This window comes from Ursus americanus, chromosome X, assembly GCF_024610735.1.
Source record: "Ursus americanus isolate L20-20 chromosome X, mUrsAme1.1.p, whole genome shotgun sequence".
NCBI lineage: Eukaryota > Metazoa > Chordata > Mammalia > Carnivora > Ursidae > Ursus > Ursus americanus.
This window is the reverse complement of record NC_142164.1, coordinates 31624848-31769026: the sequence shown is the minus strand read 5'-3', so window position 1 is coordinate 31769026 and position 144179 is coordinate 31624848.

The following is a 144179-nucleotide window of genomic DNA, read 5'->3' as shown; positions in this document are numbered from 1 at the left end:
ATGCCCGGGTGGCTCAGTCAGTTAAGCTGCCAACTCTTGGCTTTGACTCAGGTCATGATGTCAGTTTCCTGGAATCGAGCCCCCGATCAGACCCTGTGCCCAGTGGGGAGTCTGCTTGAGGATTCTCCCTCTGCCTCTTCCCCTGCTTGTGTACTCTACCTCTCTCTGAAATAAAGAAATCTTTTAAAATATATATACAATTTGAAATATATCCATATTGAAAATAAATGCAAAAGGATTAAACTTGCCTATTAGAAACAGATTAATTGATTCATTTTTTTTTAAAGCCAGAAATCTGTTGCCATAAAGAGACATACTAAAATAAACTATCACAGGAAGGTTAAAATTAAGAATAGTTAAAAAGAAGTTATACTCGGTAAATACTAGCCAAAAAATGGCACAAAAATATTAACATTAAAATATATAAAATTTGAGTTAAAACCATTCGTAGTGATAGAGGTTTACCATATGATAATAAAAAAATAAAATCAACCAAAAAGATATATTAGTATGAACTCATGCGTTTTGTGTGTGTGTGTGTGTGTGTGTGTTGATAAAACTGGACATAAAAGTTGACAAATTCATAATTATAGTTGAAGATACTTAAGTCACTTGTATAAAAAAGATAGATCAAACAAAATGTAAGTAAGATATAAAGATTTCGAGCAGTAGCAGAAATAAACTAGATATAAAATACAACACAACACATATTATCTTTCCCAGTACAGGTTGAACATTGTTTAAAAAAAAAAAAAAAACAGGGGCACCTGGGTGGCTCAGTTAGTTAAGCGTCTGCCTTCAGCTCAGGTCATGATCCCAGGGTCTTGGGATCGAGCCCCACATCAGGATCCCAGCTCAGCGAGGAGACTGCTTCTCCCTCCTCCTCTACCTGCTGCTCCGTGTACTTGTACTCTCTCCCCCCTCTCTGTGTCAAATAAATAAAATCTTTTTTAAAAATATAAAGAAATAAAAAAGAAAAAACGGTGTGCTGGATTTAAGTGAAATTCCAGGGAATTTTGAAGAGTCGATGTCATGCAAATTGTAGTCCGAAAACATTGCATCGAATGAGAAATAGAGAGTCCAACTATACGGGAAAAACATGTTTAGTGAGTTTAAAACTCACTTCGAAACAATGAAAGTTCTACATATCAAAACTGAAGTGGTACTTACAGGTAAATGTACAACATTAAGTATATATATTTAAAAACAAAAAAATAATAAAGAGAGAAAATAATTGAGTAGAGTATTGAAATAAATAAGCCAGGAAAAGAACCAAATGGGTGGGGGGTAGCGTGAGGGAAGTAAAAAAAAAAAAAAAGAAAGAAAAGAAAAGAAAATTCAACACCATCAGAAACCTCTTGAGAATATCAGTAAAACCATGGGTGACATTTCCAAAGTGTTAATAAATAAACACATCGTATATGATTTGGAGAAAATTCTTGTGAGCTGAAAACAGAATTATCTGTATCCAGTTACAGGAGACACCCAGGTGACCCCTCAAGCCTTGAGAATAACTTTTTTATGCCCAGAACTATGGGTTCATAGTTTTAAAAGAGAAAAAAAATTCAGTATTCTGATAAAGCCACTTCACACCTTCAATATATCTAGGACCTTTAACATTTCACCGAGTGATTTCACATAGAAGATTTCATTTTTAGAAATTAAGAATCACAGGATGTGCGTCTGTCATAGGCGTGAAAATGCCTATAGGGTATTGAAAGGGAATTACAATCAGCTGCCGGTTCTTGCAGCCTTCCTGAAGAAAAGGGCAGCAATTCCGTATTCATAAATATGCTTTCCCTTGAAGAGAACGCAGCAACAAGATTAGGCGGATAGATATACCATTGCTATTAAGGTGTCAAAAGAGACCTCCATAAATTATAAGCTCAACATTGATTAGTAAGCTAGACCATTTTCAGAAGTTCATTTTTCTCATCTTAAAATCCATCATTAAAACAATAACAGGAGGATTTCTGTTTACCTGCTGCATTAAAGCTTAAGAGCATTTTACTTGCCCATTTGGGACAATTTAACAGAGAAAGTTCAAGGCAATAATGTGTTACAGAAACTCCGTGCGCACTGCAAATTAGCTATTTGGGAAGAATTGATTATAAGGCATGGCCTTTGTTTTTAACAAAATATTTTACTTTGTTATAGTCGTTTTCTTTTCTTAAAAGCCATTTTGCAATCATGAGGAATCCTCAATACTATATATGAATAAAATCATTGCTTATATTTTAATCTTCCATGTGAAATATCTTTCCACAAAAGATAAAGAAAATATTTTAACATAAACCTAAGAAGCCTAAGATTATTTCTAGTCAATGTTTGCAGATTTGGTTATTTTTTGACCACAAGAAAGAATTCTCTTGCTTTCAGATACCCTTGGCATCAGAAAAGCAAAAATGGTGTCTTTCATAAATGGCATGTGGCCAGCAGCTGCTGTCATAGCCTCTCCGGCCTTCTAAAACACCTGAATATATTTTTTACTAAGTAAAACACAAAACTCCTCAGAAAACTAAGATTTACAGACATCTTTTTGCCTAAATTAAGAAGGAATTTCCCCTAACTACAGGTTTTCCTAGACTTATGATGGGGCCACACTCATAATAAGTTAAAAGTATCCTAAGTTGAGGGGCGCCTGGGTGGCTCAGTTGGTTAAGCATCTGACTTCGGCTCAGGTCATAATCTCAGTGTCCTGGGATCGGCCCCATGGCGGGGGCATCAGGCTCCGGGTTCAGTGGGGAATCTGCTTGTCACTCCATGCCCCCCGGCAGCTCGTGCTCTCTCTGTCTCTCTCTCAAACAAATAAAAAAATCTTTAAAAAAATATCCTAGGGGTGCCTGGGTGGCTCAGTCGTTAAGCGTCTGCCTTTGGCTCAGGGCGTGATCCCAGCGTTCTAGGATCGAGCCCCACGTCTGGCTCATCCTCTGGGAGCCTGCTTCTTCCTCTCCCACTCCCCCTGCTTGTGTTCCCCCTCTCACTGGCTGTCTCTCTGTCAAATAAATAAATAAAATCTTAAAAAAAAATCCTAAGTTGAAAATGCATTTACTCCTCCTAGCCTACTGAATATCGTAGCTTAGCCTAGCCTACCTTAAATGTGCTCAGAACACTTACATTAGGGGTGCCTGGGTGGCTCAGCTGTTAAGCGTCTGCTTTCAGCTCAGGTCATGATCCCAGGGTCTTGGGATTGAGCCCCGTATCGGGCTCCCCGCTCAGTGAGAAGCCTGCCTCTCCCTCCCCCACTCTCCCTGCTTGTGTTCCCTCTCTTGCTGTGTCTCTCTCTGTCAAATAAATAAAATCTTACCAAAAAAAACCTTACATTAATCCACAGGTGAGCCAAATGATCTAACACAAAGCCTATTTTGTCTCTCTCTCTTTTTTTTAAGATTGTATTTATTTATTTGACAGAGAGAGAGACAGCCAGCGAGAGAGGGAACACAAGCAGGGGGAGTGGGAGAGGAAGAAGCAGGCTCCCAGCGGAGGAGCCCGATGTGGGGCTCGATCCCAGAATGCCAGGATCCCTACACCCTGAGCCGAAGGCAGACACTTAACGACTGAGCCACCCAGGCACCCCACAAAGCCTATTTTCTGACAAAGTGTTGACTATCTTATGTAATTTATTGAATGCTGTACTGGTTGTAGGCCCTCGTGATGGCGTGGCGAACCGGAAGGTGCCACTGCCTAGCATCACCAGAGAGTATCATAACTGCGTGCCCAGCACAGGGTCAAAATTCAAAATTTGAAGTACAGTCTCTGTAGAATGTGCATCACTTTGGCACCATTATAAGGGTGGAAAATTGTCAGTCAAATCCTCATAAGCTGGGGACTGTCTGTATAATGTAAGAGTTTGATTAAGCACACACACGTGTGCGTGCACACACCACACACACACACACACGCCCACACAGTCACTGTGATCTCCTTCATGAAACAGAACAGTTATGTGAAAAAAAAGGTAAGAACATGTTATTTCTCCCAGACTCAAGGAAGTAGTTGGAAAAGATACACAAAAATGTAAACAGTGGGTTGTTTTATTTTCTTGTACTTCTAGTGTTGGTCAATATTTTGACAGTAACTGTGAACAGCAACCATGTGGTTAAAGCATATACTATATTTTTAAATGATAAATTTACCGGAAAGATGGAGGTTACAACACTGTTATCTAACACACTCCTTTGTGATCACAGTAATAAAAAAATCAATATTACTTCATAGATACACAGTATAGTGGCTGGGTAATTAGACAAGTCCTGGCCGAATCCAAGCCAAACAGAACCTTGTGAACGGGAACGTGTGGGCCGGAGGTTAGAGTAAGACGGGGAACAAATGTGAAACAGGCCCTTTGAACAAATTCATTACTGTAGATTCAGACCACTTGGACTCACCAGCAAGCGGACCACAAGGTCAAATCTGGCCACATCTCATGGGACATCTGGGGGTGGTGGGATCTTTCTTCTCCCAGCTTCTAGCACTTACCTGTAGCAATCGATGGCCGCATTCGGTAACTGGAGTAGAGTTGAGACAGAGCAGAGAGAAATAGGTGCAAAATTTTTAATCACGGGAGCTCACGTCACCAAAGAGTGAAGAGGAAGTGTGCAGAGACTAATTTTCCCCGAAAGGACAGCCCCCAAACTCCAAACTCTTCCCTACTCAGATCTCAGGATCGCTCCTTTGGTCATAGAAATGCACATCAGTGCAGGTCTTCCGCAGAACTTCTGAGTCATTAAGTCTAATAGTGTTGAGACACAGTGAGGAAGTTTGCAGAGCCGCTTTCTACGGCTATTTGGGTCACTGACCAGTGTAGTAGGGACCTGCCCTAATGAAGAGATAAACACTTATTTTGTAAAACCAGCATGTGGCTTACAAAAGTATTCTGCAAAATGAAAGGAAAAAAGAGAAACAGGAGATTTGAGTCGTGGAAGTAGAGAACAAAGGGGTCAACAAAATGAAAAAGCAAAAAACAAATTACCCATTAAAAAAAAACAGGCAAAGAACTTACATAGACATTTCTCCAAAGAAAACATACGCATGGCCAACACGTATATGAAAGGAGGTTCAACAGCATTAATTATCAGAGAAATGCAAATCAAAACCACAATGAGCTATCGCTGAACATCTGTCAGGATGGCCGTTAGAAAACAAGAGAAAATAAGTGTTTGTGAGGACGTGCAGAAATGGGAACATTTGTACGCTGTCGGTGGGGATGTAAAGTAACGTCACGACTATGCAAATAGCACGGAGGCTCCTCAAAACATCAAAAATGGAACTACTGTATGATCAATGAGCCCCACGTCTGGGGATATAGCCAAAGAAAACAACATCAGGATCTTCAAGCGATAGTCGCCCTCCCGTGTTCACTGCAGGATTATTCACAGTAGCCGAGGTTTTTATGGCTGAATAATATTCCATGGCATTATATACCACATTTTCTTTATCCTTTCATCTTTTGATGGACATTCGGAGTTATTCCCACTTCTTGGCTTGGGTCATGCGAGATGAAAAAGCTTTACAGATTGACTGCATGGCTTTGAGCTCATAGTTCACAATACTGTAATGTACACCTTGAAAATTGTGTAGAGTGTAGAACTCATGTTTTAGGTTAGAGGCTTTTAACCCAGTACCATTGACATTGAATTAAAAAAAAAAGTGTGCCGGGATGCCTGGATGGCTCAGTAGGTGAAGAATCTGCCGTTGGCTCAGGTCATGATCTCAGGGTCCTGGGATTGAGCCCCACATCGGGCTCCCTGCTCAGCGGGGAGTCTGCTTCTCCCTCTCCCTCTGCCTGCCACGCCCCCTGCTTGTGCTCTCTCTTCCTCTCTCTCTCTCTGTCAAATAAATAAAATCTTTTTTTTAAAAAGTGTTCTATTGAAATCCATATTTTGCAAGAGTATATTCTTCAGAATATTTTTAAATCCCAGCTGCATATTATATTTGCCACCAATGATATGTGAAAACAAGTAAAAGGGCAGCTTTTAGGGGTATTTTTTTTATTATCTGAAAATGATCTGATGCCTTTAATAAATTCTCATCCTATTTTTAATCTGGAAAAAAAAGAGGAACATTTTAAAAACCATTTACTAGAGTAAGCAGAAGTAACTTGCAGAAAACATCTGCTTTCTGCTTTCAATACGTTTAAATAAACTAGGAATCCATAAGAGAAACTGTGAATGTTCATAAAATAAGGCAACAGATTCATACGGAAAGGGAGGTAGAAATGTTCCAGAATTAGCATAATTAAATAAGCAATAACATGACACAGTACAATGTTATCAGAAACACTGAACTATAGAATCAACCTTATGAAAATTTCAATCTGTAAGAAAATACAAAAATATTCTTAAGCAAAAAGATACATAATGCAAAAAGCCCCACCCAAATTATATGCACTAAAATAAGGGGATATTGTGGGAAAGGAAATAAAATACACTAAATTTTTCATGAAACCTACCCTTTCCATGTTGTTTAAAGTTGTAAACCATTTCCCACTTGATACCACTACCCTCATCATTCTGCTCTTTCCCCCATAGCACTGATAGCCATTCAACATACCATCAAAAATAACAAACTGAGGGCTTCAGAGGGGAGGGGGGAGGGGAATGGGATAGACCAGTGATGGGTAGTAAGGAGGGCACGTATTGCATGGTGCGCTGGGTGTTATACGTAACTAATGAATCGTCGAACTTTACATCAGAATCCAGGGATGTACTGTATGGTGACTAACATAATATAATAAAAAAACATAAAAAAATAATCTAACATAACACAAAAACTACTTACGTTTATTGTTGCCTGTTCTCTTAACTAGAAGGAAAGCTTAATGAGAGCAAAGATTGTTTTTTTCTTCACTGACTTATCGCAAGTATCTGGAGGAGGACTGTTACATAGTAAGAGACTCAGTGGATATTTTATTGATACATGAAAGGATGAAAGACTTTGGAATGCATTCATCAAACTCTAAGTAGTAAAAGCATATAATTTCTTACAGATGAAAATGAGGCAATACGGGGCACCTTGGTGGCTCAGTTGGTTAAGCGTCAGACGCTTGGTTTCAGCTCAGGTCATTATCACAGGGTCGTGAGTTCGATCTCTGGGACAGTCTCCACATTCAACATGGAGTCTGCTTGAGGATTTTCTCTCTCTCTCTCTGCCCCTCCCCCTGCTCACACCCTCTCTCCCTTTCTCTCTCTCTGTGAAATAAATAAATACAACTATTTTAAAAAATGAGGCAATACATGCTTTTTGCGGCGCTTGGGTGGCTCAACTGGTTAAGCAGTGGACTCTTGATTTCTGCTCAGGTCATGATCTTGGGGTCCTGGGATCGAGCCCCACATTGGAATCTGTGCTCAGTGGGGAGCCTGCTTGAGGACTCTCTCTGCCCCTCCCTACTTCTCTCTGTCTCTCAAATAAATAAATCAATCTTTGGAAAAAACGTGATGTTTCTTCACTTGGACCTCAACTGAAAAGGCTTGAGTTCATCTTATTTCCTAATTCACAACTCCTTATCATTATTGGTCAGAGAGGGCCCTCTTATTGATCTTTTTCCTTTTTTAAACTTCATCCTCCGTTTCCATTCCCCTCTACCTCATAGGCAACTATTTTAACATGTTAAATGTCTATTTGCATATTTGAATGAGTGCTTTGCAAAACGTGTATTCTTTTGTGCATGTTTTTGTAATTTGTGTAAACTATACTATCTTCTCTCATTCTGTTTTTTTCAACTGGAACCAAGTATTGTGGTTTTAAGATCCATCCATGTTGCTACAGGTACACGCTTATAACTGCCGCGTAACTGGCCACATTTAGCCAGTGACGGCGGTTAGATTGCCTTGTATTCCCCTCCACACCAACGTGCTTCAATAAACATCCTTGACTATATCCCCTTATGCAGCTACAGTATAATTATTTCGGGATATAGACCTAGGAAAGGAACTGGTGGGCCACAGGATACGCATAGATGCGATTTACTGGTATATTGCCAGATTTCTCTAGAAAAGCTGCACAGTTACATCTCTACCCGAAGTACATGATGGTGCCTGTTTGAGCCAAAGTTCCCAGAAAGAATGAAACCAGGGTTTATGTGCAGGTACTTTATCTGGAAGGTGATCTCCGAAGGCAGGAGTGAGCTTAGAGGGGAGACTGAGACCGAGAAGACACTGGAAAACTGGAAGAGCCCAGCATAGAAAGTGGAGATACGTGATATGTGCATGAGATGAGACATACATCTTCATAGATACAGCAGGACTAAAATCAAGGGAGGGACAGCAAGCTGTGGGTCAAGACACCAGAGCGTCTGGCACAGTTCCCACAGCCCTATTTCCTTACCAACACACGGATTCATCCAGTCTCCTGATTTTTGCTGGTCTCTTAGATTTAAAGTGAAAGCTCATTATTATCTTAATTTGTAGTTCTGTCATTACTAATGGGTGTGAGCAACACTTCATAAGCTTGTTAGCTTTTGAGGTTTCCATTTCTGTTCACTGCCTGTTTGTATCCACTGACCATTTTTCTGTTGAGGCTCCTCTCTTTGTCTTATTGATTTGCAAAGGCGAATCGTGTGGGCAATAGTAAACATTACATGTATTTAGTTTCGTTCCGTCATTGTGCCTTACTTTGTCTACAGTGTCTTTTGCTGAATATAAATCTTGAATTTGAACTTAATTGGGCTATTTTAGAGAGAATTGACATTTTTTACAAATACCAATACATGGAATACCTCTCAATTTTTTTCAAGATTTATTTACTTATTTTAGAGAGAGAGCGTGCATGGATGAGAGAGGGGGGAGGGTCAGAGGGAGAGAGAGACTCTCAAGCAGACTCCCCGCTGAGCATGGAGCCCGACTCAGGGCTCCATCTCATGACCCTGAGATCATGACCTGAGGCAAAATCAAGAGTCAGACACTTAGCGGCTGAGCCCCCCAGGTGCCCCATAAATGATCATTATATGCCTTTTTCTTCCAGCTCCATTGAGGTATAATTGACAAATAAAAATGTTATATATTTACCATATGTAACATGATGCTTTGATATATGTATGCACTGTGAAATCTTGACCATAACCAAGCTAATAAACATTTCTGTCATCTCACATACTAACCATTTTTTTTGTTATGAGAACACTTAAGATCTAGTCTTTTAAAAAATTCAAGTCTGTAAAACAGTGTTATTAAATATAGTCACCATGCTGTGCATTAGATCTCTAGAACTTAGTCATCCTGCAAAACGGAGACTTTGCGCTCTTTGACCAGCATCTCTCTATGTGCCCCACACCCCTGCCCCGGGCTACCACTAGTCCACCGTCTGTTTCTGTTGAGTTCTACGTTTTTAGATTCCACGTCCAAGTGAAATCACACAGTATTCGTCTTTCTGTGTCCATCTTATTTTGCTTAGCGTACTGTCCTTCAGATTCATCCATATTGTGGTAATAGGGATGTCCTTTTTTAAGGCTGAATAATATTCTAGGGTATATATATATATATATATATATATATATATATATATATATACCCCTACATGGCATGTACCGTATTTTCTTTATCTGTTTATCTGTCAAGAGAAATTTAGGTTGTTTCTACCTCTTGCTGTGAATAATGTTATCATGAACATGAGCATTCATGTATCTCTTCAAGATCTTGATTTCATTTCCTTTGGACTTATACCCAGAAGTAGGATTCCAGGATCATATGATAGCTCTATTATTACTTTCCTGAGGAGCCTCCACACTGCTGTCCATAATGGTTGTACCAATGTACTATCTACCAACAGTGCCCAAGGGGTCCCTTCCCTTTACATCTATGCCAACAGTTGTCATCTTTTGTGTTTTTTATAATAGCCGAACGTGTGTGTGGTGATATCTCATTTTGATTTCTATTTCCCTGATCATTAGTGATGTTGGACACCTTGTCATATACATGTTGGCTGTTTGTATGTCTCTTTTGGAGAAATGTGTATTCAAGCCCTTTGCCCATTTTGTAATTAGGTTTTTTTTCCTTTCCTTTCCTTTCCTTTCCTTTCCTTTCCTTTCCTTTCCTTTCCTTTCCTTTCCTTTCCTTTGCTTTCCCTTTCCCTTTCTTTTCTTTGTTATTGAATTGAGTTTCTTATATATATTGCATATTAACCCCTTATCAGGTGTTTGGCTTGCAAATATTATAGTCCATTCCATAGGTTGTCTCTTCATTTTTTAAAAAATATTTTATTTACTTGTCAGATAGAGAGAGCACAAGCAAGGGGAGCAGCAGGCAGAGGGAGAAGCAGACACCCCGCTGAGAAAGAAGCCTGATGCGGGACTCGATCCCAGGACCCTGGGATCATGACCTGGGTCGAAGGCAGATGCTTAACCGACTGAGGCACCCAGGTGTCCCTAGGTTGTCTCTTCAATCTGTTGTCTGTTTCCTTTGCTGTGTAGAAGCTTTTATGTCTGAGGTAGTTCCACTTGTCTATTTTTGCTTTTGTTGTCTGTGCCTTTGAGGTCAAATCCAAACAATTATTGCCAAGGCTAATATCAAGAAACTTTTTCCCTATTTTTTCTAGTAGTTTTAAAGTTTCAGGTCTTACAGTTAAGACTTTAATCCATTTTGGATTGATTTTTGTATATGGTGTAAGATAAAGGTCCAATTTTATTCTTCTGAATGTGGATATCTAGTTTTCCCAACACAATTTATAGAAGAAACAATTTTTCCCCATATGCCCTCTTCTGTATGTGCTGTATGGTAGATACAGCTATCATAATCCAGATGCTATAATACTGGTTTAGGGATAGACACATAAATCGATAGGATGGCATGGGGAATCTAGAGCTAAATCAGCACAAATTTGGCTAATTTTTTTAAAAAAGGAGCAAAGACAATTCAATGAGATAAGGGATGGCCTTTTCAACAAATGATGGTGGAGCGATTGGATACCAATAGAAAAAAACAAAAACAAACAAACAAGCAAACCAAAAACCAAAACCTCAACCTAAACTTCACACCTTATAGAAAAATTAACTCAAAGTTGAACATGGATTTGCTTTTCTTTTTTCAGCTTGAGATAAAACTGACATGTAACACTGGGTAAGTTCAAGGTGTAGAATGTATCGATTTGATGTATTTACATATTGCAGAATGATTGCCACCGTAGTATTAGCTAATGTCTCCATTACATCACATAATTACCATTTATTTTCTGTGACAAGAACGTTTAAGGTCTACTCTCTTGGCATTTTTCAAGTATGTAATACAGTATTACTAACTATAATCCCATGTTGCACGTTAGGTCTCCAGAACTTATTTATCTTATAACCAGAAGTTTGTAACCTTTGACCACCATCTTTCTAACGCCCACCCTGACCTGCAGTCCCTGGTAACCACCATTCTACTTAGTTCCTGCGAGTTTTGCTTTTTTAGGTTCCACATAACTGATAACATATAGTATTTGTCTTTGTCTGGCTTATTTCACTTTGCATAATGTCCTCAAGCTCAATCCATGTTGTCACAAATGGCAGGATTTCCTTCTTTTTAATGGCCAAATGCTATTCTATTCCATATATACCATACTTTCTTTCTCCATTCAGCAGTTGATAGAAACTTAGGTTGTTTCCATGTCTTGGCTATTGTGGATAATGTTGCAGTGAACATAGGAATGTAGATAACTCTTTGAGATAATGATTTCATTTCCTTTGGATATATACTTGAAGTGGGATTACTGGATCGCATTTGTCTTTTTCCCTCCAGTTTTATTGAGATGCAATTGATATATAACATTGTATTAGTTTAAGGTGTATAATATAATTCCTTGATGTGTGTACACTTAGTGACGTAATCACCACAATAAGTTTAGTTAACATCCGTCACCTCACATAGTTACAATTATTTTCTTGTGGAGAGAACTTTCAAGATCTACTCTCTTAGCAACTTTTGAATATACATTACAGTATTATTAACCATAGTCACCATGCTGCACATTACATCCCCAGGATTTATTTATTTTATACCTAGGAGTTTGTTCCTTTTGACCACCTCACCCATTTCCCCCATTCCACCTCATCCTCCAGCAACCACAATACATTCTCTGCTTCAGTGAGTACAGTTATTCTAGGTTTCATGTCTAAGTAGGGTCATACGGTATTTGTCTTTCTCTGGCTGGTTTATTTCACTTAGCATAATGCCCTTGAGGTCCATCTATGTTGTCCCAAATAGCAGGATTTCCTTCTTCTTTATGGCGGAATAATATTCCATTGTATAATATATATACCACAACTTGTTTGTCCATTCCTCTATTGATGGACGCTTAGGTCATTCCCAGTGCTGGCTATTGTAACAGATGCTTCAGTAAACATGGGGGTGCATATATCTCTTTGAGATAGTGATTTTTTTTTCCCTTTGGATATGTACCCAGAAATGGAATTGATGGATCACACGGTAGCTCTATTTTTAATTTTCTGAGGAAGCTCCACGCTGTTTTCCATAGTGGCTGTACCAATTTACACTTCCAGTAAGAGTGCACGAGTGTTCCCTTTTGTCCACATCTTTGCCAACACTTTTTGCTTTTTTTTAAGATTTTATTTATTTATTTTCGAGAAAGAAAAGGCATGAGTGGGGGGAGGGGCAGAGGGAGAAGCAGACTCCCTGCTGAGCAGAGAGCCCCATGCGGGGCTCGATCCCAGGACCCTGGGATCATGACCTGAGCTGAAGGCAGATGCTTAACCGACTGAGCCACCCAGGTGCCCTTTGCCAACACTTTTTATTATCTTATCTTATCTTTTGATGAGAGCCATTCTAATATGTGTGAGGCATATCTTTTTGTGCTTTTGATTTCCATTTCTTTTTTTTTTAAGATTTTATTTATTTATTCGACAGGATAGAGACAGCCAGCGAGAGAGGGAACACAAGCAGGGGGAGCGGGAGAGGAAGAAGCAGGCTCCCAGCGGAGGAGCCTGATGTGGGGTTCGATCCCATAACGCCGGGATCACGCCCTGAGCCGAAGGCGACGCTTAACCGCTGTGCCACCCAGGCGCCCCTGATTTCCATTTCTATACGATTGGTGATGTGGACCATGTTTCCACATACCTGTTGGCCATTTGTATGTCTTCTTTGGAAAAATGTCTACTCAGTTCCGCTACTCATTTTTTAATCAGAATTTTTTGTCGTTGTGTTACTCTGGAGTTGTGTGATATATGATTTGCACATATTTTCTCCCATTCTATAAACAGTCTTTTCATTTTGATGCTTGTTTCTTTTGCAGTGCAGAAGCTTTGTAGTTTGATGTAGTCTCACTTGTTGACTTTCACTTTTGTTTTCTGTGCTTTTGGTCTCATAGCCAAAAACTTATTGCCGAGACCAACATCGAGGAGTTTATTCCTAACATTTTCTTCTAGGTGTTTTATGGGTCCAGGTTGTACGTTCAAGTCTTTAATTCATTTGAGTTAATTTTTGTGAATGATGTAAGGTGGTGGCTGGATTTTATTCTCCTGCATGTGGTGGTCCAGTTTTTCTGGCACTATTTATTGAAGAGACTACCCTGTCTCTATTGAGTATTCTCGGCTCCTTTGTCAAATATTAGTTGACCATATTTGTGAGGGTAAATTTCTGTGCGCTCTATTCAGTTCCCTTGGTTTATGAGTCTATTTTTATGCCAGTACTATACTGTTTTGATTACTATAGCTTTGTAGTATACTTTGAAGTCAGAAAGTGTAATGTTTCCAATTTTATTCTTCTTCCTCAGGATTGTTCTGGCTATGCAGTGTGTTTTGTGGTTCCTTATGCATTTCGTATTACTTTTTTTTTTTTTATGTCTGTGAAAATGCAGTTGGGATTTTGATAGGGATTGCTTTAAATGTATAGATGGCTTGGGGTGGTATGGACATCTTAACAATATTAATTCCTCCAATCCATGAACACAAGATATCTTTCTATTTATTTACGTCTTCAATTTCTTAAATCAAAATCTTGTAGTCCTCATGGTACAGATCTTTCACCTTCTTGGTTAAATGTGTTCCTATGCATTTAATTTATTTTGAATGCTGTTGAGAGTTTTAGCTAAAGTACTTTGTAATATTGCTGCCTCAGTATCCATTTTGTGTAGCCAGGAGGCCTGCAGGGACACCTGCCACTCCCACAAGAACATGCCCTGGATAGCCCCCTGTAGAATCACAAATAAATGGAAGGCACTGATATGACTCCCCCGGTGGCCCTTGTGATAAGCAGTGTCCCCCACCTCCCATGGTCTTCCCCTTGTATGCCCCTTAGAAAAGACCCCCCGCCCCGTGAAGCACATATTGTTGGGGGCTTGATATTTTTGTATTTCCAGCCCTTTGTTCTGAGATGTATTTATGTTATTGGAAACTGATCATTTCGTGTCATGCTTTTAAGATTTGTTAGGTGACGCCCAAGCAGTTTGTTTTCTAGGGAAACTTCTCATTACTGAAGCAAGATACTCCCGTTGCCTGTACAAAATGCCTTGTAAATATTGAGATTTCTCTGTCTAGCTGGTGGGAATAGTCACTATTCCTGGGCCTATGTGGATGCTGGGAATTTTTTTTTTAAGATTTTTATTTATTTATTTGATAGAGAGAGCACAAGCAGGGGGAGTAGCAGAGGGAGAGGGAGAAGCAGACTCCCCATTGAGCAGGGAGCCCGATGTGGGGTTCGATCCCAGGGCCCTGAGATCATGATGTGAGCTGAAGGCAGACACTTAACCGACTGAGCTACCGGGAGCCCCAGTGCTGGAAATTCTTACCTCATCCTCTGGCCATTGTATCCGAGGTAGTTTCCTCACAGACAGGTACTAATACTCAGCTGAACACCCGAGTACAGCACTCTCTTCTCCAGTACTCTCTTCTGCAAACTCTAGTTGCCTTGATCTGCCTAGACTCTCAGCTGTTTCTCCTCAACTCAGAAAATCCACTGGGCTCTCCCAACGGTCTGGAAACTCAGTACAGTAAGCTGAGACACCAATACCATAAGATTTGCCTTTTTTTTTTTTCATCTCTCACGGGTCACTTTTTTTCATTGCCAGATACCCAGTGTCTTGAAAACCTTTGTTTTGTATATCTTGCTTTATTATTGTTGTTTCAGAAGGGAGGAGAAATCTGGGCCTACCACTCCACTTCCTTTGGATGCAAATGTCCTGAGTGGTTTAGAAGTAATCAGCAATGGGAGATCTTGGGCATCTCAGACTGTCGGGACTCATTCAGTAGTTTGCCCCTAAAAGGTAGAATTTGATCCCAGAGTCAATAGTTTATGTATTCACTGAACACTCTCTTGACTATTGTGTAAATAGACCTCCTGTCGTCTGTATTGTGAATCTACCACAGATATGGAATTCACAGACATGCCTTGATGGGACTTCAATAAAGGCCAGGTTTTAAACTTCAGGGGTTTTCAAAGCAAGAAACATTCCACAAAATGTTTGCTGCTCTTTACCATCTGTCTTTTCACACAATAACTTCCATTCACAGGGTGGGAGAATTTCCAGCTTTTCTGCTGACATCTGGTCACATAATTTAGGTCTACAAATGGAAATCAAAATGCAGAGTTGTGTCTATTATCTAAATTATTCTGCCTTCAGTCTCTCTGCATCCCCAGACCTAAATAAAATCCAGAAAGAGATGTGTGAAATCTTCGTCAATACAAAGCAGAAGTATTTGAGAGGCTTTCATCAAAATAGTTAAAATAATTGCCGTGCAATTCCTACCAGAAGCTTTCATCCTTGATGCGTAGTATGGTTCCAGGTGGTCTGAGTATATAAGAAATAGCTCCTGAACAAGAGCAAAATATATAAAGTGAAATACCATGTGTTTAGTGCTGAAGGATCTCCTGGGAGTGCTAAGAACTGGGCACAGTATGGTCAGTGAAGTAGAATTTTATAATGCTTGATGATTATAATTTCGTGTTTAACCAAATTGATGTGAATTGATTGAGAAAAATAAATAGACAACGTTCCAAACAGTGGCAATAGCACTAATAAAGGTATGGTGGGGGGCTGGGGGGCTGGGGGGCTGGGGGGAGCAAGATCTACTAATGAGAGTGATGGGACTGGAGAGATGAACTTGTTATGAAGAATGAGAAACACATTTATGGAGATAATGTGGTCGGTAAGAGAAGTCAATGGAGGATTTGACATGTTAGATTAAGGATTTCAAGATGTATAACTTCAATTTCCAGAAGTAAAAATGAAGAAGGAAGCCTTACCAACCCTTTCTCTCTGAAAACAATCAACCTGAAAATCTGGTTTGGAAAATAAAATAAAACAGCTTTCTGACTTGGGACGAGTTGGCATAGACTTGTCTTTTCCAGCTCCTCTCTACTAACTATAATTAAAAAGCTGGAAAATGGGGCGCCTGGGTGGCTCAGTCAGTGAAGCGTCTGCCTTCCGGTCAGGTCATGATCCCGGGGTCCTGGGATCGAGCCCTGCGTTGGGCTCCCTCTGCCTGCTGCTCTGCCCGCTCGTGTGCGTGTGCGCGCGTGCTCTCTCTCTCTGTCAAATGAATAAAACCTTTTAAAAAAAGAAAGAGAAATACTGCCTTACAGGAGGGTGGTGGCAGTGAAGATTGAGAGAGGTGGATAAGTGTAACAGATCCAGGAGATAGAATCCATGAGACTTAGAGCTGGGTTAGCAAGGAGGTAAGTGTGGGGAGGTGTCAAGGATGCATTTTGATAATAGGAGATCCTGGAAGAAGACTCTATTTTGTGGGGTAGGAGTATCCATATGTGTGTGTGTGATGTGTTCAGGCTTGGTCTGAGGTGAGGTTAAAACAGCTAAGATAAAGAACAAGTAGTCATAAATACACTGCTTTGGATCACAAATGTCAGATGTCTGATATATATATATATATATATGTATATATGTGTATGTATCATATATATATATGTATATATAGTTACACATAATACTTAACACAATATATACACAACACTCAACTGTTAAGACTTTTCTTCTTCTCTTCCCATTACATGTTATATACTTTTTAATTTTTATTACCTTCAGTATATGTGCTCATTGAAGCCATGGGAAAGATTATAGAATGAGAAGCCAGAGGGGTCTATGAGAAACCTTGGTTAATTCTTTTTTTCTTTCTTTCTTTCTTTCTTTTTTTTTTTTTTAGAGAGAGAGCAGAGCAGTGTGGAGGGGCAGAGGGAGAAGGAGAGAGAGAACCCTAAGCAGGGTCCACACCCAGTGAGGAGCCCGATGTGGGGCTCTATCTCACCACCCGGAGATCATGACCTGAGCCGAAATCAAGAGTTGGTAGGTAAACCAACCGAGCCACGCAGGAGCCCCTAAACCTTGATTAATTCTAACATGAGGCGGCCGGGCAGAGAAGGATGAGCCTGCGAAGGAACAGAGAAGGAATGGGCAGAGAGGCAGAAAAGTAAATAATAGTTAAGTATTACGCTGTATACGGTAAGGAAAAAGAATGTTTCAAGAAGGGTTGTGCGGTTTAACAGGAACATGGCTGATGAGAGGGCAAAGAAAATGTGAACTGTAAAGTCCGGTTTATTTACGGACATGGATGACATTAACCAGATCTATTTCTGGAGGGATGGGGCAGAAAGTGAAATCGAAGTGGGTGAGTGGGAGAAAAAGAGATGAAGACAGCGAATATAAATAATAATGGAGAAATGAGCCTCGGACAGAATAAAGGGCTGCTCTTTGTCCTAATTAGGGAGAAGGATGATAGGCTGCTTGAAAACGTACGTAAATGTGTGGACTTTGTATTGAGAAAATGAGAGCACTTCCTCCTGAAGGTTTCTTTCTATCCTCTCTTCTCACATCTCTGACCCCTCTTGCCACCTTCTGCATAGGCACAGAATGGAAGAGGGAGCCAAAGATTCGAAGATAGCAGAGAAGTTGTAGTGACCTAAACAGAGAACTCGGTAAGGATACTGAGTAGTGCTGAAGTCCTACCCAAAGTTAGTAAATGTAAACTTACACTGGAAATAATTGGCTGACTATTATTGAAATAGCAAGCTGTGAACTCTATGCTGGCTAAGGAAGAAAGTGATGAAAGGAAGAATTGGAGTGAATGGGGGAAAAGTAGAGGAATCAATAGACTAGAAGCCTCCATGACTGTGAGGTAGGACCACAGGGGAAACAGTTGAACAACAAAGCTGGAAGGATAGGAGGTTGAAGTCAGAGGAGGAAAACTTGAATGATTGTTTTTGATTAGAACAGGTGTGAATGATGGCGAGGTCCAAGTCACAACTGTGGAAGTGATTGTTGCGGAGTGGAGGAAACAGTTATTTGGAGTAGTTGAAGAACTGAGACGTACTGGTATTAAATGCATGATCCATGAAGCTTTGAGAGTCACCTGGATGAAGGCAAAGGTTCTGAAAGGAAAAAATTAAAACAGCTGTGAGTTGGATGGCAAAATGTTTAATACAGGAAGGGGAGTGAATGGCAGGGAGGTGGTAGGTGACCTCCGAGGAGAAGGAGACGATGGTATAATAGAACGGCAGAATTAACAACAAAACAGGCATTTGTTGTTGTTGTTTTGTTTGTTTCATTTCAAAGAAGGTGGGAAAAGCAATGAGCGGAAGTGGCAATGAGCATCAAAGAGGACACAACCCTTTCAATTGCATTGCACGGTGTGGGAGAGAAACACTTTAGAGCACCGTAGGAGAAGCGGTCTCAGGAAAGAGCTGGGCTTCAGTTGTTGGGGCCAAGGCCAGGCAGCCCCACGATGGGCTACTTTGGCATGAAGATTATTTTGAATTAAAAAGCAATTGAGGGGCACCTGGGTGGCTCAGTCGGTTAAGTGTTTGACCCTTGATGTTAGCTCAGGTATCGATCTCAGGGTCGTGAGTTCAAGCCCTGCGTTGGGCTCCACACCCAGCACAGAGTCTACATTAAAAAACAAAACAAAACAAAACAAAAAAAACAAAACAAGACAAAACCCAGAACAACAACAACGAAAAGCAATCGAAACCAAGCAGATTCAGGAAAAGCTCTTTACATCTCTTCTCAACTACCTGTAAAGGTCGTAGCTAGAGGACCTGTTCCAGGGAAAGAGCGATCACCAGAGATAACTGTAAAACTAGGTATGGTAGCCTGGAAGGAAGCCAGCAAGACCCGTTTCATCAAAGTCCTCTATGTCCCATTGTTGTTGAGCCCAGCAAACATTTACCAAACATTTACTCATTTTCATCTTCCTGTGAATTCCGCTCCTTCCCTTTAAAGTCTCAGACCCCTGCCCCCTTCTCCTTGGTTCGCACTGACATATATACCTCATTTTGCCTGACTGTCTTTGGCATTTCCACGTCCGTGTGGATTTTCTATATGTATGAAATTAAATTTGGTTTTCTCCCGTTAATCTGTCTCATGTCAATTTGATTCTTATTCCAGCTAGAAAGTCCTTGAAGGGGACAGGAAATTCTTGTTCCCTGACACAGTTAAGACAATAAATGTAGTGCTCACATGTATTCCAAGTATAGGATCGTTCGCTAAATATGAATCAAGGGCCATCTACAGAGGACCTAGTGAAGGGATCTGGGGACGAGGGGAGTTGCTTCAGTTATGGGCAAGAAAATGCAGAGCATCCCAGAGACTAGAGAATGCGGAAGTCTTGGTTTTATGGATGATGAGTCATGAAGATGGGGAGGAGATGGGCTGCCTGGTCTGGGTCATTTTAGTACCAGAAGCTTTTATCACGTGAGGGCCACAGGAGAGAAATATTGCAGGTTTTAATCCCAAATATTTTTTTCTCTTTCTTTGTTGTTAATCCATCAGGACACAAAGACACGTGTAAAAATACATCAGTAGAGATCTCACCAGTAAGAGGTAGATGGTCCCTGCATCCCTGGCTCTTTCCAGATACGATTCTTATTCTAGAACTCAGGCACAGTCACGGATCCCTGAGATAAGATAAAGCCATCTTTTTCTCAGTGCTTAGGAATTTCTGTTCAGATTAGTTGTCCCAGTATGTAATCACAATTTGCCTTGCTCCCTAATGCTAAAGCTTGCTAAAATTCATTCCTGCTCTGAATTCTAGGTCCGTTTCTTTCCCAGGACAGGAGAATCTGAAGAGTCTGAGGCCAGTAACTCAGTGTTTCATGAGCTTAAGCCTTATGATGAGTCCTTTTCCCAAATTGGACGAGTTCAAACTACTCCCTTGACTTCCCTTCCTGTATCCTAATTCCTCTTGCTTTTTCTCCCCTTCCAAGAATTTTAGATATTGGAGGCCTGTCTCTGAAACAGAGTTGCTGCGGCCGACTTCTACTCCCACCCCCAATACCTTCCTCTTGCTTGACTCCATCTTGGTTTGTCTGCCCTATTCATTGTTTTTTTTTTATGCTTTCCATATCCCATCCACCTCTGATCTGATTAGGCTTGCTGCTATATACATGCATTGATTAAAGAAAATGAAATAAAGGAATAGGAAAGGAGAGAGGTTGGAATGATGCTTCCTAACTTTATTTATTTTTTTAAGTAATAGGATTTGTATGAAGCTGCTAATGGCCAAAGGCCAGCCTGGCCTGAGAGCACACTCTCAGGACGTTAGTAACCTACCTATCTGGAGTGTAGCTGTGTGCTATACCAGTTGGGAGTAGGGGAATGGGAGTAGGGGAATATTCTGATATCCTAGTTCAAGTTTACATCTAGAATGCCTTATTGGTCGAAAAGACTTGAGACAAACATTTTACTTTTATTTGGTATATTTGTAAAATCTGACATAATAATAGTATGCTTTTTCCCCCCCTATTGCTGCTGTGTCCCATTCATGCAACTGCCAAGGTATTATTCTACACCCACTGCCTTGAGGACACCATTGTCAAGACAGAAATTCAAAGAGAAAAGAATCAATTCTCAGCTTTCGAGTTTCAAAACAGATTTCAAAACAGGCTTTGAAGTTCATAGGAGAAGCAGCGACTTACAACAGGTTTGTGAATCTCAGAATTTCTGCCTTTTAATTTTTAAAAGACAAAATGTCCGAAGAAATGAGGCTAGTAGAATGCATCTTTGGAGAAAAGGGGAGGCAAACCATAAATATAATGCATTTGCCCTGAAATAAATGAGAAAACCCTGAATTCACAAGATTAAGTACACCACCAGGGGGCAAAACAAAGACTCAGGTTGGAAACCAATATCAATTAGAGAAACATAAAGGTTCTTTTGCAGATCTAAGTTGCATATTAAAAGAGATTTTAGACTGCTCCATGTCCAGATCCTTTGACAAGTATAATTTGAAAATATAACTGCTCGGTTAATACCGATAAGCCCACCCATAGTTCCCCTTCCTCTAACTGAAAAAAATCATTGCACTGATATTATCCTAGGTAAAGTAATTCAGCTAACCAACCTTTTTTTCATTCATAAGAGATTTCTTATTCTTCTCCATTTATTTTCTCATCGGGTAATAATTATATGTACAGTTCCACCGTGTGCCATCTGTATGCCTTTGGTCAGCTTACGGAGTTTCCCTGAACCTCGGTTTCTTTGCTTATAAAATGACCATAGTAGGGGCGCCTGGGTGGCTCAGTCACTTAAGCGTCTGCCTTCAGCTCGGGTCATGATCTTAGGGTCCTGGGATTGAACCCCGCGTCGGGCTCCCTGCTCCGCTGGGAGCCTGCTTCTCCCTCTCCCTCTGCCCCTCCCCATCCCTGCTTGTGCTCTCTCTCTTTCCTTCTCTCAAATAAATAAATAAAATCTTTTTTAAAAATGGCCATAGTGGAAACAGTTGATCAAACCAACCAGAAGATATGAGGTTAAGGTCAGGAAAAGAGATCCTTTATATAGCTATTTGGGTGGTGGAGAAATATTGGATGATGCCTTAAAAACAGTAAGAAAAACAAAAATATTTGGAGAATTATAAAAATAATTTAGTAGATACTCAATATATGTACTGAGGACATAGAAAGATGTGGCCAGAACTGTAATAATAGCTAACATTTCTCACTTACTATGTATAAATATCTTGGTAAATGACGACACATTACCTTCTTTAATCCTGATAATAACCCTGATAAGCTGTAACTTCATCATCCCTCACTTTAGAGATGAGGAAATAGAGGCTCAGAGGAGATAAGTAATTTGTCCCAGTTTTCACATCTAATAAATGGTGAGTAATGAGGCTCAGCTCTGACAAGCAGTATTATTACCATCATTCCTGAGTATAGCTTCCTCAATCGTATAATTACTCTTAAATCATCTTCATCAAATGTTTTCTTATTGCCTTCTCTTATGTGAACGGAATCTCATTTTTTGTCTTACATTTTGTGGGCCTGTATCTCCTTATTGGTCTTATCCTTGCTTAGGTTTGTTGATTTTTGCATTTCTGGTATTTTTTCCCCCTGAAATCCTCTCTACCATTTTGGGTGCAAACATCATGATATTCTTTTGTGTCCTCTGTTCATTTGTTTCAATAAGTCCTTTTTTTCAACACACGGTACATTTAAAGAGGATCTGCCTTTTACGTTATTTTAAGTTCTAGAAATTATGCTGCCAATATAAATTGAAGGATTGAGAAATTCACCAAGAGAATTCTAAAGAACATTCACTTTTGCAACAAATTTTTGCAAAAAGAGACTTTATGGCTCTGAATTATCTGTACAAATACTCCGATAATCACTTCGTGTTGCTTACCTGGACTGGTTTATTTACCTCCCGTTGGAAATACCACCCCCTAGTGGTTTTTAGTTTTCATTTTGTTGATTTGTGGATTTAAAAAATAATGTTATACCATTCTGGGCTGTAAACTCTCAAGTCAATAATCTGAGTTCCTACTCAAGAAACTAGAGGGTCAAATAAACCAAAGCAATCAGAAGAGAGGAAATAATAAAGATAAGAACAGAAGTCAATTACATTAAAAGCAGGAAAACAATAGAGAAAGTCAAAGAAAGCTCGTTTTATGGGAAAAAATCAATATTGGTAAAATTGCAGCAAAACTGAAAAAATAAATAAAAAGAAGACAAATCAACAATATCAGGAATAAAATAGGAAATATTGCTATAAATCCTGCAGCTATTACAAAGATAATAAGGCAGTACTACAGATAACTTTAAGCTTATGATTTCAACTACTTAGAAGAGATGCACCAGTTTCTCAAAAATCACAAACTATCCAACTCATCAAGATAGACATTAAAGAAATTGAATGTGCAATTAAAAAGATCCCAGAAAAAGAAATCTCCAGGTCCAGATGGGTTCACTGGAGAACTCTACCAAACAGTTGAATTAATGCCATGCTTACACAGTACCGTGCTGATATTTGGTTGAGGTACTTTGAGTCCAAGTTCATGAGAGATATTGGTCTGAAGTTTTCTTTTTTGCACTGCCATTGTCTGGTTTTGGGATCAGGGTAATACTGGCCTCATAAAATGAGTTGGGAGTTTTTCCATCTGCTTCTATTTTCTGAAAGAGATCGGATAAATGGCGGTCTTCGTTCTTCCTTAGATGTGCTTCCCCAGGCACGATGGCCCTAAACATAGATAGGAGACATTGACCTTGATGGGCACATGGAACCTTCTCCGTCAGACCACCTGGACCTGGCAGAGCTCCCTCTTGATTCTCGCTGGTGCTGCCTAAAGGGGCTGGATGTGCTTTTCTGTTTTACTGGGTGCTGCTAGGTTCCTTTGGAGGTAGCAGGGACTGTTGGATGGGGAGTGTTTCCCAGGTCCTGTTCTTTTAGTTACATAGTGGAAGTGGGACTACTAGACTATCAAAACACTGAGCCTACAACGCTTTCTATGCCTTGGAAAGTCAGAAGTCTTTGGGCCTGGTTTTGCTCCTGCCCCTGGGTGGGTGGTCAAGAGATACCGGGTCATTGCGTTTTTCTTCAAGTACTGTGTGTCCTACGTGATCTGCTTTCCCCTTTCCACCCTTCAAGGTTCTCTTGTGACAATTTTATTATTTTCCAGCTTTTAAAAAAAGTATTTTATTTATTTATTTGAGATAGAGAGAGAGAGTGAGAGCGAGAGAGCAAGCACAAGCAGGCAGATGGGCAGAGGGAGATGGAGAAGCAGGCTCCCCGCTGAGCAGGGAGCCCAACGCGGGGCTCGATCCCAGGACCCTGGGATCATGACCTGAGCCGAAGGCAGACGTTTAACCGACTGAGCCACCGAGGCGTCCCAAGGCAGTATTTCTTGACTGAACTATAACAGCTTTCTAATTTCGTCTCATCTTATCCACTATCACTCCCTTCCTAGCTGCTTCCAACTGCCACCAAAAAAAATTAATGCAAACTCTTATCAATGATCCCTCTCTCAACTTAAAATCTTCCAATGTTTCCCCATTGCTCTTAGGATACGGTTAAAACTCCTTAACATTTTCAGCAACCCTCTGTGTGGTCTGTCCTTGGCCTACCTTTAAAGGTTCTCTTTCCATGTTCCTTCACAGCACAGGCCTTTGCACATGTTACCTCTAATTTTCTAGAACATTGTGTTCCAGGCGCCTCCAAGTCATCCAGCAGAACTCAGGTCAAATCCTTTTCTGGTACTCTTTCCTTCTTCTTGGCATCAATTGTAGTTTGTAGTTGCTTATTTGTATGGTTACTATTGCCTGTATCTTCCCTCTAAGGTCCAGGCTCTAAGCTTTATAAGGGCACATCTGTTTTTTTCCACCTTATACTCCCACTGCCTGGTGAATAATTGTTTAATAAATGGATGAATGAATGAATGAATGAACGCTTTACCAGTACACCAGTGAAATTTACTAAGTAGGAGTTTCGATCTTTTGGCCACTTCTTCCATGTTTTCTTTTCTCCACAGTGCTACAGGTTAGCCTCACCTTCCTTGCACACCCAGTGTTCTCAAAACTGTTCTTTTACATTCTCTCCTTGCCCTAAATCTTCAGTTTTTAAGTTTTTTAATACACACATTGAAACTTAAGAGTGACGGGCTGGTAAGACTCTGAACTGATGCCAGAAGGTCTACTGAAGAGACAGTCCTTTCCTTACTCAATTACTGTGAAATCTGTTTCTTGTTCATGGTATAAATTCAAGCTTACTTTGGATTCTTCTAGAAAATTATTGATATCAATTTTTTACCGAAGTTTAGCCAAATACCTAATTGTGTTTATGATGTCTCAGAGCTTAGCATGACTTAATTGCTCTCCACTTCCACATAATGTAATACATTTATTTTCATTCCCTAACTGCCTTGAGTAGTAATTACTGTTGACGTGGTTATTGTCCAGACAATGTATAACGTATGTCAATTGCTGTATAGCTATTCAGATAGATAAAAATATACATAATTGATTTTATCATACCTATGTTATCGGCTAAGACAAATGATCATAACATGCCATTCCTCCTGCTCTCCCAAGGAAGAATAACAGAATAATATGGAATAATATAAAACATAAAATAATATGGCCCTTGAGAGCCATGGACTCGATGGAGGACTCAGCACTGGAGCTAACAAATTCGCTCTGGCATTTGTGACTTGTAGGAGCCTACACATCCCGTTTGTTGGGAAATTTAATCTGTGCCTGAACCTGGCAGAAAAAAGAAATCCACACGTAGCTGAGAATCTGATTCATATGCGGCTACTTGTGGATTTCTTTTTTCTGCCAGGTCACCACAGGGTAATAAAAGCAACATATTTTTTAATTACCATTTCTTACTAGAATGTGGAAATATTAGCCTCCAGATACCCATTTAAAAGCTTGAAACCAGATGGTGGAAAATATCCAACGGAATCGAAGTAGAGGGGAGAACAGTCTGAGTAAAGTGCTTTGGAGACATCTGATACATGGAAAGGGGCATATAAAGACTCCAAGAGAAAGGAAGGGAAGACAGAACTCAACTACTAAAGCCTCTGAAAATGTCAGACATACTTGAGAAAATTATATCAAGTCAATAATGGCCAACTTCACATCTTATTTCAGGGAATGGCTGGAAATCATAGGCTGTAATTTCCAGCATCAGATGTGAAATTGCTCCTTTAAGTGAAAGTAATTTTGATACCTTAAATTTCCATGGTGTCCTTCTTTTCAAAGAAAGTTTTCTCAGTCTAAGGCTTGCAAGTACGTAGAGTTAGTTGTTAGCAGAAACTTGCAAAGAGAAAAAAACTGTCCCACGCTTTATGGTCTTCTTTCTCCTTTCTTCCAGCTCAACTTTGCAATCTTCACTATACCCGCCCCCAAACTCAACTACCATATACTCAAAGCAAAAGACAAAATGTATGCCACTACACATGTGAACACTTGTCTTGGAGGAGAGGAACAAATTATTCCAAGAATCAACTCTTTTCTGGGGGAGCCCACTACTTTCATTCATTTATTGAGCGAACCATTTTTTGAGCAACCACGCTTTGCCAGACATTTAAAAGGAACTGAACATGAGCAAGGTATAAAGACTCTTGCTCTCCTTCAGCCCTCTGCTGGTAGGAGATAAATAAAAGTAAACCAAAATTATAATCCAGTGTGAAAAGTGACATTAAGGAAAATACAGATGGTCATAAGTAGAATTTACTACATCTGTTGACCCAACAGAATTACCAAGATCACCCTTTGCCATCTTCAAAAATGTCCCTGTTCAGATGTTAAGTTATATGACCACCCTTGCTATAGAGTCTAAGAGGGGCTGTATCTAACCCAGTCCTGGAGCCACCTTCCAGAGGAAGCCATGGTTAAATGTCAAAACCTAAAGGATGAACAGGTGATGACAGCTCTCTGATTAGGTGACATATTAGGTGACATGCGAGCAGAGGCTACAGTGAAGTGAGAGAGAGAGAGCACAAGCAGGGGGAGCAGCAGGCAGAGGGAGAGGGAGAAGCGGGCTTCCCGCTGAGCCCTTCCTTCACCTCCCAATCTACAATAACATCCCTCCCCATCATTCTCCATCCCTTGATTTGCTTCATTCTTCGTCATAACATTTACCACACATTAGATATTACTTATTATCTTTCTCCCCCCCACCGGGAGAACGTAAGCTACATGAGAAGTCCTTTATTTTTTCTTTTCACTGCGATATCCCCAGTACCTAAAATTATTCTTGATGCACTGTGGTTGTTCAATAAATTTCTGACAACTGAAGACATGAAAAGCACTTAAAAAATGCCTGACAGATAATAAGCACTCAAAACAACGCTATCTAGTTCTATTATGAAGTATGGATAGGGTAGAGGAGATAATAAAAGGATCAAATAAAAACTTGAGGATTTTAATATCACAGTATTACTGACAGGAAAGCTGGTTTTGAGTCTCTGCCTGGAACCTTCCACAAGGGGAGGAACCCTGTCCCGTCCTGGGGCAGATCATACCAAAGGTCTGTCATTCAAAGGTTTTCTCTTAGGCTGTGCTGAAATCGGCCTTTGTAATTTCTTCTATCTCTTCCAACCTTCTTGAGAAATACAAAGCAAATCACTTCTAGAGAGCGCAAGTATGCTGTCGTATGTGTCTTTACTTTCAGCCAGAACAAAAAGACTCAACTCCTTGAACTGTATTTTGTGAATGTATGTTAGGCTTTTAAAGTATGATCTGACCAATAGGCCTCATTGGTCCCTGGGTGTCATTATTAATGCACTGTATAATTCTATAAGCATTTTACTAGCTGCATTTACTGAAGTACTTATGTAATTTGTACATGAACATTGGTTCATGTTCAGGTATTTTTCTCCATGAGACGTATGCTTTACTGAATAAAGCTGTTAGCTTAGCTGGCTAATGCAGAATTCTATTTAGGGACATCTAGCCACTGGGTGGCTCAGTCAGTTCAGCGTCCGACTCTGGATTTGGGCTCACGTCATGACCTCAGGGTCACGAGATCAAGTTCTGTATCAAGCTCTGTATCAGGCTCTTCGCTACGCCTGGAGCCTGCTTAAGATTTCCTCTTTCCCTCTCCCTCTGCCCCTCCCTCATGCATGCACATGCCGGCTCTCTCTCTCTCTCTCTAAAAAAAAAAAAAAAAAAAAAATATATATATATATATATATATATATATATATATGGAATTCTATTTTTTATACTTGAAATGAGAAAAATTGATCTCTTAATTAAATGCTTCTCCTTAAGCTTAATATAGCAAATCCTTGGTGTTTGAGGATTTTCAATTCAAGGTTTCAAGTATACACGGAAGACCCCGATATTAATGGCATGTAACGAACTGTCATTTTACTGAGTCGTGCTTTTCCTGATGCAGGAGCTACAACCTTTGGCGTGAGGCAGTGTCTCTTAGCTTATAAGTGAACCAAGCTAACTCCCAAGGTTATATATCTTAACATGGCTCTGCTATTCTCTGCTCAAACTTGCAGATATACATATATTTTATGGGATTGAAATATGTTATGGTAATATTAGAAAATATGGGCGATTTAGTACCAGAGACTTAGTAGTTTTACCTAACAACGATTTGTAGGTCTACTATCCAGGTCGTAGAGGGGTGGTCATAATACTCTACTGCCACCTGGTGACATCATGTTGTCCACTCAGCATAAATTTATGATCCCATACTTTCCATCCTACTATGTGCAGGAGCCTTTGCCAATTTGAGTGAGCTCTTGATCAATATCCATGCTCTGTACATTTTCAAATTAGAGCAAAGAGACCAGGGTTTATGGGAATGGTTTCAAATGAAAAAAAAAAATCAGGTAATACACACACTGCTGGACCAGAGTAAAAACGAACAAACAAAGATAAAAAAAAAAATTTTAAGCAAATTCGATTGATTAAGCTGTGACTGAATACTTTTTGCAGCACAAGATTTTATATTTGAAATTATTATGGGACTTAAATACTCTGTGTACCTGGTTAAATCTAAAGTTTGGCTGAACACAACGCTTTAGAGCAATTTCTACGTTTTTTAGAATCCATTTACTTGAAAAAAATGTGGGGTTTTTTGTCCCTTTTTTATTTTGAAATAATTATAGACTCAGGAAGTTGCAAAGATAGCAGAGGTCCCGGGTCCCCTTCATCCAGTTCCCATAATGGTTTATATCTTGGGTAATCATATTATAATATCAAAAACAGAAACGGCAGTGGTAATTTTATCACATCATCACCACCAAAATCATGGTACAGAACGAACTATCCCATCACCACAAAGATCCCTTGTGCTACTCCTTATAATTGCACACTTGCCCCCAAACACTCCCCACTACCACAGCTAACCAACCCCTAATGACTACTAACCAACCCCTAATGACTACTATCCATCTCTACAGTTTTCTCATTTCAAGAATATTACATCGATTGAATCATACAGGATATGACATGTTGCGATTGGCTTTTTTACACTCGACATCACGTATTTGAGATCCACCTACACTGTTGTATGTTATCAACAACTTGTTTCTTCTTATTGCTGGGTAGAATTTCATGGTATGGGTATACCACAATTTGTTTAACCATCCACCCATTACAGGACATCTTGTTTGTTTCTGGTTTGGGCTTACTACCAAGAAAACTGCTGTGAACATTTGCATACAAATTTTCGTGTACCTGAGGATGCTCAGAGACCGAGCACATCTGTCTGTCCTTTGCCATCCCATGAAGGTTTTATGCAAAGAAAAGGGTAAAAAGGGCTGAGCATCCACTAGTAACTTCATTAAAAGCAAAGTCCCAATGAAAGACTTTTGTTGTAGAAAATAATTTGTAAAAGCGGGCCATCACTGCTATCACCACCATCCTACCCTGAAAATGTATCAGTGCCTTATATTTAGTGTTTTCTTCTATGTCCTAGATGAAAACATCAACTAAGAAATGTTAGTGGGGCGCCTGGGTGGCTCCGTCGTTCAGCGTCTCCCTTCTCCGCGGGGAGCCTGCTTCTTCCTCTCCCACTCCCCCTGCTTGTGTTCCCTCTCTCGCTGGCTGTCTCTATCTCTGTCGAATAAATAAATAAAATCTTTAAAAAAAAAGGAAAAAGAAACATTAGCCACTATTAACCAACTATTGTATATGTCTTGGTGTATCCCGCACCAGCGAAATGTGCTCAATGGTCCTATGTTGACCAAATGCAATCGGGGTTAAAGGTCAGGTGTTGAGTAACTAAGTGTGAGAGGGGGATTTAGTGGACAAAAAGAAGAATAAACATACTTAAAATATTTCCTTTTATGGGATTATTGAATGTCCATGGATTGACAATGTGACCAATATGATACTACCCCCGTCTCCAACATGAAGAATGAAACATCAAGCATAGTACATAATAAACACAGTGATGTTTCTGGCTGGGCTTTTTTTTTTTTTAAATCATCTCAGGAACATCTACTGAGGCCTGATCCAGCTCTGGGATCCTTCTTCCCAGATGAATAAATATGAAGGTCTCACAACAGACCAGCCATTTGAAATGAGTTCGAAAAGGTCATTATATCACATTCACTGTTTTTCCACTAAAGTATCCTTAGGTAAAATAAAGCCCCACTTTCAAGAAATCTCTTACAGATCGGTAGTTGACAGAGGCGGGAGGTGGGGGGTAGGGAAAATGAGTGAAGGTGGTCAAAGGGTACAAACTTCCAGTTATAAAGAAGTTCTGGGGATGTAATGTATACTGTGATGACTGTACTTAACGATACTGTATCGTACGTTTGGAAGCTGCTAGGAGACTAGATCTTCCAAGTTCTCGTCACAAGAGTACAAGTTTGGAACTCCGTGAGGCGAGGGGTGTTAACCGGACTTCTTGTGTTAATCATTTCACAATGCACACATACATCAAAGCATTCGGTTGTCCACCTTAAACTAATACAATTTTATATGTAAATTACATCTCAATATAACGGGAGACGAAAGTCTCTTTGTCTCTCAGACAAGTAAGTCAAGATTTTTTGCTCTTTAAATTCAACTTTAGACAGGTCAAATAAGTTTAAATCATCATTTGGGCATACTGCCCAGTTTCTCCTTATGGGAAATGAGGTTCATAAAGCCTCTTTCTTTCCAAGATCTACAAAGAACTTCTCAAAGTCAATACGCGAGAAACAAATAAACAAATCATAAAACGGGCAGAAGATATGAACAGACACTTTTCCAATGATGACATACAAATGGCTAACAGACACATGAAAAATTGTGAAATTCAAATCAAAACCACACTAAGATACGACCTTACGCTAGTTAGAATGGCAAAAATTGACAAGGCAAGAAACAACAATTGCTGGAGAGGATGTGGAGAAAGGAGATCCCTCCCACATTGTCAGTGGGAATGCAAGTTGGTACAGACACTCTGGAAAACAGTGTGGAGGTCCCTTAAAAAGTTAAAAATTGAGCTACCCTATGACCCAGCCATTGCACTACTGGGTATTTACCCCAAAGATACAGACGTAGTGAAGAGAAGGGCCATATGCACCCCAATGTTCATAGCAGCATTGTCCACAATAGCCAAATCGTGGAAGGAACCGAGATGCCCTTCAACAGATGAATGGATTAAGAAGTTGTGGTCCAGGGGCGCCTGAGTGGCACAGCGGTTGGGCGTCTGCCTTCGGCTCAGGGCGTGATCCCGGCGTTATGGGATCGAGCCCCACATCAGGCTCCTCCGCTATGAGCCCGCTTCTTCCTCTCCCACTCCCCCTGCTTGTGCTCCCTCTCTCGCTGGCTGTCTCTATCTCTGTCGAATAAATAAATAAAATCTTTAAAAAAATAAAAAGAAGTTGTGGTCCATATATACAATGGAATATTACTCAGCTATCAGAAAGAACGAGTTCTCAACATTTGCTGCAACATGGACGGCACTGGAGGAGATAATGCTAAGTGAAATAAGTGAAGCAGAGAAAGACAACTATCATATGATTTCTCTCATCTGTGGAACATAAGAACTAGGATGATCGGTAGGGGAAGAAAGGGATAAAGAAAGGGGGGGTAATCAGAAGGGGGAATGAAGCATGAGAGACTATGGACTATGAGAAACAAACTGAGGGCCTCAGAGGGGAGGGGGGTGGGGGAATGGGACAGACCGGTGATGGGTAGTAAGGAGGGCACGTATTGCATGGTGCACTGGGTGTTATACGCAAGTAATGAATCATCGAGCCTTACATCGGAAACCGGGGATGTACTGTATGGTGACTAACATAATATAATAAAAAAAAAACATTAAAAAAAAAATAAATAAAGCCTCTTTCTTGTTCACGGAGTTTATCATGAAGGTTAATTGAAGAATGGGGGAGACATGTTTTAAGCTCTTCATTAAAAATAGGCAATACAAATTCAAAACACTGATATTTTTGGTGCAATTATCATAAAACTGGACAGGCTGTTTAGTTCAAGAGGTGAGAAAAGATATTGTCCCCAAAATGTAGTGACAAATAATCTTTGGGTTGAGTCCTAAGCTTATTAAACTGTCAGGCTGAATTATCAGTAAATCCAGAAGGATGTTAATGAGGACCTGTGCTTCAGCTTTCATTGCCATTTGGCAAACAGTAGCACAAAAAGAAAATGGTAATTAGCAATAAAGGTGTGTTTATTGGTTTGTGCAATTGACAGAGGCTCTATGTCTCTTCTGCACAGTATGTGTCCTTTATAAAACTGCCAGACAATGGATGCAAAACCTGTTCTCTTTTCCTTTAGGCTAGAGCTCCATGACCTTGAAGTGCCACGGGAGGAAAATCAATTAATGTGGGAATGAAAGTTCAGCCTTTTCACTGAAAAACAAAACAAAGTGAGTAAAATTGGGGTAACTCTCAATCCCCACCTCCTCCGAAGGCCTTCCCTAAAGCCAGTCTTCCCACCCCAATCCATCCACCATACTGCTTCCTGTGATCTGTCTAAAGGGAAAATGATCATTACTTTCTCCTGAGGAGAACCCTTCAATGGGCGCTTGGGATAGGATCTATGTTTTCTAGTATGTTCTGTAAGTCACTTTGGGATCTAGCCCTTGCCTACTCTCTAGCCTCTTCTCAGACCACTAGCACCCATGCCCTTACAACCCACACTCTGATACAGGAAGTGTTGGTAAGGAGAGGGATAGGGGAATGTTCATAGACTTCTGGAGAAAGTGCGCATGGGCACAGCCAGGTTTCACGGCGATGTGGCAATGTGTAGTAAAGTAAAAAATGTTCACATTCTGCAAGCCTGTCATTCTGCTCCTGGGTATACTACTGAAAGCTTTCATACACATGCACTTGGAAGTGTACTGACATCTTCATTGCAACAGTGCTTAATACAGCGAAAAGTGGTATGCAAAGTACAAAAACACCTCACTTAAATAGGAGTATAAATCAATTGTGGTTTAGTCACATAATGGAATCATATAGGGGGGTAACAAAGAGGTAATGGTATACTACACGAATAATTGTTAAAAACCTCATGTTGAATTTAAAAATATATTATCAAGTGATAGATACAGGGACTCCTGGGTGGCTCAGTCGTTAAGCATCTGCCTTCAGCTCAGGTCATGATCCCAGGGTCCTGGGATCGAGCCCCACATCGGGCTCCCTGTTCAGTGGGGAGCCTGCTGCTCCCTCTGCCTGCCCCTCCCCCTGCTTGTGCCCTCTTTCTTTCTGTCAAATAAATAAATAAAAATCAAATCTTTTTTAAAAATTCTTAAAAAACAGTGATAGATACAATACAATGCAGTTTAAGGTTTTTGAATTAATAGAAAGTTAGTGATTGTTTATGGGCACGTACACGTGTGCCTATACGTAAAAAGGATACACAAATACTTCAGGAGAAAGGCTGCTTCTGGGGAGACAGGCTGGAGGAGAATGCATAGGAGAGGATCACAAAGGGGCTTCCCCCCCCCCATTTTTTTTTTTTTAGTAAGCTCTATGCCCATGCAGGGCTTGAACTCATGACTCCCCCCCGCCCCAGATCAAGAGTCACACAGTCTCCTGACTGAGCTAGCCAGGTGCCCTGAAGGGGCTTCATTTTTAATTGAAGTATATTATTTCATTTCTATCTATGATATTGTGATTTATAATAAGAAATATATATTTGGTCTTCCTTCCCATTTCTGGCACAGGGCTCCTAAAACCCTTGGAATTGCGATGAGAGCGTAATGGTGTCTTTTGTTGTGTTAACGAGGTGACTTCTGGAAAGCACCTAAGGATGTGCGCTGGGTGCCAGTGGAGCCAACCATGGGATTAGAGGATTGGACCTTTTGGTCCTACACCCTGATCTCTGGGAAGGGGGAAGGGGTGAAAATTGAGTCTAGTCACTAATGATCTAGAATTTAATCAATCGTGCCTATGTAACACAGCCTCCACAAAAAACCAAAGGGATGGAGTACGGAGAGCTTCCCGGTTGGTGAGCACTTGTGTATTTGGGGAGAGTGGGGGCCCTTGCAGAGAGCTTGGAAGCTGCACACCGCTCCTCACATACCTTGCCCTACAGAGCATGTTTCTCTGAGTTTATGAGCCACTCCAGCAAATTAATTGAACCCGAAGAGGGAGATTATTGGAACTTCCAATCTATAACCAGCTGGTCAGAAGCGCAGGTGACAACCTGGGCTTGCAATTGGGATCTGAAGTAGGGTGGGAGGGCTGTCTTAGAGGACCGAGTGCCTAACCGGTGGGATCTGACGCTATCGCCTCATAGACCGTGTAAGAACTGAGTTAAACTGTAAGAAGCCCAGCTGGTATCAAGAATTGCTTGTTGGTATAGGGACTCCCCCCCAGCTGGAGTTGGTACTAGAATCATTATAGTATACCCTTAAGAAAAACATGCAAAATGTAAATATTTATTAAATCTGGGTGGTGAACACACAGGTGCCCAATTGATTGGGTGTGTTTTTTTTGTGTGTGTGGTTTAGTTTATTTGAAAATTTTCATTGAAATGATCATTTATACATTCAATTTTTTTGTCACAAAATGAAAACACACAAAAGCCAAGCAGTGTAATGGATGGAACAGGATTGCGGGGGAGGATTGTTGTGCTGACTTTTTCCTCAGTCATCTACCTTTTTTTTTTCTTTTCCTTTCCAGGGTTATAGTGCAGAAAATAAATCATGCCTTTTCATGGGCTTTTATACTGTGTGATTTTCTGAATGATGGAGTATTCCCTGCAACTGTTGCTACGAGATATGAAGCTAGATGGGGTGGTCTTAGATATCTAAGTGACTGGGGGCTGTAGTCTACTTCGTGGACGAATGTGTGTGTTGGCTAGTATAGTTACCACTAGTTGTATTTATTTTCCACAAAGAGCCTTCTGAACTTAGTTCTTTTTTACTGCTTTTTAAAAAATTATTTATTTATTTATTTATTATTGAGAGAGCGAGCATGAGCAGGGGGAGGAGCAGAGCGAGAGAGAGAAGCAGGCTCCCTGCTGAGCAGGGATTCCCAACATGGGGCTCGATCCCAGGATGCCGAGATCACGACTTTTTTTTTTAATAATAATTTTTTATTAAGTTATGTTAGTCACCATACAGTATATCCTTAGTTTTTGATGTAATGTTCCATGATTCATCATTTGCGTATAACACCCAGTGCTCCATGCATATGTGCCCTCCTTAATACCCATCGCCCGCCTATCCCAGTCCCCCACCCCCCTCCCCTCTGAAGCCCTCAATTTGTTTCCCAACCACCAGAGACTATGGACTCTGAGATCACGACTTAAGCCGAAGGCAGATGCTTAACAGACTGAGCCACGCAGGTGCCCCTGAACTTAGTTCTTTACATTGTAATGGTGTGTAAGTTGGTACAAGCACTATGGAAAACCATTTGGCATTACCTAGTAAAGTAGTACCTAGGCTTAACATATGACCCAGAATTTACACTTCTGTTACAGACTCTGGGAAAAAAAAAAAGCTATTAGAAATATGTACCAAGAAACATATTCATGGAAGCTGCTGTAGTAGCTAAAAAAACAAACAATTAATCAAACAGGCAAACGGAAATGTCACAATGCCAAACATTGGAGAACGAATAAATTGTGGTGGTCACACAGTCCAATTCTATAAAGCAAAAAAAATGAATGAACCAGAATTATAACAGGTCATGGGAGAATACATACTGGGTGATTCTGTTTACATAAAGTGAAAGACATGAGAAAAGTAAACTATGTATTTTTAAGAGGTGCGTATGTATGTGGAAAAACTATAAAGGAAAGCGTTGGAATGATGAATACGTAATTCAGCATATTAGTTTCCTTTGTTGGGAGGAAGGGACAACCGCTAGGCTTGGAGGGAAAGTCAACGAAATTGACAATGTTTAATTGTCTAGAATTAGCTGTGTACGTATGTTTCTTTTATTTTGATTATTTTAAATATATGGATACATATTTTTATGTATATGTTTTATTTTATTAAAAAAATAAAAGAATTTTGGGGCACGTGGGTGGCTCAGTCGGTTTAGCATCTGTCTGCCTTCAGCTCACTGGGATCATGTCCCGCATTGGGCTCCTTGCTCAGTGGGGAGCCTGCTTCTCCCTCTCCCTCTCCCAGCTTGGGCTCTCTCTGTCTCTCGCTCTCTCTCTGATGAGTAAATAAATAAAATCTTTTAAAAAGAATAAGAGAATTTTAATTCGGAAGGGTAGTTCTGGATATAATGTACCAAGGTAGTCTCTTCTTGGTAAAGATTGGAGATCTACTGGGCCAAGTCACGGCCTTGCTGAAGTCATCGCCTGGCGGTCTCCTTTCACCTGTGGGTCATTGAAAGCCCGCCGAAGTGTTTTGTTGGAATGCTAAAAGCTGCTGGGCCGCCAAACTGTAATTTCTGTGGAGTATCTGGATGACGCCCTCATGCATAAGTACCTCATTTGGTGGGTGGAATTCTGTTAAATGTGCGTTCTGTCCTTCGAGGATTTTCTTAGCCCTTATAGTTCCTTCCAAATACAAACCTGCCGCAAAGCAGTGTCACAGAAGCCTCTGTTAACTGAGTGTGAATGAAACCATCATTTGCCTGCTTGGGAAAGGAGAAATACGAGCGGGCTGAGGACGCCAGGTGTCTGAGTACGGAGCAAGACAGAAAGGAATAGCGTCCAGAATGAGAAGTGGGAGAGACTCACCGAGAACTTTCGTGGACTTCACCATTTTGCCTGTACACGGTAGCACAAGAATTAGAAGGACAGTCCAATGCTTGTTTACTGAAGGGGATATTTATTCGTTTTCTGGTCGTCGTGGAGAAAATGGATTTTGGAAGGGGCCCTCTCTGGTATGCGCATCGTTCAACCAAGAGCAGTGAGGAGCTGGCCTAATCTGGGACAGCGATCCAAGGTCAATGCCTAAAGGAAACTTGGTAGACCGAATGCTTGATGAATTGGAGTCAGGGTGGGGGGCAAAAATCACAGGGTTAGTCATAGGCAGAAATCTCGAATTGCAGAAAACAAGCAGCAGGTGGGGAACCGAGGAAATGATGGCAACAACAAATCTTCGGGATGTGGGTGTAGGGTGTTTACCATTCAGAAGCTCAAAGCCTGCCACAGGGACCTAAGGGGTGGCAGGCAAGCAATATGCCTTCCTGAATCTATTTTCACTAGCTGTGGCATACCCACATGAGCATACAGACAAAAATCTGGCTTTATTTATTCAATAGTAAAGTTGACTCCCGAGCTTCTGACAGAAGGCTCGGGATTCAGCTATTTTTGAGGAAGGCAAGGCTGGAGCTAGAAGCTTCGCTTCTGGCACGCAAACCAGCATGAAAATCGCTCCCCATCTAAGGGCCAAGTCTGACAAAATCAACTTCGGTTGTTTTAATTGTCATGCAGCTGGGTTAAAATTGCTTGCTTGTTATGATGCCATTAGCCTTTCAACTAAATATGTACATTCATAATTGTTTGACGAAGGTATAAAGTCATGAAAATACACTACTGAAATATTAAATCTGACTCATTTAAATTTTAAAACGCAGTTCCTGGCACACAGTAGGTGCTCTATAAATGTTTGTTGAGTGGAGTTGAAATCAGGAAATTAGAAGAGATTGTTCAGCTTTCCAACAGTGCATTAAATTGAGCACACCATTTCTCAAGCTGAAAGGAAGCTAAATGAAAGGAAATGGGTTTATTTGATTGGCTCACATCCGTAATGACATGAAGTAATAAGGAAATTATTCAGATTATCATCCCAAATTTTGCCTGATGTAGACAGATGATTAAGGCTTTTGTTTTTATAACTCTGCATTATTCGGAGAGCTCCCTTGCTGCTCCCCTTCCCTTTATACATTAAAAAACAAAGTGCTCTAAACCAAGTCTTGGACTTGTAAACATAATGTGTCATCTATTTGCCTATGCCTCCTCTAAGAAGGTAAGTATAAAGTCATTGCAAAAGACTCAGAATGGAGCTATGGCAAGCTAAGCGGCTTCCTGATGTCCCAGCACCTGCTTTCCTGTTTCCGATTTGGCCAGTGAGACCCTTTAAAAAAGGGAGGAGGGGAGTGAGATTCTTTTCATTAAAAAAACACAAACCCGGATTCTTCCTAGCCACGGCATTGCATTCTGGTGGCTCAAGAGCTCATCTTTATTAGAATAAAACCTTGACCATAGAACATATCACCTCTCCAGTGGTAAACAGGCATGCCTCACACAACGCAGATTATTTGAGGAGAAAAGATAGCCAGGTGCCGCATCTTAGAACCATCTAGGAGCAAGTGACCACTTCGCCTTCTCAGAATACGTTTCCCCTAAATCAACTCCATCCACCAGCAGTGTGAAGGGGTACGTGGAAATGACTCAGTGCCCAAAATAATCAAATGCCTCAAACCAGAAGCTTTCCATAGAAAATTCTTGCTGAAGGTCTATTCCTGTTCTGAACTGAAATCACATAGCTTCCCTCTGTCTTCGTTTGGAGATCAACCACATGCTTTCACGGAAGTTGATTAGCATGAGGCGGAACCTTAGTAGGTTTAGCTGGGTGGGCGGAGCGCCTGCGTAGGGGTATACAACCAAACACAGGCACACACATCAGGGTTCACCCATGTCGTCCGACATAAATAAAACTCTTTACTATGACAGAAAAACAAATGAGGTACACACACTCGCAATTTACTCTTTAATAAAGACTATTAGAGCAGGTTTAGTTTCGTAGCAAAATTAAGAAGGTATGGAGATTCCCCATAGACTCTCCTCTCTCACACAGGCATAGCCTCCCCTATTAACGAACAACCCCCACCAGAGTGGTACACTCGTTACAATTGATAAGCCTACACCGACACACTCTAATCATCCAGAGTCCATAGTTCACATTAAAGTTCTTGCGTGGTGTTGTATATTGCAATTCGTTTAATATTCTATAAATATTCATGGAGTACCCACTATACCAAACGTTAGGATTATAGTACTATCAATTCTCTGCCTTTCAGAAGCTCATACTTAAGAGGAAGGGAAACACACATTTGATAAATGCTAAAATACGGGTATGAAATGTAAATACCTAGAAGATTTGGGGACAGTTTCCTGGAGGTGGTGGCCTATGGCCCTATATGTTGTGGGTAGGGACAGAAGAGCCTGCTAGTCAGAAAAGGGGTAGAAGTGCATTATAGGCGGAGAGAATCAAGAGCACAGGCAAAGGCTTGGGGTCGGAAAAGGGTATGAAGTCTTCAGAGAACAGTGAAATATTTGCTACAGCTGGAGCATACCATATATGGGAGGGGGTGTGAGCAGGTTAGACTGGGGAGTTTGGCAGGACGGAGATTCTAAAGGGCCTTGGATGTGTGGCTAAGAAGTTAGACTTTACCCAGTAGGTATTCAGGGACCAAAAGTAGTTTAGGAGCTTGGATTCAAGTGGAGAAGGCTTTCCCTCTACTGTGTGACCTTGGTTTCGCCGCCTTGGTAGTCTCAGCTAGAACTGCACCTGGAGCTGATTGCAACTTAGGTACCATGGAAGTTCCAAGCAGACTTCAAAGTCTAAACTCTGAGACACGGAAAAATTCTAATTTGTGGTAATTATATTTCTAGGTTTATCCCTACACATTGCAGCCACATGAGGCATGAAGCCAGTTGGAGGTGCAAAATTAAGAAAACCACGTTAAATATAAAACTTGGGGCGCCTGGGTGGCTCAGTCATTAAGCGTCTGCCTTTGGCTCAGGGCGTGATCCCGGCGTTCTGGGATCGAGCCCCACATCGGGCTCCTCTGCTGGAAGCCTGCTTCTTCCTCTCCCACTCCCCCTACTTGTGTTCCCTATCTGGCTGGCTGTCTCTCTGTCAAATAAATAAATAAATAAATCTTTAAAAAAAATAAATAAAACTTGATCTTGCCTATGTGGCTGAAGCCCTCAATTCTCTCTCCAAGTCACAGATGTCCAGGCAGAACCTGCCTGATCCGAGCACCAGAAGAGATCATCAGATTAATGTTTTATTGCTTTGTCTTCCTATTTCTAATATCCTCAAAAATCATTTTGCATCACTCCATTTCCTATGTCCCATCAATAGGGGAATGTTAGAAGTACGTGCAGAGGAGCACATGGGGGGCTCAGTCGGTTAACGGGAGCATCTGCCTTCAGCTCAGATCATGACCCCAGGGTCCTGGGATTCAGCCCTGCGTGGATTCCCTGCTCAGTAGGGAGTCTGCTTCTCCCTCTTCCTCTGCCCCTGCCCCCCACTTGTGTGTATGCACTCTCTCTCTATCAAATAAATAAATAAAATCTTTAAAAAAAAAAGAAGAATGTAGGGATACAACCATAGTGAGAGAATGAAAGGGCTTAAGCACGAACACTTACTGCTTGCTTTCACATCTGATATTTCTGACACATTTTTTCATGTTTTCACAGTTCTGAATTTGAAATATATTTTATAATAAATGTGACCTTTGAATGTCACCAGTCTTCTCCCCTCAGAAGTTTCTCTATCAATAGTTCTTCTTACCTATAGCTGTCACACTCAGTAGTGAAAGACTAAAAGTTTTTCCTCTAAGATCAGGAATAAGACAAGGATGCCCACTTTCACTACTATTATTGAAAGCTATAGACCGAACAATTAAACAAGAAAAAGAAATCAAAGGCATCCAAATTGGAAAGAAAAGAAGTAAAATGATCACTGTTCACTTACAACATGATCTGATATGTAGAAAAGCCTAAAGATTCCACACACAAAAAATCTGTTTGAGTAAATGCATTCAGCAAAGTTACAGGACACAGAATCAACACACACAAATCAGTTTTTCTATATGCTAACAATAAGCAATCTGAAAAGGAAAAGAAGAAAACAATTCCATTTACGATAACATCAAAAAGAATAAAATACTTAGGAATTAACCAAGGAGGCAAGACATTTGTACACTGAAATCTACAAAACATTATTGAGAGAAATTAAAGACATAAGTAAATGCAAAGACATCTTGTGTGTTCATAGATTTGAAAATTTAATATTGTTAGGATGTCAATAGTATCCAAAGAAATCTAAGATTCAGTGCAATCCTTATCAAAATCCCAATGACTTTTTCTTGCAGAAATAGAGAAATCTATCCTAAAATTCATCTGGAAGCTTGAGAGACCCTAAATTACCAAAAGAATCTTGAAAAAGAAAAAAACAAACTTGGAAGACTCACACTCCCTGATTCAAAACTTACTACAAACCTCTAGTAATTAAAACAGTGTGGTACTGGCATAAAGGCAGACATATTGACCAGCGGAATAGAATGCAGATCCCAGGAGTAAAGCCTTGTATATTTGGTCAAATAATTTGCAACAAGGATGCCAAGATCATTCGATGGAAGAAAGAACAGTCTTTAAAACAAATGGTGCTGAGAAAACTGGATATTCACGTTCAAAAGAATGGAACTGGTCCCTTACCTTATACCATATATAAAAACTAACTGACAATAAATCCAAAACCTAAGCATTAGAGTGAAAATTATAAAACTCTTACAAGGAAACATAGGGGGAAAGATTCATGATATTAACTTTGGCAGTGATTTCTTGGCTATGACGCCATAAGCCCAGATAACAGAACAAAAAAATACATAGCAGTTCAGCAAATTAAAAACTTTCATGCCTCAAAGGACCTTATCGACAGAGTGAAAAGGCAACCCACAGAATGAGAGAAAATATTTGCAAATCATATATCTGATAGAGGATTAATATCCAGAATATATAAAGAACTCATACAACTCCACGAAAGACAAAAAATTTTAAACAGGCAAAGAACTCCAATAGACATGTCTCCAAATATATGCAAATGGCCAATAATCACATGAAAAGATGCTCAACATCACTAATCCTTAGGGGAATGCCAATCAAAACGACAGTGAGCTACCCCTTCACACCCATTAGGATGGCTATTAGTACAAACAAACGAACACACACTAAAACAAGTGTTGGATGCGATGTGGAGAAACTGGACTCCTGCGCCTTGCTGATGGGAATAAAAATGGCGCAGCTGCGATAGACGACAGAATGGCAGTTGCTCAAAAAATTAAACATAGCATTACCACATGGTATAGCAATTCTATTTCTGAGTTTATACACGAAGCAATCTAGAGCAGGCTTTCAGATCCATCTTTGTACACCACGCTCATCCTAGCACCAGTCACAACGCCAAAAGGTGAAAAGAATCCGAATATCCATCGACTGATGAATAGAGAAAGTGTGGCCAGGGCATAGGCTGGAATATTCTTCAGACTGAAGAAGGAAGGAAATTCGGATGCACGCTGCAACACGGATGACCCTCGAAGACATTCTACTAAGTGAAGAAAGCTAGACACGAAAGGACAAATCTTGTATTATTCCATTTCTGTGTGGTGCCCCGAAGAGCCAAATTGATAAAGCAACAGAGCAGAACAATGGTTACCAGGCAGTGGTGAGGAGAGGTGGACAAGGGGTTTTTATTTAATGGGTAAAGATCATTAGTAGAGGATGGTGACAGAGTTGTGGAGATGGAGGGTGATGATGGCCCTACAACAATGTGAATGTCCTTCATGCCACCGAACTCTACATTTAAAGATGATTAAAATCATACATTTGCTGTATGTACATTTTACCACAATTATAGAAATTGATAAACAAGGATAAATCCACCTCCATTTGGAAACTTAAAAAAAAAAAACAGTCCATTTTAGAATTGAGGTCACAGCAGGAATGGCTCAGCCTATTAACCTTTCTTGAGAGCCGGCCATCGATGCTTTTTGCGCCTTGCTGACAGATGATGGAACTCTCTGGCCTCTTAGAGGCACTGTTGTTAGTTACTTTGATGCATAGGGGAAAGCAGGGCTTTTCCGTGTTTTTGCCATTCGCCTAACAACCTGAACTGAACCCAGTGGAAGGATTATAAGGCATTTCAAATCGCCTTGATTCCTCCATAGACGGATAAGGCTAACATAGCCCCTAATGACACTTACCTTAATTAGCAGGGCAGCGGAAGTAGGGCCGAGTGCTGACGCTGCCTTTTCGAAAACCTTTAAACCAGGCTCGCCCACCCCACCACCCCATTCTTAGCCGAAATGCTGGAAACTTCCACTTGATTCCCACCTGGATCCTATTTCCATCCTTGAAGGCACCTGGGATCCTGCCCTGTCTTTCTCATCTACTCTCAACAACACCTTTTTCCTTCTGGCCCATTTAGTTTCTCCAGTTTGACTTTCTCACTGTCTAGCAGTACTTACTGCAAAACCATTCATTTTTCTGAGTCAAGCTGGGCCCTTGGAAAGACATAACGCTCTTGCTCTGCTCTTCCCCCTAGCAGCCCTCTTTTGATTATTTGAATGTGCCAAGTGCTCCCTGCTTCTGGGCTCTTGTGCCTGTTGTTTCTACCGCCTCATATGTTTTACCCCAGTCTTTGCCCAGATGAACCCCTGCTCATCAGTCAGATCTCAGTTCAAATGTCACTTCTACAGGAAAATGTCCCCTGACCCTTTCCTTCTCCCACTTCTAAATTACACACCTGTGGACATGTCTAAAAGGCTCTCTCCTTTCATAAGATAGCCCAGTTTGTATATGTATACTCATGCGATTATTTTATTATTTTCTGGAAGATCAGCTTTATAAGGAACGAGGCCATGTTTGCCTTGGGTGTAATAAATAAATGAGCAAAGAAGTAAATGAATACAAGCGTCAGTTAATGTGGCCGGCGTTCTCCCACTACCTGAAGAAATGTGGACAGTCCCTTCTGTCTCCCTTATGTCCTGCGTATCATACTCTGGGTTCCTAATACTTCCAGAACTGAGCAGGGAACCAGTAAAAGACATGGTAAGAAAGGAAGAGGGGATCCCCACCAGCTATTGCGAAAACTGCCAATAGGCTGATACGTATACACTCATCCAATGCCTTGCTGTCACCATCACGAGGACAAAATGGTGGCAGTGGCTCTCCCTATCCATGGTGCTCCCCACCCACTCCACAATATGCCCTTTTCTGACTTTGTCCTCAACCATGTATCGATGCTCATTTTAAGCTGAGTTCATTGGTTTTCAATATATGTTTTGTGGGGAGCAGGTGGTGGTGGTGGGTATATGCCTGTCCGGACACCCCTCCACGGGGAATACATTGAAATCACTCCTTTCCTTCCACTTAGGAAGAGTGGCAGAGCTGAGGTCTTATGAGTCCCATTTCCTTTGAACTTCGGGCGTATTAATCCAATTTTACTGTTGTTTTAAACAATTGTGTCGTGGGAAATGCACTTGTAATGAACTTTCACTCTGCTCATTTAGATACTAATTCTTCTATTGTAAATATGCTGCCTCTAAAATGCAGCCATCTCTGTATCTTTGGGGTCAGTTATATAGCTGTTCATCCGAGACAATATAATGAGGCTTCACTTATGCAAATAAGTTGTGTTGATTGACAAGTTCCAAGCTACCATCCGATCTGTCATTTGAACCAGGCAGTCTGTAATTTGTCGCAGCATCATTTCCACCATAGAATTACAGAATATTGGATCTGGAAAAGGCTGCAAATAGCCACTGGTACTATCCCCTTATTTTAGAGTTGAAGAGACTGAGGTCAACATGACCCACTCTGTGCCAAGTCATACTAGGGTCCTACCACCACAGAAGATTACTTCCCATGGCTGTTGTGTTCATTACTTTAAAAATGTTCATCTTCCCCATATAACCCAACACACACCCACTTATTTCCTTCAACACTTTCTTCCCTACCCTCTCCCCAGCTAACCCTATCTATAATCCATTTCAGCAAGCCATGGTGGCATGACCTTTACCCTTCCCCAAAGCTACACATGCTCGCTCAGGAACAAAGGGCTAGGAACAGAACGAAGCCCTCCAGCCCCAGGCCAGAGCTCCTAAGCTAGCTCTGTAGAAGCCCCGTCGCCAACCATAACCCTCCCCTAACATCTGACCATTTTGATCTCTGCACAAGCACAGAATTTTAGTAGCTAATTTCATACCAACATTGGACAGTCCTTTTTATGACAACCATTTTACAGACATCGTAATAAAGTACAACTCCTAGGCTGTCAATAGCCTCGTTCCAAATTTGCTTTAAAACAACTCTATGCACAGATGTGGAATGGGACCCACTGTTGTCAGAAAATAACTTTGCTGGAACATGAAGCCCAGGGTGACTTAAGCCTGAGGGAGATTATGAGGCAGTTAGGACTTTACAGAGAACGCAGGCTTGGTTATCCAGGACAACGTAGGCTAAAAGATACTTAGAAAATTCTCTCTTCTTTTTCTGAAACCCAAGACACATTTGCTAAGAAAATGAAGCCATGATTGCATAAGCAATCACATGCTAGTGTTAAATTTTTGTCATCACGGTAGAGGAGACCAACTCACCTCTTAACCGTACATTTCATTGCCCCCCCCCCAAAGCATTAAGAGCATTTCCTGCTGTTGATCCATCCATTCATCGAACAGGCTCTGAACAGTCACTATGTAATTCAGCGGGTACTGTGTGATGTTCTGGGGACATCACAGACATTAAGTCCGACTTTGTCTCTGTCTCCTGAAGCTGATGCTACCGGTAAACATGGCTATTAACTAAACATATTGAGTGCCAATGCTCGTGTAATGAGGACATCTATCCTGACCAGGGATATCAAGACTTGATGGACCTAAGGGCGCATGGCCGCACTATTCGTGGCTGGGAAGAGGACGATAAGAGGGAGGGGGCAAGTTTGGAGGAAGGCTTCAACATTACCTATTTCACAGTGTTGTCTGGGCCCACCACTGACTAAAGGATACTTCCTGTAATAGCTGTCCTTCTCAAAATCTTACCATGTTACTCCCCTCCTCAGAAACTTCTATTGGCTCCCTGTGGCTCTCAGGGTTAGGTTGTAGCTCCTTACTCTGACTTAATAAAAGGCTTCTCACAATTTAAAGAAAATTTCCTCTCTCTCTCTCTCTTTTAAAAGATTTTATTGATTTATTTGAGTGAGAGAGAAAGAGCACGAGTGGGGTGAGGGGCGGAAGGAGAAGCAGATTCCCTGCTCAGTAGGGAGCCCGATGTGGGGCTTGATTCCAGGACTGCAGGATCATGACCTGAGCCGAAGGCAGAAGCTTAACCAACTGAGCCCCCCAGGTGCACCTTCCGCCTCTCTTTTTATCTTGTCATATATATCTGTATACTCTGGCCAATGAAACATCACACCACTTACATTCCTCCATGCTTTTAGATGTGCTGTTTCCTAAAATGCTGCCCTCCCCCAACCTCCTACTACCTAACAAACTCTTCTTAGTCCATTACAACTCTGTTCAAATGTAAACTCTAGAGTAAAGCCTTCATTGGCTGTCCCTGTTACACTCCCACAACCCATCCCACCTAACTCTGTCCCCATATTTAGCAAGACTATGCTATAAACTTAATAATAAGGCATCTTTTGAGTACTTATTATGTCCAATAATATATTAGACATTTTCACATGTGCTCTCTAATTTCATACGTAAAATATTCTGTGAGGTAGGTACTTCCATTATTCCCATTTTACAGATGAGGAAAACAATTTGAGAAAATGAGCTTCACTTGTACAAAGTCATACAATGGGGAATAGTAGATCTGAGACTCAGACTCAGGGTGTTTGATTCCTGAGACCGTATCTTTTACTATTGATTTATTCATTCATGCTACTTACTCATTCACTTGTCTTTATATGTGCTGGACACTACAGATACAAGGTAGAAAGAAAAATGTTTCTACACGCAGAGCATTCAATCCTCACTACCTCCCAAAGGGGAAGCATGCAAGGGAATGGCAAGGAATCAAACTGAGGTGCCCCGCCCCCCACGGCCGCCACATGCTGCGCCAGATTTCTACTACTGTTATATTCATGATTCCTTTGTAAAATATTTCTCTATGAATAAAACCAAGTAAAATATAAACTTCTGGGGCACCTGGGTGGCTCAGTCAGTTAGGCGTCTGCCTTTGGCTCAGGTCATGATCTCAGGGTTCTGGGATCCGACCCTGCATGGGGCTCCCTGCTCAGCAGGGAGTCTGCTTGTCTCTCTCCCTCTCCCCCACCGCCCCTCATGTTCTCTCTCTTAAATAAATAAATAAAATCTTTAAAAAAACAACTTCTTGGGGCGCCTGAGTGGCTCAGTCGTTAAGCGTCTGCCTTCGGCTCAGGGCGTGATCCCGGAGTTCTGGGATCGAGCCCCACGTCGGGCTCTTCCGCTGGGAGCCTGCTTCTTCCTCTCCCACTCCCCCTGCTTGTGTTCCCTCTCTCGCTGGGCTGTCTCTCTCTCTCTGTTAAATAAATAAATAAAATCTTTTAAAAAAAAAAACCAAAAAACAAAAAACGACTTCTTACCATGGCCTCAAAACCGCATAGATTGGCAATTGTCTACCTCTGAAACCACATCTCCCGAGCACTCTCCCCTCTTTAATTGCATTCTAGTCACAATGCCACTTATGTGATCTTTAAAAATCTCTTTGCCACCTCAGGGCCTTTGTTTACCTTTTAGTATTATCACACTTTTCTTAAAAGATGAAATATCACACTTGAATGAGTACTCATATTTACATCAGATTTGTTCAGAGAAATAAAACATTACGAAGTTGAATCCCCTCCGCTCTGCTCTGTAGCCCCAAATCCTTTCCTCCTTCCACAGAAGCAATCACCATCGTGAATTTGCTTTCTCTGCAGTCCATGTGTTCTTATTTTTTTTCAACTTATTGGGCATGTGTGTTCGTTTCTAAATTTTTTTTTTCATTTTTAAACTTATAAGAATTTATATTTATATTAAATATATTAAATTAAACTAAATATATTATATATATTAAATTTATAAGAATCATTTCATGCTGTATATGAAGTTCTGGAACTTGTTTTTCTCACTTACCATTCGACAAAATACAATGTCTCAATAAATATTCTTGGGCAGTTATTGAGGGCATTATGCTGTGTGAAATAAGCCAGACACAGAAAGACAAATATTGTATGACATCACTTATATGTGAAATCGAAAAGAAGCCAAATTCATGGAAACAGAGAGTAGAATGTTGATTACCAGGAACTGAGGGTTGGGGAAAATGGGGAGATGCTGGTCAAAGAACACAAACTTCCAGTTATAAGATGAACAAATTCCGGGGGTCTAATGTACGGCGTGGGGATTATAGTTAATAATATTGCATTATAGAGTTGAAAGTTGCTAAGAGTGTATCTATCTTAAATGTTCTTATTACAAAAAAGAAGTGGAAATCATATGACATGATAGAGGTGTTAGCTAAAGCTAGTAATGGTGATCATCTTGCAATATATATGTGTATCAAATCAATACATACTCCTTAAACTTATGCAATGTTATGTCTATTATATCTCAATAAAGCTGGAATAAATAGCGAGAGGACAACTAAGAATACGTTTATAACAATAAGTTCAAAAACCTAACAAAGATAGACAAATACCTAGAAAAATATAATATACTTAATTGATCAAGAAAAAATATTCCTGGGGCGCCCGGGTGGCTCAGTCATTAAGCATCTGCCTTCGGCTCAGGGCGTGATCCCGGCGTTATGGGATCGAGCCCCACATCAGGCTCCTCCGCTAGGAGCCTGCTTCTTCCTCTCCCACTCCCCCTGCTTGTGTTCCCTCTCTCGCTGGCTGTCTCTATCTCCGTCGAATGAATAAATAAAATCTTTAAAAAAAAGAAAAAGAAAAAGAAAAAATATTCCTGAATATTCCTATATTCCAACTAAAGAAATAAAAATAATTTTAAAACGTCCGCACAGAAAAAAAAACCCAAAAACCTGGTAGAGTTTTATGAGAAGGTGTTATCAGACTTTAAAGAAACACATAATTCTAATATTTCACAAACTTTCTGGAGTACAGAAAAAGAAGAAAGAATCTTGATTAATGTTATATGCTAACGTACACTTAATACCAAAACCGGGCAACAAATACCCGTGAAAGAGGCAAATTACAGAAAATGTTCTCATGAATGTAGATGCAAAACTCTTTTTTTTTTTAAAGATTTTATTTATTTATTCGACAGAGACAGAGACAGAGACAGCCAGCGAGAGAAGGAACACAAGCAGGGGGAGTGGGAGAGGAAGAAGCAGGCTCCTAGCGGAGGAGCCTGACGTGGGGCTCGATCCCATAACGCCGGGATCACGCCCTGAGCCGAAGGCAGACGCTTAACCGCTGCGCCACCCAGGCACCCCAAGATGCAAAACTCTTGAACAAAACATTATCAGAGCAAATCCAGCAGTGTATAAGACAGATAAAACATATGACAAAGTTGCATTCTTTCCCACAGATTTACAATGCCACATCTGTCATGCGCCAAGTTTTCTTACATACATGGACATGTTTTAGGGCACTAGCGTATCTCTTTGTCATTTGCCTACTTCTGGGCCAATACATCAATGTTTTCGTTATTACAGCTTTCAATACATCTTGAGGAGCACCTGGGTGGCTCAGTGGGTTAAGTGTCTGCCTTTGGCTTAGGTCCTAATCGGGATCGAGCCCCACTTTGGGCTCCCTGCTCAGCTGGGAGTCTGCTTCTCCCTGCCCCTCTGCTCCTTGCTCCCACTGCTCATGCTCTCTCTCTCAAATAAACAAAATCCTTAAAAAAACTTTAAAACACATCTTAAAAACTTACAGCACGTGTTCCTCTGCCATACTCTTCTTCAGATTTGTCTTCGTTCTTGGATTTTACTCTCCCAAAGAATTTTTGAACCCATTTGTTTAGTTCCAAGAACAAGCCTAGTGGATTTCTATTAGAATTACACTTACATTATGGATTAATTTGGTGGATAACTGACATCTTTATAATGAATATGGCAAGTCTTTCCAGTTATTATGTCCTCAATTTCTGGACAAAGAGCTTAAATTAATCGTTTAGATATATTTGTAGGTACTTTAAAATTTCGTTGCCATTTTGAAGATCTTTTTGTCTTACTACATTTCCTGGTTGTTTATAACTACTGCATGAGACAATATTTATTTTGATCTGTCATTGATCTCTGATGTCTTGCAAGTTTATCTGAAAATAATAGCATAATTAAGACATTAACATATAAGGAGAAGAGTAAACTGAGCATTCATTCTGAACGGTTCTTTTATTGTTTGTTCATTTGTTGCCTGTTTGTGTGTTTGAATAATAATTTTTTAAACCACCAAACTTTCCAATACTTCATGGTTCTACCCAACTGACCAGGTACTGAAAATGGTCATGATAAAAAAAGTGCCATCTGACCCCCAAACCACGGGATGAGTGCTTCAACAGTCATCAGATATCATTTATTACATCAGCAAGTATTTAAGCAACTACTGTATTTACAAACACACACTGTGTGACCGGCAATGGGCTAGAGGTGACCAGAAAAGCCAAGGTTTCTGGCCTTTTATGGAGTTTACCATCTAGCGGGAGAATCAACAAACCTGTTGTGATCGTTAATTTTACATGTCAACATGAATAGGCCAAAGTAGGCTGTTATCTTATCAAACATTAATCCAGGCGTTGAAGGTGTCTCGTAGCTGTGGTTAACACCTACAATCAGTTGACTTTAAATAAAGTAAATAATTCTTGACAATGTGGGTGAGCCTCATCTAATCAGTTGAAAGCCTTAAGAACAAAACTGAGGTTCCCAGAGAAGAAATTCCACCTGAGGGCTACAGCACCAAGTCTGACCTAGTTTCCAGCCTGCTGGCTTGCCCTAAAGATTTCAGACTTGCCAGCCTCCTACAGCAATGTGAGCCAGTTCCTTCAAATAAATTTCTTTTTTTACGTATATACATATGTATATGTTATATACATATATACACACATATATACAACATATTAACATGTTATGATAAAATATATTTTTTATATATACACATATATAAATTTTTTTACATATATACATGTTATATACATATATGTGTATGTATGTACATATACCCAATAGGAGATACATACACACACACATAAAGTCTCCTATTGGTTATTTTTCTCTATAGAATCCTGACTGATCCATCTGCAAATACACAATTTGCAGTGCATGCTATGAAGGGAAGAATTGGCAGGCATAGCATGGAGGGGAGGGTGAAGGAGAAACTGCTTACGTGGTCAAGGAAAGTCTGATGAATTCTCTTCTAGACTGAGACCTGAAGCATAAGAAGCAGCCAGCCAGGCAAAGGGCTTTCAGAAACATCTGGATTAAATTATACTCCCATAAGGACCCTTGCCACTATGGAATACTACCATTGTACTGTTAACTCTATGCCAATTTGGTAGGCAAAAGTGATACCATGTGATTTTTTCAACTTGTGTGTAATTATTTGTGAGGCTGTTTTTTTTTTCATATTATATGTCATTTAAGTGCTCTCTTTTTACAGTTTCTTGTCAGTTTTTATTATTTTTTTATTATGTTCAGTTAGCCACTGTATAGTACATCATTTGTTTTTGATGTAGTGTTTAGTGATTCATTAGTTACGTGTAACACCCAGTTCTCATCACAGCATGTGCCCTCCTTCATACCCATCATCCTGTTACCCCATCCCTCCACCCCCTCCCCTCTGAAACCCTCAGTTTGTTTCCTGAGGTTCATAGTCTCTCATGGTTTGTCTCCCTCTCTGATTTCTTCCTCTTCGGATTTCCCTCCCTTCCCCTCTGGTCCTCCGTGCTCTTGCTTATGTTCCACATATGAGTGAAACCATGTGATAATTGTCTTTCTCTGCTTGACTTACTTCACTTAGCATAATTCCCTCCCAGTTACCTCCATGTCGATGCAAATGGTGGGTATTCATCCTTTCTGATGGCTGAGTAATATTCCATTGTACATACGGACCACATCTTCTTTATCCATTCATCTGTTGAAGGACATCTCAGCTCCTCCCACAATTTGGCTGTTGTGGACATTGCTGCTATGAACATTGGGGTGCATGTGCCCTTTCTTTTCACTACATCAGTATCTTTGGGGTAAAAACCTAGGAGTGCAATTGCTGGGTTGTAGGGTAGCTCTATTTTTAACATCTTGAGGAAACTCCATACTGCTTTTCAGAGTGTCTGTACCAGTTTGCATTCCCACCAACAGTGTAGAGGGTTCCCCTTTCTCCATATCCTCACCAACACTTGTTTCCTGTTTTGTTAATTTTTGCCATTCTAATTGGTGTAAGGTGGTATCTCATTGTGGTTTTGATTTGTATTTCCCTGACAGCTAGTGATGTGGAGCATTTTTTCATGTGTCTGTTAGCCATTTGTAGGTCTTTTTACAGTTTTGACCAGCATGGCTTGACAATAGCTCCCAGTGTCTCGTACGTAGATAGCATCATCGATTAGCAGAGGTGGAAGAGATCTATGGGGTCTCACCAGTTCAAGCTATGCTTAATGCCAGAATTCCTTTGATAGCACCTGTAACAGGTTTTAGCTTCTGCTTGATTAAGTTCAATGACACAGAACTAACTAGAGAACCACAGATTAACCTGGAAAGAATGGACTTTACATATCATTATTAGATTCATTCATACATTCATTCATATCAATAAATATTCATCAGTTTTATAATAAGAAATAGTCCAGCCTCTTCATTTTAAAGATGAGTACAGGTCACAGAGTTTAAACTATTTTCCCTAGTTCCTCAAGGGTGAGGGAACAAATCCGGGGCAAGAATAAGGTTGCCATAATCCAAATTCACCATACTTTTTATTATGTGATATTTTCTCCCAGAACATGGAGGGAAATGAAAAATACACAACTACACGAGAGTAGCCCTAAAAGCCCTTTCTAGTAGCTTTGTAGCTAAGGCGCTCATAAATTTCAGTGCGATCTTCTGAAGATTCCTTTGAGAGACAGAAAAAGAACATTTAACAGGCCGCTTTCTTACGTTTCGTATTGGGAGGTGTGTCAGCACAGTTAGCCAATGTTCACATTTAGATTTAGTAGCATTTTGTTTTCCGAATTCTAGTGCTTTAATCATAACTGTGACAAATAGCATTTAAGAATTTGATAATAGCCCCGGAAAAAAAAAGAATTTGATAATAAAAGGTGCGTGAAAAAATAATCGTGTGGCTTTGTGTCTAAAGATGTGTATCTCAGGGGCACCTGGGTGGCTCGGTCAGTTAAGCGGCTGCCTTCAGCTTGGGTCATGATCCCGGAGTCCTGGGATGGAGCCTGGGATCAAGCCCTGTGTCGGGTTCCCTGCTTTTCTGTCTCCTTCTGCCCCCCCCCCAGCCCCGCTCTTTCTCTCTCACTCTCAAATAAATAAAATCTTTTTTAAAAAATGTATATCTTAACAACTGGCCTCCTAACATCTAACATACCTATCGATATAGTTAAGCCCTTGCTTCTAGCTTAGAGCACCGGCTTTTACATGATTATTTTGCTTTTAATAATCAGAGAAGAGAAATTAAGAACTCAGGGAAAGAGCCTAAAATTTGCATAAGGACAATATCCATCAATCCTCCACAATGTATTTAGCTATTCTAGTCAGTCAATACTTGAAGAGCACCGACAGTGAGTGGTGCTGTTTTTGCACTGGAGGGTGATGACTTAGCTTTAGAACCAATAGCAAAAACAGCTAAACACTTTCTTGATACGAAACAAAATGAGATACAGGTGACCATATTATTGCAGTCATTCTGACAAGCTGCCCATGTCTGAGAAGCAGGTGGTCAGGGTGCTGATGGAAAATATGCAGCTGTAACTTTATGATTCATTTGACACAATCGTACAGTCACAAGCACAGAAGATTGTTTCATCACTCAAAATCATTTCTTGTCCTAAAGGCCTAACTTTTTGTTGGGCTGCACTGGCCCTTAAAAAAGGAGCTGAAATGCTATCAGTAATGACTGTGCCGTACCACATTAATGAATTGACATGGACTCTTACTAAAGATACAGATTTATTTTATTCATACGAAACATTATTGAATTCTGACCCCGGTTCTCTTGGGATCCTAGTTTATTAATTCTTCAATGCCATCTTTCAAGCAATACTGTTTTCAGACCCAGACTAGAGACTCCCTGTTGATGTAAATGAGATTATCAGAAGATGTACCTTGATAGCCAACTGCAGCCCAGTTGATTGAGGTGCTGTACGACGATGGGTACCTGATAGCTCAGGTTCTCCATGTGACACTGTGTTCCTGACCTCAGGAGTCTCCATCACCCATTAGGATCGCTTTTGATTAGTACCCAGCTGAACGTAGCCCCAACGGAAGCCGGCTTCCGGCCTGACATTGTGCCACACTGTGGGGTTGTGTGGGTGAAGTCGTTTGAGGCAGCGTGCAGAATATTCAAAGCAAAGGATGAATCCATAACCAAGGGATCGCTTGAGCCACTGGAATCAGTCAGTATATGATTGAATCTGCCTGAAATCGCTACAGCTCTGATGTCTTTCCCCAGCTCAACAGCTACCTTTTATCATGTACTTGAACTTTGGTGTGCATAAAGTTTCACTACACGCAATCATTATACTACTTATTCATTTATCAAACATTTTATTAAATGTATACATGTGCCAGGGAGTTTTTTCTGCATCGCAGAAATGGAGATGAGGAGGCTATTTATCCCTCTTTCGAGGATAAAAACAGTCATGTCAATGGTTATTCTAGAACATGTGAAGCACTGGGATAAAGGCAAGCACCAGGTACTACAGTCATTCAGCAGAGGGAAATCAATACTAGATTTAGCTGGGAGAGGTAGCGGTGGAAAGCATCTTGGTAGGACCTTCATTGGGTCTTAAACCATTATTAGGAGTCGTTCCGTTGAATAGGAAAGACACTACAGACAGGAAATAAAAAGACTAGAGGTCTGAAACTATATGAGGTATGAGGGGATCTCCAGAGAGTTCTATGTAATGGTGGTGTGAAATGTACCGCAGAGGCAGTCAGGGCATAAAGGACGCTGTAAGTTATGTCAAGAACTTTTGAATTTCATCCACCATGTAGGTGAAGGGGAGGGTCACTGAATGATTTCAACCAAGAGAATCCCAAAGTAAAAGGTGGTTTTATATATGTATGGATGTATTTATGTACGTACGTACTTATTTATTTAATGTTTTTTCCAGCTTTTTTGAGGTATAATTGACAAATAAAAATGGTATATAGTTAAGATGCACAACTTGATGTTTTGATATACATACACATTGTGAAATCGTCACCACAATCGAGCTAATTGGCACATCTGTTACCTCACGTAGCTACTATATATTTTGAAGGTAAAATCAGCTAGACTAGGGAATTGATTGAATCCAGGAGCGAGGTAAACGAAGGAGAAAGGAAAAACTCTACGAATGTTGATGCCATTAAACTGAATAGGAAATGCAGGAGACAGCAAATCACGGGGCCTTGGGATGTAAAGAAAAGCCAGAAAAGATGAGCTCCTGTTTCCAGGGCTGCTTCCTTGGGCAGGGCCAATGCCATTTAATTCAGCGTTCTTGTGGGAAGAGAACCATTGGAACCAAGGGAATAAGAGAGCTTTGAAATTTGATACTCAGGGACAAAGGCTAGAACCTTCGGAGGACGACTTTGACAAATATAACCTAGGGTTCAAACCAAAGCTAAAGCAAAGACGCCAGAATATTATCAAAGGCTAAATTCCATTGGTGAGGAGAAAAAAGAATTGCTCACTCTGTGGAGGGCAGGAACTCGTTCAGAAACCACTGCGCCATTTGGTAAATTACTCATCCGGCATTTCCTTGCTGCTGAGCTCACGTACCACGTGTGGACCTATCACAGGTTTGGACCCCAATTTCAGCAACATGGGTAATAAGGACAAAAATTATTTCTTTTCATATGTCAATAATGTGGTAAGATATTATTTAAATTATAGAGATAAAAGAAAACCAAGTTGACACAATCAGAAAACCGAGCAGGAAAGAATCAACGCAGACCACAGACAAAGTCGTATCTGGAATTTTGAGGCCACAAGGCTGAGGGCCAGGTCTTTGACACAGAAAAATGGTCTTCTAGTTTGCAGCCAGTCTCAAGAAAAATCAGCTCCTCTACTTTGTAGTTAAATGTAGCTTTGACACATAGACTAATACTAGAGAAAATCCAGAATTCAGTTTAATGCGATCAGTATCATAGGATACAGGGACAAATGTCACTTACCAGTTAGCAGGACGTGGCCACCCGCCATAATCTCAAACACAACCATCTGAAACCTTAAATGGTCTCGAACCACAATATCCTGCATACAGGCCTATTTTAGCTTATGAGATGATAGCACCACTCTCCATGTCCTATTCTTTATAATTCTGAGCCACGCCTCACCCCAAACACTAGTAAGTTAGTTACCTACCAAATCTGATACTATACTCTTTCTCTCACAAATCCCCTTTCATTGTGTGGTATGCAGAATGATGGCTCACAGAAGATGTTCACGTCCTAATCCCTCAGATCTGGTACATGGCAAAAGGGATTTTGAAGATGCAAGTAAGTTATAGACCTTAAAGAGCAGAGATTATTCTGGATTATCTGGGTGGCCTCAATCTAATTACGTGAGTCCTTAAAAGATGAGACCCTCTCCCTGCTGAGGTGAGAGACAGATGTTATGACAAAAGAAGAATCAGAGAGAGAGCAGCGTGAGAAGGATTTGAGGCCCCACTGGTGGTTCTGAGAGTTGGGGGTCTACGTGAAGACCAGAGAGAGGGCTCGAGCCACTAAGTGTGGCTTGCAGATGAATGCCAGGAAGGCAACAGAGACTTCACCCCTGCAATGACATGGAATTGATTAAAGTTTTTTTTTAAACATTTTTTTTTTTTGAGAGAGAGACAGAGAGAAAGAGAGAGCACAAGTGGGGTGAGGGGCAGAGGGAGAAGCAGACTCCCCGCTGAGCAGGGAGCCCTATGTGGGGCTTGATCCCAGGATTCTGGGATCATGACCTGAGCCGAAAGCAGACGTTTAACTGACTAAGCCACCCACGTGCTCCTGATTAAAGTTTTTTTTTTTTAAGATCTTTATTTATTTATTTGACATAGAGACAGCCAGCGAGAGAGGAAACAGAAGCAGGTGGAGTAGGAGAGAAAGAAGCAGGCTCCCAGTGGAGGAGCCTGATGCGGGGCTCGATCCCAGAACGCCAGGATCATGCCCTGAGCCGAAGGCAGACGCTTAATGACTGTGCTACCCAGGCGCCCCTAAAGTTTTTTTTTAAAGTTTTTATTTAAATTCCAGTGAGTTAGCATAGTGTTTAGTTTCAAGTGGACAGTGTAGTGATTCAACACTTCCATACAAGCACTCGTCACAACAAGTGCTCTCCTTAATCCTTATATCTTAACGAAAGATGTTACTTGACAGAAGGTTTATACGCAGTGTATTTTCCATGTGTTAAGCATGTGGCTATTCCCATAAGCTTCTTTTTTAAAGCTTTTGTTTGAATTCCAGTGTGTTATCATACAGTGTAATATTAGTTTTACGTGTACAGTGTAGCGATTTAACAATTACATCACCTGGTGCTCATCACAAGTGCCCTCCTTAACCCCCATCCCTATTTCCCCTGTTCCCCCACCCACCTCCCCTCTGGCAACCCTCACTTCTCTGTAGTTGTGAGTCGGCTTCTTAATATGCCTCTCTTTTTCCCCCCTTACGATCGTTTGTTTTGTTTCTTAAATTCCACATATGAGTGAGATCATATGGTATTCGTCTTTCTCTAACTGACTTATTTTGCTTAGCATAATACTCTCTAGCTCCATCCATATCATTGCAAATGGCAAGACTTCATTCTTTTTGATGGCTGAGTAATATTCCATTATAGTGATTAAAGTCTTAAGAGCCTTATTTCACTTAGCATAATAACCTCTAGGTTCATCTGTGTTGTCACAAATGGCAAAATTTCATTCCTTTTTCTCATTGAGTAATATTCTATTCCATATATATATACACACACACACATATATATATATATATTATCCTTTCATAAAAAAACAAATTTTTTATCCATTCATCTATCAGTGGACACTAAGGTTGCTTCTATATCTTGGCTATTATAAATAATGCTGCAATAAACACGGGGGTTCACATATCTCTTTGTACTAGTGTTTTTGTGTTCTTTCAATAAATATCCGGTAATGGTATTACTGGATCATATAATATTTCCATTTTTCATTCTTTAAGGAAACTTCACACTGTTTTCCACAGTGGTTGCCAGAGGGGAGGTGGGGGGGGGAGATAGGGGAAATAGAAAAGGGGATTAAGAGGTACAAATTTCCAATTATAAAATAAATAAGTCACAGAGATGAAAAGTACAGGATAGGGAATCTAGTCAATAATATTGTGATAACATCAGACGGCTACTACATTTATCATGGTGAGCATTTCATAATGTATATAAATGTTGAATCACTATATCGTGCACTTGAAATTAATATAACATTGTATATCCACTATACTTCAACAATAAAAATTGTAAAAAAAAGATTTTTAAAAGCCTGACTTTATAATAAAATTTAATAAATCTGGATTTATTTTAAGCCAACACACTGCAAAAACCTATTTATAAGTGTCTTGATAGGTACAGTTTGGGAGAACAGTTCAGGGAAAGAGAGAACTTGCTCTTAGAGAACTTACATTCTGGTGTGAAAGGGAAACATTATATAGAAGTGGGCCATGGGAAAACAGAGGAGAGAGCAGTTAATTCTGAGTATGGGGGCAGGATTTACCAGTATTACAGAAAGTACAATGTTTAAGCTAGGTCAACAAATATTCACTGGGTGCCTATATGTGCCAGGCCCTTTCTAGGCACCAGAGATGTATAAATGAATAAGACAGACAAGGTCTCTGTTAGGCTTTCTGGCACTTTCATTCTAATAGCAACCAATGGCAGGAAATAGAGCTGAAAAGGCCGACTAGGACCAAATATGAGGGTCTTCAATGACCAATTAAGGCCCTTGGACATTGTCCTGAGAGCAATAGGGCATTATTAAAGGTTTTTTATCAGAGGATGGGCATGCTCAAATTTGTTTATAGAATAATCACTTTGGCTGCAAAATGGAGAGTATATTCTGGGGGTGGTGGCACTGGGTAGGTAGCAGAGGCTAGAGGCACAAAGGCTGCTCAGAAGTCTATTTCCGTACATGTCACTAGAGAGAAGGTTCTGAAATAGAGTAGACACAGTGGGATGGAAAAGGGAAGTCATGAGAGATTCATTATCAGGAATTCGTAACCGACTGGATATGGGGGCCTGAGAGAGGTGACTCCTCTTGGTCATACCTTTTAACGAAGATGTTTAATCAGACCCCACATCCCTGAATTCCAACCACAGTGTATTTACTAAGGACATACACACACCAAAATGGAAACATCAGCCAATGTACACTTATAATCCTAATTAAGCCAAGAAGTAACCTCGTCTATCTCCCATCTTCACCTACGCTCAATTGTCTAGCATAGCTCACCAAAGAAAGTGGTTATTCCATAAAACTCCTAAAAGAAAATGTAGGCAGTAATCTCTTGGATATTGGCCTTAGCAGTATTTTTCTAGATCTGTCTCTTCAGTCAAGGGAAACAAAAGCTAAAATAAACAGCAGGAACTACATCAAACTAAAAAGCTTTTGCCCAGTAAAGGAAGCCACCAACAAAGCAAGAAGACAAACTACTGAATGGGAGAGGATATTGCAAATGGCATATCCAATAAGGGGTTAACATTCAAAACACGTAAAGACCTCACACAACTCAATACCAAAAAAAAAAAAAAAATCCCAAATCAATCCAATTAAAAAACTGGCAGAGGACCCGAATAAACATTTTTCCATAGAAGACATACAGATGGCCAACAGACACATGGAAAGATGCCTAACATCACTCATCATCAGAGAAATGCAAATCAAAACCACAATGAGGGGCGCCTGGGTGACTCAGTTGGTAAAGCATCTGCCTTCAGCTCAGGTCATGATCCCAGGGTCCTGGGATCGAGTCCCACATCACGCTCCTCGCTCAGCGGGGATCCTGCTTCTCTGCCCCTCCCCTGGCTTGTTCTTTCTCTCTCACTCTCTCTCTCCAATAAATAAATAAAATCTTTAAGAAAACCACAATGGGTTATCACCTTACACTGGACAGAATGGTTATTATAAAAAAGACAAGAAATAACAAGTGTTGGCGAGGACGTGGAGTAAAGGAAGCCCTTGCGCACTACTGGTGAGAAGGTAAATGGGTACAGCCACTATGGAAAACAGTATGGAAGTTCCTCAAAAAATTAAAAATACAAATACCGTGAGACCTAGTAATTCCACTTCTGGGTATTTACTCAAAGAGGAAAAAAACACTAATTCAAAAAGATATATGTACCCTATGTTTACTGCAGCATTATTTACAATAGCCAAGACATGAAAGTTAGTAAGTATCCATCAATAGATGAATGGATAAGGAAATAAGTCAGAAAAAGGCAAATACCATGTGATTTCACTTATATGCTCTAGTAAAGAAAACAAATGAGCAAACAAACAAAAATGGAAATCGACTCGCAAATACAGAGGACAAACTGGAGGTTGCCAGAGAGAAGGGGGTTGGGGAGAAAGGCTGAAGAGGTGAAGGGGGATAAAGAGGTACCACCTTCCATTTATAAAATAAATAAGTTACGGGGATGAAAAGTATAGCATAGGGAATGTAGCCGATAATATTGCAATGTCTATAGTTGTCGAATCACCGTGTTGTACACCTGAAACTAATACCATATCGTATGGCAACTGCACTTAAACAAAAAACAAAAACTAAATAAAGGGGTTATAAAATATTTACCAGAGGGACCCCGGGGTGGCTCAGTCGGTTAAGCGTCTGCCTTCAGCTCAGGTTATGATCCCGGGGTCCTGGGATGGAGCCCCGCATCGGGTTCCCTGCTCAGCGGGGAGCCTGCTTCTCCCTGTGTATCTGCCCCTCCCCCTCCTCATGCTCACTCACTCTGTCAAATAAATAAATAAAACCTTTTAAAAAATATTTATCAGAGAAAAAGCAGCGAATGCTACACATAACAGAAAATGCCCAACACTTACCAAGTCTCTATAAAATTGATCACTCTAGAGTCCAATCAATTCCTAATGTCTTCTTCCTAGGGCTAAAGTTAACTTCTGACAAAGCACATTTTTGTCCCATTGCTCCCACACTGTGAGAAAAGTATCCTACTTTATGTATGAAGCGTCTCCCTCATCTTTTTTGATTTTCTTACATTACTCGGGCCCAGGAGGAAGAATGCCTGGGTAGACACTATGCCATTTATTTCTCTAGCAAGTGCTACAACGGCTGCCAAGCAGCAACCGAGAGAACCTTCATGAAAAATGGATGGAGCTCCTTCAACGGGTTCCAGGCTGTGGGAAAACTGGAACTCTCGTAACGCATTAATGCACAATGAGTCAACACCTATGGAGGGGAATTTAGCAACAGCTAGCAAAATGACAAATGTTTTGCCTATTGATCCAGGAACCTTATTTCAGGGAATTCGTCCCAGAGATATGGCTACATGAATGCCGTATGTGTATGTTTATTCCTTAAAGCATCATTTGTAATAACCAAATACTGGGAATTATTAGTGTCCATCAGGAGGTGTGGCACAGCCATATAATCAAATATTATGCAGGCTACAAAGTGAAAAAGATTTCTTTTAAAGATTTTATTGAATTATTTGAAAGAAAGAGAGAGTGTGAGAGAGCATGAGCTGGTGCGGGGGCGGAGGGCAGAGGCAGAGGGAGAAGGAGAAGCAGGTTCCTGGTTGAGCAGGGAGCCCCCAACACAGGGCTCAATCCCAGGACCCTGGGATCGTGACCTGAGCCGAAGGCAGATGCTCAACCGACTGAGCCATCCAAGTGCCCCCCAAATGAGGAAGATTTATATGTACTGATATTAAATGATCCCCATTACTTACTAAATGACAAAAAAAATCAGAGTACATTTTAGACTACATAGATGCTGCCCTTTGTGTGAGGAATGGTGAAAATAATAATACATATTTGTGTTTGAGTGTATTTGCATAAATGAACATTGAATGGATTTTTTAAAAATAAGATGTGTTTATCTATAGGGCTTCGAGATGCAGTAGGGAAGGGATACATAGGGATGGGCTGACAGTGAGACTTTCTATTTGATTTTGCTCTTTGAAACATATTAATGAATAACCTATTCAGAAAATAATTTAAAAGAAAAATTACCCTATTATAGCATAGCACGTGATGGTAAGCTTCCAAATTTAATTTTATGCAGCTAATATAGCCTCAACGCTAGCACCTCATAAAGGTAGTCGAAAAGAAAAATGCAGAACTAGCTGCCTTTTTAAAACAGATGCAAAAATTATAAACAGAATGTTAAAAACCAAAGCTATCAGTGCATCAACTAATATACCACGACCAAGCATCATTTGTTTCTGGAATGCAAAAACAAGTCAACTTTAGCAAAATCTATCAACAAACTGAAAGACAAACGCATTACTAATGCAGCAAAGGCATTTGAAAAATGTCGCATCCATTCCTCATTAAAAACAAAAAATATAAGTAAAATGGAAATATTTTAAAACTATATAATAAAGTCTAGCTACCAAAACTCAACAGGAAATAATTTGTGAATATAAGTAAAGGGTATATGGGAGTTACTTATACTATTCTGGTAAATTTGGGGGGCACCTGGGTGGCTCAGTCGGTTAAGCCTCTGACTTGGGCTCAGTGGTTACGACCTTGGGGTCCTGGGATCGAGTCCCACATCGTTGGGCTCCATGCTCAGCGGAAGTCAGCTTGCTCCTCTGCCCCTCCCCCACTTGTGCACTCTCTCTTCCCCTCCCTCTCTCTCAAATAAATAAAATCTTAAAAAAGCTATTCTTGCAAATTTTCTAAACATTTGAAATTATTTCAAAATAAAGAGTTCAAGTTCGAAAAAAGAATCAAACTTTAAAAATAATCTAGACTGAGATGCAAAAGATTGTCCAGAAAATATGTACAATGATTTACTGATTAACAGAAGCTAATCTCAACTCAGGAGAAGGGAATATCTCATAACAGATCCTGGCACAATTGGTTATCCATTTCTTAGAACACAATGCTGGGTGGGTCACAATGTCATACTATAATCAAAAATAAATTCCAGATGGATCAGAGCTTTTCTGAAAAAGAAATAAAAGAAATTGGAGGTAGAGATGAGCTTCTTAAACTAATCAGAAAACTAAAAGCTGTAAAAGATAGGATAGTCCTTTTTGGTTTACAAAAAAAATAAAAATTTTTCTCTGATTAAATACAACATAAATCAGCTCAAAAACAAACAGAAGTTGAGGAAAAATACTTTAGCATAAATTCAAACATTACATTTATAATCTACAAAGAGCTTCTATAAATGGAAAAGTAAAAAAAAAAAAGCAAAGAATTCACTATTAAATGTGCTAAGGATAGAAAAAAACATTCCGTGGGAGACAAAATTCAGAGGACCAGCAAAGTTACGGAACGGTCGGTACTTACCTTCTCATTGGATTAAATGCAAATTACCCTGGGGCGCCTGGGTGGCTCAGTTAAACCTCTTGACTCTTGATTTCGGCTCAGGTCAGGATCTCAGGGTCCTGAGATGGAGCCCAGCATGGAGCCTGCTTAAGATTCTCTCTCTCCCTTTCCCTCTGCCCCTCCCCCCTCTCTAATAAAAATAAAATTAAGTAAGATAAAATAAATGAAAATTACCCTGAAAAATAAAATAGTTCTTTACTCATAAAACTGGCAAAACAACAACAGCAACAAATGCTGAGTGAGGGAGAGAATGAAGAGAAAGGGTCCCCATGGAAGGGACCTGATGATAGAAATGGAAATTGCTAGAGCCTTTTATTATTTTTTTTTAAAGAAATGAGAACTACACATCGATTTTCCAATTCTGTACGTCTATCATAAACAAATAAGAACAGCAGTATGTACGGATACGTGTAAAATAATTCTTATTAGCCAATTGTTTGTCACGGTAAAATCTCTCAATGACCAGGAGAATCTAGGAGATTCTGGAATAAATTGTGACACGAGCGCTATCAGCATCATGGCTACGCCGGAAGTTCCTCCTTCCGCCCGTCCTTTTGACAACTAAAATCGGGCTTCCATCCATAAACACAAGTGCCTGGGTGGGAGCTGTGGGACCCGGCACCGTATGCCGAGGGACCCGGGAGGAGTCCCATCTCGCGGTGCGTCCGGTAACAGGCAAACAGACTGGGTTTGGGCTGCGGGACCCGCAAGAGCTGGTGACCTGGCCCCAGACCCTCAGCGACAGTCGGGAAAAGCTGCAGGGCGCTGATTGGGGCCGACTGGCACAGAGGAGGAAGCCTTCGTACAAGTTCAGGCTTCCCGAGGAAAGATTCGGGCACTTCGCTGGATCTCTCTGTATTGGACTTTGGACGCCGCCGGAGAAACCCATCTTCCCTGTGCGGCCCCCAGAGCTGCACGACCGGGCGGAGGGAAGAGATCAGGAAAGAGGCGGACAGTAACAGCAGAAGGCACTAAAGGGTGTGGGGCCTGCGGACGGCGTTCAGGACTACCGTAGGAAGCCCACCCACAAGCCACTAAGAAAACCTCATCTGAGGACGGCCCACCTGGCCTGTGAGCACACCCAAGGACTCGAATGTTAAACCTACACTTCGCACCTCTGCAGCCTTCTCCCGCTGCGCGCTCCCGAGTGTGGTGGCGAGCGTGAGCTACAGTAAACAGGAAGAGGGCTCAAAAACACCCGGATCCCTGGGCGGAGGAGGGGCGGGGAAGGGGCAGGGGAGGGGTAGGGGAGGGGTGGATACCACGCATTTAAACTATAGCACCCCCTTCTGGAAAGAAAAGAGATTTCCAGCAGCCAACCGAGCAAGCTGTAAGATCAGGAGAAGATAGCCAAGCTGAATTCCGCCAAAAGGAGGAGCAGGAAGCGTGGGGCAGGTGTATCCATACAAGTTCAGAGAAAGCCCCAGATACGAGCAGAACCAACAAACCGTAGATCCCACCCGAAAGCAACTACTAAAGATTGAAGGGGATGCTACTCGGAAAGGAAAAAGCTCAACACAAAACTTCAAGGAATGTAAAGAATCAAGGAAACGTGACACCACCAAGAAAAAAGAAATCTCAATAACCATTCAGTAATCAAACTCAAAAACATAGAATTCAAAACAGCTGTTTTGAGAAAATTCAGTGAGCTACAGGAAAACACAGAAAGACCATTTCACAGAATCAGAAAACAATACATGAACAAAAGGAGACATTTAACAAAGAGATAGAAATCATAAAAAAAAAAGAGCCAAACAAAAATTCTGGAGCTGAAGAATTCAATGAAGGAAATAAAAGATGCAGTAGAGAGACCAAACAAAAGCACCAATAAACCAAATGGAAGATAGAATCAGTGAGCCAGGGAATAACCCAGTCAAAGAGGAAGAAAGGGAAAAAGAATAGAAAAAAAAGAAGAAAGCCTTATGTGATCCCTAGGACACCATCAAACAAGCGAATAGCCGAATCACTGGCGTTCCTGAAGAGAGGGGAAGGAAGAAAAGAAAGCTTATTTAAAGGAATAATAGCTGAGAACTTCCCAAACTTGAGGAGAGATTTGGATGTCCAAGTTCACAGAGCAAATAGATTACCCCATTATCTCAATGTAAAATGACCTTCTTTAAAGATGGATTATAATGAAACTGTCAAAAATCAAAGACAGAGAATCCTAAAAGCAGAAAGAGGAAAAAATAAAGATTCTAACTTACAAAGGAACCCCTATTTTTATTATAACATAAAATATTTATATTTTAAGACAGTGACAGAAACAGAAATGGGCAGATTTTAAAAGACTATTTCAAAATGAAACACACATGTGATAATACTCCATAAAATGTAGAACAGAAAATTCTATTGATAATGTGTCCTCAAACCTAAGTCACCTGAAAAAAGTGAAAACTGATTTCATGGCATTTAGAATTTTTATTCTTGCGTTTCTGCTTTAATAAAATAACGACAAAGATCATCGATGGACACGTTTTCAAGCCAAGACAGTATGAAAAGAACACTAATGAACTAAGCTAAATATCCTAATTTGAAATTGGACAAAGGCGATGAACAGGTGTTCACTTATGGGTCTCTCTCCCATGTAGCCCACATACAATCGCAAGAAACTGAATTCTGTCAGCAACCTGAATGAGCTTAGAAGAGGATCCCCAGTATCAAATGACATTGCGGCCCCATTTGATATGCGCCTTGATTAAGCCTACCCTAATTGTGCCAGTCAGTTTGAGGATGTTTTGTTTTTTGTTTTGGGGTTTTTTTTTTTTTTCAGGAGGGGCTTGCAACTGATAACATCCTAACAGAATGAGATGTGTAGGATCCAGTCACTATATGGTCACCAGCTTTTCCACTGAGAGACGGGATACAGTCGGAAAGAAAACATACTGTTTCTTTCTTTAAGGCTTTGGTCGCAGATTTCAAATTATTGTCCTAGACTGCATCCGAGCCTTGTGGGACTCTTCCCCACCCCCGCCCCCAGATGGAACGGGACTAGAAGGCCAATCCTTTTCCCTGTTTTCCAGGGACCCGTCCTCCTTGTGTCTACTTTTTTTTTTTTTTAAGATTTTATTTATTTATTCATTCGACAGAGATAGAGACAGCCAGCGAGAGAGGGAACACAAGCAGGGGGAGTGGGAGAGGAAGAAGCAGGCTCATAGCAGAGGAGCCTGATGTGGGGCTCGATCCCAGAACGCCGGGATCATGCCCTGAGCCGAAGGCAGACGCTTAACCGCTGTGCCACCCAGGCGCCCCCTCCTCCTTGTGTCTACTTATCCCCAAAAGTAGGCCATCATCTCTTTCCAAATGCATCCCTTTTACTAGTTAGCACCAGGGAAGAAGAAAGCAAGGCAGAGAGACAGAGACGCCAACCACATGGTCTCTTAGAATGAGCACTCCAAAAGGAAAAATTCAGAGAGCACAGAAACAAGAGTTTTCAACATCTTCCCTTTCACAGAGAGCTCCACCTTTCAGTACCGCCGTTAAATGATGTCCCCATTCTTTGGCTCGACCTACATTCTCAGTCTTCTTGCTAATAAGCAGTAAGGAGGAGGTTTGTAGACTTAAGTTCCTCCTCGACATGCAAGCATACTGCTAGTACTCACCCACCCGCACCCTCCCCACCCCCACCATTTTATTCTTTCTTTTAAAAAAAATATTTTTTTTATTTATTTGACAGAGAGAAAGAGACAGCCAGAGAGAGAGAGAACACAAGCAGGGGGAGTGGGAGCAGAAGAAGCAGACTCCCAGCAGAGGAGCCTGATGGGGGGCTCAATCCCAGGACCCCGGGATCACACCCTGAGCCGAAGGCAGATGCTTAACGACTGTACCACCCAGGTGCCCCTATTCTTTCCTTTTAATTCAGTGAGCTAAATAGCCAGGACTATAAGCAAACAGGGCATTAGCCATCCCATTTGGGGGAGTAGATCAGTCATAGTCCGGAAAAGTCCTGTCTATACCATCGTGAGGCTACTTCTCCAAAACATGACATGGTTCTTGAATGTTCAACTGGGTCCAATTGAATGGACAGCACAGCTCCTCTAAGACTTGATGAACAGATCTTTGATGTTGTTCCTAGAAGTCACATAAAAGGATTTAGGTAAACATTGGTGACATTTACTTCAAGGTCATTTAGATTCTATGCAAAGAAGTGATCTATTGGTCTACACCTCATGTCAGATTACACAGATACCGGACTAATACTGCCTACTCAAGATTGTCAAAGAAAACAGAGTGCAGCAGACAACAGTCTAAGCAATTAGAAGCTCACATTCTAAAATACCCCAGATTTGTCACCACCCTAGTTACAACAATGCACCACATTCATAGTAACTGTTCTCACTTAAATTTCTTGTTTCCTCAGCAGACGGTCCAACAGAATGAATATCCTCGTCGGAATTCCCAAGAGCCAGGTTAAGTCCCACCATATGTACCAAGCCACAATACCCTAGTCGTTTCTTCTGATGACATTCAATGTCAACCAGGACTGTCATTCATGTGCTTCACGTTTGGGTTTCTTCTGTCATCAGCAACAACCGGCAGCATCTCTTACTGACACTGACTGCTCCTTTTTAGCACGCGCAAAGACAGAATATTCCAACCCCAAGTCAGTCTTCTATATAACTTGTCTAAGTGCTTTAAGTACTAGGACACAAAAATATGCCAACGCTGGCCTCATACCTGCAAAATTACAGATAAATCAGCTGAGTGGCCAGAATAAAAGAAGATTTTTTTGAAGATTTTTATTTATTCATTTGAGAGAGATAGAGTGAGAGAGCACAGGCAGGGGGAGCGGCAGAGAGAGAGAGAGAAGCGACTCCCTGCTGGGATCATGCCCTGAGCCGAAGGCAGGCGCTTAACCCACTGAGCCACCCAGGTGCCCCAAAGAAGATTTTTCAATACATTTACAATCTAAGAATCAATTCCTACAACTTCCCAAAAGAAACTGATCATTTCAGAACACAACACATATTAGGCTCTGGACCATTCTTATAAGCACAAACCAAAACAGAAAATTAATGATGTTTGAGGGAGGGGAGCAGGCAGAGAAAATAACTTCATAGGTGTTCAGCTTTTAAGAGAAATAATGTCACCTTGGGGCGCCTGGGTGGCTCAGTCCATTAAGCATCCGACTCTTGATTTCAGCTCAGGTCAAGATCTCAGGGTCATGAGCTCGAGCCCCGCATGGGGCTCTGTGCTGAGCATGGAACCTGCTTAAGGTTCTCTTTCTCCCTCAAAAAAAAAAAAAAGATTCTATCTCTCCCTCTGCCCCTCCCTGACCACTCTCTCAAAAAAAAAAACCACAAAAAAATGAAAACACACACACACAAGAAAAGCAAAAAAAAAAAAAGAGAGAGAGAGAGAGAGAAATAATGTGCAATTATATTGATCTTACCCTGCTTCCTCTAAGACTTTTTTCCATGTGGCAGTAGCCACACACAGAACACATGAAATAGTGTGGATTCACAATAACTGGTTTATTTACACTAACTATGATCACACCCGCTAGGTGAATATCAGGCAAATATCACACTCCGAGACACTCTTGAGCACGCAAGCTCAATAAACTAGTCACCGAAGTGGAAACAAGCTAGCATCCTCCTTGGATTTATTTTCATATATTCCACTGACCAAGAAATATTGTGAAATTCACGCATTTGTAACATTTTGCTTCTAGTAATATAACAGACAAAATAGTTCAAAACCTTTATAAACCCTCTAACCGACCAGATTCTCAAATTCCCAGACACTACATTTTTATTCTGAAGAGTACTGCTCCCACTTGTCAAAGACATCTTTCTGTAGTTCTCTCCTTACGAAAAGAAGCTCACCTTTGCATTTCCCCACATCTTTCTCGCCAAGCTAAAACGAATGCCTCTCCACATAGTAATAAATCATGTAGTCCATATGTCTCAACCATCTGTGTTAACTGCTTCACGGACTAAAAAGTGGAGTGTAAGAGTTGCATATGTTGGATCGATCGATGTATAGCATTTTTATAGGCAATCTTGGAAATTTGGGGGTGTACTGCGAGCGTCTTTTATCACGCTTTACGTCACCTGGAGCTCGTTAATATCATCATGGATTTATCATTTTTTTAACAGACTCAACGGTTCCAACAGACTACAATGGTTGCTTGGGGATTTTGTGTGTGTGTGCGTGTGTGTTGGGGGGGGTTCTTTTTATGCTCAAGTGAGTGACATTTTCAAGTGGGCCTCTTTTTTAATGCTCAGTATGCCACTCTACCACCTGATGAGAGCCTTCTCCGGGTCTCTTTGTCCTTAGTAGCCCTCAGTCTCCCGTCACAATTCTGTAAATGGCAAGATCTTCCAGACTCATCTTGCTTTTGTCTGCCCCCAAATTTGGCATCAGCTACCCTCCAAAAACCCCTGGTTCGTCCAAACGGAGAATCGGTCAAGGAGCCAAACTCTGGGACCCGGATGGGGTACGGCATAAAGTTTCCCACAATGCTACTAGTAATGGGTAAGGCGACTTCAGAGATGTTTAGGCTCGACAGAGCAAGAGGCTTCCAGGGCAAGTGCGCATATTCCCAAGTTATCTACACTTTTTCCAAATCTCGTCACTGATCACGATCGCCACACCATGCCCTCTATTGCCATACGCAACTCATGCACTCAGATTTCACTCCTGCTGTTTAAAAGCTTCCGCCCCCCCCCCCCGGGGGGCGCCTGGGCGGCACAGCGGTTAAGCGTCTGCCTTCGGCTCAGGGCGTGATCCCGGCGTTATGGGATCAAGCCCCACGTCAGGCTCTTCTGCTATGAGCCTGCTTCTTCCTCTCCCACTCCCCCTGCTTGTGTTCCCTCTCTCTCTGGCTGTCTCTATCTCCGTCAAATAAATAAAATCTTAAAAAAAAAAAAAAAGCTTCCGCCCCCTTTCTTTCTTTCTTTCTTTCTTTTTTTTTTTTTTTTGGTTCTTCATCCATGGATCCTGAATGTTGCTCCAAATTGTAAAGGTCCAAATTCTCCTCTCTGCCAGAAGAGTCTATACTATTTTTACTTGAAAAGAAAAATGAATGCCAACCTCCCTCCAGGTAGCTTTGTCAGACTTACAAACAAAAATGCACCCGATAGTTGGCACATACTAACACTAAAACAAAATACGTTGTTCATCTAAAATTCAAATTTAACTGGGCCTCTTGTCTTTTATCTGGACATCCTACCTCTAAGGGAAGAGCAGAGCATCTAAAAGCAGAGATCATTCAGTGCCGCAGATAGAGTCCCCTAACACTCTTTCATATACAGGAACCGAAAAGAAAACTATTGCCTCTCAAGGCTCTTCTAAAAATCTTTCTAATTTTCATCTTCACGCACCAAAATGCAGACTTCAATTTCTTTATTCGAGTCCCTAATTTTGAACATAGGTGTTTCCCCCATTAGAACGATTTCGTTAGTGTTATTCTATTCTCAGTTCTGTCCCCACCTATAATTTTGAGCAGTGAACACTGATGTTCCAGTGGCACTTACATCTATACAGACTTGACCCGTGACCAGAACATTTCATTATTTTAAAATCCCTCAAAGCAACCTAAAATATCAGAAAACACAATGACATTCATATCCAGAATCACGAGGAAAAATGCTTTCTACCTACTATTACCACTTGCAGACTTCCCAAGCAGCCGATTCATGTGGGTTAGTTCCATAGGTCCCTAAAAATTTTCACAACATGCACAACTTAAAACACACAACTTGGCTGACAATCTATTCTAATGACTATTACACCCTCATTTTACATTAAGCACTCCCTAAAAACAATACAGAGGCATTTTTTACACATTTCAAAAGTTTTTGTTCCATATTAAAATAAACACAGGTGATTCAGAAAGCTATTGCCACTTCTAAAAAAAAAAGAAAGGAAGGAAGTTATTGCCACAGAAAAATTCACTGCAAATGTCCTAATCTTTGCATGGATTCAAATATACGATGCTCGTTCTCCCAATTTTGCGGCCTGTGGTAACCGCACAGCTACCACGGAGGGGAAACATCATCAGAAAACAGACTCAAACATATTTACGTACTAAAATTCTCCCCTCTCAAGTCTTTCCGTTTCGATTAGTAGCACCAGATTAGAATCCCAAGCAGGGAGGAGACATGAAGGGTGAAAATACACGAACTGAGCATAAAATCAAGAGCTTACAACGCAAACAGAAATAATCATAACAAACCCTCAAGAAACGAGAAGGAGTGGGAGAAAAATAAATGATTTTGGCAGCACACAAGAGAGAGAACCGCTAAATAAGATCAGGAGCCGGTTCTTTGAATGGACCAAGGAAAGGAAAAAAACCCAAAACATCAAAAACTAATCTCCAGCAAAACCATTTAAGGAATGAATGGCCAAATCTAATACAGAGTACTAAAGGGGGGGAAAAAGATGGGGAGCAATGTTAAGCTAAACAAATACAACACACATACAGTTTTTGAAACCATATATACGATATATGTAAATTTTTAAAATAATACGCGTATGTATTTAGCTTAACATAATAACATTTTATTGACATTAAAACAGCATATACATTTTTTAAAAAATAATATGTATATGGACAAACAACAACAGTTTTCTGAGTGAGATTATGCTTACAATTTAATTTCTTCTTTTTGCTTCTCCACTGTTGCTTACTTTCAGTTTTTTAATTAAGAAATAAGAGAAAAAAATTAATTTTAATAACCATGTATAGACAGGTAAAAAGGGTTGAAAATAAATGTGACTGAATACTGGAGGATCTTGTCTCCAGGTGCTGGGTTAGCATTTCACGTCTGTACACGTGCATCCATGAATTTTCCACATTTGCATGTTATTTTTTTAAAAGAAGAGTCCTACAATCATATGCACAGTTTAAACTCATTTTAGAAATCAAAATAGCATGTTTCTGCATTCACCTACATAATGCATTTGTACGTGTGTCCGTCTGGGGATAACAATACAGGACTGGCAACACTGAGCCCTAAGGACTGTTTCGAGAGGATGGCATTTTGTGTGATTTTTATTCTTTCCCTTTGACTTTTTTCCTGTGTTCCAAATTTTATCAAATCAATAAGAGAACAGTTGTAAGCAAGTTAAAACTTAGTTTTCAAAATGATTCCACTGTCATAAAAAAATCTATTCAACTCTTATAACTTATCTATGTAGTGACCCTCAGAGCTGGAAGGAAGTAAGTGAAATGTTAACTGCTGCTGAGGTTAAAGATGATTTGTCTATCGTCTCCCTTTTTGCTTGTCTATTTTTACATAACATCTAATCAAGAACACGCTCCCGCACCATTTCTAAATCAGAAGAGAACATCAGGAAATGAATCTGCGAGAATTCAGTGAGGTCCCTAATCGCGGGCAGAACCTCCACTTTCCCTGGTGTCCTGGAATTTTTTACATTTAAAACACTTCTTTCGCCAGGAGAAATTCACCGAACGACAATGGACACAGTCCCAGTCCCTGCCTTTGCCCCTGACGGTCCGTCTTGCTGAGCTAAAGTAGCCAGATTCTTGCTTAAGCCTTTTGGACCCGAACTTCTTGGTGTAGCATTGCTTACCCTTCCAGCTGCTTCTGGAATTTTTCACAGCACGATTTGCTGCAGCTTCTGCTGCTGCTCCTGGGAGAGAAAAAGGCAGGGAGGCATGAGTAAGGGGGTTCAGAGGGACTAAGGGGTGGCTGCTAATCAGCCTAACACCAGGTGCCTAAGACCTCAGGGCAAGGAAAACCGGGGACCCTCCCCACCCACCCCCCCACCCACCCCCCCACCCCTGTCACTGCCCCATACAGCAGTCACTTTCCCCTCCTGTGCCTCTGCCCCTAGAGCAGCAGTCCCAGGGGGAGTAGCAGACTCCGGGGCTGCTCCCCTCCCCTCCTCCTCCCCTTGCCCTGTCACTGGCCGCAGCCTGAGCAAAAGCAAACATACCAAATATCTGCGCCTCCTTTCCCCTCTTGTATTCCACAGCTCCTTCCCGCTTCTGGGACTGAGCGCTTAACACCTTGAGCAGCTCATTTCTCAGTAAATTTCGCTCCTCTTCTACTCCACGAAGGGCTGTGAGACTTTCTCGAAGCTGGTACTGGGCCTTCTCCTTTTCCCTTTCTTGCGTATTCCTCAGCCTGTTCACCGTCCCCACCAAGACATTGGTGAACAGAAGCTGTTCATCCAGCTGGTCCTGGAGCTGCTTCACCTTCTCGGTATCCTCCTGCCTCTGCCTCTCAGCCATGCGCACGGCCAGGGCCAGGGTTTTCCAGGTACAAGCCTCCTTGGTGGTTTCTGCCACCGCCGAGTTGGTCAGGATATCTCGCAACTTCTTCTCCATATCACCCCAGGACTCGCACATCTGCATCGAGTAGAAGTGCGGACTAACTCCATTTCGAAGTATTTGCTTATTTATGAAATCTACCACCTCCCTCTGAAAGAATCCACAGGTTGGGTCATTAAAATTTACAGCCATTCTCACAATCAGCCCTCTCTGACCTGCTGTCTCTCAGAAAGCACACGGCAACAGGATGTGACCTATGACCTTGACCTCTCTTCTCAACTATCACCACCCCTCTATGAGAAGTTAAATGCCACCTACTGGTTTGAGGGTTTAGCTCCCCCAGAAAGGGATTCAGCCCCTTCAGAGCTGCGAGGGGATAGAGGATAAAGCCGGAGAGAGCGTCAGGGGATTAGATGGATACAAAGTTTATAAAACAAAAGAAAACAATTGGCTTGTCTCGGGCTGCCCGACCGATCTGCAGGTAAATACAGACACACACTGAAAGCTTACTAAACTGACCTGGGCAATATTAATTTAATAAGTGTGTTGTCTTACACTGTGCTGCAGCTAGTTTATAAAATAGTGGAAAGCAGGGAAACTTTTACCGTTAGCAAGCCCCTAGGAGGCACAGGAGAAGCACAATGATTACTTTTGCTTGGTGTATTTCATAGTTTACATAAACTTGCTCAAACTATACATATTTGTACTTTGCCAAGTGCGGGTTCATTCATGCAGCACGAATTTGAAACTTAGAATGTGTATAAGAATAAAAAAATATTAACTATCTTTTTGGAGCAGCTGTTAAGTTAGGTGTAAAGAGATCCAAAGATCAGTAAGACATAGCCCCTGACGGAGGCCCATTTGCTAGTGTGATTTTGAACACATAACCCCGTTAAAAATAAAATTCAAAACTCAGAAAACAGCTCCTCAGGATCATTATTATTATTAAAAGTGAATATTTCTCTCATTCTTTTTTTTTGGCAAATGTAAACACATTCTATTTATTTCCTTTTTTCTTTTTTTAATTTAAATTCAAGTTGGTTCAAATATAATGTATTATCAATTTCAGGGTAGAGTTTAACTGATTCATCAGTTGCATATAACTCCCAGTGCTCATTCCATCAAGTATCCTCCTTAATGCCCTTCCCCCGGTTACCCCATCCCCCCCACACCTCTCCTCCAGCAACCCTCAGTTTGTTCCCTATAGTTAAGAGTCTCTTACGGTTTGACTCTCTGTTTTTATCTTATTTTATTTTTCCTTCCCTTCCCCTATGTTCATCTGTTTTGTTTCTTAAATTCCACATATGAGTGAAATCATATGGTATTTGTCTTTCTCTGACTGACTGATTTAGCTTAACATAATACCCTCTAGTTCCGTCCACGTCGTTGCAAATGGCAAGATTTCATTCTTTTTGATGGCCGAGTCATATTCCAGCGTGTGTGTACGCCACACCTTCTTTATCCATTCACCCATCAACGGACATCTGGGCTCTTTTCATATTTTGGCCATTTGGACATTGCTGCTATAAACATTGGGGTGCAGGTGCCCCTTCGGATCACTACATTGGTATTCTTCAGATAGATACCTAGTAGTGCAATTGCTGGGTCATAGGGTAGCTCTATCTGTAACTTTTTGAGGCACCTCCACACTGTTTTCCAGAGTGGCTGCACCAGCTTGCATTCCCACCAACAGTGCAAGAGGGGTCCCGTTTCTCCCCATCGTTGCCAACATCTGTTGTTTCCTGACTTGTTAATTTTAGCCATTCTGACCAGTGTGAGGTGATATCTCATTGTGGTTTTCATTTGTATTTCCCTGATGCTGAGTGATGTGGAGCATTTTTTCATGTGTCTGTTAGGCATTTGTATGTCTTCTTTGCAGAAATGTCTGTTTATGTCTTCTGCCTATTTCTTGACTGGATTTTTTATTTCTGGGTGTTCAGTTTGATAAGTTCTTTATAGATCTTGGACACCAGCCCTTTCTCTGATATGTCATCTGCAAATGTGTTCTCCCATCCATAGGTTGCCTTTTAGTTTTGTGGACTGTTTCCTTTCCTGTGAAAAAGCTTTTTATCCTGATGAAGTCCCAATAGTTCATTTTTGCTTTTGTTTCCCTTGCCTCTGGAGATGTGTCTAGCAAGAAGTTGCCCTGGCCAAAGTCAAAGACAGATCTGTTTCATATAGAAGATACACAGATTCCTTATCCTGTAGGTTGCATAAATACAATGGGAAATTGCCTATAGCAATGAGGCACTTTATTATTCATTTATTTATTTTTGTTAGTTAAATACAGTGCGATATTGGTTTCAGGAATAGAATTCAGTGATTCATTACTTACATACAGTACCCAGTGCTCATCACAAGTACCCTCTTTAATACCCATCACCCATCTAGCCCATCCCCCCCACCTCCCTCCATCAACCCTCAGTTTGTTTTCTATTGTTAAGTCACTTACGGCCTGTTTGATTCAATACGAACACTAAGTCCCGGAGGTTGACGCTCCAAATTTGCAGCGTATTGCCTCATAACTAGTGCTTCAGCTACGTATCCAGTACGCCATTCCAGCGTTTTCTAAGGTCAGCAGCTCCTGCATAGAGTGCTATGGGCTACGATCAATGGATCCTGTGGTCATGAGCTGTTCCCTGCTTTTATTGCTGGGAAAAGGGTTCCCCAGTATGACGTAATATAATGTGGGATCCCATCCTGGTGGATCAAACATTCTGTAAGTCCCTCGATACTGGTCGTAGCGGAGGTCCTGCGGGCAGGTGAGACAAACTATGCCTAGCACACAAACTGCTAAGCGTTCCGGGATGGAAAGCATCCCACGTGGTCAATTGGCCACAAAGTGGCCAGTTGGTCTCCTCAAGGAATGGTGCCATATCAGTTCTGATCTCTTTTACAGAAAGGCTGGACATTCCCTGGGGACAGGGGATAGATCAATCCCAGTAAGTGTGAGTCCAAGCTGCTGGGCTCATGTGTGGCCTTCATCTCTGTCACCATGGCTACTTTGCTCATGTGTCCATTGTGACAACACTGACGTGGCTAATGACAGAGGCTGACTGGTATTAACCTGGCCAAGTCTTTTTCTCTACTTGGTTGGTTAGTGCTTTCTCCATGGCAGAAGCTTTCTGGTAGATATTAGCACGTGATACTAAAATCTTTATGCTTTTTGCCCACCCGTATGTGTATTTACATCCACCAATGTCAGACACTCTTATCTGCAGTCCTCTACCCTTTTCTATCCAAGCTACTGATGATTTGGATAGTTTAACCCCGGAACAAATCATAATAATCAAATTCTATGGCTACATTACCAAAATAAATAAATAAAATCTTAAAAAAAAGAGAAATTCACCAATTTGCAAGCTCTGATGAAGTAATGGATCTAGACAACATTACCCAAAAGACGCTGGAACCGTTAGGTGAAAGTTGGACGAGGGAATTTTATATTGGGGAGACCTGACTGACACCATCCAAGCACACTGATCAAACACCACATCATCAAAAGTGAGACAGAGATATAATTTACCTCATAAAATGGTACAGTAGAAAGTACAACAGCACCTCTGACACGTTGTGCCAAAAAACTTAAAATTGAACCTAATCTATCTCCTTGACTTAACTAGCAGTTTACAGGAAGCAGAGGATGAAGCTGAACACTTAGAGAAGGAAGCAATCAGTCAAACACTGAATGTATTTCATAGGCGAACTGCCCAGTTTTTGTAACAAATCAATGGCATAAAAATAAAGTGGGGAAAAATGACTCTGACAAATAACAGACAAATGCCTATGTGGACCTTGACCACATTTGAATCCTAATCTTTTTTTTTTTTTTTTTTTTTTGACAGAGAGAGAGACAGCCAGCGAGAGAGGGAACAGAGGCAGGGGGAGTGGGAGAGGAAGAAGCACGCTCCCAGCGGAGCAGGGAGCCCGATGCGGGGCTCGATTCTAGGACTCCGGGATCACGCCCTGAGCCGAAGGCAGATGCTTAACAACTGAGCCACCCAGGTGCCCCAAATCCCAATCTGAATAAATATAAAGTAGGAAGAAATTTTGAGACAATCTGGAAATGTGAATATGTAGGATTCAATATATAGGACTGAATATGGATTCAGTATTGGATGATATTAAAGCTTTTTTTTTTTTTTTTTTTTTTTTTTTTACCACAGCAACAATGCCATCGTTCATCCATCCACAACACCAGTGTTGTGATGTTTAAAAAATACCCTCGGCTAGAGGTGCATGAATGACATGATACCTGGGATTTGCTTTAAAATAGCCCAGTCTTCTCCCTCCAGTTTTTTTAAAAAGATTTTGTTTATTTATGTGACAGAGAGACAGCCAGCGAGAGAGGGAACACAAGCAGGGGGAGTGGGAGTGGAAGAAGCAGGCTCACAGCAGAGGAGCCTGATGTGGGGCTCGATCCCATAACGCCGGGATCACGCCCTGAGCCGAAGGCAGGCGCTTAACGATTGCGCCACCCAGGCGCCCCAGATCCCTACCTTATTCTTATACCTGGCACAGAGATAAATGTCAAAACCAAAACTCTGAAAGGTATAGAAGAAAACAGAGGATAATATGGTTGTGATACTGGGTAAAAATTCCTTAAAGAGGACACAAAACACACACACAAAAAAAGTTTTATAAATTTGACTAGTTCATACATTTTACAAATCTGTATGAAAAGCAACAAAAGAAGCAGGAGATTAGCAGATGATTTTTGCAACCAATATAACTTACAACAAATTAGTATCCCAAATACATCATGTTTTCTTACAAATTTAAAACCAGAAGGTATACACAAATAATAACACAACCATAGGAGATAAAGGGGGTCTTTATAAATGACCAATAAGCATCTGAGAAGATACTCAACTTCAGTGGTATTTAGAAAACAGAAGTATGATACCTTTTCAAAGCGAGCAGATTGACAATGAAAAAGTCTGACTCTATCAAAGATCAGGGAAAGGAAAATGTTCATATGCTGTTAGAAGTAGAATAAACTAGGAAGATCGGTAGGAGAAGAAAGGGATAAAGAAAGCGGGGGTAATCAGAAGGGGGAATGAAGCATGACAGACTATGGACTCTGAGAAACAAACTGAGGGCTTCAGAGGTGGGGGGGAATGGGATAGACCGGTGATGGGTAGTAAGGAGGGCACGTATTGCATGGTGCACTGGGTGTTATACGCAACTAATGAATCATCGAACTTTACATCAAAAAAATAAATAAAATTAAATAAAAATAAAAAAATAAAAAAACCAAGGGGCGCCTGGGTGGCTCAGTTGGTTAAGCGACAACCTTCGGCTTGGGTCATGATCCCAGGGTCCTGGGATCGAGCCCCACATCAGGCTCCCCGCCTGCTTCTCCCTCTCCCTCTGCCACTCCCCCTACTTGTGCTCTCCAGCTCTCTGTCAAATAAATAAATAAAATCTTTAAAAAAAGTAGTATAAACCAGTAAAATAATTAGGAAAAGTAATTTAGTTATAACCAGTAAAATTGCAAATATGCTTATCACTTCTAGATAAATCAACTATTTACCTATAAATAATCTCACCTGTACAGAAGGAGAGATACACCTATAAGGCTTATTCCAACATTTTTTCTTATAAAAAAAACTGAAAACAATTTAAGTGTATACCGATGGAAGTCATGTTCATACCATGAAATTCTAAAGAACAATAAAAGGTAATTAACTTGATATAAACCAACATAGATTTCATATAATGTAATTCTGAGTGACAACAGACTGAGCTTCACATCATGATGACATGTATATAAAGTTAAATAGAATGAATACTTAATTATATATATAATACATATATACTCCAAAAATACGGACCTTAAGGATGCACAATACTTTCATGATAATTGCTTCTTCTGTGTAGAAAGGAGAGAATTAGGGGCGCCTGGATGGCTTAGTCAGTTAAGCGTCTGCCTTCAGTTCAGGTCATGATTCCAGGGTCCTGGGATCGAGTCCCCCTGTCAAGCTCTCTGCTCAGTGGGGAGCCTGCCTCTCCCTCTGCCTCTGCCCCTCCCCCTGCTTGTGCTCTCTCACTCTCTCTAAAATAAATAAATACAATCTCTAAAAAAAAAAAGAAAGAAAGAAAGGAGAGAATGAGAACTGGAGGTGGGCAAAGGGGAACTCAACTCCCTATGTTCTGTCATTAAAATAAGTTGAAATACATATGAAAATATCTGATAATCATCAATTCTTGATGATGGGCACAGGGATGTTTTGATATTTTTTGTAGATTTTTGTAATTTAATTTCTTTTTTTAATAGTATTTTATTTTATTTATTTATTTATTTTAAAGATTTTATTTATTTATTCAACAGAGAGAGAGACAGCCAGCGAGAGAGAGAACACAAGCAGGGGGAGTGGGAGAGGAAGAAGCAGGCTCATAGCGGAGGAGCCTGATGTGGGGCTCGATCCCAGAACGCCGGGATCACGCCCTGAGCCGAAGACAGACACTTAACCGCTGTGCCACCCAGGTGCCCCTGTAATTTAATTTCTAAAAATAAACAGAGGAAAAGAAAAGAAGGTTGAAAGGCCTCCTAACCTACAGGAAATTGAATAATAAAGTTAATAGGTCAAACTTTAAGAAGCATATTCAACTTTTTGTATTACCTTTGAGAATACATATTCATTTCAAATGCAAATATGATACTTTTAACTGTACCTTTTACGTAGATAACTCAAATAAATTCCTCAGTGTGGTAGAAATCATAATAGTCCAGGCACTGGAGGAGATAATGCTAAGTGAAATAAGTCAAGCAGAGAAAGACAACTATCATATGATTTCTCTCATCTATGGAACATAAGAACTAGGATGATCGGTAGGGGAAGAAAGGGATAAAGAAAGGGGGGGTAATCAGAAGGGGGAATGAAACATGAGAGACTATGGACTATGAGAAACAAACTGAGGGCCTCAGAGGGGAGGGGGTGGGGGAATGGGATAGACCGGTGATGGGTAGTAAGGAGGGCACGTATTGCATGGTGCACTGGGTGTTATACACAACTAATGAATCATCGAGCCTTACATCGGAAACCGGGGATGTACTGTATGGTGACTAACATAATATAATAAAAAATCATTATAAAAAAAAAGAAATCATAATAGTCCAATTCTATGACTACATTACCAAAAACCTGGAAATTACCAAGAGAGTAAAGGAAAAAAACCAAACAACTTTGACTTTGAAAAAAAATCTGAGTTCATCTTTCAAAAAAGATGGCATGGAAAAGGAAACAAACCTACAAATAATGTTATTAGAAAATAATGACAATTAGTTTTGTGATACAACAAAACTCTCCCAGAAGATTTTGAGAGGATTAAATGCCTTTGTTATAAAACAAGACAATGTAAATAAATAAGCTAAGCTTTCAACGAAATAAATTAGAAAATCAACAACAAAATAAACCCAAAGGAAAATATTAAAAGATCAATGTACTCATTAAGCAGAAATCCATGAATCAAGATATTAAGAAAAAACAGAATTAATGAATAAATGGAAATTGAGGCTAAGGCTTTCAAAAAACAGTTTTTACAATATTGACGCATTCTTCAATATGGATGAATCTCAAAAACGTTATGTTAAGTGAAAGAGCCAGTCATAAAGGACCACGTATTGTATGATTTCTTATACATGAATTGTCCTTATCGGAAAGTATATCAGTATTTGTCTGGGGCAAATTGACTACAAATAGCAGAAGAGATCTCACTGGGTGAATGGAAAAGTTCTAACACTGGATTTGGGTGATGGTTAAACAGTTCAGATTTACAAAAAAATTATTGAATTGTATACTGAAAGTGGGTAAATTTTATGGTCTGCAAAGTATATCTTAATAAATTGTTAAGTCTAATTTTTCAGCCTTATATTTAAAATATTAACTTCATTTAAAAATGAGGAATATCTTCACTGGAATCAAATAGTTCCTGTGTTCTATCAATATTAATAAAGGTTAAATAGTTAATTCGGGGCAGCTATATGAGGAAAGAGTATTCATTTCAGAGAAGGGAAAATTCAAATTCTCTTAATCCAGTATATGTTTGGCATGTTCAGGAACTTTATGGATCAAAGAGTACAATTTTTCAGTTATAAGAAGAATAAGTTTTGAGATTCTAACGGTGACTATAGTTAATAACACAGTATTTATGCTTCAAGGTTGCGAAGATTTGGTCTTAAGCATTCTCACCACACACGTACACAGAGTTAACTGAGGTAATGAATGTGTCAATGATCTTGATCTTGATGATCATGCCTATATATATAAAACTATATACATAACATTACATATTTTAAGTATCATATATACTATAAATTTCATATATTATAAATAATATCATATATAATATATATTAAATAATATAATGTATTACAATATCATATGTATCATATAAATATGTATTATAAATATATAGATAATCATTATGTTGTACACTTTAGATATATATAATCATGTTTGTCAATTATCCCTCAATCAAGGTTAGGGGGGAAAAAAACCATACGGAAACCAATACGGCTTAAGTGGAATGAGAATGGAAGAGTATTCTCAGGTAAGGTAAGACCGCGGAGGGTCAGATCACGTAGGGACTTACCAGGCCATTGTTAGGATTTTGTCTTATTATCAGAAGGAGACGAGACAGCATTGGACGGCCTTTCACAGAGGAGTCACATCATTTGACTTGCACACCGTTTCCTGTTTGCATGATTGACTGTAGGCGGCAAGGGCAGAATGCACGAAGCTAGTTAAAAGAGGCTACTGCGATAATCCGGGTGAGAGATCCTAGCGGCTTCGTTACGTTTCTCTTTTCCAGAACCTGTATTGTCTCTCTGACATCCAGGGTATCAAATCCAAATCCTGTCCGGGAATTCCAAATCAATTCAATATTTATAAACATTTAGTAAGCACACTAATACGCAGAAGGTGTTTTAGCATGAACAGGTTGGTGCGTCCGCCCGTAAAGAGGTCATGGCTGTCATCAATAAATCCTAGGAGTGTTGGATTTAGAGTGGCAAACCTCGTTTTATATAAATGGCTAGGGGTTGTAGGACAGTAAGGTGGGGGTTGCCGGCAAAACAAAACAAAACAAAACAAACCGAAAACAAAACCGATGCGAGCAGAGCCGAAGCGCTGAAGCTCCACCTCTCAGGGTCGGGCTTTGTAAGGAGGACAGTCCACCGCTGGGGGTGGCTTAGTCAGTTACACGTCTGCATGAGCTGGGGTTGAGTCCTGTGTAGGGCCCCTTGTCCAGTGGGGAGCCTGCTTCTCCCTCTGCCTGCTGCTCCCCTTGCTTGTGCTCTCTCTCTCTGACAAATAAAATATTTTAAAAATAATAATAAATAAATAAAACTTTAAAAAAAAAAGGAGGAAAGTTCATCTGTTCAAAAAGAAAAAAAAAAAGTGGCTTGGGGCTCCTGGGCGGCTCAGTAGGTTATGTGTCTGCCTTCAGCTCAGGTCACGATCCCAGCGTCCTGCTATCGAGCCCCGCATTGGGCTCCCTGCTGTCAGGGAGCCTGCTTCTCCCTCTCCATCTGCCTGCCTGTCCCCCTGCTTGTGCTCTCTCTGTCAAATAAATAAATATCTTAAAAAACAAAAACAAAAGTGGCTTGGATTTCAACAATCATTACTTGGAGACAGAAATCTTGAGACTGAGGAAGATAGAATTTGGAACTAAAATCCTTGAAGAAAGCCAGAACAGTCACAGGGCTACATTGTTTGAAAGAACAGACTAGAAAAACATCCACCTACAGATAATACATATGATAAAGTATGTGTATCCAGAATATATAAAAACTCTCAAAATTTAGTAATAAAATAAACACCCCAATTACCAAATGACAAAGTATTTGAACAGACACTACACCAAATAAGATATTTGGAAGGCAGGAACATGAAAAGATGTTTAACTCATTATGATTAGGGAAATGCAAATCAAAACCAAAATGAGATTCCACTTTGCACCTATTAGAATGGCTAAAACTAAAAAAAACCGTAACCATCCTGGAGCATCTGGCTGGCTCAATTGGAAGATCGTGGGACTCTTGATCTTGGGGTCGTGAGTTCGAGTCCAATGCTGGGTGTAGAGATCACTAAAAAAATTTTAAAAAATTTAAAAAGACTAAAAAAATAAAATTTAAATAGTCTAACTGTACAAGCTTCTGGAGAGATTTGGAGGAACAAGAGCTCTCGTTCATTGCTTGTGGGAAAACAGTTTGGTAGTCTCCTAAAAGTTAGACCTACCAAATGATCCAGCCAGTCTATGCCTAGATATTTATGTAAGAGTTAGGAAAATATATATCCGTGCAAAGTCTTGTGCACGAATATTCATAACAGCTTTATTTGGGGTAGGCAAACTGGAAACAACCCAAATATTCATCAGTAGGTGAACAGGTAAGTTGTAGGACATCAATACCATAGAATAGTACTGAACGATAAGGAACTAACGAATACGAGCTCCATATAGCATGACACACACAACGACATGAGAAAATCTCAGAATAATCATACTGAATGAAAAAAGCCAGACCAAAAAAACAGTTAATACTACATTATTCCATTTATATAAAATTCTAGAAAATGACATCTAATCTCTAGTGACAGAAAGCAGATCAGTGGTAGCCTTGGAAGGAAGGTAGGACTGAAGGGAGGTACAATGAAAAGGGCCAAGGATTCTTTTGGGGTGACGGATGTGTTCGTTATCTTGACTGTGGTAATGGTTTCTTGGTTGTAAACACCTGTTGTATGTTTTGACTAAATTAATATCATTTAGGAACACATACGTTGGTAAGTAAACTACAAAGAAAGCAAGAAAACTATAGTTACAAAAGTCCAAAGAGTTTATCTCGGTCAGGAGGCGAGATGGAACAAGGTTCAGAGTAGCAGCCTGGGAATGTTCTATTTCTTGACCCCTGTGGTGGTTTTTTTGGATTTGCATTATATAAGTATTCATTAAACTGTACATGTGTGTTTTATGTAATTTTCTGAATTTATGTTTTATTTCATAATAAAAAAGAATAAGCGACGGTTAATAAAAACTGGTGGCTATCCTAATAAATTTAAATAAGTCTTGAGAACATAAAACAAACTTGAGAAGGTTTAACAACAGATTAGGATAGAAGTCGTTAACAGAACATAGAAAACTTGGAAAGTGTTAGGATCTCTTCTCTATCTCACTAAGTCCCGTGGATTTAAATATATTTGTATGCTGACAACTCCCAAATTTTTACCTCTAGTTTGTTTCCCTGTGAATTTTCAGACTTGTATATCCAAATGTCCACTTGCATGTTTACTTGAAAGTCAAAAAGATCTGAAAATAACATCCTGACATCATATTGGCAAAATTATAGAAGCGCTCCTATTAAATTATGAATAATACGATATTACCTATTTTCAACACTGTTATTTAACATCATCCTGGAGCTTCTAGTTAATGCAATAAAATGAGAAAGAAATGAGCAGGGAGGCAAGAAGGGGAGGGAGAGAGAATGGGAGGGAGGGAGGGAGGGAGAGGGAGGAGAGGAGTCATAAAGAAATGGGAAAGAGAAGAAAAACTGAAGTTATTTGAGATGATAAATTGGTTACATAAAAACATGTAAGAGAATCTACAAGCTATTAGAACTAGTAAGAAGTTTAGCAGGTTGCTAGATACACTATCTCAGTAAACAGAAATCAATAGAGTCCCATCATTAAAATTTACCAATCAGATAATGTGATAGAAACGCAGCTATAATTCAAAGTAGCAACAAAAAAATTAGGTACCTACAGATAAATCTAGAAAAAGTTGTCTCCACTCTTTAAAGATAAAATTATATAGCATTATTGAATGCCATAAAAGAAAATTAGAATAAATATGAATGTGTCTCATGATTATGGGAAAGAAGATTCAATATGAAATTAAAAAATGACAATGCTTTCCAAAATAATTTATAAATTCAAGATAATTCCAATCAAATTCAGAGTGGGATTTTTTAGAAGATTTTATTTATTTATTTATTTGACAGAGAGAAAGAGAGAGCACAGTAGGGGGAGCAGCGGGCAGAGGCAGAGGGAGAAGCAGGCTCGCCAAGCAGGGAGCCTGATGCAGGCCTTGATCCCAGGACCCTGGGATCGTGACCTGGGCCCAAGGCAGACGCTTAACGACTGAGCCACCTAGGTGCCCCCGCAGTGGGATATTTTTAATGGAACTAAACCAATTGATTCTAAAATTTATATGGAACAATTAATATTTAAGAGTAGCCTAGAAAATTCTGAGAAATAAGAACAAGAGGGGGAAACTCACCCAATCAGATTTCAAGGCTATAATAAGCTGTAATCATTTAAATATCAGGGTAATTTGCAGAGATAAAGTAGATAACTAGAACACATAAATTCAGAAATACATTTCATCATAAATAGGAACTTGTTATATAAAAGATGCAATCCTACACATCAGATCAGGAAAGGCAAATAATTCATAAAGAGATGTTGGAAAAATTGACTCTCTGCATATGAAACTTTTAAAATTAGGTTCATAGTCTAAATTTCTAATTTTAGTTTCTTCTACATCTACACCTTGTTAATTAATAATGCAAACATTAATGTTGTATAGATTAATCACCTAAATTAGTGACTTTTTTTAAAAGATTTTATTTATTTATTTGTCAGAAAGAGAGCGCACACAAGCAGGGGGAGCGGCAGGCAGAGGGAGGGGGAGAAGCAGACTCCCCGCTGAGCAGGGAGCCTGACGCGGGACTCGATCTCAGGACCCTGGGATCATAACCTGAGCAGAAGGCAGCCGCATAACTGAGCCACCCACGCATCTCTAAACCGGTGATATTTTTTAGGGCAGTTTTAGGTTCACGGCAAAATTGAAGGGAGATACAGAAATTTCCCATAACCCCCTGCTCCCCCACATATAGCCTCCTCAATTATCAACATTTCCCCCCCAATAGTGGTGCATTTATTACAGCTGATGAACCTACGTTAACACATCATAATCACCCAAGGTCTATAATTTATCGTAGAGTCCACTCTTAGTGTTGTACATTCTCTGAGATTGAATAAGTGTATCTTGGCACGTATTCTTCATTATAGTATTGATACAGAGAATTCTCATTGCCGTAAAACTCCGCTGTGCTCTGCCCGTCCATCCTCCTCCTCAATTTCTGGCAACCACTGGTCGGTCTCTGCCGTTCCGTCTTTTCCAGGATGTTGTAGAGTTGGAATCATACAATATATAGCGGCATTTCAGATTGGCTCCTCTCAGTAATATGCATGTAAGTTCCCTCCATGTCAGGGGCGCCTGGGTGGCACCGCGGTTAAGCGTCTGCCTTAGGCTCAGGGCGTGATCCCGGCGTGCTGGGATCGAGCCCCACATCAGGCTCCTCCGCTATGACCCTGCTTCTTCCTCTCCCACTCCCCCTGCTTGTGTTCCCTCTCTCGCTGGCTGTCTCTATCACTGTCGAATAAATAAATAAAATCTTAAAAAAAAAAAAAAAAAGAAGTTCCCTCCATGTCTTTCCATGCGTGGTGTGATAGCTCAGTTCTTTTTAGGGCTAAATAACGTTCCATTGCCTGGGTGTACCACAAGTTTATTTATCCTCTCACCTACTGAAGAACATCTGGGTTGCTTCTAAGTTTTGGCAATTCTGGAAAAAGTTGCTATAAGCATTCAAGTGCAAGATTTCATGTGGACATAAATCCTCCAATTCATTTGGGTGTAGAGCAAAGAGTGTGATTGTTGGGTCACATGGTAAAAATATGTTGAGTTTTATAAGGAAATTCCCAGCTGTTCTCCAAAGTGGCTGTACCATTTTGCATTCTGGCCAGCAATGTAGGAGAGTCCCTGTCGTTCCACATCCTCGGCAGCACTTGGTGTTGTCTTGGTTCCGGATTATAACCATTATTCATAGGTGTGCAGTGACATTTTATTGTTGTTTTAATTTGCATTTTCCTGATGGCATGTGATGTGGAGCACCTTTTCATATGCTTTCTTGCTACCTGTATATCTTCTTTTGGTGAGGTGTCTAAAGTCTTCGACCAATCCAAAAAAATTGTCTTGTTTTCTCATTTTTGAGTTTTAAGAATTTTTTGCACATTTTTGGATAACGGTCTTTTATCAGATATCTTTTGCAAATATTTTCTCCCGGTCTGTGGTCTGTCTCCTCATTCACTTGACATTGTCTTTTGCAGAGTGGAAGCTTTTCATTTTAATGAAGTCCAGCTTATCAATTATTTCTTTTGGATCTGTCTTGGATCTATTTCTGCCTTTGGTGTTGTATCTGAAAAGTCATTCCCATACCCAAGGCCATATAGGATTTTTCTGTGTTATCTTCTGGTTTTATAGTTTTGTGTTTTACCTTTAGGTCTGTGATTCATTTTGAGTTAATTTTTTTTTTTTTTAGAGAGAGAGAGCCTGTGCGTGGGGGGGTGCAGGAAGGGCAGAGGGAGAGGGAGAGGGAGAGAGAGAATCCCAAGCAGGCTCCATGTCCAGTGTGGAGCCTGACAGGGGGCTTGATCTCACGACCTTGAGTCAAAACCAAGAGTCAGACGCTTAACTGACTGAGCCACCCAGGTGCCCCCATTTGGAGTTAATTTTTGTGAAGGGGATGAGGTTTGTGTCTAGATTCATTTCTTTGCGTGTGGATGTCCAGTTGTTCCAACACTGTTTTTTGAAAAGATTACCTTTGCTCCATTGTATTTCTTTTGTTCCTTTGTCAAAGATCAGTTGACTATATGTATGTGGGTCTGTTTCTGGGCTCTCTATTCTGTTCCACTGATCTATTTGTCTTTTCTTTTGCCAATACTACCTTGTCTCGATTACTGTAGATTTATAGTCAGCCTGGAAGTCAGGTAGTGTCGGCCCTCCAACTTTGTTCTCCTTCAATATTGTACTCGTTATTCTGGGTCATTTTCCTCTCCACATAAAGTTTAGAATTGGTTTGTCAATATCCACAAAATAACTTGCTGGGATTTTGATAAGGGTTGCATTGAATCTAGAGATCAGGTTGTCATCTTGACAATATTGAGTCTTCCTATCCATGAACCTGGAATATCTCTTCATTTATTTGGTTCTTCTTTGATTTCATTCATCAGAGTTTTGTGGTTTTCCTCATATGATCTTATATATAGTTTGTCAGATTTATACCTAAGTATTTCAGTTTTCTGGGTGGTGATATAAAAGGTATTGTGTTTTTAATTTGAAATCCCATATATATTCATTGCTGGTATATAGGAAAGTGATTGACTTTTACATATTAATCTTGTGTCCTGTACCATTACTGTAATCACTTATTAGTCACAGAAGGGTTTTTTTTTTGTTAATTTATTCCAATTTTTTATATAGACAATAATATCATCTGCAAAGACAGTTTTCTTTCTTCACAACCTGTATACCTTTTATTTCCTTGAATTAGTTTAAATAAATTTGTAAAACTATGGACAACAATCAATAGTATTGAAAGCCAAGTCATTTTCTGGTTTTCTAAAATCTATATTAAGACTTTAGGATATGAAATGCTTTTTGGTTACTGCAGCCTGAGTGTAAATACAAACATCCAAAGGCTTCGAGGGCTCTGTGCATCACATTTATATCACAGAGATTTGTTAGGGAAGAATTCATAATTATATATAAACTATTTTAACTCTCCAAAAGGAGATGAGCTTGAACCAGTGGAGGAGAGAGAAAACAGAGGAGAACAATGAAGTTAATAGGCAGTGAGTGTCTCTAACAATGAATCCTGTATTCCCCAGACTCATCTCAGTGGGGAGATGGTGTGAAGAAAATCCTAGATAAGTTGGAGGGAGCTCTCTAAAGCGCCGGGAATCTGTCTTGCTGCTCAGGTTGTTAATTGAGGATATCGTGAGACACACAGTAAGCAAAGGACTCAAATATCAATGATTCTGTGAAAGTCAAAGCGAAGCAGATGGATCTGGGGGTAGCCACCCTGAGATCTATGTACCTTAATGTAGTTTGGAAAATTCCTATTCCCCAGATGGATACAGAGGAGGCTGACAGAAGGCAGGCCAAGTAAATGTGGACTAGTGGTTAGAATAAGCAAGACACAGAGCGCACAGTCTATCAGGGGCCCTCACTGGGACCAAGATCATCACAGCCAGTGCTGGTGGGGGTGAAAGGCAATTACCAGCAGTGATTAGCTACAGCTTAATTTATGCCAGCAGAAGATGCAGGACAAACATGGAGCAGAAGTCTATTCTACCGACTGCCATGCCAAGACGGTATAGAATCCTCCAAACTGCATCCCACTTTCTGTACTGAGGACACAAAAAGGAACAGGTGTTCCACAAATCATGCGATTCAAAACAAGAGCCACAAAAGCAAAAAGGGAAATTTTGGTATCACGCTACCATGTGGGTCAGTGGATGGTGATTCCCTTGTGGTTTTTTGGTTGATGTGTTTGATTTTTGTTAATTTTGAAATAAATTTAGATTTAGAGAAAAGCTGCAAAAATAGTACAGAGAGTTCCCATATACTCTTTACTCCATTTCTCCTACCGTTAACATTTTATATAGCCAAGGTACGTTGATCAAATTTAAGAAATTAACATTTATACAATATATTAAAGAAACCACACACTTTTTTCAGATTTAAAAAACTTTAATTTTTATTTTATTTATTTATTTATTTATTTATTTTAAGATTTTATTTATTTATTCGACAGAGATAGAGACAGCCAGCGAGAGAGGGAACACAAGCAGGGGGAGTGGGAGAGGAAGAAACAGGCTCATAGTGGAGGAGCCTGATGTGGGGCTCGATCCCATAACGCTGGGATCACGCCCTGAGCCGAAGGCAGACGCTTAACTGCTATGCCACCCAGGCGCCCCAAAAAACTTTAATTTTTAAAAAAGATTTTGTTTATTTATTTGAGAGAGAAAGGGAGACTGAGCATGAGAGAGAGAGAGAGAGAGAGAGAGCACACCAGCAAGAGGAGAGGCAGAGGGAGAGGGAGAAGAGGACGCCCTGCTGAGCAGGGAGCCCAACGTGGGACTTGATCTCAGGACCCTGAGATCATGACCTGACCCGAAGGAAGACCCTTAACCAACTGAGCCACTCAGGAGCCCCCACCTTTTTCAGATTTAACCAGTGTATCCCCTAATACCCTTCTTGTATTCCAGGATCCAGTTCTGGATCCCACATTACATTGGGTTAACATACTTCCCTAGACTCCTCTGAGCTGTGGAAATTCTGCAGTCTTTCCTTGTCTTTCATGTGCTAGTACTTTTGAAGTGTACTGGCCAGGTCTTTTCCGGAATGTCCCTCAGCTTGGGTTTCTCACATGTTTTCTGATGACTAGATTGAAGTTAAGCAGTTTTTGGAAGACCACTACTAAGATGGTGTTCCATCTTTCTCAGTGAATCATGTCGGGGAAACATGATGTCTATATGTCTTAGTACTGGCGACCATTAACCTTGATCACTTGGTTAAGGCAGTGTCTGCCAGCTTTCTCTACTATCAGGTTATTATTGTTCTCTTTGTAAGTAATAAATATCTTGGAGAAGGTACTTTGAGACCATACAAATATGCTGTCTCTCCCCAAATCTTTGCCCACTAATGTTAGTATCCTTCAGTAGATTTTTCTAACAACAGTTGTTCCTGGGGTGTTTTAATTGTGATTTTCTAGTGGCGCCTGGATGGCTCAGTCATTAAGCGTCTGCCTTTGGCTCAGGGCCTGATCCCAGGGTCCTGGGATTGAGCCCCGCATCAGGCTCCCTGCTCTGGAGCCTGCTTCTTCCTCTCCCACTCCTCCTGCTTGTGTTTTCTCTCTCGCTGTCTGTCTCTAAAAAGAAAGAAAGAAAGAAAGAAAGAAAGAAAGAAAGAAAGAAAGAAAGAAAGAAAGAAAGAAAGAAAGAAAGAAATAGTGATTTTCTCTTACTCTCTTTCCTTCCACATTTGTTAAGTATATTTTTCTGTAAGGAAGAGTTGTTGGTTTTTCCGTTATTTATTTCTATCAGCATGGCTCACGGATATTTATTCTATGGATTAGAATCCAGTATTACTGTTTACTATTTAACTTATTCCATTTGCAACGTAAAGCCTAAAATGAAGGCCTAATAGGAGGTGCTGCCTTGAGACCTAGAGAAATCAGGAGAGCCTCCAATGGCCTAATCACAGTTCCCCTCCTCATTCTGTTCCTGCAGATAAGTCCCCTAGCCAAACAATCCTCCTTATCAAGGGGTCCAGGCACGGTGCCTGCTTATCCCAGAGTAGAGGGTTTCAGTTCCTGCCAAACCATGGAATTATTCAAACAAGCCAATCACATCCTCCTGCAGGAACCAAGGGTGACACCACCCTCTGGATACCACAAAATTCACCTCCCCCAGCCTGTGCTTGCTCCCAAGTACAAGACCCTTGTGTCCTTATATGGCAAGTGGCGCTCTGTGCTGTGAATGTGTGTGACTAACACATTTTCGTCTGTCCCATCTGTCCAGGGCTGGGTGTCCCGTATTTGGCCATTCCCGTACCACTAGAGTGGGACTCCTTCCCTCAGTAATAGGGTGAAGATGAAGAGATTAAAACAGTATTTCAGGCCCCTAGGAGTTATCTCAGGCTGTTCCTGTACTCTTGACTTGCAGAAGAGGTTGGTTCTTTGGCTGGGCAGAGAAAATACCAGATGAGCCTGGAACATCTTGTGATGCCAGTAAGAAAGTGCTTCTTATCATTTTACAAAAGGAAAACACAACCCAACGTTGCCCCCCGCCCCAAGATTTTGGTAGATTCCAAAGTTGTGGCCCTAGAAATTCCCTGTCCACTATAATCATTTTCATATCCCTTACTTTATTTATAATTCTCAAAGAACTTTTGGAACGGTAATACTAAGTCCTGGCTTCCAAGAATGTACCAGACTTTTTCATTGCACGGAGTCTAATAACAATTGTGTTTATAACACAGCATTAGAAATTTCCTCTGTGTAGTTCCATTAAATTTCCGGATTCTCCGCATATGTTGCCTCCCCACGGAGAACCCTGTTATGCTCCTTGGATAGGTCACATGAAGTCACACACAGCAATCCCCATTTAACCGGTTATAGACTTCTCAAGCCGCAGTCACTCCTGGGGACTCATAGCAGGAGGGAAAAAGAGAATCTAAACTCTGGTACTTCAAACATGCAGGTCTGAAACTTTCGAACAAAAGAGACGACATAAAGCCCCAAGAACAACTTTGCAATTGCTAATTGCATCCAAAAGGACAGCAAATCATGGTAACCTTTCCAGCCTAAAACAAGTGTGTTTTCTTTTGTTTTGTTCTTGGTTTGTCTGGTTTTTTTGAATCTGGGGCTTCAAATGGCTGAGATGTCTACCTCAAAATGAAATTGTATCTTCTAAACGGAAAATGCTACATTTATGAAACAAAACACAACATTAAAACAGTGATTTTGTTCAAGTGTTGAGGTCGCAAGCACTATTTTTCTCTATTGTTTTTTTTTTAAAGATTTTACTTATTTATTTGAGAGAGAGCGAGAGAGCGTGCACTTGAGCGGCGGGGGCGGGGCAGAGGGACAGGGAGAAGCAGACTCCCCGCTGAGCAGGGAGCCCGCCATGGGACTTGATCCCAGGACCCCGAGACCATGACCTGAGCCGAAGGCAGACGCTTCACTGACTGAGTCACCCAGGTAAGCGTCACTAGTTTCAATAATAGACTTCTATGTTATTAAATATGATTAAAAAACACAGTAAAAAGTGGACTTCAAATGAAAGTTGTTCCCTTAAAGCTGTCATCTTAGAAAAATACGCCCTTTCCAGCAAATATGCTATGGCTTCAAGATCCTTTCCGAACTCCTTTTTGAAAAATGTCTTTGGAGTCAGTTTATCAGCCATGTAAGAAAAACGGGATCACTATCTGAATAGCCACCACCTATTTGTTTAAATCAAAAATCACATTCCTTCATTTACTCACCCACTTTATTCACAGCTTTGACTCCAAATTTTGGCTGCTTCCAAAAATCAAATTGAAACTCCCAAAAAAGAGAAAAGCAGGTGCTACTGCTCAGTCTATTCAAATAACGTGGGACAGACTCGGTAAGATATTGCAGCTAGCGAGTAAAATAGTCCAAGTTTCCTTTCCCATCTGGTGTTTAAAAATTTATATACCATTGTCCCCTTAATCATCACATCCAAGACTGGCCCTCTTTCCTACTTAATGTAAAAAGGTCACAGAGAAGTCCAGTCTTTTTCCCAGAATACGATTTCATTAAAACTGAGATAGTAATCAACTTCTTCACACACTATCAATCTTTCCTCAACCCTTAGCACAGCGCTTGATACACAGTATGTGTTGAATAAATGTTTATCTACAAGGCAATAACTGATGATAATATCCCCCTAGACGCTGATTTCTACCATTTATTAAGAACGCAAAGTTTTAAAACACCTGGAAGTCTGTCTATTGTTATCCCACTGGTCTGATGGCCACTTACCAATAGTAACTGACAGCTTTTATTCTGTTTCATGAGTTACAATTTCACTTGCATTATTTTATTTTCCTCAGAGCCCTCTGAGGTAGTTACTTCTGCTATTCCATACGAGAGATTGTGAAAGGAAAACACGGGATAATTACAAAAACCTCATTGTAGATGAATGGTAGAATTGGACCGCAATCAAGCCTTGCTGTGTCTATGAAAGAGATCGCTTTTGCTGCTCCAACGAGCCAAAACGATGAGCAATCACCTTCGAGCAAACCGACTGTCCTCCCTTAGCAAGATACATTTCAGTTCTTGGCCCCGAATCCAAAATACCAGTAAGGACCCTTACTCACTAGTCTTTGGGAAACCAACTAATCAGAGTAGAGGGATTTCTTTCTTGGTAGGTCCTCCTTTCCTCTTCTACGGTTATCCCGAGAAGGCAAGGTGAGGACAAAATTCATATCCCTAATATTGGCATACAAATGTTGGCCCTTGTTCTGGTTTATACCAGGGGTAAGGAATCAAGAAGATGCACTACTGATTATCTCCAGGGATAACCAACCGTCTGGTTTTCCTAGGAGCGAGGGGTTTCCCAGAACCTGGGACTGTCAGTGCTAAAACAGTGGCAGCCCCAGGCAACACAAGATGGTCTGTAACCACTCTCCATATACAGACCTAGGAAGGTCAGAAATTTTTTGAACCAAATTGCAAATTTCTCCAAGAGTGCCACCGTGTCATATAGGCTAACTTTAGTACTCAATCCATACTGCTTGGTTAAAAGACAGAGTGAAGAGTTCCAAAGGTTTTGGAAAACAGAAAGTATTCACCAATTTTTAAAAGAAAACCCTTGCAATCTGACTGATTACCTGGGAGGATGAGTCAAAAAAATAACCAGGCCATAGAAGATGCTGCTCAAATTCTTCTTCTTTTTTTTTTAAGTAACAATACCTTTTTATTTTTTTATTTGTATTTTTTTATTGTGTTCAGTTAGCCATTGTAGAGTACATCAAAATTCTATCTTCTTATAGCTCTTGGAGTCATTAAGGACCGCAGTGGTCTATCCTCCACTGACCACACAATCGCTGGCTATTTATTCCATACGAGTCTCTGATCACCAAGGAAGGGGAAATCCTTGTCCTCAAGGAACTTGCCGTCTATCTCGGAAGGCGTATAAGTCGACAATTTCCAATGCGTTGTAATAAATGCAGCAACAGAAATCAGCCGAAGTCACAGTGGCAGCGCAGGGAAATGATTGGTTTCTTTCTGAAGTTAGAGGAAATCTCAGAGAAGATGAAAAGCAATTGGATCATGGTAGGTGACGTGGAAGTGAACCAGGCAGAATGGTGCAGAAACAGCATTCCAGAGGAGGAACAATATGTACAGAGATACGGGGACATGCCGTTAATAGACTCTGTGCGGGAAACTACAAGCATTCTGGTATTTATGGAGCATAAATTATATGAGTGGGAACAGTTTCCAAGAGAGACGAAGCTGGAGATATTTGCGGGGTCAGAACACAAAGTGTCTGCTAAGATGATTGTGTTCTTTCCCCGAGGGAATGGGGAGGCATGGAAGGTTTTCAAGTAGGGGAGTGAGATGCTCAGATTTGCTCTGAAGAAAGATCAGGGTGGAGGATGGAAAGGGCCAGGCCAAGACAGGTCCAAGGATTGGGACGGAGCTGAATTAATGAGTGAGAGGGTATACTGTTCTCCCGTTTTGGTCTCAATTTTTCATAAGTGCAGAATGAAGAGAACGAGATCCAACTATCTGCTTCCCCACACCAGGCATCTACCTTATGTTCTTTGGCATTTACGGCATGACATGAGTTCAATTTCTATCCATTCCCCAAGCTCAGCAGGCAGCAACCAGGCAAATCGAGGCCCCATTTGGTTAGTCGGTATCACAATATGGTGACTGCAACACAGAAGGTATATTTGACTTCATTGACTCCCCTGGATCTTCTCCATTGTTAGAAGTTTTATGTCTAGGGACACCTGGGGAGGGGCACAGTCGGTGAAGCATCCGACTCTTGGTTTCAGCTCAGGTCGTGATCTCAGGATCATGAGACCGAGCCCTGTGTCAGGCTCCGTACTCGGCGTGGAGTCTGCTTAAGATTCCCTCTCCCTGTCTCTGCTCCTCCTCCCCCAATAAATAATTCTTTAAAAAAAAAGAAGTTTTATATCTACAGACTCTTCCCTTTTCCTCTTTCCAGGTCTCATCCCACAGAGGCAGACTCACCATAGGGTGCTCGCTAGCAGCTTGCAGACAGAAAGCAAGCACAGCTGGAGTCCCAGATTCTGCGGTTCCCTGAAGATTTGCTGAGGCTTCACATCACTTTGGGAACCAAATAATGGGGGGACAAGAAAACATGAAGCTGTGAGTTTAGTGCCAAGTGTCTTCAGTCCTATGTCTGCTACGGCACCCACCTTGAATTTTCCAGGTTCGAAAGGGCTTTGTTACCTCACAAAAGTTGGCAGCCTCCTTTCACCTCTGCCTGTACCCCATCACCGTGCCACAAGCGAGGTGACATGCCACCAAGACTGATTTTCTTGGTCACAAGTACTGCCGCTGAGAGTTAGCAAACAGGATCCTCATCTTTTGTTCTTAGAAGCCAGAAATCCTTGCTCGTGTGTGTGTGTGTGTGTGTGTGTGTGTGTGTGTGTGTAGAACTGTATCAGGGATTTTTTTGGCTTATGTATCAGTCTCGGTTCACATCCATATCTAACCCTTTTCTAATTTCACCCCATCCTACACACCGCGTGCACACACACACACACACACACACACCGACACACCGACACACTGACACACACACACACATCTCTCCCCACCTCCTTTTCTAAGTACATCCTCTCTGCTCTGACCATCCTGGTCACCTGACAAGGCTAAAAGTGGGTCCAACCTTGTTTATCAACAAACCTTGGCCAGCCCAGACCACTTCAATTTCAACTACCTCCATCGAGTATATTCTATTCAATATATACCGAGCCTACTAGCATCCTACTCTATGCCGAGAGTTGCACTAAGCATGTGATAACATTTATTCTCATTTAATCTCCAAAACAACCCTGTAGAGAAGATGCTATTAGGGTGTTCAACTTTTTAACAAAGGGAGATCTTAGGCAGTCATGAATTTGACTTCTTCATATGTGCTATGATTTTTTAAATTTTTTAAAAGATTTTTAAAAATTTATTTGAGAGAGAGAAAGAGAGGAGAGAGAGAGAGAGAACATGAGCAGGGTGGGGGGCAGAGAGAGAAGCAGACTCCCTGCTAAGCAGGGAGCCCGATGCGGGACTCAATCCCAGGACCCCAGGATCATGACCTGAGCCAAAGGCAGACGCTCAACCGACTGAGCCACCCAGGCGCCCCATATATGCTACGATATTAAGTGTGTGTGTGTGTGTGTGTGTGTGTGTGTGTGTGTGTGTGTGTACCACTTGTTCTACATTTTTCCCCTCTTTCTACCTGATCTGGGTTTAATTGAGCACTTGTGTGATTCTATTTTATCTTCACTAATTATGTATTACTCACACCTCTTTTTCTTTTTTTTTTAAATGATTTTTTATTATATTATGTTAGTCACCATACAGTACATCCCCGGTTTCCGATGTAAGGCTCGATGATTCATTAGTTGCGTATAACACCCAGTGCACCTCTTTTTCTAATGTTTTTACTCAAAAAGGCCAAGACCATTATATGCATTTTTAAGGAAGTCCTGTTTTTCCCTCTAGGTTCCTATAGGTTTTTTTCTGGGTTTTTAGTTACTTGTTTGGACTGCAAACTTAGTTCTCTGAAAGGTTTAAGAAATGTCATTAACTGGCAGTTTGTCCAGCTTCTTTTCTTGTTTTTGGGTGGGGGCAACGCTCTGTCAAGCTGTCTACATCTCTGAGCTGAAAACAGAAGCTCCGATACATTTTTTAAAAATAATTTTGTTTGGGGGCGCCTGCGTGGCGCAGCGGTTAAGCGTCTGCCTTCGGCTCAGGGCGTGGTCCCAGCATTCTGGGATCGAGCCCCACATCAGGCTCCTCCACTGGGAGCCTGCTTCTTCCTCTCCACTCCCCCTGCTTGTGTTCCCTCTCTCACTGGCGGTCTCTCTCTCTGTCAAATAAATAAATAAAATCTTTAAAAAAAATAATTTTGTTTGGTTGGTGAAGAAAGGAAAATATAGTTTATCCATTTTTTTAATGTTTCAGGTTTTTATTTAAATTCTAGTTAATTAACATATAGTGTAATATTAGTTTCAGGAGTAGAGTTTAGTGATTCATCACTTACATATAACACCCAGTGAACAATGCACATTTGTAAATAACATGATCAAAAATATCTGACAAATATGAACTCTGTAGTTATAAAATTATTTTCTTTTAATTAAACTGGAAAGATGAATATATCTTCATGCTTCACTGCCGAAATTGATGTCTAATTTATGAAGACACTTAATAAATGCTTATATGATTTTGACCACATTTTAAATTTTGCTTCATGCTTTGAAGAAAATAGCATAAATTGTACCCTTCATTACACACACACACACACACACACACACAACTATACACACAACACATATAGCAAATAAATTACTTTTCTGTGAATCTTCTGGGTCTTGTGTCTTGCTTTAGGAAGGCTTTCTTTATTTCATGGATATAAACATTTCCCCCAAGTTTTCTTCCAAGAAACATTTTTCCAAATCTATTCTTCATGTGTAAATCTGTGAGCTATCTGGCATTTATTTTTAAAGAAGGAGTAAGTTAAGAATCCAGGTTTCTCTCTTTTTCCTTCATTATAGATAGCCCGTCTTCCCAACATCATTTCTTGAACAATTTATCTTTTCCTCATTTTTAAAAATACTTTTTATCAGGGTGCCCGGGTCATTCAGTTGGTTAAGCGTCTGACTCTTGATTTCAGCTCAAGTCATGACCTCAGGGTCATCAGATCAAACCCCAAGTCAAGCTCCTCGCTGGGTGTGAAGCCTGCTTAAGATTTCCTCTCTCCCTCTCCCTCTGCCCCTATCCTTGCCCATTCTCTCTCTCTCTCTAATGAAAGAAAGAAAGAAAGAAAGAAAGAAAGAAAGAAAGAAGAAAGAAAAAGAAAAAAGAGAAGAAAAAAATACTTTTTATCATATACTAAATTCCCGTATTTACCTGGGGCTATTTTGGACCCTTTTCTGTTTCACTGATCTGTCTATTATTGTGCCAGCACTGAAGAGTTTTATTTTCTGTACATACACAGTACATTTTAATATCTGGTTAGATGAGGCCCTCCTTGTTATTTTTCTTTTTCAGAAATTTTCTTTGCTCATTCTGTTCCTAATTTATACCTAAAAATGTTAATGTCTACCTCCTTGATCCTAGAGTGGTCAATGTTTTGTTCACCCCTACCTCAGCCTGTATTAATCACATCTATTCACAACCTGGGGGAGGAGGACACCATACCATGTAGGGCCACACGGGTGTTTGATTCAGGAACACAGGGAACCAACGCGTGCTACAGAAGGCAGGGCTTGTAGTAGCAAGAGGATGAGGTAGCCCCTGGCTCCTGTGGGAGGATGTGATTGGCTTGTCTAAATTCCTCTGGCTGGAAGGGAGCCGAAACTTTCCTAAGCAGGGGAACTTGCAGCTCGGCTATGTGAGGCCCTCTTAGTTTTCCCAAGATATTGAGACACACATAATATTAGGCCTTACTCCACAATTGACCCTTGGTGCATTGGCGTCCATTTAAACCTTGATGACTGAGCCTTCTAGGGAGTAGAGGTAACTCCCTAGGAAACAAAGTAGTTACTTGACCAAGAGGAAGAGGGCCACTTGGTGAGCTTGTTGTAAAAAATATAAACTTCAGAAGTGTCCCCCTATATAGCCAGTGAGGTATATTGAGGGACCTGTGTGTCATTGCTGTAGGGAGTGTATGTCCCTAGGGACTACAAATTTAGATTAATCAATGCCTATGGCAATGGGCTCCATTGGACATCTTTTAACTTAAATAGAAGTTCTTTGAGAAGTCCATTATGCCTCTTGATTAAACCATCTGCCTGGAGCCTATAGGGAAGGAAGACGTTCCATTGAATATCTTCTTCAAGAGCTGGAACGTGGGCATTCTGAGGAGCAAAACCAGTTCTTTGGTCACTATCAGTAATGCCTGGAATTCCGAAGGGCATAAGGAGTGCCTTGGTGAGGCTTTGTATTGTAGCTTTATTATATGGAGAAACAATCTTTTACCTAGACCGACATTTTGGGTATCTGTGAGGCAAGAGCTTCCCAGTGCTCTTTACCTCAAAGGGGACAAATTTTAGGCAATGGCCCACAAGTCTGTAAACTTATACAAATGGGGCAATTTTCTTGGCCCAGGTATCCAGTGCTACAATGACTGTCTGACATGGGACCAATTGTGCGGACCCTTGAGCCTCATGCTTTACCAGGGACATTCTGAAAATCTACTGTGTATGGTGGTGGCAATACCGTCTGTGAAGTGTGCGAGCTCCCGTTGTTATTTACTCAGCCCATGCTAAGTGTCTCTCCAAGTAGCCTGTGGGTCTGGGAGAGAGGTGACCTCCTCCAGCACCATGGCATCTGGCAGGGGACTGAAACAGGAGAGGCCACACCCACCCGCAGAGGGCTCTGGTTTGTCTCCATCTCGTAGCCCGGAGGTCTCAGTAGCCGTGCTAACCTTGGGGTTCCTCTTCCATTACTCAAGGCATAATGTGCAGCTGGGTACATAAGGTCATAAACTCAGTGTATAAGAACTTTAGTTTCCAGGAGAGCCCAATACACGGCCACAGCTGCCGTTCCAATAGTGAATGGTGCAGAGCCAAGAAGGGCAATTTATTGCATCAGAAGCCAATGGCCCACTAGTGGTTGTGAGAGGTGGTTCAGAGACACCCAGAGGCATGAGAAGAGGTTGCTACAGACTCTACAGAGAAGGGGCCTCCAAGGGCACTAACAGCAGTACCTTTTGATTTCAATTTGGGTAGATCCTAGAGCCTTTTGTTGGGGAAGACTTCATTTAAGTTGGGTCCATTTGCAAGTAACCACATCAGTGAGATGAAGTAAAATCATAAATGAGGAATATGTTGCTTCCAGAATGCAAAAAGGGCTAGAAGGTGTTGGACTTGAATTAACATTGTGGGTGCTGACAGCATCAACGACTGTTTCGTGACGGTGTCAAAGACAGAGCAGCTCTCAGTTTCCCAAAGACTTTTCAGGAATTTAGACGGTGGGACCTTGCACTATGTGTGGCAATGATCTGTCCCTTTTCTGTGAACTCCTTTGTGAGTATTTCTGTGTACTTAATACACGTGTCCAACAGATCTCCTCGGAGGAAGATGTCATCAATAGAATATCCTGTCTGTGTTCCTTGACAAAGGTGGATGAAGTTAGGATCTTGCTGGCAAAGACTGTGTAACGGCAAGGCTAACGTGGTACCTCATGAGGAGCCTGGTAAAGGTGGGTCGTGTCCTTTCGGATGTGAAGGCCCACGGTGCTGAGAGGCTGTTGAAACAGATACTGAACAGAACACAGAAGCCGAATCTCCAACAGCAAAACGTTGACCAGTTGCTGATTGGACAGGGCCAGTACTGACCATATTGGGTGTAGGGGTGTTAAGCTTGCTGTGCTCCACTATGAGGTACCATTCATTCTTTCCAGGTTTAAGACCAGACCACAACGGGATGTTAGTGGAGAAGTGGTAGAGATGATCACCCTTTCACTCGCCAGGTCATATGTAACACGTAAGTTTAAATCCTTGAAGACTCTGGTTCCATTTACATAGGTCGATCTGAACTATTTTAACTTGGGGAAAGGAGAGTGCTCTGAGATACCGAGGAGTTGTAAGGCAAGGCAGGGGGAGAGCACCAGCCCATGTTCCCGAGAGCGCTTCCACACACCTCTAAACTGTGGGCCAAATTTGAAGCCTACCGCTCAGGCCAAAGCTCCGGGATGAGCAAGGAGGCCTGTTTCACAGAAGGACTAGGGCTGTGTTTCAGCCAGCTGTCTGTGCTGTGCCCTGGGGGTGCTAGCCTAGCAAGAACCATCTCTGCGATGGGTATGGTTCCACGGGACCCAGGAACACAAGTCCCCCGGCTACCGTAGCCAGGTGATCGAAGGGCATTCCCCTGAGTGGCAGCTGCAAAAACTGTGGCACCAGACATGAGGAAAAGCTACCCTCCGGGAGACACTGACATTCTGGAAAGCTGCAGAGAGAGAGCACGCAAAGATGACACACTCCAGCCTCTGTCCCCGGAGAGTATGCCAACAGGCCCCCCCGGATGTGTGTTAAAGGCCCGCCCCTTGGGCCAACACTTTAAGATTAATTAGCAAATGAACCCCTTTCACATAAAGTCTGACACCTCTGGGTTGGCTACTCTTTTCCTGGGCCCTGAGGCAGGTGAGTCTGAGCACAGGTGTCCTTTAAGAGCCATTTCTTAGTTTGCTAGAGCCTTGTGGGTTTTGCAAACACAAGCCCTGTTGCTCTTCAAAGCTAGATGTTTTGGGGGTTTGTCTCCCAGGTGCAGGTCTTAAAAGCCGGGGTGCCCGATGTGGGGTTCAAACCCTCTGCTCCCTATGCCGTGCCAGGAGTGGGGTTTATGGCAAGATCGTGTCTCAACGTCACCTACCTGCTTCCATGTCCTGTTTTTTTTTTTTTTCCTCATTTGCCTGATGTGTAGGAGTCACTCAGCTGGTTTTGGGGTTTTTTTTCCCAGAGAAAATTGTTCCATATGTAACTGTCGATTCAGGGTGTCTGTGGGAGGAGGTGAGTTCGGGACCTTCCTACATCACCACCTTCAATGCATTTTGACTTTTGCTTGAAACCCTTGCATCTAGGAACTGGAATGTCTTGACTGTCAGTCTGTCTTTCATAAGCAAGATTGCAAGAGCCCCGGGGCCAGATGCCGTCTTCGCTGGGTGCTCTTTTCTTTCTCCCTGGTGTCTGGGTCACCTCTGGATCTGGTGAACCCTCTGCAAAGGCTAATCATTTCAGGGAAGCCTCCATGCAACTCAGCTCAGAGGCAAAAAAAAAAAAAAAAAGAAAAGAAAGAAAGACACTGACATGGAATGAAGGTGGGAAGTGATCTACACAGGAATCCAGGTTTACATCACTCTGGACTTGACACTGGAATGCAGTGTACTTCTATTTTTAAGGCTTCATCTTTTTTCTGTATCTGAGATAGCAAGGTCACCTTCCATACAGTGATTAAAGATTACGGAATGCCCTAAATTGGTTAACTGGTAGTTGGATATTTTCATCTTTAACTAATGAGGTGCCGTTAACCCATCCCCTAAAGTCTCAGAGAGCCCAAAGAGCTAGACTGAGCTCGTGCGCTCTCATAAAAGGAATATCTGACACACCAACCAAGAGCTGTGACACAATGCCTGACGTTCCAACCTTCGGAAGCGTTTAGAAATAATTTAGCAGGAGTTCAAAAACTCATTGGGTAAATTGTCATTTGCGTGCATATTTTGTTCCTCAAATAGTTCTTCCTTTCCATTTAGAGAAAGAAGGAGGGGGAGGACAAGAAGAAGGAAAAAAAATGTATAAATCATATAATTTTTCTCCCCACCTGTTTTTCCTGCTTTTAGGATCACCTGAGGCTGCAGTGGAGTCTCGAAGCAGAATTACTCTCGTCTTTGTAGATCTGGAAAATTAAAGGGTTCCCAATGTTTACAGTTGAGAATTCCCAATGTTTGGAGGGGTGAGTGGACTAGGAAAGGGAAGTTCAATACACTAGCTGTATCTCACCTCTCTTACTTCAAGAAAAAAATCTCTATTTGTATCTTCTCTGCTTTAGGATTAGGAAAGTCCTCCCTTCTTCCTGCCCTTGCAATATTCTATGTTGGAAAGTATTAATGTGCCTTTCCCAGTACCAAGCCCCACCTTAGTTGATCCAGAATACTTACAAGTATCTGCAGGGGGTAGTAATGTCGAGGAAAATGAAAGTGCTACCAAAGAAATGCCAAGGAGGATAGTCATCTCTTGACTTTCGAAATCTGATTGTGCACACATTCTAAGTCCCTAGCTAGTACGTTTGGTGAGTAGCAGACATCTAAGTGTCCCTGGGGATAAGGGTAGCACTATCAGAAACCAACCTCAAGTTAACCCTATACTTATACAGTTTGTTTATATATATATATATATATATATATATTTTTTTGGAGAGAGAGCGAACAACAGAGAGAGAGTGCAAATGGGCGGGGCAGGGCAGAGGGAGAAGGAGAGAGAGAATCTTAAGCAGGCTCCATGCCCAGCGAGGAACCTGACACGGGACTCGATCTCACAACCCTGAGATCATGACCTGAGCTGAAATCAAGAATCAGAGGCTTAACCAACTGAGCCACTCAGGTGCCCCAAGTTTGTTTATAATTTTAATAATCTTTTTGTTATTCTATTTTTAAAATAATTATAGTAGAATAAGAGAACGTAGTCTATGAGGTCAATTTTTTTAAAAAGAAATGCAGACTTGATTTAAGACCTAAAAATTGTTTTACTTTCACATAAATGTTGTCATATGCTTGAGAAGGATATAGACTCTGTAATTGCTAGAATGGGGTAGCATATGTCTTTTAAACCAATTTGTTGGTTAAGTTTATCAAACCTCTCAAAACTTTATTATTTTGTTCACTTCACCCATCAATTAGTGAAATAGATGTGTTAGAGAAATTTTTATCATGCCGGATTTGTCCATCTATACATGAAATTCTGTCAATTTTTTTCTTATATATTTGAAGATAATTATGGCATTCACATTTCATATCATCCTGGTGAAGTTTAACTTTTTTCATCATGCTGTCACTATTTCCCCCTAAATTCTCTTTCACATGATATATCATGTGATATATCACATATATATCACATATATCACAGACCATGTGCTGGTCTTCACAGCAACAATTTTATTAATTGACTCAAAAGTTAGAAAACAGACAAACTGAGGGCCTCAGAGGGGAGGGGGTGGGGGAATGGGATAGACCGGTGATGGGTAGTAAGGAGGGCACGTATTGCATGGTGCACTGGGTGTTATACGCAACTAATGAATCATCGAACTTTACATCAGAAACCAGGGATGTACTGTATGGTGACTAACATAATATAATTAAAAAAAAATTAAAAAAAAGAGTTGATTAAAAAAAAAGAAAATAGACAATCAGTATATTTTTAAGTTGTTTTTTTCCTGGTGTATTTTTCCTAATCTTTTATTTTCAACATTTCTGTGTTTTTATAACTAAATTTATTTTTTATAAAATCGTATAGCTGTATCTTTAAGAAGCCAACATTAGAGTATCTGTCTTTTAATTGGTGATTTAGGTTACTTTACATTTATTGCAATTACTTATTTATTTGAATGATTTCTCCTATCTTTTTTTCCCCAGCTTTCTATGTAACCCTATTTTTTCTCTACTTGAAATGCAGGGCTTGAAATCACAACCGTGAGATCAAGATCCTAGTGGAGATCAAGAGTCAGATGCTTAACTGACTGAGCCACCCAGGGGCCCCTTAACCTTTTTTTACTGCATTCTTTTCGGCTGGTAAATATTTTTCCTTATTGTCCCGGAAGTTATATACTTAGTACTTTTTTTTTTTAAATGCAAGCTTGAAAAAAGAAAGAAGTTACACATTAAAAAAAAATCTGATTGTACAGGCAAAAAAGTCTTGCAATCCCGGAGGCTGTCTTGTAGACGCCCTCCCTCGCTTCCTCCTTTAGTGTATTAAGGGCCAGGCTGGCACAGAGTTCTACACAGGGCATATGCACACATGAAGAAGAAAGAAAGATCTGCACTTTTCTGGCCCCACGGGATTATGACAAGGAGACCAATGGCATTTACGAAACAAATAACAACCAAATTGTGAGTCGCAATTAGTGTATTAACATAGTGAGGGTAACCCTGAGGGCAGAGGGCATTCTTCCTCCTTCCTCCCCACTTAGGACTCTGGTGAACGACATGCTCTCAGGCTGCCCCTGCATTAACCCGGGGTACTGCCTTTATCAGCTTTGCTTGCAAACTGAACTCCTGGGACTTGGCTTTCCTGAGTTACCCTCTTTTTGACTGGCTTCGTTATTAGATTAAGAGTCAGTGGCACTGCCTGTGGACCCTCCAAACCTGGTTTTGCCTTTCCCAGAACAGGCTGGGTCTGGACCACTGGGCTAGTTGGCTCCATAGAGAACATGGAGAGTGAACAGCTAAGGCACACTGAGGTGGCTTTGACTTTATCAAGCATGGCGGCAGCTCTGAAAAAGCCAAGAGAGTGCGATGGGGACCATCAGGTACACTAGCCCCATCTTCGACTCTGAGTGACAGCACAGCAATGGAGGTGGGCAAGGGATATCAGCACAGAGAACAGAGGTCAAGGACCTTACATGTAAGGGTCCCCACATTCCGTCCGCCATGATGCTACCTAAGCCATATCCCTCTCCCCCATAAAACTACGCTTCAACCCAGAGAAGACACAGGGAGGAGGGGAAGCTGCCCTAGAAACTAAGCTCTTTCACCAAGAGACTCCGAACATTTTCTAAAGAGACTGTTTAATTTTAGATCAGACTAAGGTTTAAACTGGATTGGACGTTAATTTTAACCCCCATCAGCTGGAGGGTTGGGAACTCCAGAAGGCGGCCAGATTAGTTATGGATAAAATAAATAAGTTACATTTTTCCCTGCACAATGAAGTTTTAGTGTGAGGTACAATTTTTAATATTGCTTTTGAAACCTGAAGAGGATGGAAACGCTAGATGTAAACCATGCCTCTCAGTGATTTTCAGGTGGTTATTTTTGCTTCAAAGCAGGACAAAAATGCTGGAAGAGGGGAGAAATTATAGGGGAGTTCAATTCCAGTTACACTGATCCCTGATTCCTGTATAAATCTGAGTGAATCCCTGGTTCTTAGCAAATGGCATTGTGAATATACAAATTTAAGAAAGATTTCCAGAGATGCATTGGGACCCAGATGCTTGCGTAATGTTCCCTTCCTGGTTTGGAGTAATAAGAAAGGGAAGAAAGTACAACCTAGACTAATGTATATGGTACATCAATATCATTACATATGGGGTAAAAGATAGAATAAGTAAATATATATATATGTATATATATGTAAATATATATATATATATATATATATATATATATAGGGTCTAAACATATTAACACTTGGATGGAGGTTTGAGTAATAGATTTTGTGACATGGGGTGCCTGCGTGGCTTGGTCCATTAAGCATGCCTTGGGCTCAGGTCATGATCTCAGGGTCCTGGGATCAAGCCCCAGGTCGTCGGGCTCTTTACTCAGCGGGGAGCCTGCATCTCCCTCTCCCTCTGCCGGCCGTTCCCCCTGCTTGTGCTCTCTCTCTGTCAAATAAATAAATAAAATCTTTTAAAAAATAGATTTTGGGGGTGCTTGGGTGGCTCAGTCGTTAAGCATCTGCCCTCGGCTCAGGGAGTGATCCCAGGGTCCTGGAATCGAGCCCCACACTGGGCTCCCTGCTCTGCTGTGAGCCTGCTTCTTCCTCTCCCACTCCCCCTGCTTGTGTTCCCTCTCTCACTGGCTGTCTCTCTCTCTCTGTCAAATAAATAAATAAAATCTTTTAAAAAAAAGATTTTGTGACTGTTACATTTTATTTACTTAATGCAGATTATTGCAAACAATAATTATAAGAATATAATGTGGATTGAAAAGTAGGAAGAAAACCCAACTTGCAAAAATGTTACTGTTATTAATAACCCAATTTTATACCATACTTTATAGTTTACAAAGCTCCATCATATTCATTTAGAAGTCATAATTGATTTTAAATATGCAAATGAATAAAAATTACTAACTAAAGCATTTCAAGTGAACTTATGTGAAATATATTGAAAAGATAGGTCCAATATTTAAATGTCACATAAATCAAGTTGTATTTCTAGAATTAATTGATTCAAGTGAAACTGATTATGAATTTCTTACTCCTATGTACAATATTTTCTCCTATTATATATTGGTTCTTCTCAGCAAAATGAGGCTCAGAGATTTTTTTCTCACACATTTCTCCCATTATAGTCGTAACAAAAAATAGATATGTTGTATTCTCTGTGAGTTAATTTGAGATTTTGGGTCTCTGACATGTTTAGGTTTATAACCTTGAGGGAGGCAGTTACCTAAGCAAGATGTAGTTTCCTTATTACAAATTGAGAAGGTTGGATTAACTGCTAAGACTGTTTCCAACTCTGACATCCTATAGTCTATGAAATATTCAATACAGTCTTTGCACCATAAGTACGTTCACAACTTCTCATCACTGATACATCCCTTCTAATTTCTCAGCTATGGCTATCTGGGAGAACTTACCACAGTGCTCAATGAATATGCTTTCAACCAAATGGCGAACAAACAACAAAGCCTGGAACTGCTCTCTGGATTCTAATTCTTCAGCTTGCATCCACGTTCTAAATATGATTTCATTCAAGTGTCACTGAACTGAAGACCGTCTGTCTTTTTTTTTTTTTTAAAGATTTTATTTATTCGACAGAGATAGAGACAGCCAGCGAGAGAGGGAACACAAGCAGGGGGAGTGGGAGAGGAAGAGCAGGCTCCCAGCAGAAGAGCCTGATGTGGGACTCGATCCCATAACGCCGGGATCACGCCCTGAGCCGAAGGCAGACGCTCAACCGCTGTGCCACCCAGGCGCCCCCCGTCTGTCTTTCAAACACAAAGCGAAGTGACTGACACTGTAGTGATTGCAGAAGGGAGCGGAGCGGACTTAGAATGCAGTACTGTTTCCGGTTTTTCACCTGGATGGTTGAGAGAAATGGGTTGCTTCATCATCCTCTGGTTTCTCCACTTGTATAATCCAATTCTGTATATGGACCTTCAGATGGCTTTTTTAATACTCTATGCTCTATTCCAAATGCTTATTGTAAGAAATTTTGGAAGTCTAACAGGTGCTTTTAAAAATCACTTTTTTTATTATGTCTGAAGCCTGTAATTTGAACTCATTGATTTTAAAATAGAGATATTTAGGGGCTCCTGGGTGGCGCAGTCATTGGGCGTCTGCCTTCAGCTCAGGGCGTGATCCCGGCGTTCTGGGATCGAGCCCCACATCAGGCTCCTCCGCTATGAGCCTGTTTCTTCCTCTCCCACTCCCCCTGCTTGTGTTCCCTCTCTCGCTGGCTGTCTCTATCTCTGTCAAGTAAATAAATAAAAAATCTTCAAAAAATAAAAAATAAAATAGAGATATTTAAGGAACTTGACCCAATAATGAAAAGCTATTGAATGTAGCCACATCTTTAATGGGAAAACCAGTGCTTTTTTAAAGGAAAATCTAATTCTGGAAAACTTTATTTGGTCACATTATTACTGCCACTCATAAGTGAGTCAACATTTGATACACGGATTCAGAAGAAAATTTCTATCCAAATACTTGAGACTGAAGGAATACAGAAATATATTCTCTTTGGATAAGCGAACAATTGATGAGGCTGAATAAAACCATACATCCCCCCCGGCCAGCTTTGTTGAGATATAACCAACGTATAACATTCTGTAAGTTTTGAGTATACAACATGATGATTTGACCTGCATCTATGTTACAAAATGATTACCACAGTAATGGTAGTTACCACATCCACTACCACATATACTTACTTGGTGTGTGTGTGTGCGTGTGTGTGTGTGTGTGTGCGTTGAGAACTTTTAGGCTTTATATTCTTAGCAACCTTCAATTACACGGTTTATTAACTACAATTTCCATGCTGTACAATAGATCCCCAGAACTTACTCATTTTATAACTGGAAGTTTGTACCCTTTGACCAACATCTCCCCATTTTCCCTATCCCTCAGTCCCTGGCAACCATTCTGCTTTCTGTTTCTATAGGTTTGTTTGTCTTAGATTCCACATATAAGTGAGATCGTGCAGGATTTGCCTTTCTCTGTCTGACTTATTTCACTTAGCATAATGTCCTCCAGGATCATCCATGTTGTTGAAATGGAAGCATTTCCTTCTTTTTCATGGCTCAATAATATTTGTAAATATTCATACATAATATTCATATAGATAGATAGATAGATCGGATCTTCTTATCCATTCATCCATCAACAGACACTTAGGTTGTTACCATATCTTGGCTATTATAAATAATGTTGCAATGAACATGGGAGGGTAGATATCTCTTCAAGACCCTGATTTCATTTCCTTCGGGCATATACCCAGTAGTGAGATTGTCAGATCGTATGGTAGTTCTATTTTTCATTTTTTGAGGAATCTCCAAACTGTTTTCCATAGTGGTTGAACCAATTTACGTTCCCACCAGTGTACAAGAGTTCCCTTTTCTCCACATCTTTGCCAGCACTTGTTATCTCTTATCTGATTGATAATAGGCATCCTAACAGGTGTGAGATGATGTCTCATTATGGTTTTGATTTGTGTTTCCCTAATGATCAGTGATGTTGAGCACATTTTCATGTGTCTGCTGGCCATTTGTATATCTTCTTCAGCAAAACAGCTAGTCGGGGCCTTTGACCATTTTTAATTGAATAATTTGGTTTTTTTGCTGTTGATTCATCTGAGTTCTTTATATATTTTGCATATTAAACACTTATCAGACAACAGTTTGTAAATATTTTCTCCCATTTTGTAGGTTGTCTTTTTCTTTTGTTCATCATTTTTTATAATAATTTTTTATTGTATTATGTTAGTCACCATACAGTACATCCCTAGTTTCTGATGTAAAGTTCCATGATTCATTACTTGCGTATAACACCCAGTGCACCATGCAATACGTGCCCTCCTTACTACCCATCACCGGCCTATCCCATTCCCCCACTCCCCTCCCCTCTGAAAACCTCAGTTTGTTTCCCAGAGTCCATAGTCTCTCATGCTTCATTCCCCCTTCTGTTTACCCCCCCCTTCATTCTTCCCTTCCTTCTCCTACCGATCTTCCTGCTATTTCTTATGTTCCATAAATGAGTCAAACCATATGATAATTGTTCTTCTTTGCTTGACTTATTTCACTTAGCATTATCTCCTCCAGTCCCGTCCATGTTGCAGCAAATGTTGAGAAATCATTCTTTTTGATGGCTGAGTAATATTCCATTGTATATATGGACCACATCTTCTTTTGCCTTGCAGAAGGTTTATAGTTACATTGTCTCACTTGTTTATTTTTGCTTTTGTTGCTTGTACTTTTGATGTCATATCCAAAAAATCGCCCAGGCTAACGTCAAGAAGATTTCACCCTATGTTTTCTTCTAGGAGTTTTATGGTTTTGGTTCTTACATTTAAGTTTTTAATGCATTTCAAGTTAATATTTGTGAGTGATCTAAAATTAGGGCCTAGTTTCATTCTTTTGCGTGAAAGTATCCAGTTTTCCCAACACTGTTTATTGAAGAGACTGTCTTTTCCCCGTTGAGTATTCTTGGCTCCCTTGTTGATCATTAGTTGACCATCTGCACATTGGTTTATTTCTGGCCTCACTATTCTGTTCCATTTGTCTATGTGTACCTTTCCATGCCAGTGCCATCCTGTTGTCATTATTATAGGTTTGTAATATACTTTGAGATCAGAAAGTATGATGCCTCCAGCTTTGTTATTCTTTCTCAAGATTGCCTTGGCTACTCAGGGTCTTTTGTGGTTCCATACAAATTTTGGAAATTTTTTTCCTATTTCTGTAAAAAAATGCCATGGAATCTTTTTTTTTTAAGTTTTTATTTGATTAGCGTTAACACACAATGTTACGTTAGTTTCAGGTGTATGACCTAGTGATTCAACATCCCTCTATACATTATGCTCTGCTCACCACAAGTGTAGCTACCATATGTCACCATACAACATTATTACAGTATCATTGACTATATTCCCTACACTGTACCTTTTATTCCCATAATGTATTTATTCCATAATTGGAAGACTGGATCCCCCACTCCCCTTCACACATGTTGCCCATCCTCCATCCCCCTTCCTCTGGCAATCATCAGTTTGTTCCCTGTATTTATAGGTCTGATTCTGCTTTTTGTTTGTTTGTTTATTCATTTGTTTTGTTGTTAAGATTCTACAAGTAAGCAAAATTATATAGTATTTATCTTTCTCTGTCTGACTTATTTCACTTAGTATAATACCCTCCAGGTCCATCCATGTTGTCATAAATGGCAAGATCTCATCCTTTCTTGTGGCTGAGTAATATTCCATTGCATATATACCACATCTTCTTTATCCATTCATCTATCAATGGACACTTACATTGCTTCCATATCTTGGAATAATGCTGCAATAAACATAGTAATGCATGTATTTTTTTTGAATTAATGTTTTTGTTTCCTTTGGGTCAATACCTAGGAGTGGAATTGGACCAAATGGTAGTTCTATTTTTTAGTTTGGTGGGAACCGTGTTACTGTTTTCCACAGTGGCTGTACTAATTTACATTCCCACCAACAGTGCAAGAGGGTTCCCTTTTCTCCATATCCTTGCCAACACTTGTTGTTTCTTGTCTTTATTATTATAGCCATTCTGACAGGTATAACACCTTATACCTAGCTCATTGTGGTTTTGATTTGCATTTCCTGATGTTTAGTGATACATAAACAATCAATTCTACTTATTAGGGTCAGGGGAGTAGAAAGAATATCAAGACTCTTTCCCCATATTAGAGTTAAAATAAAATATCAACCACGTCTCAATTATTTGGGTGGATTGGCTGAATCGGACTAGAGAAGAGACCTAGGCAAGGTTCACCACACATGGGTGATAACTTATTAGACAATGACTGGTCATCAGTCCCCCTTTCCTGTCTTCCTCCTTCGGGATGAGCAAGTAAGCACATGAAACTGGGGAGCAGGGGGCTGAGAAAGAGGGAAAAGTTTTTCATTAAGTCCAGGAAATAATAAAGAAAAAACAGCATAATATTTTATTCAAAAAACTAACACAGAATAGGAAGTAAAGTGCTCTGGAAAAAGAATGGAAACCAAACTGTGAGGATAATTTGAAAGAATTGGTTTCTTCTGCCTGGGAGGGTCAAAGAAGATCTCTTTGAATAAATGGGCTTGACCTTGACCTAGAGGGTTGGGTGGGAATAAGCATTTGGAGATTGAGTAGGGAATGGAAGACATGTGAAGTGGGAATCACATGGCATGCAGAGACACGGGGAAGCACAGGGTATATTTCAAGTGATCTGTTCATCCTGTCTAGAGTTTGAGATGGTGAATGAACGAGAGAGAGAGATGTAGGAGATAGACTGGTGTCATAGTTTAAAGCTAGATTGTGGTGAGTTCAGAGGGAAGACACAGAGATTGAAGCTGGTCCTGAAAGCAGGGGAGAGCTAGTGAGAGTATTTGAGCAGAAAAAATGACATAACTTCACCATCAGTAGCTTATAGAAGGAAAGTAAGATTGGAGGGAGAGACAGTAGAAACAGAACTAGGAGTATGTAGTCACAGTTGGTGGAAGCAGAGAGGGGAACGTGAAATACACCATTCTGTACTGAACGGAAGTCTCTCCCCCAATCTGTCAGATATCCCCTTCTCAGTTCATTAGACTTCTTTCCTTCAGTTGGTTATAATTTTCCTGATGGCATTTTTATGTTGGTACATTCAGTAGGGAGCTGGGACCAATACTCTGTTCCTGCAAAACGTGCTGCCTCATATCTAGAGAATTTCACAGACCTCCTTGCCTTCCGCATTCTTCATACTTACAGTCTCTGAGATTTGCCACTACTGCAGCAGTTCAGTGTCTGAGAGGGAGAAACAGAAGCTAAAGGGATACTGAGAAGTGACTTGGTAATTTTTTTGTATGCTAAGATGAGCTGATGCAGGGAAATTGATTAATCTCAAAGAAAAAGAAAATGTATGTCCAGCTTTCCAGCCTGTGCCTATCATGACAGTAGAACAGGATCGTTACATAGTATCAAGGGGCTCTTTGCTCCCTTAAAACACTATGCACATCTGAAGGAGACCTCGAGGAGAAATCATTGCTATTGTATCATTGACGGGAAAATTGTCAGATAATTTTTGAGTAAATTATTTTTCTCCTTTCATGCATGCATTCAGATCAGCAATATAGTGTGATTTCTTGCATGGAAGGGATAGAAAACGATTTGCTCAGCGAGGAAAGTTCAAAGAGACATCACACGCACGTATTAGAATGGCAAAACAAAAACAAGGGTGCCTGGGTGGCTCAGTCGGTGAAGCACCTGCCTTTGGCTCAGGTCATGACCCCGGGTCCTGGGATCGAGTCCCTCATCGGGATCCCTACCCAATGGGGAGCCTGCTTCTCCCTCTCCCACTCCCCCTGCTTGTGCTCTGTCTCTCTCTATCATATGAATAAATAAAACCTTTAAGAAAAACAAAAACAAAATAAAACAAAAAACCCATGAAAACCTGACAATGCCAATTGCTGGCAAGGATGTGGGGCAACAAGGACTCATTCATTCATTGCTAGTGGGAATGAAAAATGGTACAGCTACTTTTGAAGACAGTTTAGAAGTTCCTTACAAAGCTGAACAGAACCTTACCATGCAATCTGGCAATTATACTCCCAGATATTTACTCAACTGAGTTGAAAACTTATGCCCACACGACACCTGTACACAAATGTTTACAGCAGCTTCATTAATAGTCGTCAAAAACAAGAAGCAACCAAGATCCTTTAACAGGTGAATGGATAAACAAATTAGGGTACATCCATAAGGTGGGATACATTTACTAAAAACCAAAAACAGAAAAACAGCCTCTAAAGCCATAGATGAATCTTAAACGGACATTCTTAAATGATAGAAAGCAGTCTGAAGGGCATCTGGGTGGCTCAGTCGGTGAAGCGTCTGCCTTTGGCTCAGGCCATGATCCCAGGGTCCTGGGATCGAGCCCCGTGTTGGACTCCCCGCTCAGCAGGGAGTCTATTTCTCCATCTGCCCCTGCCCCTGCTTGTGCTTTTTCACTCTCTCTCAAATAAATAAATAAATAAATAAATAAAATCTTTAAAAAAGAGAGAGCAGTCTGAAAAGGCTATACACTATCTAATTCCATTCATATGACTTTTTGGAAAAGGCAAAACTATAGAGACAGTAAACATATCAGTGATTGCCGGTGACCTGGGGGAGGTTAATAAGCAGGTGAAGCAGAAGGGATTTTTTAAGGCACCAAAACTACGCCCTATGATACGGCAATGGTGGGTACATGACGTAATGCATTTGTCAAATCCCATAAAACTTGACAGTACAAAGAGGAACCCTTAACGCACACAAACTATTAAGTCTATTAGGAAGTCAGGGGATCTCAGAATGAAATACAGACTGTAACACAAGATTTTAACCCTATTAAAAAGGCATGAAATGACCTCACTGAGAGGGTAGGAGAATAATAGGCTGACCTCAATAACTTTGAAAAAAAATGGATTGTATGAATTAAGTCAAAAGGAGCTGTACTTGATAAAGGTATTTCCCGTGGAGGTGAGGGTTAACGGTTTTGAAACCACTATACCTGGATACCAGAAAGGCACAATTAACTGAATGGACGGCAGAAGGGAGGAGCCAGGTTTCTTGCTGTTGGAGTTGTGAGGTTATAGGTGAGTAAGGGAAGGGGCCTAGCAGGAGCCACATAGTGATGGATTAGAATTGGAGACATCAGTACAAACTCCTATTTGCTTTTATATAGGTAAAGACAAATTTGTGTAGAAGTATTTCTAGATATGTGTATTTACACGGGTTCGTACACACGACTTCCCTTGCTCTTTCAGCTGAGAGGGCCTACAATACATGTCACTGCAGTAGCTATGAAGATACACAGATCTTTGCTTCCAATACTGTTCTCCAATAAAAGGAACCAAGAATTCTCGGAGAAATGACTGATTCTAGGACCAGGACAGGAAATATCCGGGTTTTTTTGTTGTTTTTTTTTTTTTTTTTTTTTTTTAGTACCAGAGCATCCTCCTGCGCTGGAAACTAAGGTAGTTGTCAAAACAAAACAAAAACCCAATAATGGGGATAATGTCAAAGGGACAGAGAAGCCAAGAGAAAGAGCTCCCAACGGCCAATACTGGAACAGTTTGTGCAACAAAATAAGGTCATATTGGATTATAACACAACTTACAAAAATAAATATCTGTGAATTCATGGTAATAAATAAATGATTGACTAAAGAAATCAATGGGTGGGGAGAGAATAGACAAACCAGCCTTGTGAAAGATTTACGTAGATAGTCTGCTTTTAAGGAGATAGAGCATAGTGGAGGTCGTGCATAGTGACTTCCTGTCGAGGAGCTGAGTACGGAAGAGAGCGGGGGAATAGTAAATTTACATGGGAGAAACCTGACAACACTACCGCGGCCAGGGGGTCAAGGTTAATGGTATCAGTGATAAAACATGTGGAGGGGCACGTGGTGGCCCAGTCGGTTCAGCGTCTGTTTTCTGCTCAGGTCATGATCTCACGGTCCTGGGCTCCCTGCTCAGTGGGGAGCCTGCTTCTCCCTCTCCTTCTCCCTCTGCTTGTGCTCTCTCACGCTCTCTCAAATAAATAAGTAAAATCTTAAAAACAAAACATGTTGAGAGCATGAAGTGATATGAAGGGACGAGAGTGGTTTACCCGTGATCTTCCTCCATGGAACCCATAACATCAGTCTAATCGTGAGGAAAACACCAGAAAAGCACCAACTGAGGGACATTTGACAAAACGTGTGACCAGGACTCTTAAAGCGTCAAGGTCTTCTTCACAAACAAGGAAAACCCGAGCAAAGGCCACAGCCGAGAGAGCCTCAAGAGATGGGACAACTAAACGTAACGTGGCATCCCGATGGAACCTTCGAGAGAAAGAGAACAGTTGGTAAAAACTAAGGAGATCTGCGTAAGGTATGAGCTTTAATCAAAATAACATATCAATGTTGGTCCATTAATTGTGGCATTTTTCTTTACTAATTTAAGATGTTAAAATAGGCAAAACTTGGTGTTACTCAGAAACTTTGTACCAGCTCTAGCAATTCTGCCAGTCTAAAAACTTAATATAAGAATCTATTTAGGGGCACCTGGGTGGCTCAGTCGGTTAAGTGGCTGCCTTTGGCTCAGGTCATGATCCTGGGGTCCTAGGATCCAGCCGTGTTGGGCTTCCCTGCTCAGCGGGGAGTCTGCTTCTCCCTCTGCCCCTCTCCCCGCGCATGCGCTCTCTCTCTCTCTCTCTCTCTCGCTCAAATAAATAAAATCTTTTTAAAAAAAGAATCTATTTAAACCAAAAGACATAGAACAGTTTGAGGTTATTAAAATCAATCTATTCGTAATCGTTACCAAAGTGTTCGACGGAGGCTCAGAATTTGTCGACTCTCCTCTCGGCCTATATTCCCCTCCTTTCTTCTCAAGACCACTCATCTGAGTATTTTCTCAGTGCCTTTTTATTTTTTAAGGCTCTTTAGGGAGGGTGTGCTCAAATGAAGAATAAAAATGGCTCAACCGTGAATATAACCTGTTGGCCGCAAGAAACCATGCTTAAGGCCTGATTGTAACTTCTGTTAGGGGCTTGTATTTAGCACGATCTGGAAAATGAAGCCACTGCAAACTGCAGATGAAGAGGGAAGGAGGCAGAGGAAGCCCGCTGTGTGGGTTTTCTTGGAGCATTAGTCGTTCTGTAGGTCTTGCGTTTTAGGGGACAGTAGAGTTATACTCAATATGATCTAGGGAGAACATTCCTAAAGGTGAGCATCCCTTGTTAACTTGGCGGCTTAGGGAGAATCAGGAACCAAACACCTTCCTCACTTCTGCAGGTGGCAATTATGTTCTGCAGTGGGAGGAGTCTGTTCTTTTTTTTTTTTTTAAGATTTTATTTATTTATTTGACAGAGATAGAGACAGCCAGCGAGAGAGGGAACACAAGCAGGGGGAGTGGGAGAGGAAGAAGCAGGCTCATAGCGGAGGAGCCTGATGTGGGGCTCGATCCCATAACGCCGGGATCACGCCCTGAGCCGAAGGCAGACGCTTAACCGCTGTGCCACCCAGGCGCCCCAGGAGCATTAGTCGTTCTGAAGCCCACGTCAGACCATTGGCCAGTTGTGGGAGCACTGTGCCGTCATTCAGGGTGCTCCCCTCGCTGACAAAATGGTAAACGCAGATGAATTCTCAAACCTTGGGGAAATGTTCTCTGGCTCATTTTAGAGGATGATACGAAAGCCTTCTGTGCATATTGGGTTCCCCTGCTCTCTGAACTGTCACCTAAAAAGAAACATCCAAACGTTCTATAGCTTCTGCAAGGATGCTGCAGATAAAGCACAGAATGGAGCTGCCTGGTCAGGGAATCTTAGGTCTCAGCTAAAGATTAGGTCAAACTCCTTTACAGAAAAGTTGTATTGATTAAATCAATGGAAGGGGTGACATTATAGGACTATTTGAACCAAGATCGAAGTCAATGGCAGAGAGGAATGCAGTTTGGGGAGCAAAGGAATATTTAGGCATCTCCCTCCCTCGATTCACGAAACAAGTCTCTGCAGAGAAGAAGGCTAAAGGACTCTAGCGTTCAGCAGAAAAGTATTTCAGAAGGGAAAAGGGATCCTGTTAAATGGAACTTGAACAAAGAAACAACAGAACTTTAAAATATCTCAAACTCAGAGCTTGATAGAATATATTGTATATGGTGCTGATAATTTATAGAACTGATTTTCCCCTTTATCAGAAATCTCTTTAAATTCCCAGCACCACTCCGTTACCTCCTGCCATTACTCATTTGATACTTACATGTTACAAGAATTGTCCTTTTCTTTTTATTTATAGATTGCTGATTCTGCTGGTTCCTTGCCTCTTTCATGCTCCCTTGTTCTCTTCTCTGTTCTGTCCAGTGTTTATATTTAGAAATAAGCTAGCAGCATCCACAAAGTGGTAGGAAACATGACTCCAAAATCCACATGCATTGACCCTCAGAACTTGGGAAAGAAGTGATATGAATTGGGTAGTTTTGGGTTTGTTTTTTTTTTTTTTTAGTGGCTTTCATGAAACTGGCGGATTTATGTTTTATATTTCTAGGAATTCTAAGTTTTGTTTACAATGAATAGGTCTAAGTGCCATAGTTTTGTGGTTTTTTTAAACAGATTTTATTTGAGAGAGAGAGAGCATGAGTGCGCACAAGCAGGGGGGAGGGGCAGAAGGAGAGGGAGAAGCAGGCTCCCCACAGAGCAGGGAGCCCCTATGCAGGGCAGGGCTTGATTCCAGGATCCTGGGATCATGACCTGAGCTGAAGGCAGACTCTTAACCGACTGAGCCACCCAGGCGCCCCTAGAAGGCAGTTCTTTATTCTCCTTTGTAACCCTCGTATTTTATTTGGGTTCATTTTATCATTTTCAAGGAGTTTATCTCTTACATTATAATGAAAGTCAAGGCAAAAAGTGATTCAAAATATATACATTCAATTACAGAAAAGATAAAGTCCATGATGTGAATGAACTCTGCCTTGCCAACACCATGGAAGAACTAACAAAGTGTATTTTGCCGATGTATCGACTTTGGCCTCTAAAAGTTGTGCAGTTGACTGTCAAGATTTAGAGATTTAGAGAAGCATCAAAACTATGCTTATACGGCAGAAATACAGCAGCATGATTGAATCAGAGTTTTGGATAACTAGTCCTTTATATGGACGAGTACTGCTAATGTAATTAAAATCATAATATTGACAACTGAACTGTTGCTGTGATTGACTCAGTTACATCATGGAGATTATGGAGTCTTGTTTTTCAAGTAACAATAGTGCTTAGTGAGAAAGGATTCTCAGGTTCTTCTGCTGGATATCATTCAGTTCCCTGACTCTGAAAAGACACTAGACTTATTCCTCTTCTTTTTCTCCCTCTTCTACTTGCCCTCTTGACTTCTATCCAATATGTAAGTCTATAGCATACTCCTCTCTTGAGGTATGGAGATTATAGATATAGATATTTCAAGGGAGGGGGATGGTTTGGGTTTGTGGAGGAAAGAAAGGGAGATAAGGAGGAATGGAACTCTCTTAGACCATTTGCAAATGGAAGGGAGAAATGATAAGCTTTCTTGATCAAAGCCTTAATCCATTTTGTAGATTTATACATATCACCAGGGCTATAGATCAAAGGTGTTTTATTTGCAGTTGTCATAGCCTTTTATGGAGTAAGAGATGGTATGCAAAAAGGAGGTTGTGCAAAAAATTATTTTTATAAGGAAACAACTTGGTTTACTCCTTTCTTATGATACTTTAGACGTTCTGGTTGATAACACACTCACCTAGGTAAATGTTGTACCTCTCCACCTATACTTTAAGCTCCTTGATGGTAACGACTGTGTTTCATTCTTATTTTATCTGTCAAGGTGGCTGACATAGAACCTGGTATGAAGCAAGACTCTCTCTCTAAATGCTTCTTGAATAAATGAACCCCAGGGAGTGGAGAGCTGTAAGACAACTTTTTAACTTTGAAGGAAACTGTAGTCCTTAAGGTACATTACCTGGGTTCTGTATACATTTCAAAATGATTCAAAAAGGTGAAAACTTACCCTCATTAATTATAAAGGTTTATGTTGGCAACCACTTAGTTCCTATGGTTACATCTCCAAGAAATTATAAAATAGGCACTTCAAGGGTTTGGGAACAGGAACAAATTGGCTGTTATAGAATTCATGAATGCTAATAACTCATTTACTTATAATGCTTATAATTAATTGGTTTAAAATCATCCACTGCAGTCTTAAAATGAATAGGATATTTAAAGGTCACCATTGCTCTTGGCTCTCATTTAAAACTCTAATCGAACAAAAATACATTGCGGATATCAATTAAAACATTTGAAATTATTCTCTAGTTAAACTTGGCCTAGAATGCGAAATGATGTATTCACTTGCTATCTTTTAACTGTGGTGATCTATACTCTGTGATTAAGTTATTATAAAACCATAATTTCCAAGATTTCGGACGATGGAGGATATGCCCATAATTTATGAAATGGAGCGAAGGAAAATGAATTATGTACATACTAAGGTAATTTCTTGTGAGATGTTGAGCAATGAGTCTTCACTTTTCTTCCTTCACTGGAAATGCCGATTGATAGCGTGTCCTACACCAAATTTAACACCAAAGTACGAAATTCAATGAGAAAGTTCTTTTTTCAATGGAAGATATAGCACGCAACAGTACATCTCAACAAAATGAAGCGACTTATCTCCACATGATGCTAACACAGAGAAATAGCATTTCTTGTTGGAATTTTTGACAGGAGGTGTGTAAGCAGATGTATTGATACTACGAAAACTGCCGATTTGTCATTTTTAAAATTATAAATCTTTACGAAAAGTTACCACTGTTGGTTTGTAGCAGAAATTTTCAAACTATGTTCCAGGGAATGCTGTTTCAGAAAATGTTGATAGAAATGCTATTGATAGGGGCGCCTGGGTGGCATAGCGGTTAAGCGTCTGCCTTCGGCTCAGGACGTGATCCCGGCGTTCCGGGATCGAGCCCCACATCAGGCTCCTCCGCTATGAGCCTGCTTCTTCCTCTCCCACTCCCCCTGCTTGTGTTCCCTCTCTCACTGGCTGTCTCTCTGTCACGTAAATAAATAAAATCTTAAAAAAAAAGAAATGCTATCAATAATGCTTCATAACCGAATACATTTAGAGAATTGTGCATGTTGGTTCTCTCGCTATGTCTCCTTAGTCTAAATAGGTTTTTTCTATACTCCTGAAGGAATGTAGGAAAATGTATCTACCCACTTCATGATGTCTTTACTATGAAAACAATTTATCAAGACATCAAAAAACCCATGTTGTTCAATATGTTGCTTAAATCAACAAGATATAAAGAAGCACAAATACCAAGTGCGACAGATTGTATTTTCGAAAGACAAGTGCAACAATATCTCCCATCCCCCTGTTCTTCTTACAAAGTAACGTTGACGTTTTCCCTTTGGAGAAGTGGGGTCTGTGTTGCCTCTCCTTGAATCTGGGTGGGCTTATAACTACATGTAACTTCTGCATTATATGCAGAAGTGATGCAATTTGACTTCTGAGGCTAGGTCACAACAAATGATATGGTGTTTGCCTGATTCTTTCGGATACTTGCTCGGAGCCCCGAGCTGTCATGTGAGCTGGCCAGCAGTCTTGAGGGCTCCATGCAGTGCCATGAGCGTGGCCCGAACTAGCCCATATGGAGAGGCCACGTGGAGAGGGCCTGACCCTACATAAAATGAAACAAACGTCTGGCACTTTAGCTCCCCTAAAATTCCAGCTCCAGTCACCACCTGACCCCAATTACATGTGAGACTCTGAGCCTGAACCACTCAGCTGAATTCTTCCTGAAATTCTTGGCTCACAGAAATAATGAAATGATTTTTGTTGTTTTAAACCACTAAGTTTTAGGGAGATTCGTTATGCAGCAATAGCAACTGGAACATTGGGTACCATGTTCAGTAGAATCTCTAGTAAGAATACTAATTCTTCCATCACAATAATAAACCATTTATAGTCTCTTTGACCTTCAGCTTTTATCATTGTGAAATGAGGACAATCTTCTGAATTAAAAAAATGAATATGAGAAGCAGAAAATATTTCACAAGTTCCAAATCTCGAGATCTGTGGTAGACAAGCTGTGCTCACTGTCCAAAATATTTCCAGGAACATAATTTAGGGTTACTAAGTCACCAGGAGCATATGGCTTAACTGTTCTTCTTGAATTATTTAAATACATGAGAATATTAGAAATTTTGGCACTGATTTCTTTACCACTCACTGCCCACAGAGATCTTAATATGATTCAATCATTTAAAAGGAGTTGAGCATTCTTAGATACAGATGCCTATCTCGACTTGAAAAGGCCCCATGCATACCTAAGAGCAATCAGATTAATTTCAGGATGATGATTCAAAGCCTTCTTACACAATAATGTTCCCTCACATTGAGGAAAACCAAAAACACACTGCAAATTTCCTGAAGATGGGAATCCAATGTGCTTCATTAGTAATAAAGAGCCAGTTCATTTGTCTGGTTGCCAACGTTCCTCCTGGGGAAAGGAGGGAAGTCCTCATAGGCATTATGTAACAAATTTGAAAAAAGCCATTATTTTTTAATTTTTTAAAAGCGTTTATTTAAATTCCAGTTAAGAGTGTCATATTAGTTTCAGGTGCACAATATAGTGATTCAACACTTCCGTACATCACCTGGCACTCAGCACAAGCATACTCCTTAATCCACATCACCTATTTCCCCCATTCCCCCCACCCCCCCACCTCCTCCCTTCTGGGAACCATCAGTGTGTTCTCTATAGTTAAGAGTCTGTTTCTTGGTTGCCTCTCTCTCTCTCTTTTGTCCCTTTGCTTGTTTGTTTTGTTCCTTAAATTCCACACATGAGTGAAATCATATGGTATTTGTCTTTCATTTAGCATAATACTCTCTAGCTCCATCCACATCATTGCAAATGGCAAGATTTTATTCTTTTTGATCGCTAATATTCCACCGTGTATATATACCATATCTTCTTTATCCATACATCTGTCTATAGATACTTGGGCTGTTTCCATAATTTGGCTATTGTAGATAATGCTGCTATAAACATCGGGGTGCATGTGTCCCTTTGAATTAGGATTTTTGTATTGTTAAGTAACTACCTGGTAGTGCAGTTGCTGGATTGTAGGTAGTCCTAACTTTTTGAGGAACCTCCATACTGTTTTCCAGAGTGGCTGCATCAGTTTACATTCCCACCAACAGTGCACAAGCAATTCTTTTTCTCCACATCCTCATCAACACTTGTTATTTCTTGAGTTTTTCATTTTAGCCATTCTGACAGGTGTGAGGCGATATCTCATGGTGGTTTTGGTTTGCGTTTCCCTGATGATGAGTGACATTGAGCACCTTTCTGTGTGTCTGTTGGCCATCTGGATGTCTTCTTTGGAGAAATATCTATTCATGTCTTCTGCCCATTTTTAAATTGGATTATTCATTTTGGGGGTGTTGAATTTAATAAGTTCTTTATATATTTTGGATACTAATCCTTTAATGGTTATGTCATTTGCAAGTATTTTCTCCCATTCCATAGGTTGTCTTTTAGTTTTGTTGGTCATTTTCTTTGCCATGAAGAAGATTTTTATTTTGATGAAGGCCAAATAGTTTATTTTTGCTTTTGTTTCCCTTGACTTGGAAGACATATCTAGAAAAAAGTTGCTATGGCCAATGTCGACGAAGTTACTGCTTGTGTTCTCGTCTAGAATTTTTATGGTTTCCTAGCTCACATTTAGGCCTTTCATCCATTTTGAATTTATTTTTGTGTGTGGTCTAAGAAAGTGGTCCAGTTTTGTTCTTTTGTATGTGGCTGTCCACTTTTCCCAGCACCATTTATTGAAGAGACTATCTTTTTCCCATTGGATATTCTTTCCTGCCTTATCGAAGATTAATTGGTCATATAGCTGTGGGTTCTGAAAAAGGCCATTTAAAGGAAGTGCTGATGATATGCATCTGAAGGAGGGAACAATATATGTCTGGGAAAATATTTTAAGCTTTAGAAATCCAGTGTTTGTCTAGGAGTGTGAAATATTAACTACCTCTTTCTAGTCAAAATTTGAACTTTCTTTCTTCAAATATTGACATGTAATGTTATCTTAATAGAGATGCTAATTTCCTCTTTATCATCTAACCAGTAAAAGATTATTCATCATCTTCATTTAAACTCAATACTACCTAGCGTTTACGTATCTTTTACCAAGTACCTGATATATGTATTAACCCTTTTAATCTTCACAACTCTATGGGATAAGTACTGTTAGTATACCCATTATACAGGGGAGGAAACAGAGGCCCAAAAATATTAACTTGCTCAAGATTATAATCCGTAATTGATAGAATCTTTAGAGCCAGGGCTGTTTATTACCAAGTCAGATCACTTCTCTTGAACGTTGGCTTGCATGTAGTGCTAACCATAGATGATACGGAGTTAGAGTTCTGGGTTTTCAAGGTCACTGACTCTGATCTTGGATAAGTTACTCAATCATTCTGACCCTCTATCTCTGCTACCGTGTGATGATAATAATACCATTCCTGTGCTTATAGTGCAGTTTTGACGATTATAGATAATATGTAAAGTACCAGTATAGCATTCAATACACAGTGATGCTGATGATAGCGACGGTGGTACCGCCTTCTTCCAGGGCTTTCTGCTCAAAGCTTAACATGATCACACACACACAGACACACAGGGGCAGCCCTGTAACTCAGCAGGCATTGGATGATCTATTCGAGGAGGTCAAGCCTGCAATAAGAATGTTATATTGGTAAGACAGGCTTGAGGCAGAGAGGATTCCCTTGGACTAACCATCTGCCCCATGGCATCAGAAAGAGGCAGATAGGGTAAGGGAGAGGCCTAAGTTCATTGATCCCAGGTCTCCCAAGTCTGTCCTTGCAAGGTTTATGCCGGAGCAAGGAAGAAGTTGGCAGTAAGATTGTTGGGTGTACCTTTGAACATGTAAATTTGAAGGTAACGATTGCAAGAGTAAGCATTTTCTTGGGAAAGCTCATTTGTATTTTAAAATGTGCTGAAAATCCATAGAAACATATTAGAAACAGTTTAAGAGACTATAATTATAAACAGTAACAGAAAATAATTATGATAATGATATTCCCAAAGTCTTCAGATAATCTTTTCCTTTAGAAATGATTTTGGGCTATTTATAGTATTCTGTGGGGAAAATATACCTATTTTTAAAGTACTTCAGTTAAATAACTAGGACATTATAGCAGTCTTGCATCTAGTACTTTATGATGACTAGGTAAATATATTGATAAAACATCTGTATGGAAAAAAATCAGATGTAAAATACCCATGTGTTTAGCCACATCCAGATAAGCTTGCTAAAGTTGACATTTGTTTTATGGTTTAAATGTCACAGTGGGCTTTATCCCTACCTCCTTCACACAAACTTATTTCTAGAAATTGTTTTCAACTAGATGAGTTAAGAATTTGGAAAACGAGGGGCGCCTGGGTGGCTCAGTCGTTAAGCATCTGCCTCTGGCTCAGGGCGTGATCCTGGTATTCTGGGATCGAGCCCCACATCAGGCTCCTCGCTGGAAACCTGCTTCTTCCTCTCCCACTCCCCCTGCTTGTGTTCCCTCTCTCGCTGGCTGTCTCTCTCTCTGTCGAATGAATAAATAAAATCTTTAAAAAAAAAAGAATCCTCTGGGAAGATTAAAAAATACAAATGCTTAGTGACCACTTCTAGACTGTCATTGCCGAAATATATGGGAGAAACACTGATCTACAGTAATGAAAGTTACCCTTAGATGATTTTGATCCAAGTGGATCATTATCTATCCTGAGAAATAATGATTTTCAACAACCCAGAAAATACAGCTGTCCCCTCTACTACAACATCTCCAGTAAAATAAACTCACAAATTCCTCAGGGAGCCAATTCTTTTGAAAAGTTTTGGTTTTTAAATTCCTCCTTAAAATCAACCTTGAAAATTCTTCCTTAAAATTGACCTCCTAGAGACTTTGACCTATTGAGCTCTTTTTTCTCCCAGGGCCATTTCTCCAGTGCCCACCCCACCTTCACTCCCCATTCCCAATACATTTCCTCTTTTGCGAACTAGACATCCCTTGACTTCATGTGAGGTGGACCAGATGTTGATATTATTTATCAATGTGTGTTTCATCCGCCATCTACACCACAGTCATGTGAAGGGCCTTATTAAGATTGAAACTTCTGGGTGCTACTCTAAAACTATTGAATTAAAATCTTTGGTGGAGAGACCTGGGGGCCTACTATTAGTAGGGACGGGGTCCACTGTTAACAAGCGGGGTGGAGGGTGTTCACACTGCATTGGTTCCCACAGGTGTTTGTGTATCTAGGCTGGAGAGGGGCAGGGGGAAGAAATTATGCCCATCAGCTCCTTTGTTCTTGGAGAAGTCTCTCAAAGATCCCTGTCCCTCCAGCACAGACCCTGAGATTAGCAAACAAACCGCTCCCATACACCCAGGCATCTTCCAAACTGCTACTTGCATGCTGTGTCTCAGTGGGGCTGTTTGTTGTGCTGCCTCTTCAAGGGAGAGGACTCAGTTTCCCATCACCCTCTAGCTCTCCCAGAGCTGAGTCTACTGATTTTGAAAATATCAGGTGTTAAGCCCCACCGAATGTAAGAACTCAAGAAATTAACCCCTCTGGTTTTCAAAGCCAAATGTTATGGGGATTAGTCTTCTCAGTGTGGGTCCCTCACGCTTGGTGTGCCTGGTGTGTGCTCTGCTCCTTTCCCCTCTCCATGTCTGTGGTGTCCCTCCCTCCCATGAACTGTCCAATGGGTTCAGTTGGTTCCTGGCCATGTTTTTGCCTTTCCTACACTCTTCCATGTGGCCTCTTCTTTACATTTAGCTGCGGAGAATCTGTTCTGCCAGGCTTTGGGTTGTTTCCTAGGTTATTCACACTGATGTGGGTGCTATCTAGGTGTGCCCCTGGGAGGTAAGGTGAGCCCAGGATCCTCCTATTCTGCCATCTTCCCCTGAGCTCCAAGGAACGTGTATTCTTGACAAGAACACCAGGCCACATCGATGCAGAGGTTTATAGATCACAGTTTGAGAAACACAGATCTAGGAGCTTATGATGTAACAAAGGCAGCAAAATAAATGCTTGCTTTCTCCGAGTGTATCAGACGAATACCAGCCATAGTATTGTCGTAGAACCATCAACACGACACAACTACTTTTACCTCCAGAGATAGACTCATTCGTGTGTAGTGTATTTCAACTCTTATTGTGGATATTTTTTTAAATATAGAGAAATTCCATTTTAAAATGTAGAAATGCTGATGTAGTTAGTCAGAGGTGGGACCTGCCTGGTATTGCATGAAAAGTTCTTCAGGTGGTTTGAAGGTATAGCTTAAATTGAAAGTGGTGTATTTGGTTGGGGCACAGGTGGGGACGTGGAAGTGAGGAAAGAATCTGAAGAATCTGTACCCAATAAAGCAGTGATTGGAGAAGCTAAAGACAAGCTGTGTTAGTCTCAGAAAGAAAAAAAACTGGATATTTGTGAAGAGAAACACCATCATTGAGTGAACTTTAACCATTGTTTTAGAGAGAGAGAGAGACATTGCTATATATATGTATATATATAAACATTGTTATATATATATATACATAACAATTGTTTATTAAAAATTCATTCAACAAAAATTTTTGAGTGCCAAGCAATGCACCAGGACTCTGGAGGTATACACTTGAAGACGACATACAGAGTCCTTGCCTTCATGAGACAGTCTAACCTATGTCTTTCTTACATCAAAAAAAAAAATAAACAAATAACTAATTACAAATATTATGCTATGGAAAAACATATCAAGAGTATGTAGCCTAGTCTGGAAGGTCAAAGGAAGGCTTTCATAAGGACAACTTTTAAAATTGAGACTTAGTGTGTGACTACAGCGTTGTGTGTGTGTGAAGGCTCTGAGGCAATAAGAAAAGCCACTGTGGTAGTTCCCAAAGTGTGGTCCCCAGACCAGCAGCAGCAGCAGCATCTGGGAACTTGCTAGAGATGCCAATTCTCAGGCCCTACCCTAGACCCACTGAATCAGCAGAAACTGTGGGGTTGAAGCCCGGCCATCTGTGTTTTAACAAGCCCTCCAGAGGATTCTGATCCGAACTCAAGTGTGAGAACTACTGGTCTACTCTGAGAGCCTGAACCACAGCCAAAGTGGTAGAGCGCAGTGAGCAAAGGGGGAAATGGCAAAAGAAGAAGCTAGAAAGATAAATGGGAGTGAGATTTTACTGGGCTCTATAAGCCCTATTTGAAGATTTTGAATTATTTGACCCCAAAAATAACAAATCATATTTCCTGAATGTGTATTATGTGTAAGATTCACAATAACCTTATGAGGTAGTTTGCTATTATTGTTTCCCTTTGTAGGAGAGTAAATGGAGTCTCAGAGAGGTGGCTTTTCCAGTGTTCTATAGCTACTAAGTAATGGAGCTGGGATTACAATCCAGCCAGTTTTTCTCCAGAGACCAGTTTGTTAACCACTCAACTGTACTGATTATTTTAAGTCAATGGGAAGCTATTGAAGGGCCCTAAATAGGAGGGAGAGATAATTGTATTGAACTAAAAAAAAATCATCCTAGTTGCTGTGTGGAGGATGATTGTAGAGGTCAAGTCAAGCAGCAGGAAGACCTGTTAAGAATCTATTGTAGAAATTCCTGTGAAAGATGACAATGGCTTGGATCAGGGTACAAATGAAAAGAAGTGGATAAACTCAAGGTTTGTTTTAGAGGTAGAATTGGTAGATATAGTAATATCTTCACTATTTTTTATGCATTTCAAGGTTACTCTGGAGGCTGTGTGAAGAATGGATTGAAGGTGGGCAAGAGTGGAGGAAGGGAGACCAGTTATCATCCAGGAATGAGGAGTTAGTGGTGTGAAATATAGAGAAGTGACAGGAAATAAGGTCAGAGAGGGAGTCTGGGGCTAAATTAAATAGAATCTTGAAGGTCATAATACAAAATGTGGTTTGTATCTTAATTCAAGTAGAAGCCATTGCAAGGTTTTAAGCAGATAATGACACAATCTAATCTTCTTTTAAAAAGATCATCCTGGGAGCAATGAAGGGAATTAATGGGGAGTGTGGGAGATGAAAGAGGAAGACCAGTTAGAAGGCTACTCTGGTATAGGCAAGACATGATGGAAGAATGGTGAGAATGTGGATGAGAGACAACAGATCATAAAACTGATAAGACTTTGTGATGGAGGTTTCTGGAATGAAATACTTGGTGCCATTGATTGAAATAAGGATGGTAGGGAAAATGACAAGTGCAGTCAGTTTGAGGTGCAAGTGTGTGTGTGTGTGGTGTGGGGCTCAAGTGATAAAACTAATTCTCATAATTATCACAAAAAATCTATTGAGGATTGTAGAGATGAATGAAGTACTTTGCTCAATCTCACACATTTGGTGAGTAGCAGAGTGGATTCAAATCTAGGTCTGTCTGATTCTGCAAATTACGTTCTTTTCATTTATCCCACATGGCGTTTTCATGGTAGTGAATCTTTAGTAGAATGTATAAGGCAAGAAATAACATGACATGGCAGAAAGGAAGTAAAGAGGGCTCTTTCCTTGGACTTCTCCTGGCCTGATGGACAACGTGGAGGTACCAGGAAAGAACCTAGGTTTAGGGAAAGGAGGCCATGGGAAGAACTGAGTGAGAATGTTCAGCAAAATGAGAGATGCTAAGTCGTACAGTGTAGCCTTTTGGTGAAGAGCCTGAAAGTTCACCCCTACACAAGATTATTGCTTGGATTTGACATGCTATAAGGGCGGTATACTACAGGCTTGAGAATAAGGGGGTTACATAATCTGGATATCACATAGGGAATATATTTACTCATTAACATGGGAAGAGGACTTGACGTCATTACAGAGACAAGCAGTCATCCAGCTGGTTGCAATTTGTTTTTGTGTATAGAGAGGAAGGGGCACATCTGAGACCTCTAAATTTTCAGAGTTCCTTGAAATTCTTGAGGGTCATGTCTTAAGATCTTTGCAGACTTCCAAATTCATGAATACCACTATAGCATAAAATATCCCCATGAAATGTAGTGAAGTATGACTGAAAATTTTAAGGGAATCCTTTGGGCCTGTAACAGTCCTATAAATACAGGTCTAAAATAATTCATAAAGCTCTTAAATTCTACCAATAATGTAAGCCACCATACTCTTATATTGCTTCACTTTCACCAGCATTATTGCAAATTGGCATTCTTTGTACAGCCTTTTTACAAGAAATTTACCTCCCCCCACCCCGTCCAATTTTTAAAAATTACTATGTCTTCCATTTCCAAGAGAGAACAACAAAGCCATGGTATGATGCGGGCACTTAAAGCAAAAGAAAATGATGTCTGTGGTGGGAGATCAGCTAGGTTCACTCACTAGCTAAGTTACTCACCTCCACACACCAGCCACAGAGAGTACATGGTACAATTTCATGCCCCAGCACACTGACAAATGACTATGTGTCATGAACCTTCAGAATCACTTGAGAATAATTGGAACTGAGTTTCAAACCTGGGAATGCTTAGAAGAGGTTGACTATACATTAACCCTTGTGTCATTTAGTTAAGGTAAGACAATTGGCCTAAAACCCTACCTACCCAGTAATCATAATCATTCATTTGGAGCCCTTCTGCTTGTAAAGATCAAATCATATGTTGCAAAGGGACTGCATATGAGCATGCAAGTGTCATCTTTTTTACATAGAACTGCTCAATTTTATATGTAAAAACCGTGTGTCATTGATATTGCCTCCTAGGCAACATTTGGCAAGACCAGGTGTTACAACTTGGGGAGATGTGTCAATGACATCTAGTGGGTAAGGGCAGGGATGAGGCTGTTAAACACCCTACAGTGCACATGACAGCCCCCTACAAGTCAGAGTTATTCAGTCCAAGATGTCTATACTGTTGAGGTTGAGAAATGCTGCCCTATGTCAAGACAACTGTCTAATCAGGGAAAGGCCACTTTTAATTTTTCCCACGAGAAGCTATGCTTGGTTACCAGTCCTTTGTTCCTTTGGTTCTCTCAGTCCTATGACTGGAGAATCTACATTCCTAGGGTAATGGATACGATATTTTTCTATCTGCAAACTCACTTCTTGTAAGTAAGTCACTGACCTTCGTGATGTATACATCTATCCCACACATAAATATTGCTATAGACTGAATATTTTGACACCTCAAATTCATATGTTAAAATACGAATCCCAATGTGATGATATTAAGAGGTGGGACCTTTGGGAAGTGAACAGGTCATGAGGCTGGAGCCCTGAATGGGATTAGCGCCATTAGTGCCCTCATGAATGGGATTAGTGCCATTGTGAAAAGAGACCAGAGACTGAGCTTGCTTCCTTTCCACCTCCTGAGGATACAAGCAGTCAGCCATCTGCCACTAGGAAGAGGGCCCTCACCAAGGACCCGACACTGCTGGCATCCCGAGCTCAGGCTTCCAACCTCTAGAACTGTGAAAACTACGTGTTTGCTGTTGAAGCTACCCCATTTGTGGCATTTTGTTATACCAGCTACAGCTAAGACAAATATTTTGCATCTACTGTGCTAGTTCTGAAGTTATGGTGGAGAATAAGATGGACAAGCAGTCTTCCCTTATGGTCCCACAGCATTTGTATTTTTGTGAGGGATACAGACAAGCAAGCAGATGATCGCAATGCTGAATGGTAGGTGCTGTGATGGACAAAGTCCAGGTTCTCTTGGAGCTTGGTATGTATCTGTTAAGACCGGGCATTTGGGGGCAACTCACCTTAGAAGTGTAACTATTCTCGGATGGTTCCATTATCATTTCTTCTCTTCACTGGGCGGGCATTGAGCCGGGCCAACTCACAACCTGTTTACCTGGTCCTTGACTCAGCCCTGCCTCGCAGGCAGGATGAGTAGAATGAAGGAAGATGATGCAGAGTGGCATGTGGGGGTATCTTTCTGGAAGAAGTGACCTCAAAGCACAAACAGCAGGACAAGAAGAAATTAACCATGGGGAAGGAGGAGAAGAAGGGGATTCTAGGCTGAAAGGAAAGCATGTGTGAGAGTTTGGACTCAGTCGAGGAACTGACTTGAGCCTCTGTAGTCTAAGCTATTTTGAACTTGTATTGGTGGATGAGAAAAATAGAGAGTTCAAGGGCAAGGCTTAGGTGGGTCACACCAATCTCATCTCTAGTCCTGAAATCACCTTCATTTTTTTCCTTCTGTGTATATTACAAAAACAATCCTCATTCATTGTTAAAAATTTCCGAAGTGTATAAAATGAGAGATGAAAGGCCCCATTAACACTTGTCAACTTCCCTTCCCAAAGGTAGCCAACGTTAATAGTGTGTATCCTGCTGGCCTTACCTTCACTTCTTCTTAATGCCTTTGCCTTCACATGCTCTTTATAGTCTTCAGAGTCTTAAAGCGTAAATTGTATCATGATACAGTTACAGATATGAGCCTTTTCCTCCTTTCACTTTTTTTGCAATATTTTCTAGAAATTTTTTACGTCGGCACATATGGACCTACCCTGTTCTTTTAATATCAGCTTAGTATTCCATTATATAGATGTATCATAATTTATTGGGACTCTTACTTCACCGAAGTTCCCCCAGTTATAGATTCCTTTTCTGCTAAGTGGGCAGGGCAGTGGATTGCCCGCTGAGGAAGCAGTGGGCTGTGTGATGATGGGGAAAATAATGAGAACTCCTTAACTGAGAATTACATACAGACTGTCTGCATCTGAAACCTCCTGTCTAAACGACCGTCCCTTGCCCAAGGCATTTTTCCCTTCTAATTTCTACACAAACCCTTTAAACTGCAAGTTTTTCTCTGCCCTGCCCCCTCAAGAATGCCTCTGATTTCACTTTAATATGATTTCTTTGGGATAAATGTATCTGAGGAGGGAAGGGCAGGGAGGGACCCAGAACCTACCCACCTCCCTTTTCCAGCTATGCAGGAAAGCAACGATCAGTTGCTTTCAGGTATAACTGAAATGCTAATCAGGCTTTTACAAGTATGAATAAGGCAAGGAAAGGAACTTGGGAAATTCTCAAAAATAAGCAGAATGCAGTTAACAGGAAGCAGAAAGTGGAGACACCTGACTGTAAGTCAACAGCAAAATCACACGTGTTTGAAAGGCCCCAAGCTCAGAGGGATTTCTTTGAATTGTTAACTATATCATGGTTTTCTTCTATTCTTATCTTCGCTGGGTTTGTTGGCATATGTTTACTGGATCAAGAAAACCGGCAGTCTGAATTACTGTTTAAAAAAGTATCTCCATGGGGCGCCTGGGTGGCACAGCGGTTGAGCGTCTGCCTTCGGCTCAGGGCATGATCCCGGCGTTCTGGGATCGAGCCCCACATCAGGCTCCTCTGCTATGAGCCTGCTTCTTCCTCTCCCACTCCCCCTGCTTGTGTTCCCTCTCTCGCTGGCTGTCTCTCTCTCTGTCGAATAAATAAATAAAATCTTTAAAAATAAATAAATAAATAAATAATAAAAATAAAAAAGTATCTCCACACCACCTTTCACTTGACAATTTTGTGAACAATGGAATCATCTACATCCTTCTAGATCACAAAGCAGAACTGGATATCAGGTTTTCTTTCTTTTCAGCCCCAAATCGTGTGGACTAAGGCAGGTGTGATCATTGGAGAGGTAGATTGTTCAAGATACACTGGGAAACCTGGAGTTGACAGAGGAGAGACAAGAACATGAGGAGCTGGGCTAGGACCGTTGCCGAGAGAACACAGGAGAAGGAGAGGGGAGGTAAACTGAGAAAAGCTGGAGCCAGAGCAGAATTCAATGCAGAAGTCAAGAGAGGACTCAATCAAGCCAGTGAGGGACAGGCATACAGAAACCTGGGGACTATTCCAATAGACCGCCAGTGGCCTGACCAGGTTGAGTCTGCACGGAACAGGATTGGAAAGAAAGGGCCACTGTCGAGAAGTTACACTACTGAAATGAGTTGCACCAAAATTGCTTGATATTAAGTCTGAATAACTCTGAGGATCCCACCGGACTGAGGTAGGAAGAGCTTGGTTTTAGTGGGGCAGATTAAAGGACATCGGGTGAAGCATAGCAATGGCTGGTTAATTCTCAGACGTGGAGCACTTTGCTCCAAATTCTTCCCAGCCTCCTAGGTACTTAGTCGCCCTTGTGTGGAATTGGGGATCCAGGGCAATCTGTATCTCATATTCTTCTGAGCCATTTACTGCTTCAGAGAGGAGTGATTATGGTCACGGTAAGAGGAGAACAGAGTCAATTGTAGTTGGAGTGGGCAACGAGCGCGCCATGAATATGGACAGTACTTATAACAGAAATGAGTGAGGCTGAGAGCTCTACGGAAATGTCCTCCAGTCCCTTGAAGAGATCGATTGGTGTGGAAACATAGCTGCCCATCCTATACAGCAGCTCATTGGTGCAGGCTCCTCACTGGGACGCCAGGGTCTGCTTATGCTTCGTAACTGACGTCACCCTACTAAGCTTTGGACTTCAGAGTTCACTTAGGACAACAGTTTCCAAATTCTATTCTTCACAGGAGGGTTTATTGTTATCAAATGGAATCTTACAGAAAGCTGTCCTATGTAAACATATGTTACAATATTTTAAATTCAAATTTATACCATTTACTTAGGGTATAACCCATACGTGAATAAAGTTTTGATAAATACAGACCTTGGAAATATGGGGTTCTGGGTGACAGTTGTATTCTTACGTTCAGCTTTGGTATCGAATTTATTTTTTCTACCAGGTTTTGGTGGCACGGTAAAGAGACATTCCTAATTCACACAGATAAATTGCAAATAGAAGCAGTGTTTTGGATAGCTCAACTTAAATCTCTGGGGGATCTTGAATTCAATAGAAATGATAGGAATAGCTATCAATCAAGGTCTGCACTAAAAACTAATTTACCCGGTAGCACAAATTAACCCTGTAGTGGTTTCCGATATACTACAATTTGATATTTATTCCATTTGAGTGTTTTATTATCTTCCTATGTTTTGAAAGATATTTAACAATATGATTATTGTAATTAAAACTGAATACTTTCAGAAACACCATAACCTCTTTAAGGAATCTTAAAGGTCTTTGAATCAGAGTTGCAAAACCCCCGACCTAGGGAGATGTCTGCTCTGGGAACAGCATTGTGAGAAGTGAGTGTGGGAATTCAATCAGAGGAAAACTGCATCTCCTAAGAAAACTATGTTCTAAATCAAGTTGGAGAAGCATATAAGCAAATTCTGTGACTCACAAGAGGCATACTCGATTGTTCTGTGGATGATGGAACAATGGAAAGACTGGCTCTCTGACTATCCATGTGTGGGACCCGGTGGAGGTCGGCTTATCTCCGAAGTAGGTCCTTGCCTGGGGTGCACAAGAGACTGTCCCTTGGCGGATCGAAGTTCTACCGCAATACTTGGTACCCAGATTTTCCAGTAAATATTAAGTGAGTGAGTGAAGAGGACTAGGACTGGTGATCTGCTTGAGGAGCTCACAGAGGCAAGAGAGCCTCCGGAAGTACATTGCTGTCTTCAGAGGCCATAAGATTGCCTTGCGCATAATAGATGCCCCACTCGTGTTTACTGCATGAATTCAGACCTCTAGCCTTGAAGGCCAGGGCCTGCCTGTTTTTCTTCAACCTCCTGCATGGACTTCAGTCTTCTTCAGCCTGCCTCGCTCCTTTACAGTGGGCCCTCCCACACGGAATGTGCTCCAAGCTAGGACTCTGGCTACCATGGTGCTAAGGAACTGGTTCCTTCTTCCTGTCAGCTGTCGGTCTCCCAGAACGAACACCCCAACTAGTTCTCTGGTGCTTTCATTTGCCTGAAACCAGTCCCTTCCTCAGTTGCGTCCGATGGTTGCCTTTTCCCTTCCTGGTTTTACCAACTCATAACACCGCCCCCATCAACGTCTACTCCGCAATGACAGTGAGCCCACCCCGTGCCCCAAATCATGTCATGCCTTTGCATCATCCCATCTCTTCATCTCCTTCTATTTCCCCTGATGCACCCAAATGTGGAATGGTGTGGCTCAGTTATAACAAGAGGTCACATTTATTCAACACGCGCCGGGTGCCAAGCGCCGAGCTCAGTGCCTCTACGCTTTACCTCAATCCTCACAGAAACCCAGGGACGCAGATACTGCAGTTTCCCCCCATTGCTCAGCTGAGAAAAATGAAGTCGGTCAAGGAATAATCAGCTTGCCCAAGGTCATACAACTTGCTAGTGTGAGATCCAGAATCTGATTCTAAACCCCGGCCTCCTAATTACTTCTTACACTCTTCCCTTACAAAACAGCTTGTTGGAAGGAAGCATATCGTTAGCAAATAAGTCATTGTTTGGGATTCTGGCTGGAGTCCAGCCTATATACAGGCTTGCAGAACAAGGATCAGGACACTGCTTTTTTATCTCAGTCACTTCTCCCGAAGGCAAAGCACTGATACAACTCCCCGTGTTCCTTTATCAGATGTGGGGCTGAAGGATGGTTCTCCCTCTTTTAGCAAGGTGAATATGAGTGACACTGAGAGGGCAAGAAGCTGTCCCCGAGTCACACGTCTAAGGTGTGGCAGAAGCAGGAACAGAACCTGTGAGTTGGCAATCCTGACCCACCTACACTCCCAGGCTGTGCCTAGATAAGCGACACGGGGAATTTCCAAGTGTGCTTGAGAATTCTATATTACTCCCAAAAATATCTCCAGTGAGCCCTCTTCCTTTCCTTCCAATGTCATCCCCCATCAATTTTTTTTCCTTAGCCAAAATTGTTTGTGAAACCACAGCCCATTTATTCTTAATTTCCGTGGAATTTTGTGGTGAGTTCCATGGTCTTCTCCAGATGGATTATCTCCCGCCTGCCTCTGTCTCTTCTTCCCTGGTCTGGACTGTTTTAGGCTAATACTCCTACTGCTTAGGGAGCCCCTTGATGTGCTTCTCTTTTCCAGACACGAGTATAAAAATCACCAGGCTTGGGGCCTGTGTATATGGAACTGAATGTTGCTATGTTGCTTTAAAGGTCATGGTCCTGTCCCCTGTGGCAGCCCACAGAAGCTCCGTGTCAGGACTACCGGTAATAGTAACAATACAGAGACAGGCTAGAGGCTGTGACTGGGAAAGCAAAGGCAACTGGGTGAGCAACTGAAGAGGTCAGTGCTTCCCGTTCGCATGTTTGATAAATTTAGCTACACCATCAGAGGACGAAGTCAAAGTACCCTTGCTTCCTTTCCTGGATTATCTAATACTGTCTTCCTCCAAACCCATGTAGAATCATTATTATTTGTAGGGGTGTGACATATCCCCTTTGTACAAGAGGAAACGATAATAATTAACATCAGGTGAATACCTACTACGTGCCAGGAACATAGTATTAAGGTATATTAATTCATGTATTCATTATTCATTCATAGATTCATAGTCATTAATTCATAATTCATTCATATCATCCATGCAAAGACTCTATGGAGTAGATGCTAGTGTTATCGTCTCTATTTCACTTGGGGGAGCGGAGGCACAGAAAGAATTGGTGACTTGGCCAGGCTCACATGGCCAGTAAGTGGGTAGGTGGGATTTGAATTAAGGCTGTCTGACTCCAGAACCTACCTTACCCCCCCCACTCTGCTACGTTGCATCTCAGAGGCATGGCCACTCAGATGCCATGTAACAGGGGAAAAGGAAAGATAAGAATAGGGCCTCTCTCCTCTGTCTGTCTTACTATAAGCCACTTGAAAATTTCTTTTGGAGGGGTTCAAGTGGCAGATAACGCAGAATGACAGAAATCATTCTGGAGACCCGGGTAGTGACTGAGACATCCACAAGGAACCCCAGGGAGAACACCTACAGGGAGTTGAGGTTGAAGGAGTAACGTTGGAGCAACCCAACGAGATCTCTGCGAATGGCTGTTCCAGCATTTCCTGGGGTGTGTCTGATGCCTTCAAATATGAGTGATGCTCTTGGCCTCTTCTGTAACTTAATTATTTTTTCTCAAACAACCCAGTTAATTAGGTGACGCCTTGGTCCTCTACATTTCAGAAGAAGGGACTGAAATCCTAAGAGGACAACTATCTTGTCTAAGGTCACAGAGCTGGTCAGTGGCAGAGCAGCCTGGATTTAAACTTCCGTAGTTTGTTTTTAGAACCCACGTGTTTCAATGTTGCGGAAGATGTAGGAAATCGGGAGTCCAGAAGCTCGTGCAAATCAAAGGTCAAGGCAAGGAGTCAGCAATCTGGGGGAAAGCAAGAATCTGGAGGACCAACTTATTGAAAAGCAAAGCCAGCAGCTGGTCAAAAGGCCAAATTCAGAAGCGGCTCAAACAGTGAAGGAGCAGAGTAGGGGCAAAGTGGTTTGGAAAACAACCCGGACGGCTAGCGCAAAGGACGTTTGAATTTCATGGGGGCACCCAACCCAGCCAGGAAACTTCGTGTCCTGTTTTCTGTTAGTGCAGGGACCAGGCCCAGGGCTTATCTAGCGTAAGACCTATAAGGAAAAGTAGGTCAAGCAGGAATGCCTGGATGGAGGGTAAGGATATAAAAGAGCCTAGTCGGGGCGCCCGGGTGGCTCAGTTGGTTGAGCATCCGACTCTTGATTTCAGCTCAGGTCATGATCTCAGGGTGGTGAGATGGAGCCCCACATCGGACTCTGTGCTCAGCGGGGAGTCTGCTTGAGATTCTCTCCCTCTCCCTCTGCCCCTCCCCTGCTCACTCGCTCTCTCTCAAAAATAAATAATTCTTCAAAAAAATAAAAGAACATTTTCAGATACACACTTGCTAGAGACTAGAAAATGATGAAATTATGGACTATTAAGGGTCAGAAAAAATCGTAGGCTCCTCCCTACCACGTTTATCTTTGAGTTCTTCTGGTGACATTTCTGGCAAAGTCATCTAGCTTCTGCTCAAACACTATCTCCTGGGGCAGCCGATCTGATTTTTAGGCCACTTTTCACAGTTCCAAGGTACTCTTTATGCTGGCCTGAAATCCGCCTCCCCACCCTTTCCTCCTTTTGGCCCTAGCTATTTCCTCCAGAGTCATGGATACCTCTAATTCCCATCCACATGACAACAGAAAAAGGAAGCACAGACGGACTTTTCTCATGGAAAGGCTGGTTTCTTGACCATGAAAAGTTGAGTTTCTTAAGCCATGACTTCTCGAAGAGGGGATTATATTTTGGATTTATTATTATCTGACCTCATTCTTAGGGATCTTCCAAAATACCCTCCGAGCAGTGTGTTCCCATGGAAAACTCAGTTTTAGTTTGACTTTGTTTACTTATTTCTGGCCCTGAGGTCTTGGCCTCATTCAGTGAAGAGTATGAGGAAGGAATTCCTATTCTAAATAAAGCAAAAGCTCACTCACTTGTTCTCTCTCTCTCTCTCTTTCTCAGTACCCTTGTTGTTACATCCCCAAATAAACTCTTTCTTTCTAGCTAACCTGGTCATTTGGGACAAACACTCAGTATTTACAGGGATACAGCATTAAGTGTAATAAGGACATAAAGAAGAGGCTTTGTCTTATTTTGTTGATGATTTTAACAGCTAAATTAGTAAGATAAAGTAGAGGTAGGTTACAGGGACGCAGAAAGTCATGCATTTGTTGTTCCATGAGAAAGAGAGAAATTGAGAGACAGAATGAGTACCAGACAGAAAGAGGAATGTGCCATACAGGATAGTCTGGAAAGATCATCCAAGATATACAGCTTCTTGGCCTCTGTATGATGAGAAAAGAAGGAAAAATTGAGACAATGGCATATAGATGAAAAATGGAGTTTGCAAATCAAAATTAAGAAGGATTTATGAACCACATAAAGAGAGAAATTCCATACTGGATATTTGTGAATTTTTCCAACCAGAAGTCCCGAAAATTAAGAAAAGATGTATTAAGTTGAAGCAGTGTACATTTAAGAAGAAAAAGAAAGAATGATTGGGTTTAAATTGGAACTCAAAAAGCAGGAAAAAAATGATTTTAACAGAAGCTTGGAATTATGTTTCACGAAGTTTCTTTTCATCCCTGTTGGGTGTGTGCAGAGGTGAGGGCTCTGACTTGGCCAAGATCTAAAACCCAAAATGGGCTGCGGTGGCCTTTGTCCTGTGGTGCCAGGGCACAGCCGGGGTGGCGGTGGGGTGCAGAGCAGGACCAACCTGGTTCAGGCCAAAGGGGAAGGGGGGCACAGAAGGAGACACAGACAGGGAGGAGCCCTCTGGGTAGACCAGAAACTCTACCGGATCTTCTAAGACCTCTCTTGTGGTTCTGCAGCTGCCGAAGCCAGGTGTGTAAGGGGCAAAGGAGGGCCATGAGGCAGTTTTGGAAAATAAGTAGACACCCAGGATGTGGGAGAGGCAGACTAAAACACACGTGACTGAAGCCAAGTTTGCCAGACTCGAGGCGGGTCCCATCACTGAGACATTGGGTGTGCACGAGGGAAACGGTTTATCCCAAAGGCCCCTTTGAGAGAGAGAGAGGAGGGATGGAAAGAGAGCGGGAGGAGGGGGGTAGGGAGAGAGAGACTCTCAAGCAGACTTCCTGCTGAGCGCAGAGCCTGATGCAGGGCTCGATCTCACGGCTCAGGCAATCATGACCTGAGCCGAAATCACAAGTCCAACTGAGCCGAAATCACAAGGCCAAAGCTCAACCAACTGAGCCACCCAGGCACCCCGAGTCAGGAGGTTTTTAAAGGCAGGTGAAGAAGGGTCTGGATGAGGAGGAGAGGGCTAGTGACTCCAACTCAGATAAAGGAGGGTTAATTTCTTTTTGTTGAGCTCAAAGAGGAGGTCAGTGGTCCCAACTGGTTCCAGCCAGCTCCCTGGTGGAAACTTGAGTTCCTGCAAACAGCTAAATGAGCACTCGGTTATCATGGCGTCAGACGAGGATACTGTCTCATAGGAACGTGGTGGCGGACAGCATTCAGAGAAGAGGCGAAAATGGGGGAAAGAGTTGCAGCTTCTCTTTTCTGCCCTGTGAACTCCTTGGTTACGGGCTTCTCTCCCTCTCGCGCGCTCTCTCACACACACACTCGTGAGTGGCATTATCTGGAATCACCTATAACTCAAGCCCAACAGCAGTTTAGGCTAAGGACTCAGTCCTATAAGCGGCTCAAATGCTAGTATGAGCTGGTACTGAGAAAATTCCCCTCACCCTGACCTACAGAAGGTAAACCCCGGATGTACCAGCAGGCCACACTGTTGTGAGCAGCTCCTTGTCAGAATTTAGCAGCCCTGGGGAAGAGATACTCTAGGGTTTTTTCAGCGTCAGGGGGGCAGAAAAGTTACACGAAGTGCCCCAAGCAAAGGAAGCTGGCAGAATCTTCTCCCATCCCTGTTGTTGCCAAGTACACCCTCAAGAAATCTTGAGTGTATATTGTGTGGAACACGAGGCAAACGTCTCTGACCTCATCATCTTGCTGAGGATGATGAAAAGGATGAGTGGTCCTTTCTATTTCCAGTAGCAACAATTGGATAACGGGAATAGAAACTCTACTGCCTCTAAAATATGGGATGGGAGAACAGAAGGTCAAAGGGCCTAATCCTTTATCAATAACTAATTGATCTCCCTGCTCTGAGAAAGCCTGTCCAGAGTTTAAGCTCTGATTATTTAATACCTTCATAGTACAGCATTGTTTATAATTTACCCCAGATAAGAAGTACATTTTCCTGCCAATACTCAAAATGCGGAGATCTTCAACCCTGAACAAATTAAAAGTAACATAAAGTAAATGACCTTTATTCATGATGACACTCTCAGCTCTGGCTGAATAAAGAACATCTTTTTTCGCCTAAATTTTAAATGACAGAGTGCCCTGGATCAAAGTCATATTGACATTTATCCTGTTATCTGATGCCTCTAAGAGGTTGAAGGGATTCATAAATACAGTTGTCTTCATGTTTCAGACACATTCCTCACTCTTTTTGACAGTTATTAAATATATTAATTTTCTGATGGTAATTTCAATGTAATAACCATATGAAATATATAAGTCTTGTTTTCCCATCAGAAAAGAAGAAACTGAGAAGCATCTCGAGAGCCATAAATCAGGGTATGAAAGACCCGTACAATGCCATTCAGGGAGTGGGGTGGAGTTCCACGTGTCAGAATTGAATCGGAGCAGAAATATAATATGGTTACGGTTCAAGGGACTTTTCCACGCAATATTTCCCTAACCCAGATAGAGAGAGGTGGAAGCCTTACCAGAATAATTAGGAAGAAAGAAACACACAGGTACAAGACCAAGGTCTTGAATTCTTGGTTGACTCTACCAGAGTCAACCCACGAATAACGTAGGGGGAATGGTTCAATGAAGCAGATAGCTGGAAAATCAAATCATTTGGGAGTACACGTTGGCTCTTAAGGGTACAGCACTCTGCAAAGGATTTGAATTTATTTCCCTAGGTGAGGTGAGTCAGCTCAGCCCTGTTTCGTGGCTCTAGGCAGTACGCCCTAACCTGAGCTAGGTCTCTCCAAACTACACGTGCTGGCGCCAAGGCAATTAAACCAAACATCTCGTAAATGGCCTGCATCTACCATGAACAATGGGAAAACCATCCAGTGCATTTCTTCTCCATAGTGAAAAGTAGCGCGGTATTAGTCATGGGAATGCCACTTTTCTTCAGAAACATCTATTTTAGAATATGGATGGTTCTTCTTGTTTTAAGATGTTTTAATTAATGTATTTGAGAGAGAGACAGAGATAGCGAGCTGAGCTGGGAGGAGAGGGAGAAGCAGACTCCCCGCTGAGCAGGGAGCCCAAGGCGGGCTCCACCCCAGGACCCTGGGCTCATGACCTGAGCCCTGAGTCGAAGGCAGATGCTCATCCGAGGGAGCCACCCAGGGGCCCCAGAATATGGATGGTTTTTAACATCATTGTCAAAAGCCGCCACATGAGCCCTGGAGAATAGCAGGAAGCAAGCACGGACAAGCACCTTTTCAGTTTGGCTGGTAGCATTATCCCTGTCATTGCTTTTGAGGCAAAACAGGCTGATGTCCTGTTCAGTTTAAAGATCTCTCTTGCAGATACACCCAGACTATTACTTTCACTTCGTGCTGCTTTGGCAATTCATTTCTTTTTGCTTCATTACTGTCCTTCTTTCCTTCCCTTTCAAAAAAATGTTTAATGTTACCAAAGGAATACGGGTAGATAAAAGATGAAGTTTAAATTGAAAAAAGCAGTCCCTTTATTCGTATTTTTCCACTCCTCAGTCCCATTTGAAATTTTCAGCTATTTCTTTTAGTATTTACCTCCATATTTCTAAATGATACGCTTTTGTTGCAATTTCTTCCCTTTTTTTCTGTTTTTTTTTTTTAAAGATTTTATTTTTTTGACAGAGACAGCCAGCGAGAGAGGGAACACAAGCAGGGGGAGTGGGAGAGGAAGAAGCAGGCTCCCAGCAGAGGAGCCTGATGTGGGGCTCGATCTCAGAACGCTGGGATCACGCCCTGAGCCGAAGGCAGACGCTTAACGATTGCACCACCCAGGCACCCCTTTTTTTCTGTTTTAAACTGCTCATCATCACTTCTTTTTATTACTGAAGTGTAACTGACATATGAAATTCTATTACTTTCACGTGTACAACATAGTGATTTAACATTTGTATACATTGAGAACAGATCAACGCGGTAAGCCTAGTTACCATACAATTTCTTGGTTTATCAACATTACACATTGTCT